This window comes from Salvelinus alpinus, chromosome 5 (genome assembly GCF_045679555.1).
Source record: "Salvelinus alpinus chromosome 5, SLU_Salpinus.1, whole genome shotgun sequence".
Lineage (NCBI taxonomy): Eukaryota > Metazoa > Chordata > Actinopteri > Salmoniformes > Salmonidae > Salvelinus > Salvelinus alpinus.
This window is the reverse complement of record NC_092090.1, coordinates 36,135,635-36,258,214: the sequence shown is the minus strand read 5'-3', so window position 1 is coordinate 36,258,214 and position 122,580 is coordinate 36,135,635. Positions and strand designations below refer to the sequence as shown.

General features: G+C 41.7%; 1 protein-coding gene across 2 annotated transcripts; it reads right to left on the bottom strand.

The window, feature by feature from the left end:
* Positions 1-35,521: 35,521 nt before the first annotated feature.
* On the bottom strand, positions 35,522-120,806 carry LOC139576128 (polypeptide N-acetylgalactosaminyltransferase 18-like). Of its 2 annotated transcripts, XM_071401833.1 has the most exons (11): positions 120,130-120,806; positions 82,374-82,569; positions 81,454-81,620; positions 70,955-71,138; positions 66,917-67,114; positions 66,317-66,431; positions 58,849-59,034; positions 55,798-55,935; positions 53,647-53,742; positions 40,312-40,476; positions 35,522-36,230 (listed from the first exon to the last, which is right to left on the bottom strand). In XM_071401833.1, exons 1-11 carry the CDS (start codon positions 120,365-120,367, stop codon positions 36,084-36,086), a joined length of 1,830 nt encoding a protein of 609 aa, XP_071257934.1. In that variant the 5' UTR covers positions 120,368-120,806; the 3' UTR covers positions 35,522-36,083. The 2 variants fall into 2 exon arrangements, with proteins under 2 accessions (XP_071257934.1, XP_071257935.1); XM_071401834.1 differs by lacking the exons at positions 55,798-55,935; positions 58,849-59,034 and having other exon boundaries at positions 120,130-120,779.
* Positions 120,807-122,580: the final 1,774 nt, after the last annotated feature.

Genomic DNA, 122,580 nt, shown 5'->3' with positions numbered 1-122,580 from the left:
CTTTTGACTGGTAATGTATGTTTTCCTAGAAACAAGGATTGCTCAACTTGCCCCTTTTGCTAAACTTGCCCCTATGTTATAAATAATATTTTCCTTCCAATCTTTCAAATTAATAATTACACGATGTTGATGTAAGCAAAATTAAGTCCAACTAAATTTGTTGAAAATTTGTCATCTAATGAGTATGAATGCAATACATATTTTAATATTTATGATTGAATATGTTTACCATACGGAGGTTGTGCCTTGGAAAAGAACTAGGATATTAACTTAACCGCAGTGGGCAAAATCAGGGTCACACAGAGTGTTTAATGGTAGTCTTAAATAGATCTACTTTGAAACAAAAGTATACACCTCACACACATGGTTACGGGCTTAACTAAAATAAGATACCTGTACCATGTCAAACTAAAAACTAGCAAGTATAAACACCATTGGACCACGCAGCCATCATACCACTCAGGAAGGAGATGTGTTTTGTCTCCTAGAGTTTGACCCAAGTTAAACAATTTAAAGGCAATGCTACCAAATACTAATTGAGTGTATGTAAACTTCTGACCCACTGGGAATGTGATGAAAGAAATAAAAGATGAAAGAAATAATTCTCTCTACTATTATTCTGACATTTCACATTCTTAAAATAAAGTGGTGAGCCTAACTGACCTAAAACAGAGATTTTTTACTAGTATTAAATGTCAGGAATTGTGAAAAACTGTGTTTAAATGTACTTGGCTAAGGTGTATGTAAACTTCCGACTTCAACTGTATATACAAAGATTTTTTAAAGTGACAAGGATTGCACAATAACGTCAGAGACTTATTTCCATTGTGGTCCCCTTTTTTACATGAATACATAAACATTTACACAGATACATACACATTACATTGATAGAGATAAAAAATGCTCAACCATCAGATGAGTATGAGGGGGGAGGTTAAGTCAAATTCTTACAATCATGTTTTGCTGGTAGCTTATTCTTTATACGTTTGGGGCTGCTGGTGAACCATGATGTGACGGCATAATCAAAGTTACACTGGACTAGCACACTTGCCAGTGTCTTTCGGATGTCTATAGCTAGGTTTCCATCCAATTGGCGACAGATTTTCATGTGAATATTTTTTTTTTAATTATAAAAACAAAATGTAATTTCAGAGTTTCCTTTAGGAAAATTTGCTGCCTGACAACATGACAGGGAAGATTTTAATGTACTGGACATTTGAGACTTTTAACGGCCATCCATATGCATTCAGAGCCAACCTGGCACAGCCAGCGCCGTCAATAAATAAGGGATGTTGGCCAATTAAGCAACATTTACATGTCCTTAAAAATAGCCTTTATCAAATTACAAAACGATGTGTCACATATGAAAAACTTAATAGCCAATTTTTTTGGGGGGGGAGGGGGGGGGTTTAAGCTACTTTCCTACTGTCTATCTCACGGTTAAACTGTCAGAGATTAGAGTACTAAATGTATCAGGGCATTGCATGCAAAGGTTTAGGTGTCCACCGAATGCACTGTATATAAAGAAAGAGAAGCTTAGCCTAACCCCAGAGAGATAGAGATATACAGGTGGCATGCTATGACATCGACATTGTAACGGTTGTCGTCTGGAGGAGAAGAAGAGGACCAAGGTGCAGCGTGGTAATTGTTCATCTTGTTTAATGAAGGTGAACACTCAAAATACAAAAACAACAAATGTGAAAAACCGAAACAGTTCTATCTGGTGCAGACACACAAAGACTGAAAACAACCACCCACAAAACCCAACACAAAACAGGCTACCTAAATATGGTTCCCAATCAGAGACAATGACTAACACCTGCCTCTGATTGAGAACCATATCAGGCCAAACACAGAAATAGAAAAACATAGATAAACAAACATAGACTGCCCACCCCAACTCACGCCCTGACCATACTAAATAAAGACAAAAACAAAGCAAATAAAGGTCAGAACGTGACAGACATGCACTTTATGTCAGAGGACTACTGCGTCTGCTATACAGATATAGACGTACAGAGGGAGGGTAATTCTTACATTTTCGATTTGAATATTTTGTATGAATATAAGCATTATATTGTTAGATTATAGGAGTCACTCTGGTAGGCCTGAAACAGCCTTCCTCGCCTCAAGTTCAACTGTCGGAGTCAACTGTTGCACTGCCTTCATATAATCGCAGTGCTACTGTAGCTGTGCCACTAGAGATCCTGGGTTCGAGTCCAGGCTCTGTCGCAGCCGGCAGCGACCGGGAGACCCATGGAACGGCATACAATTGGCTCAGCATCGTCCGGGTTAGGGGAGGGTTTGGCCAGCAGGGATGTTCTTGTCCCATTGCGCAATAACGACTCCTGTGGCGGGCCGGGCGCAGTGCACGTTAACACGGTAGTTAGGTGCACAGTGTTTCCTCCGACACATTGGTGCAGCTGGCTTCCGGGTTAAGCGGGCATTGTGTCAAGAAGCAGTGCGGCTTGGTTGGGTTGTGTTTCGGAGAACGCACGGCTCTCAACCTTCGTCTCTCCCGAGTCCATGCGGGAGTTGCAGCGATGAGACAGGACTGTAACTACCAATTGGATAACACGAAATTGGGGAGAAAAAGGGCAAAAAATTAATATAAATAAATAAATCATAGGCCTGCAATAGCTAAAGCTTAATAATAGCCAAACCATACCAAACCTTCACAAAAGTTTCTAAACTATATTAGGGTAATATCAAAGTAAGTCAGGCCATTGTTTATAGGGAAAATACGAGCAGAAGAGCAAATGTAAACCAGGGTAAAAACGCACAACCCTGCCCAGTGCCCCCCAAAAAACCACACAACCCTCCGCAAAGCAAAAACCTCCGTACGTTTTACAACCCTCCCCAGTAAATTTGAATATGTCCCTTAGAATTACCTTTGACAGTGATTACAGCTGTGAGTCTTTCTTGGTAAGTCTCTAAGAGCTTTGCACACCTGGATTGTACAATATTTGTACATTATTATTTAAAACATTTATGTATTTCAGTCAAATTGGTTGTTGATCATTGGATGTTGAACATTCAATGTCATCCTGTTTAAAAAAAATATATATTTAACCTTTCTTTGGTAAGCAACTCCAGTGTATATTTGGCCTTGCATTTAGGTTATTGTCCAGCTGAAAGGTAAATTTGTCTCCTAGTGTCTGTTGGAAAGCAGACTGAACCAGGTTTTCCTCTATGATTTTGCCTGTGCTTAGCTCAGTTCCGTTTATTTTTATCCTAAAAGACTCCCTAGTCCTTGCCGATGACAAGCATACCCATAACATGATGCAGCCACCAACATGCTTGAAAATATTAAAGAGTGGTACTCAGTCATGTGTTGTGTTGGATTTGCCTCAAACAGAACGCTTTGTATTCAGGACATAAAGTTAATTTCTTTACCACCTTTTTTGCAGTTTTACTTTAGTGCCTTATTGCAAACAGGATGCATGTTTTGGAATAATTTTATTCTGTACAGGCTTTCTTCTTTTCACTCTGTCATTTAGGTTAGTATTGTGGAGTAACTACAAGGTTGTTGATCCATCCTCAGTTTTTTCCTACCACAGCCATTAAACACTGTAACTGTTTTAAAGTCACCATTGGCCTCATTGTGAAATCCCTGAGCGGTTTCCTTCCTCTCTGGTAACTGAGTTAGGAAGGACACCTGTATCTTTGTAGTGACTGGGTGTATTGATACACCATCCAAATTGTAATTAATAACTTCACCATGCTCAAAGGAATATTCAATGTCTGCTTTTTTTTCTTCCATCTACTGATAGGTGCCCTTCTTTGCGAGGCATTGAAAGCGGTTGAATCTGTGTTTGAAATTCACTGCTTGACTGAGCCACCTTACAGATAATTGTTTGTATGGGGTACAGAGATGAGGTTGTCAAAAATCATGTTAAACACTATTATTACGCACAGAGTGAGTTCATGCAACTTATTATGTGACTTGTTAAGCACATTCTTACTCCGGAACGTATTTAGGCTTGTCATAACAAAGGGATTAATACATATTGACTCAAGACATTTCAGCTTTTCAAGTCCACTTTGACATTATGTGTAGGCCAGTGACACAAAATCTCAATTGAATACATTTTTAATTCAGGTCGTAACACAAAATGTGGAAAAAGTCCACGTTTGTGAACACTTTCTGAAGGCACTCTATTTCAGTAAGGGACTAAACCTCTCAGGCTGAACTAATCTTGATGGGGACAGTAAGGGACTAAACCTCTCAGGCACTCTATTTCAATAAGGGACTAAACCTCTCAGGCACTCTATTTCAGTAAGGGACTAAACCTCTCAGGCACTCTATTTCAGTAAGGGACTAAACCTCAGGCACTCTATTTCAGTAAGGGACTAAACCTCTCAGGCACTCTATTTCAGTAAGGGACTAAACCTCTCAGGCACTCTATTTCAGTAAGGGACTAAACCTCTCAGGCACTCTATTTCAGTAAGGGACTAAACCTCTCAGGCACTCTATTTCAGTAAGGGACTAAACCTCTCAGGCACTCTATTTCAGTAAGGGACTAAACCTCTCAGGCACTCTATTTCAGTAAGGGACTAAACCTCTCAGGCACTCTATTTCAGTAAGGGACTAAACCTCTCAGGCACTCTATTTCAGTAAGGGACTAAACCTCTCAGGCACTCTATTTCAGTAAGGGACTAAACCTCTCAGGCACTCTATTTCAGTAAGGAACTAAACCTCTCAGGCACTCTATTTCAGTAAGGGACTAAACCTCTCAGGCACTCTATTTCAGTAAGGGACTAAACCTCTCAGGCACTCTATTTCAGTAAGGGACTAAACCTCTCAGGCACTCTATTTCAGTAAGGGACTAAACCTCTCAGGCACTCTATTTCAGTAAGGGACTAAACCTCTCAGGCACTCTATTTCAGTAAGGAACTAAACCTCTCAGGCTGAACTAATCTTGATGGGGACAGAAATTATCCAACAGCGATGAGATTTCAGGCCAAGAAAGGCTTTTGTTCATTGCTCTCTTTCACTTTTCCTCCCTTTCTCTCTATCACTTCTGAGTTGATGGTCTCATCCTCCATGGTCGCTTCCCCCAATTACAGAATATTAAACTTCCACACTGTACAGATAAGAATCCTCAATATTGCTGATACCAGAATATACTCTGAATTGAAATAGCTTACATTTCATTTTGAGTAATTTGATAAATCAGCATGTAATTATTCCCATACCATTACCCAAGACCACTTTCATAGGTCGGTTGCCCTGCCCAGTAATTGACTACTACCTAATACATCTCAAAAAGGGTACAATTAGATTGATTCCATAATCATTCAATCATTTTCTTAAAAAATATATTTTCTCACACTGTGCCGTTTGAATTCACTTAGCCAGAGTTAAAGCTGGAATCCTTAATTGTGAAACTGCCATGTCTGTTTGGGATTTTGCAACAATAAAGAAGTTATTGCAAACAACAAACACCGTTTTTTCCCTCTCAGACATCTATTACAAGCGCAATAGAACAGCAGAATATGTACAGAGTTTTTAAAACATGCTGTTCACTTCCATTAGGATGCTCCTCACCTCTGTTTAGTCAACATAACAAAAACAATAACAAATGCGCCTGAAGCGAGTGTCACTGTTTCCCCTTTTGTGGATCCCAGCTTTAAATAGTTCTATATACTGTATATTCAGTATTGATCATGACACACAGAGATTTACAATGTTGGGCACGCATGTTTATCAAGGTTATCTGAATGAGCTGAAGTTTATTCATCGTAATTATCCAGAATCAGTAAGCACTAAGATTACGTTGTTTCCCAATCCCTCTTCTGCATGAATTCACACAGCATCTCAAAGACTTGGCAAGCAGAACTGTCTCTCTGTCTCTCAGAACATAAACTTTCTAATAATGTATTACATTTCCTAATTAGTCTATTCAAACATTTTGATCCCCTTCTCGTCTCAAAGGTCAGAGTTTGAATTAGTAGGCTGGCGGACCCTCTGACCTTGCTGTAAAGGCACCACCTCAGATAGCAATGCTTGCCAAATACTCAGAGGAAAACTAAGCAATTTAGCTCGATTTCTTTTCTTTTTATCCTAAAAGACTCTCTAGTCCTTGCTGATGACGAGCATACCCATAAGCTCTTTCGGTTAAACCTGATGTCCTCTGCCTTTTAATGACTGTAAAGTAAACACATCTTCAGTAATAAACTTGAGTTAATTAAATTGACATTTCATATCTAATCTCAGTAATGGATTCATAGAAAAAATTAACACTGTTTGACCCTTCTCTCACCTTTCTGGATAATAAAGAGATATACAAATAAATAATTTGATGCTTTCTTGTTAATTCCTCCATTCCTTTCAATCACCATCCACTCTGTACCACTCTCCTTCTCTGTTTTCTCTCTCTCTCTCTCTCTCTCTCTCTCTCGCTCTCTCGCTCTCTCGCTCTCTCTCTCTCTCTCTCTCTCTCTCTCTCTCTCTCTCTCTCTCTCTCTCTCTCTCTCTCTCTCTCAATTCAATTCAATTCAATTCAAGGGGCTTTATTGGCATGGGAAACATGTGTTAACATTGCCAAAGCAAGTGAGGTAGGTAATATACAAAAGTCAAATAAACAATAAAAATGAACAGTAAACATTACACATACAGAAGTTTCAAAACAATAAAGACATTACAAATGTCATATTATATATATGCAGTGTTGTAACAATGTACAAATGGTTAAAGCACACAAGTTAAAATAAATAAACATAAATATGGGTTGTATTTACAGTGGTGTTTGTTCTTCACTGGTTGCCCTTTTCTTGTGGCAACAGGTCACAAATCTTGCTGCTGTGATGGCACACTGTGGAATTTCACCCAGTAGATATGGGAGTTTATCAAAATTGGATTTGTTTTCGAATTCCTTGTGGATCTGTGTAATCTGAGGGAAATATGTCTCTCTAATATGGTCATACATTGGGCAGGAGGTTAGGAAGTGCAGCTCAGTTTCCACCTCATTTTGTGGGCAGTGTGCACATAGCCTGTCTTCTCTTGAGAGCCATGTCTGCCTACGGCGGCCTTTCTCAATAGCAAGGCTATGCTCACTGAGTCTGTACATAGTCAAAGCTTTCCTTAAGTTTGGGTCAGTCACAGTGGTCAGGTATTCTGCCACTGTGTACTCTCTGTTTAGGGCCAAATAGCATTCTAGTTTGCTCTGTTTTTTTGTTAATTCTTTCCAATGTGTCAAGTAATTATCTTTTTGTTTTCTCATGATTTGGTTGGGTCTAATTGTGCTGTTGTCCTGGGGCTCTGTGGGGTGTGTTTGTGTTTGTGAACAGAGCCCTAGGACCAGCTTGCTTAGGGGACTCTTCTCCAGGTTCATCTCTCTGTAGGTGATGGCTTTGTTATGGAAGGTTTGGGAATCGCTTCCTTTTAGGTGGTTGTAGAATTTAACGGCTCTTTTCTGGATTTTGATAATTAGTGGGTATCGGCCTAATTCTGCTCTGCATGCATTATTTGGTGTTCTACGTTGTACACGGAGGATATTTTTGCAGAATTCTGCATGCAGAGTCTCAATTTGGTGTTTGTCCCATTTTGTGAAATCTTGGTTGGTGAGCGGACCCCAGACCTCACAACCATAAAGGGCAATGGGCTCTATGACTGATTCAAGTATTTTTAGCCAGATCCTAATTGGTATGTTGAAATTTATGTTCCTTTTGATGGCATAGAAGGCCCTTCTTGCCTTGTCTCTCAGATCGTTCACAGCTTTGTGGAAGTTACCTGTGGTGCTGATGTTTAGGCCGAGGTATGTATAGTTTTTTGTGTGCTCTAGGGCAACGGTGTCTAGATGGAATTTGTGGTCCTGGTGACTGGACCTTTTTTGGAACACCATTATTTTGGTCTTACTGAGATTTACTGTCAGGGCCCAGGTCTGACAGAATCTGTGCAGAAGATCTAGGTGCTGCTGTAGGCCCTCCTTGGTTGGTGACAGAAGCACCAGATCATCAGCAAACAGTAGACATTTGACTTCGGATTCTAGTAGGGTGAGACCGGGTGCTGCAGACTGTTCTAGTGCCCGCGCCAATTCGTTGATATATATGTTGAAGAGGGTGGGGCTTAAGCTGCATCCCTGTCTCACCCCACGACCCTGTGTGAAGAAATGTGTGTGTTTTTTGCCAATTTTAACCGCACACTTGTTGTTTGTGTACATGGATTTTATAATGTCGTATGTTTTACCCCCAACACCACTTTCCATCAATTTGTATAGCAGACCCTCATGCCAAATTGAGTCGAAGGCTTTTTTGAAATCAACAAAGCATGAGAAGACTTTGCCTTTGTTTTGGTTTGTTTGGTTGTCAATTAGGGTGTGTAGGGTGAATACATGGTCTGTTGTACGGTAATTTGGTAAAAAGCCAATTTGACATTTGCTCAGTACATTGTTTTCATTGAGGAAATGTACGAGTCTGCTGTTAATGATAATGCAGAGTATTTTCCCAAGGTTACTGTTGACGCATATTCCACGGTAGTTATTGGGGTCAAATTTGTCTCCACTTTTGTGGATTGGGGTGATCAGTCCTTGGTTCCAAATATTGGGGAAGATGCCAGAGCTAAGGACGATGTTAAAGAGTTTTAGTATAGCCAATTGGAATTTGTTGTCTGTATATTTGATCATTTCATTAAGGATACCATCAACACCACAGGCCTTTTTGGGTTTGAGGGTTTTTATTTTGTCCTGTAACTCATTCAAGGTAATTGGAGAATCCAATGGGTTCTGGTAGTCTTTAATAGTTGATTCTAGGATTTGTATTTGATCATGTATATGTTTTTGTTCTTTATTCTTTGTTATAGAGCCAAAAAGATTGGAGAAGTGGTTTACCCATACATCTCCATTTTGGATAGATAATTCTTCGTGTTGTTGTTTGTTTAGTGTTTTCCAATTTTCCCAGAATTGGTTAGAGTCTATGGAGTCTTCAATTACATTGAGCTGATTTCTGACGTGCTGTTCCTTCTTTTTCCGTAGTGTATTTCTGTATTGTTTTAGTGATTCGCCATAGTGAAGGCGTAGACTCAGGTTTTCCGGGTCTCTATGTTTTTGGTTGGACAGGTTCCTCAATTTATTTCTTAGATTTTTGCATTCTTTATCAAACCATTTGTCATTGTTGTTCATTTTCTTCGGTTTTCTATTTGAGATTTTTAGATTTGATAGGGAAGCTGAGAGGTCAAATATACTGTTAAGATTTTCTACTGCCAAGTTTACACCTTCACTATTGCAGTGGAACATTTTACCCAGGAAGTTGTCTAAAAGGGATTGAATTTGCTGTTGCCTAATTGTTTTTTGGTAGGTTTCCAAACTGCATTCCTTCCATCTATAGCATTTCTTAATGTTACTCAGTTCCTTTGGCTTTGATGCCTCATGATTGAGTATTGCTCTGTTCAAGTAGACTGTGATTTTGCTGTGGTCTGATAGGGGTGTCAGTGGGCTGACTGTGAACGCTCTGAGAGACTCTGGGTTGAGGTCAGTGATAAAGTAGTCTACAGTGCTACTGCCAAGAGATGAGCTATAGGTGAACCTACCATAGGAGTCCCCTCGAAGCCTACCATTGACTATGTACATACCCAGCGTGCGACAGAGCTGCAGGAGTTGTGACCCGTTTTTGTTGGTTATGTTGTCATAGTTGTGCCTAGGGGGGCATATGGGGGAGGGAATGCTGTCACCTGCAGGCAGGTGTTTGTCCCCCTGTGTGCTGAGGGTGTCAGGTTCTTGTCCAGTTCTGGCATTTAGGTCGCCACAGACTAATACATGTCCCTGGGCCTGGAAATGATTGATTTCCCCCTCCAGGATGGAGAAGCTGTCTTTATTAAAGTATGGGGATTCTAGTGGGGGGATATAGGTAACACACAGGAGGACATTTTTCTCTGTTAAGATAATTTCCTTTTGAATTTCTAGCCAAATGTAAAATGTTCCTGTTTTGATTAATTTAATGGAGTGAGTTAGGTCTGCTCTATACCAAATTAGCATTCCCCCTGAGTCCCTTCCCTGTTTCACACCTGGTAGTTTGGTGGATGGGACTACCAGCTCTCTGTAACCTAGAGGGCAACCAGTGGGTCCGTCTCCGCTATACCATGTTTCTTGCAGGATGACAATGTCTGCATTACCGATTTCTTTGGTGAAGTCCGTGTTCCTGCTCTTTAGGCCAAAGGCAGATGACCTCAGGCCTTGGATATTCCAGGATGATATAGTGAAGGCTTTTTGTTCCATAAAGTGTCCAATGTTGTTGGCCGTGTGGTTTGGCCTCAGGCCAGTAAGTGTGAGCAGAGCCTGCTGAGCATCTGGTACATGCCGTTGGCTTGGGCGAGTGTAAGAGTGGGGGTTGGGCCTGTTTGCCCGCTCACTACCTGGGCGTATGTGTGACTTCCATGTTGATGCTCTCTTTGCGGGGGTGGGGTGCATGGGGTGGGCAGGAGTGGCATAGGTCTGATCTGAGGGGGCCTAAATGGGGTGTGGGCATGGTTGATGTGGGGGGGTGTTGATTGGTTGGGGTGGGGGTGTGGATGTGTCTGGGGGTGCTGTGGTCTGGATGTAAGTCCTCTTGGCGTGGGTCCTCTATGTGTAGGTCCACTGGGGGGTCCTGCAGGTCTTGGAGGGTGTCTCGCTGGTCTGGGTGGGGTGTCTATTGATCTGTTGCTCCTGTGTGAAGTGTTGGGGCTGCGTTTGAGAGCGATGTCCTTTAGAGTCCGGACAAAGGTGGGCACTGCTGCCTTATAGAGGTGGACCTGGTCATAGAGGCTGTTCAAGTCCAGGGTGGAGTGGTGGGCCAGGAAAACATTTGGTTTTGAGGCACAGTCACGGGAAATGCTTGCGTTTACCCGCTGTATTGTAGCAGGGTGGAAGTCTTTTCGTGGTAGCAGGGTGGAGATAACCACTTGTGCATTGGGGAAAGTAGAAGAAGCTTTTTCAATCACTCCCTTCAGTGCTGTGGCCACCCTTTCCTGCTTTGCTCTCAGGTCGTTTGTGCCTGTGTGTATTATTATGTGGCTAGGTGAGCCTAGTTTGTCCTCAGACAGAAGGTCTAGGGCGCGCTGGGTGTTTGGACACCAGAGTTTAGACACACTGTGTTTGGGAAAAAGTTTTTTTTCTTCTATATATTTCCCATTTGAGTCCATAAGGAGAACAATCTGTGTCTTGTGTTTGTTCTCAGTGGGTGTGGGGGGGTTGTCAGGAGGGCTATCAGGGTGGCTGACAGGGGGGGTGCTCAGGGGGGGTGAGAGCTGCTGGGCTTGGGTTTTTTCTTTTGTCTGTTCTGCTGTGATGTTGACTCTATGGTCAGGGTCTGGTGTGGACTGTTCTGCTGTGGTGTCGAGACTTTTGTCCGGTGCTGAGGTGGGCTGTTCTGCTGGCGTCTCTGTGGGGATGGCCACCTCCCTAGTGGGTTGTTCTCTGTCACATGCCATCCCCCTCAACCTCTCCTCCAGCAGTCTGATCCTCTCCTCCATCCCCCTCTCCCTCTCCTCCAGCAGTCTGATCCTCTCCTCTAGTGCTTTGTTCTGCTCCTGCTTCTGCTCTTTCTCCTGTTGAAGTTGTCTCACCACTGTCCAGAGTGCAGATATGTCTCTCTCCACCTCCAGCTCTCCTGGTCTGGTTAAGGGGTTGTTGTGCTGGACTGTTGTCTGGGTCTGTGCTGACTGGAGTGTAATCACCTGCTGTTCCAGCTCCACCTGCCTTACCTCCAGCTGGGTGAATTTATCCTTCATTTCAATGAGGGAGAAGTGCTCTGTACTGGGAGGTTGACTGTCTGCTGAGGGTTGCTCGTCTGTGGGGTTATATGATGAAGAGGTCTGGTCTGACCCGCTTGGGGTGGGGGTATCTTTATCAAGGGAGAGCTTCTCCTGCTGGGCTAATTCTTTGATTAGGTGAAAGTCCAGCTGAAACTGTTTGGGGTTGCCCTGTACCAATACTGTTCCAGACTTATATAGATTTATGTTAGCTGACTCAGAGTCCTCGTTGTCAAGTATCCTGAGTTTCCACCCCTCGTTAACCCCCCCTCTCTTAACAGAGGGGTAGTGTGCTAATATAGCACTGTGCCATGCCAGGGGATGGTTTGTGTGGAAGATAAGGTTGCTGATGTTCCCATTTTTGTAATAGTCAGCAAAAAGTGTCTCTTGATTTTCCATAAGGAGCTTCATTTTGTGCTCTTTTCTTGCCTTATCATTCTTTACACTCACAGGGTACTGTATTTTAATTACCTCTGAACAGCAGGAGGGAGCTTCTAAGGCCTCTCCATTTGGTTGGGGTAGACTATTCGACTCTCCTGCCATTGTTGGGCTAATGGTCTTTGACACCTCTCACTTGACACGTCAGTGCTAGTTGAAGCTGTATCAAGTCAGTTACAGTTGAATACAGTTGAAGCTGTATCTCTCTCAGTTCCACAAAAAAATCAAAGTTTAACTAACTCTAAATCTATCTTTTTTAAAGAAAATGCTGAAAAATGCAGGAGCTCATCTGATCATCTGATCATGACCTCTCTCTCTCTCTCTCTCTCAATTAAATTCAATTTAAGGGCTTTATTGGCACGGGAAAAGCAAGTGAAATAGATAATGTACAAAAGTGATATTGCTTAGTTAAATAAAGGTAAAATAAAATAAACAATAAACAATTAACAGTAAACATTACACTTACAAAAGTTCCAAAAGAATAAAGACATTTCAAATCTGTGCAGAAGATCTAGGTGCTGCTAGGTGCTGCTGTAGGCCCTCCTTGGTTGGGGAAAGAAGCACCAGATCATCAGCAAATAGTAGACATTTCACTTCAGATTCTAGTAGGGTGGGGCTAAGGCTGCCTCCCTGTCTTTACCCCCCACGGCCTTGTGGAAAGAAATGTGTGTGTTTTTTTAACCGTACACTTGTTGTTTGTGTACATAGATTTTATAATGTCGTATATTTTCCCCCCAACACCATCTTAGGGGTGGGCAGAAGGGGCATAGGTCTGATATGGAGGGGCCTATATAGAGTGTGGCCAGGGTTTGCTTGGGCTGGTCTTAGCTGGTTAGGGTGTGGCTGATAATGCTCTCTCTCTCTCTCTCTCTCTCTCTCTCTCTCTCTCTCTCTCTCTCTCTCTCTCTCTCTCTCTCTCTCTCTCTCTCTCTCTCTCTCTCTCTCTCTCTCTCTCTCTCTCTCTCTCTCTCTCTCTCTCTCTCTCTCTCTCTCTCTCTCTCTCTAACTCTCTCTCTCTCTCTTTCTCTCTCTCTAACTCTCTCTCTCTTTCTCTCTCTCTCTCTCTCTCGTCTCTGTGTCCTGGCAGGCCTGTGTCTGGTTGAACTGCATTGACAATGACATTGATAGCTTGCTCCCTCATGGTATGCGGCTAAGTTTTGTTCCAGGAGTTTGCAACACATGCCGACAGATGTCACACAGCATAGGCACAGAAAGGGACAGATCCCCACAGTGGTTGGGTGAGGGATCAGCTGAGCGACTTGGGGACAGGTCCACTTGAGCTACAGTAATGTGACTGTGTTTCAGACCTTCTGCTCAGAACAAGGGGAGTAAGGCATTCAATGGACGTGCCTGTGTGCCTGTGTGTTTAGCTCCCTCAGTCTGATGTTGCAGAGATTGTACACTGTGTAGCCCTGCCTGCTATTGCAGACTGTCAAACATGTCTTGAAACTCTGATCTCTGATGATTCAAGAAGTTACAAAAACATAAAAACTAAATCAAGGGAAGTCTGGTAAGACTACTTTCAGTTTGACGGAATTCATCTCAGGTAGAGCTGTAATGAAATATACATATCAGAAATGTTTACTCCCCATGGTATTCCTTTAAGGCTATGACAGCTCTGTGTCAAATTATTTCCTGTCATCATTAGTTGGTTGAGTCATCAAGGTCAAACACAACTTGAGTGATGGATAATCAAAGAGATGAGGAGGCTCTGACAATCAAATCAAACCCACATCTTCAGATACTGAGACGGTTCCACTCCCTGCCTGCTGGAAAAGGCTCCTTTGATGTTCACTGTGGTTGGGCTGTGCCGATTCAATATCCGGGAATGAGAAGTAGAGGAGAGGCGCTTGCTTAATTATTTCCTTTAGTACCATAACTCACTGTCGAGACAGGAGAGCTGAAGTTCCAGTCAAACATCGCTTGGTGAGAAAAACATTCTAATAAATCACAGGTGGTGTTAACACAGAAAGTATGAGACTGAGAACACAAAGGCAATTGCTCTGCTGGATGTTCAGTGTCAACCTTTTCTAAACAGAGGAAGTAAAACAAGGTTTTGTCAAATACCCCTCGCTCTGTGTGGCGTTCCGTTGTCTCTGTACTCTGAGACTGTGATTACAGCTCATGTCAGGCTGGGCCGGTGATATTCTTGAACTACAATGTCTATTTATCTCCTGCTTTTCAAAGTAATAAGGTAAAACAAGGTAAAACAACCATGCAGGCAGTGTGAAACAAACAATTGTTGCAAACAGGGGCGCAACTTTCACTGGGGACGGGGGAGACATGACCCCCACCCACATTCTGAAATTGTATTTTTGTCACCCCCGAGTTTTATCATTGCACTATGATACAAAAAGCGGCATCGGTGTGCTTTAGGACCATGCGGACGCCGCAGAGCGGTCGGGTAGGCTGTTTGGTGGTTTTAGCCAGCTGGATTTAGGACCGCTCGGACACCACAGAGCGTGCGAACAGAGGCAGCTGTTGTCTGTGTAATTGACATGTAACATTAATTAATGTTTCATCCCTCTTGACTGAAGTTCTGTCTGAAGTGAATGAACGAGCTAGCTAGCGAGCACAGCCAGTTCAGCTCTAGCCTCTAGCTATCTGTCAGGTAGCAGTATCTAACAGCTGTTGTGTGTATGGAAATGTTTTGTAGACTTTGTTTTGTCCCATTTCAATAGAAGTAAATTTACTTGGCTCTTTTTTGCCAGTTGATATACCATTAGAGCTAGCCAAAAGTTGGCTAACGTTACCTATTCTTTTTGCCTCAATCACACTAGACCTGAATCAAACGATGAAACCAGCGGCCAAATGATTGAAGACCGATATTCTGATGGTTTTTGACAGCGCAATGTGAGTTTTTCGGGGGTCGGTATAGCAATGTAATGTTATTGATCTGTCAGTTTCCCTAGCTAATTCCCTACCTTTCACACTGACACGGTCTAAACAGCTCTACAGGCTTCACTGTCATGGTGTACAGTTAGTACACAACACTATGCTCATCATGTCTTAGCAGGATCAGATGATGACAGGTATTCCCAGCCGAGACAGACAGCCAGTGAAGACCAGTCTATGGAGCAGAATTTTGTAGTATATTATAACAATCAGTGAATGGATACAAAGTTCCATCTTGAGTTGATGGGTAGACTACAGTCTGGGATCTGGGAATAATGGTCATTTCAATTATTGAACCATTAATACTATTCTTGGATAATGTAATGTATAAATGTACACCAAAGTAATTTTTGTCATGCCTCATTTGAGCAGGATTGTTTTTCAGATTATATTGTGCCCAATACAAATGAATGGTAAATAATGTTTAGTGTCATTTTGGAGTCCCTTTTATTGTAAATAAGAATATTACATGTTTCTAAACACTTCTACATTGATGTGGATGCTACTCTACCCAGCCATGCTTCTCTCCCTCGTTATCTGCCTGCCACGGAGGTGTGACTATCACGGATAATCCTGAACGATTAATAATGATGAGTGAGAAAGTTAGAGACGCACAATTATCATACCCCAAAGACATGATAACGATTACAATAGCAGAGGGGTGGGGGGTGGGAGTTTATAATGTGAGTTTATAATGGGGCGGCAGGTAGCCTAGTGGCTAGAGCGTTGGGCCAGTAACCGAAAGTTTGCTTGATCGAATCCCAGAGCTGACAAGGTACAAATCATTATTCACAATTCATTCAGGATAGAAGTGTTTAGAAACATTGTTATTTACAACAAAAAGTAACACCAAAATGACCCCAAAAGGGTCATATTAAATTGTGTAGAAATGCAGGAAATTAGCTTTAGATGCCTAAAAAATTCTGAGGGAGGATCCCAGACCCCGACAGGATATGTCCCCCCCCCACTTCTAAAACCAAAGTTGCGCCCCTGGTTGCCAGTAATGTTTGTCATTGAACGGGAATTGTTTGCTTCACACTGAGACATTCACAAGAAGCTGCTATTCAGCATTGTATTGAGCCTCACAACAACTATAAAAGTCAATCAGAGCAGTTGCAACACAAAGAAAACACTCCTTTGGCCACATGCCCACTGTTATCACTGCAACCCCTCTATTGACCACTATCTCTGTCCTGTCAGAGAGCTTTCATCCTCCTGTGAACTCTACCCAGCCATGCTCCTCTCCCTCGTTATCTGTCTGCCACGGAGGTGTGACTATCACGGATGAGTGATTGTCTTTTGGAGCGGGTTGTCCTTCAGTAACATAGCAGCATCTAATATTGTCCTTGTTCCTTGCTAAACTGCACTAGCAGTCAAGTGCATGCATACGGTTATTACAGTAGATTGTTTACGATAGGCTGATCCACAGCTATAACGAACTGTATTTCTGGGTAAAATCAAACTCTCTCACCTTTCCGACTGTCTCATCAAGGACAAGGTCACTTTTCTATTGTGATAGCTACTGACATGTACTCATTCTTGGAATCAGAAGGCTACTCTCCCCTCCAACTGTATGTGCTTTCTATGTCAAAAGAAGGTACATTTTACGTATATGGGAATATGCTCTGTTCCATGTCTTTATTGGTGGGGGGCTTACAAGTTGTTACTTTTTAACATCTGCTTCCATTGAGGAAAACATATACAGTTGAAGTCGGAAGTTTACATACACCTTTGCCAAATACATTTAAACTCAGTTTTCACAATTCCTGACATTTAATCCTAGTAAAAATTCCCTGTCTTAGGTCAGTTAGGATCACCACTTTATTTTAAGAATGTGAAATGTCAGAATAATAGTAGAGAGACTGATTTATTTCAGCTTTTATTTCTTTCATCACATTCCCAGTGAGTCAGAAGATTACATACAGTCAATTAGTATTTGGTAGCATTGCCTTTAAATTGTTTAAATTGGGTCAAACGTTTTGGGTAGCCTTCCACAAGCTTCCCACAAAAAGTTGGGTGAATTTTGTCCCATTCCTCCTGACATAGCTGGTGTAACTGAGTCAGGTTTGTAGGCCTCCTTGCTCGCACATGCTTTTTCAGTTCTGTCCACATATATTCTATGGGATTGAGGTCAGGGCTGTGTGATGGCCACTCCAATGCCTTGACTTTCTTGTCCTTAAGCCATTTTGCCACAACTTTGGAAGTATGCTTGGGGTCATTGTCCATTTGGAAGACCCATTTGCGACCAAGCTTTAACTTCCTGACGGATGTCTTGAGATGTTGCTTATTCACATATTTTTCTTTCCTCATGATGCCATCTATTTTGTGAAGTGCACCAGTCCCTCCTGCAGGAAAGCACCCCCACAACATGATGCTGCCACTCCCGTGCTTCATGGTTGGGATGGTGTTCTTCACATTTGGGGAGTGGTTGGAAAACGAGTTTTAATGACTCCAACCTAAGCGTATTTAAACTTCCGACTTCAACTGTAGGCTTCTTTCTGGAAGATTATATGCATAAAACAGAATGCAAATGATTTAGTATCCCCTCCAAGTAGGTACCTGAACAATCAGAGCAATGGTTGCCAAGGGACCATAGATTGCTATCCAGCATAGCAGGCACCCAGGAGGCCAAGCTTGCTTGGTGCATCTAAACACAGTTTTCTATGTTAGAGAGTTACATAGGCCTGCAATAGCTAAAGCTTAATAATAGCCAAACCATACCAAACCTTCACAAAAGTTTCTAAACTATATTAGGGTAATATCAAAGTAAGTCAGGCCATTGTTTATAGGGAAAATACGAGCAGAAGAGCAAATGTAAACCAGGGTAAAAACGCACAACCCTGCCCAGTGCCCCCCAAAAAACCACACAACCCTCCGCAAAGCAAAAACCTCCGTACGTTTTACAACCCTCCCCAGTAAATTTGAATATGTCCCTTAGAATTACCTTTGACAGTGATTACAGCTGTGAGTCTTTCTTGGTAAGTCTCTAAGAGCTTTGCACACCTGGATTGTACAATATTTGTACATTATTATTTAAAACATTTATGTATTTCAGTCAAATTGGTTGTTGATCATTGGATGTTGAACATTCAATGTCATCCTGTTTAAAAAATATATATATTTAACCTTTCTTTGGTAAGCAACTCCAGTGTATATTTGGCCTTGCATTTAGGTTATTGTCCAGCTGAAAGGTAAATTTGTCTCCTAGTGTCTGTTGGAAAGCAGACTGAACCAGGTTTTCCTCTATGATTTTGCCTGTGCTTAGCTCAGTTCCGTTTATTTTTATCCTAAAAGACTCCCTAGTCCTTGCCGATGACAAGCATACCCATAACATGATGCAGCCACCAACATGCTTGAAAATATTAAAGAGTGGTACTCAGTCATGTGTTGTGTTGGATTTGCCTCAAACAGAACGCTTTGTATTCAGGACATAAAGTTAATTTCTTTACCACCTTTTTTGCAGTTTTACTTTAGTGCCTTATTGCAAACAGGATGCATGTTTTGGAATAATTTTATTCTGTACAGGCTTTCTTCTTTTCACTCTGTCATTTAGGTTAGTATTGTGGAGTAACTACAAGGTTGTTGATCCATCCTCAGTTTTTTCCTACCACAGCCATTAAACACTGTAACTGTTTTAAAGTCACCATTGGCCTCATTGTGAAATCCCTGAGCGGTTTCCTTCCTCTCTGGTAACTGAGTTAGGAAGGACACCTGTATCTTTGTAGTGACTGGGTGTATTGATACACCATCCAAATTGTAATTAATAACTTCACCATGCTCAAAGGAATATTCAATGTCTGCTTTTTTTTCTTCCATCTACTGATAGGTGCCCTTCTTTGCGAGGCATTGAAAGCGGTTGAATCTGTGTTTGAAATTCACTGCTTGACTGAGCCACCTTACAGATAATTGTTTGTATGGGGTACAGAGATGAGGTTGTCAAAAATCATGTTAAACACTATTATTACGCACAGAGTGAGTTCATGCAACTTATTATGTGACTTGTTAAGCACATTCTTACTCCGGAACGTATTTAGGCTTGTCATAACAAAGGGATTAATACATATTGACTCAAGACATTTCAGCTTTTCAAGTCCACTTTGACATTATGTGTAGGCCAGTGACACAAAATCTCAATTGAATACATTTTTAATTCAGGTCGTAACACAAAATGTGGAAAAAGTCCACGTTTGTGAACACTTTCTGAAGGCACTCTATTTCAGTAAGGGACTAAACCTCTCAGGCTGAACTAATCTTGATGGGGACAGTAAGGGACTAAACCTCTCAGGCACTCTATTTCAATAAGGGACTAAACCTCTCAGGCACTCTATTTCAGTAAGGGACTAAACCTCTCAGGCACTCTATTTCAGTAAGGGACTAAACCTCAGGCACTCTATTTCAGTAAGGGACTAAACCTCTCAGGCACTCTATTTCAGTAAGGGACTAAACCTCTCAGGCACTCTATTTCAGTAAGGGACTAAACCTCTCAGGCACTCTATTTCAGTAAGGGACTAAACCTCTCAGGCACTCTATTTCAGTAAGGGACTAAACCTCTCAGGCACTCTATTTCAGTAAGGGACTAAACCTCTCAGGCACTCTATTTCAGTAAGGGACTAAACCTCTCAGGCACTCTATTTCAGTAAGGGACTAAACCTCTCAGGCACTCTATTTCAGTAAGGGACTAAACCTCTCAGGCACTCTATTTCAGTAAGGGACTAAACCTCTCAGGCACTCTATTTCAGTAAGGAACTAAACCTCTCAGGCACTCTATTTCAGTAAGGGACTAAACCTCTCAGGCACTCTATTTCAGTAAGGGACTAAACCTCTCAGGCACTCTATTTCAGTAAGGGACTAAACCTCTCAGGCACTCTATTTCAGTAAGGGACTAAACCTCTCAGGCACTCTATTTCAGTAAGGGACTAAACCTCTCAGGCACTCTATTTCAGTAAGGAACTAAACCTCTCAGGCTGAACTAATCTTGATGGGGACAGAAATTATCCAACAGCGATGAGATTTCAGGCCAAGAAAGGCTTTTGTTCATTGCTCTCTTTCACTTTTCCTCCCTTTCTCTCTATCACTTCTGAGTTGATGGTCTCATCCTCCATGGTCGCTTCCCCCAATTACAGAATATTAATCTTCCACACTGTACAGATAAGAATCCTCAATATTGCTGATACCAGAATATACTCTGAATTGAAATAGCTTACATTTCATTTTGAGTAATTTGATAAATCAGCATGTAATTATTCCCATACCATTACCCAAGACCACTTTCATAGGTCGGTTGCCCTGCCCAGTAATTGACTACTACCTAATACATCTCAAAAAGGGTACAATTAGATTGATTCCATAATCATTCAATCATTTTCTTAAAAAATATATTTTCTCACACTGTGCCGTTTGAATTCACTTAGCCAGAGTTAAAGCTGGAATCCTTAATTGTGAAACTGCCATGTCTGTTTGGGATTTTGCAACAATAAAGAAGTTATTGCAAACAACAAACACCGTTTTTTCCCTCTCAGACATCTATTACAAGCGCAATAGAACAGCAGAATATGTACAGAGTTTTTAAAACATGCTGTTCACTTCCATTAGGATGCTCCTCACCTCTGTTTAGTCAACATAACAAAAACAATAACAAATGCGCCTGAAGCGAGTGTCACTGTTTCCCCTTTTGTGGATCCCAGCTTTAAATAGTTCTATATACTGTATATTCAGTATTGATCATGACACACAGAGATTTACAATGTTGGGCACGCATGTTTATCAAGGTTATCTGAATGAGCTGAAGTTTATTCATCGTAATTATCCAGAATCAGTAAGCACTAAGATTACGTTGTTTCCCAATCCCTCTTCTGCATGAATTCACACAGCATCTCAAAGACTTGGCAAGCAGAACTGTCTCTCTGTCTCTCAGAACATAAACTTTCTAATAATGTATTACATTTCCTAATTAGTCTATTCAAACATTTTGATCCCCTTCTCGTCTCAAAGGTCAGAGTTTGAATTAGTAGGCTGGCGGACCCTCTGACCTTGCTGTAAAGGCACCACCTCAGATAGCAATGCTTGCCAAATACTCAGAGGAAAACTAAGCAATTTAGCTCGATTTCTTTTCTTTTTATCCTAAAAGACTCTCTAGTCCTTGCTGATGACGAGCATACCCATAAGCTCTTTCGGTTAAACCTGATGTCCTCTGCCTTTTAATGACTGTAAAGTAAACACATCTTCAGTAATAAACTTGAGTTAATTAAATTGACATTTCATATCTAATCTCAGTAATGGATTCATAGAAAAAATTAACACTGTTTGACCCTTCTCTCACCTTTCTGGATAATAAAGAGATATACAAATAAATAATTTGATGCTTTCTTGTTAATTCCTCCATTCCTTTCAATCACCATCCACTCTGTACCACTCTCCTTCTCTGTTTTCTCTCTCTCTCTCTCTCTCTCTCTCGCTCTCTCTCTCTCTCTCTCTCTCTCTCTCTCTCTCTCTCTCTCTCTCTCTCTCTCTCTCTCTCTCTCTCTCTCTCTCTCTCTCTCAATTAAATTCAATTTAAGGGCTTTATTGGCACGGGAAAAGCAAGTGAAATAGATAATGTACAAAAGTGATATTGCTTAGTTAAATAAAGGTAAAATAAAATAAACAATAAACAATTAACAGTAAACATTACACTTACAAAAGTTCCAAAAGAATAAAGACATTTCAAATCTGTGCAGAAGATCTAGGTGCTGCTAGGTGCTGCTGTAGGCCCTCCTTGGTTGGGGAAAGAAGCACCAGATCATCAGCAAATAGTAGACATTTCACTTCAGATTCTAGTAGGGTGGGGCTAAGGCTGCCTCCCTGTCTTTACCCCCCACGGCCTTGTGGAAAGAAATGTGTGTGTTTTTTTAACCGTACACTTGTTGTTTGTGTACATAGATTTTATAATGTCGTATATTTTCCCCCCAACACCATCTTAGGGGTGGGCAGAAGGGGCATAGGTCTGATATGGAGGGGCCTATATAGAGTGTGGCCAGGGTTTGCTTGGGCTGGTCTTAGCTGGTTAGGGTGTGGCTGATAATGCTCTCTCTCTCTCTCTCTCTCTCTCTCTCTCTCTCTCTCTCTCTCTCTCTCTCTCTCTCTCTCTCTCTCTCTCTCTCTCTCTCTCTCTCTCTCTCTCTCTCTCTCTCTCTCTCTCTCTCTCTCTCTAACTCTCTCTCTCTCTCTTTCTCTCTCTCTAACTCTCTCTCTCTTTCTCTCTCTCTCTCTCTCTCGTCTCTGTGTCCTGGCAGGCCTGTGTCTGGTTGAACTGCATTGACAATGACATTGATAGCTTGCTCCCTCATGGTATGCGGCTAAGTTTTGTTCCAGGAGTTTGCAACACATGCCGACAGATGTCACACAGCATAGGCACAGAAAGGGACAGATCCCCACAGTGGTTGGGTGAGGGATCAGCTGAGCGACTTGGGGACAGGTCCACTTGAGCTACAGTAATGTGACTGTGTTTCAGACCTTCTGCTCAGAACAAGGGGAGTAAGGCATTCAATGGACGTGCCTGTGTGCCTGTGTGTTTAGCTCCCTCAGTCTGATGTTGCAGAGATTGTACACTGTGTAGCCCTGCCTGCTATTGCAGACTGTCAAACATGTCTTGAAACTCTGATCTCTGATGATTCAAGAAGTTACAAAAACATAAAAACTAAATCAAGGGAAGTCTGGTAAGACTACTTTCAGTTTGACGGAATTCATCTCAGGTAGAGCTGTAATGAAATATACATATCAGAAATGTTTACTCCCCATGGTATTCCTTTAAGGCTATGACAGCTCTGTGTCAAATTATTTCCTGTCATCATTAGTTGGTTGAGTCATCAAGGTCAAACACAACTTGAGTGATGGATAATCAAAGAGATGAGGAGGCTCTGACAATCAAATCAAACCCACATCTTCAGATACTGAGACGGTTCCACTCCCTGCCTGCTGGAAAAGGCTCCTTTGATGTTCACTGTGGTTGGGCTGTGCCGATTCAATATCCGGGAATGAGAAGTAGAGGAGAGGCGCTTGCTTAATTATTTCCTTTAGTACCATAACTCACTGTCGAGACAGGAGAGCTGAAGTTCCAGTCAAACATCGCTTGGTGAGAAAAACATTCTAATAAATCACAGGTGGTGTTAACACAGAAAGTATGAGACTGAGAACACAAAGGCAATTGCTCTGCTGGATGTTCAGTGTCAACCTTTTCTAAACAGAGGAAGTAAAACAAGGTTTTGTCAAATACCCCTCGCTCTGTGTGGCGTTCCGTTGTCTCTGTACTCTGAGACTGTGATTACAGCTCATGTCAGGCTGGGCCGGTGATATTCTTGAACTACAATGTCTATTTATCTCCTGCTTTTCAAAGTAATAAGGTAAAACAAGGTAAAACAACCATGCAGGCAGTGTGAAACAAACAATTGTTGCAAACAGGGGCGCAACTTTCACTGGGGACGGGGGAGACATGACCCCCACCCACATTCTGAAATTGTATTTTTGTCACCCCCGAGTTTTATCATTGCACTATGATACAAAAAGCGGCATCGGTGTGCTTTAGGACCATGCGGACGCCGCAGAGCGGTCGGGTAGGCTGTTTGGTGGTTTTAGCCAGCTGGATTTAGGACCGCTCGGACACCACAGAGCGTGCGAACAGAGGCAGCTGTTGTCTGTGTAATTGACATGTAACATTAATTAATGTTTCATCCCTCTTGACTGAAGTTCTGTCTGAAGTGAATGAACGAGCTAGCTAGCGAGCACAGCCAGTTCAGCTCTAGCCTCTAGCTATCTGTCAGGTAGCAGTATCTAACAGCTGTTGTGTGTATGGAAATGTTTTGTAGACTTTGTTTTGTCCCATTTCAATAGAAGTAAATTTACTTGGCTCTTTTTTGCCAGTTGATATACCATTAGAGCTAGCCAAAAGTTGGCTAACGTTACCTATTCTTTTTGCCTCAATCACACTAGACCTGAATCAAACGATGAAACCAGCGGCCAAATGATTGAAGACCGATATTCTGATGGTTTTTGACAGCGCAATGTGAGTTTTTCGGGGGTCGGTATAGCAATGTAATGTTATTGATCTGTCAGTTTCCCTAGCTAATTCCCTACCTTTCACACTGACACGGTCTAAACAGCTCTACAGGCTTCACTGTCATGGTGTACAGTTAGTACACAACACTATGCTCATCATGTCTTAGCAGGATCAGATGATGACAGGTATTCCCAGCCGAGACAGACAGCCAGTGAAGACCAGTCTATGGAGCAGAATTTTGTAGTATATTATAACAATCAGTGAATGGATACAAAGTTCCATCTTGAGTTGATGGGTAGACTACAGTCTGGGATCTGGGAATAATGGTCATTTCAATTATTGAACCATTAATACTATTCTTGGATAATGTAATGTATAAATGTACACCAAAGTAATTTTTGTCATGCCTCATTTGAGCAGGATTGTTTTTCAGATTATATTGTGCCCAATACAAATGAATGGTAAATAATGTTTAGTGTCATTTTGGAGTCCCTTTTATTGTAAATAAGAATATTACATGTTTCTAAACACTTCTACATTGATGTGGATGCTACTCTACCCAGCCATGCTTCTCTCCCTCGTTATCTGCCTGCCACGGAGGTGTGACTATCACGGATAATCCTGAACGATTAATAATGATGAGTGAGAAAGTTAGAGACGCACAATTATCATACCCCAAAGACATGATAACGATTACAATAGCAGAGGGGTGGGGGGTGGGAGTTTATAATGTGAGTTTATAATGGGGCGGCAGGTAGCCTAGTGGCTAGAGCGTTGGGCCAGTAACCGAAAGTTTGCTTGATCGAATCCCAGAGCTGACAAGGTACAAATCATTATTCACAATTCATTCAGGATAGAAGTGTTTAGAAACATTGTTATTTACAACAAAAAGTAACACCAAAATGACCCCAAAAGGGTCATATTAAATTGTGTAGAAATGCAGGAAATTAGCTTTAGATGCCTAAAAAATTCTGAGGGAGGATCCCAGACCCCGACAGGATATGTCCCCCCCCCACTTCTAAAACCAAAGTTGCGCCCCTGGTTGCCAGTAATGTTTGTCATTGAACGGGAATTGTTTGCTTCACACTGAGACATTCACAAGAAGCTGCTATTCAGCATTGTATTGAGCCTCACAACAACTATAAAAGTCAATCAGAGCAGTTGCAACACAAAGAAAACACTCCTTTGGCCACATGCCCACTGTTATCACTGCAACCCCTCTATTGACCACTATCTCTGTCCTGTCAGAGAGCTTTCATCCTCCTGTGAACTCTACCCAGCCATGCTCCTCTCCCTCGTTATCTGTCTGCCACGGAGGTGTGACTATCACGGATGAGTGATTGTCTTTTGGAGCGGGTTGTCCTTCAGTAACATAGCAGCATCTAATATTGTCCTTGTTCCTTGCTAAACTGCACTAGCAGTCAAGTGCATGCATACGGTTATTACAGTAGATTGTTTACGATAGGCTGATCCACAGCTATAACGAACTGTATTTCTGGGTAAAATCAAACTCTCTCACCTTTCCGACTGTCTCATCAAGGACAAGGTCACTTTTCTATTGTGATAGCTACTGACATGTACTCATTCTTGGAATCAGAAGGCTACTCTCCCCTCCAACTGTATGTGCTTTCTATGTCAAAAGAAGGTACATTTTACGTATATGGGAATATGCTCTGTTCCATGTCTTTATTGGTGGGGGGCTTACAAGTTGTTACTTTTTAACATCTGCTTCCATTGAGGAAAACATATACAGTTGAAGTCGGAAGTTTACATACACCTTTGCCAAATACATTTAAACTCAGTTTTCACAATTCCTGACATTTAATCCTAGTAAAAATTCCCTGTCTTAGGTCAGTTAGGATCACCACTTTATTTTAAGAATGTGAAATGTCAGAATAATAGTAGAGAGACTGATTTATTTCAGCTTTTATTTCTTTCATCACATTCCCAGTGAGTCAGAAGATTACATACAGTCAATTAGTATTTGGTAGCATTGCCTTTAAATTGTTTAAATTGGGTCAAACGTTTTGGGTAGCCTTCCACAAGCTTCCCACAAAAAGTTGGGTGAATTTTGTCCCATTCCTCCTGACATAGCTGGTGTAACTGAGTCAGGTTTGTAGGCCTCCTTGCTCGCACATGCTTTTTCAGTTCTGTCCACATATATTCTATGGGATTGAGGTCAGGGCTGTGTGATGGCCACTCCAATGCCTTGACTTTCTTGTCCTTAAGCCATTTTGCCACAACTTTGGAAGTATGCTTGGGGTCATTGTCCATTTGGAAGACCCATTTGCGACCAAGCTTTAACTTCCTGACGGATGTCTTGAGATGTTGCTTATTCACATATTTTTCTTTCCTCATGATGCCATCTATTTTGTGAAGTGCACCAGTCCCTCCTGCAGGAAAGCACCCCCACAACATGATGCTGCCACTCCCGTGCTTCATGGTTGGGATGGTGTTCTTCACATTTGGGGAGTGGTTGGAAAACGAGTTTTAATGACTCCAACCTAAGCGTATTTAAACTTCCGACTTCAACTGTAGGCTTCTTTCTGGAAGATTATATGCATAAAACAGAATGCAAATGATTTAGTATCCCCTCCAAGTAGGTACCTGAACAATCAGAGCAATGGTTGCCAAGGGACCATAGATTGCTATCCAGCATAGCAGGCACCCAGGAGGCCAAGCTTGCTTGGTGCATCTAAACACAGTTTTCTATGTTAGAGAGTTACATTGTATTTCAAATCAAGATATTGGTTTTAGATCATTAAAAGGGTGGATTGTTTTTCTTAGCTCTTGCCGATATACAGTAGATGTGCCCCCAGCCACTTTACTGATGAAGACTTAAAGTATAGTACTTTGTAGTGGTTTTTTGTTAGTTTATTCTAATTTCTCAAAGACAGATTCTCGTGGACCTAGGAAACAGCAAGAATCTGTCATGGTTCACGTTGAATTAATTATTATTATTATTACGAGAAGCAGGAGTTCTTGGTTTTGGGTTTTCGTCATTGATTATTTGGAAGAATCAGGATTGGGCGAAGACGGTGCTTAAACTGGTGCAGTGATTTTCAAGCCTGTGTGTGGATAATAAATGCTTCCCACTAAATTCCACAGCCACAAAGTCAAAATTGTCTATATTGTAAAAATTCATGAAACAAACATTTCCATTTTGACCATGATAAATACGGATGACATTAGCGGAAGGAGGGGTTTGGCCGAGAGTTTCCGTTTGTGAGGGAGGAGAATTTGCTTCCTTCCTTAACACAAAGGTAATCACAATTGTTAACGGCATTCCCCCCAGAAGTAAAACAGGAAATTACAAACTTTCGCGAGAGAATTTTAGGTTTATTCTAATTCTCCTCTCATGTTTATATTTTTTCATTAACATGTTTCTCCCCCCTGTTGCCTGAGTAATAAAGTGATCCCAATATTCCCTCATCTCACAATGCTGGGGTAACATAGACATCACTAGCTTAATCCAATTATAATGAAGAATACACAGACTGTGTAATGGAAAATGTGTAAAAATAATAATCTAGTGGCTAACTCCTGTCTCTAGTGGCCATCAGCTGACATTTCTGGGATGCATTAAAATAAAAAATGGAATAAAGCAATTTCTGGGTAGATAAAATATGTTGAAATTCATATTCCCAATTCGATGTGGAAAACATTTTAGATTTTACCTAATTCCTTATCTAATAAAGTCAATTACAAATCTGCACACTCTGATTCGGGCACCTTACTCACAATCATGGACATCTATAACACTTTAAACGTGTATCCAGTTTGGTGAAGTACTATGTAAGAGAAACAAAGTTTTAAGACAATTTAACACCCCTCTTTCCTCTGGTTCAATTTGCTTTGCCCAGTTCCTATTGATTTTGTTTCCTCAAGATTGAGACTGATGGGCTCTAAAGTTACATTCAAATGAGATTCCAGAGGAGAAGTGTGGAAAGTTTTGCAGACTCATTCCCTGGGTGGCTTGTCTCTCACTTTCTTCTGGGCTCTGTGCAGTCACTGTATAATTAATTTTGCTCAGTGCTAGTCGTTAGGAAACAATTTACTGCGGCTTAGGCTTTTTTCTCCAACAAATAAGTGACTTTTCTCGTGTCATTAAATATATGGTTTCAGATAGTTTTTTGAGTGACGCCTGGATAATAAAAAAAACAATACATTGCAGTAGGGAACTAATGTTTTAAGCAAATGTGAATTGAAAAGGAAGCAAATAATGACACTACTCATGCTGTTAAACTGAGGAAGAGTAGAGGAGGGATGAATAAAGTGTTATAATACACTTGAGTCTACCCTAATATAGGATACTCTGTGCACTTAGTGATACTGTGTGTATGTACCTAACTCTACTAAAAAAGGTACCTGAGATGTGTCTGTTACAGTACCTTGATTATTACTCAACTCAAAACATTCCAAAAGTCACACCCATATATCGCATATTAGAGTTCATTCAAGTACAACACACAGATTGTTTGACAGAATAAGACATTTTCAGACGTGGTGTTATGCTGTTGGAGTGGTGTGTCACTGAGCTGTCATCCCCCTGGCAGTGGCCTAATTCTCTGGGTGCTCCATTCCTGTAGACAGACAGGCGGTGTAGGAGGCAGACGCAGAGGGACCACCGTGTCTGTCTGCCTCTTCAAACAGCCACTTCACGCACACACACACACACACACACACACACACACACACACACACACACACACACACACACACACACACACACACACACACACACACACACACACACACACACACACACACACACACACACACACACACACACACACACACACACACACACACACACACACACACCTTGTTTGTCAAGACTGGTGATGCCTGTCACTATATCTATCTCACAATACTAAAAAAGGCAAAGACATAATCCTGGCCCATCCAAACGAGCTCTCTCATGAGATGTGGCAAGGGCACAATGTGTAGCTCAATATGTGGCTCAGTGATCAATATGTTTGATAAATTGCTGGAGCACTCAGAAAGTTGATAGTCTGACTTCATCAGGCTGTCACTGTGAGCACCACTCTGAATGACCTCACAGCCCTTGGCCTTGCACTTCATCCTTCCCTGGCTGGCACTCCTTGTGTGGTCATTCCACAGTCCAAACTTCAAGAGCTACCATTACTGTGTCTTAGTCCTGATATGAGCACATCGTCCCAAATTAATTACAGTAATGACTTCTTATTTTCTCCTCTCTCTCTCTTGCTCTCCCCCGTCTTGTTCTTACTGTCTCACACATTCTTTGTCTCCCTGGGTAGAGTGCTGGCATGGATCAATATTTTGTACTTGCATATCGGTGTGTGTGTGTGTGTGTGTGTGTGTGTGTGTGTGTGTGTGTGTGTGTGTGTGTGTGTGTGTGTGTGTGTGTGTGTGTGTGTGTGTGTGTGTGTGTGTGTGTGTGTGTGTGACCTTGCCCACTGTTGTGCAGTATCAAACACCCTCCTCTGCTTACAGTTTTCTCCTGACAGATATCATTAGCATATCAAACTATCTCAGTATCTGTCACATCCCTTGTTCCGGCCAAGGAAACAACATCACAGCTGCTCAATGTTAATGCCTCTGTGTTTCATGCTACTCAGGTCAAATGGTTTCAGTGGGGAAGGAGGAGTGAGAGGCATATTAAATCTATGCCTAGTGTTTGTATGGTTTTGACCTAGAGACTCTAACTATATTCTTCTACCCAACAAACTCAACACTAATATGATCAGCATGTCTCTAAATGAATGTTTATCCCTTAGAGAGTGCAATTTTTGGTTTCTTTAACATTATCAAACCATAAACCCTTTTCATAATCAATACAATTGCATTGTTAACCCTGAGTGCAGCAGTACATTTCCAATATATACTGTATGTTTTGTTCAGCGGAGGTGATAAAACACAATCTCACACACTGACAATCTCAATAGCTATTATATTCTATAATCTAATTGTATTTATGGGTAACAATGGGCAACAAATAGTTTAAGACCTGAACCTTTTTTTGTCATATCAAAAGCTATCATCTTCAGGCTTGTGGGCACTTTGCTCCCTGGGAAACTACTAATCTCAAACAATGAGTAAGAGGGCAGGTTTGTCTGCAGGCAGCCTAATCAGTTCTGCAGCCAGGTTGCATTAGCGGGATGATAAAACCTGCACCGCAGAGGGTAATACTGCAGCATCTGTGAGGCATGGAGCTTGTTATCACACATAGTTCTTTCAGCATATTAATACAAAGGTAACGCTCCTCTTTTGGCGCCCGGTCTGGTCAGCTTCAGAAGGCCAGCCACAAGCCTTCTGATTGTATCTATTCACCCCATGTCACTGTTATGGGATCCCTACTTGACACAAGCATGGGGATGTGCTGACAAATGTATTCCTGACATATCCCTGTTCATTTTCCAATTAAAGCAAACCTTAGCTCAGCTGTTTGAAAACACTGCCCCAGTGATTGAGCTGACATGCCCCCCCCCCCCACCACTATGAGAACTGTCAGTATTCTAATGGGGGGCTAGACCTCCCCTGTACTCTGAATGTATAAACTAATGGATTTCTTCGAAGTTGCAGTGTATGGCATTTAGTTATCATCTATCCATGATAAAGGCCTATTTTTCATTCCCTCGTAAATTGCAGGTTGATGTTTACTTTCATGAGTCTTGTCCTGGAGGCAGAACTGAGCGATTTCCGCCAGATGGGCCAGCTGTTAAAATGTGCTTTTGCCCCTAATTTAAGGTTAGGGTTAGGCATTAGGGTTAGCAGTGTGGTTACGGTTAGGGTTAGGTTTAAAATCAGATTTGATGACATTGTGGCTGTAGTGACCACTCTGCAGAACTGCTTCCAAAACAAGATTCATGATGAAAAACGCTAACCTGCTCATAAATTAGGTCATGTCAAAGTGTCTTTAACTGTAAGAATTACAGCTCAAGTGAGAAGGTTACTGATCATGCAAAGGCAGAGACGTAGATAAATAAATAAATATTGTCATTGCATGAACTTTAACTTTAGAGGAAGATCAGTAGCCTACATAAAAGATCCACCTTGCCTATAAAGGAGAAGTTCATCTCTCATATGTAGATGATTTAATTACACAGACCGGTAAAGCGCACGGAAAACAAAGTTGAGCTGAGATGTTGATCAAAAGTATATTAACTAAACTAGGAACGGCAGGGGAACAGAAAGCTTCTGGTCGTGCTTCTGTTTTTGCAGACTTCGAGGATGAGGTTGACATTAAAACCCTGAAAATTATAAATGACTCAGACATTTATAAATCATTGCGCAAACTAGGACTCTAAACCCAATATGTATCGCCAGGAAGCACATTATGAGATTCAATGCCATAAGCAATGTATTTTATGAAGCTGAGTCACAAGGCCAATCAGAAGTATTGATGGGTTTCCTACTGCAATATACAGGGGATTAGAGTTTATTGTATTGTGTGCACCGCCGAGAGAAGTCCACCACCAGGTGGTCATAAAATGGGTCTTTATCCCTGTAAAGTAAACACCATTGAAATATTGAACTCCAACTTGAAAGGTATTCTATGATTCTATATTCTATTCTATGATTAATTTTGAATATAAGTCAGCGTATTTTATTGCACTTTTTAAGATCAAACATTCAGTACAGCACCAAAATCTCAAGGTAATTTGCATGAAATATTCCTACACAATAATTGCAATTGATATTTGGTTGTGTTGAGAGGTTTTCTGAGCTGTGTGCATGTCTATTTATTTCAATAAAGATCCACTCACTCTTTATATTGCCTCCCAGGATAGTCTCTCCAAGTGATGAGCTCATGCTGAACAGAGAAACGCTGACTCTCCAAAAGGTTCTCTCTCCTCTCAGTATGTAATGAATTCATTTGCAGACTTGCTCCAAATCTGTCTGCTTCATGACGCCAAGATACCTGTGTAATTTACAGCTTGATTTATTCACGCAGAGCTTAACAGAGGGTGTGGTTATATACAAGAGAAAAGTAACTTCACAACAGTCCACAGGAGAGTTTGGTGCAATTGGAGGGCTGGTACAATAACTATAGAAATGTATACAGTAAGACTTGGCAAAAGAACAAAAGCAAAACGCACTGGTATAAAAAGATGAGCCAACCTTTATTTCGAAGATTGGAACTCTTTATTCAAACACCATTCCATTGGGCAATGGCACAATCCGTCCCTGCAGGCGCCGTCATACAACCAAATGTTCTTATGCAGTAATTGAGGTGTGCAGACATACTGTATGTGTGCCTTGTGTAAATGTACACTGTCATCCATGATACTGCTGTAATCCATAAGCATAAAGAAAGTGAGGCACAGGAAATGAGCCTGATGATTTATCAAGGCTCCTTCTTCCTCTGTGATGATCCAGACGTTTGACAAATACAGAAAGCCTTACTATTCAGCTTCATTGCTCTATCTGGAGCAGAGAAGCTAACACTGACTGCTTCAATAACATGTATCGATCTACTGACAGACAGCCCAGCTGACATTTGCTTTGGAGGAGCTTTGAAATTGCACTAGTGGATGTTCAATCGAAACGAGCACTGTCAAAACAGTGAGGAAATGGGAAAGGACTAAAAAAATACTTTCAGAGATTTTTATGGATGAGTTGCATGGCTTGAATTCACTTCAGATATGGTTTGAGTTTGGTCTGAGATGTACAAGAGGCCTAACCTAAAAAAGCTGATGGTACTGCATGCTATTGTGGTTGCCTTTTTAATACTTGTGAACCTCCGGAAAGCTATCCATCAGTGCATAGCACACAGCACACCTCGTGAATGTTCTTTTTTCTCGTGTCCCTTTTGTACCACACACAGACCATAATATATGCAGATATAAGATGTTTGTCAGTCAGTTCCTGTGCATAGCTCAAGGCATTCAAGCATAGTATTAAAAGGTCAGAGATGAATCTTGTATCAGCAGGACATGTAGATTTGTCGAGTTTGTATGTTCACCTCTGGTGTGATGTCTTGGGATCTGAAAATAAGGTGACTTAAATTAAGCCGCGTTACTACAGTATGGCAACATGAAACATCCTCGAAGAGACGGTGTGGATAAAATGCACTTCAGATTTTGAAAACAGGGACATTTTACATTTTTTTTTTATTTTACTAGGCAAGTCAGTTAAGAACAAATTCTTATTTTCAATGACGGCCTAGGAACAGTGCCTTGTTCAGAGGCAGAACAACAGATTTGTACCTTGTCAGCTCAGGGATTCAATCTTGCAACCTTTCGGTTACTAGTCCAATGCTCTAACCACTAGGCTACGCTGCCGCCCCTATGTGTTGGATGTAGGTTCCCACTAAACCAGTGTAAAGCTATTTGACTATAAATCCATCTCTTTTACAGCTCAGCAGGCTTGAAATATATATGCAATATAGAGATGACAAATGACTTTACTTTGAGCAAGATTTAATTGAATTTTCAATTGAAAGTTGGCTCCCCATCGCTAGCCCCAGTTCCAATATGTCTCTCGTATCTCCTGGGCCCTCCTGTGGTGGATCTTCACTTAGCCACCTGTATCTTACCTGCAGGATCCACAACTGATAAACTCTCTCCTCCAGTGAGTCCTGTGGGACATTTATTCACTCTCAATTCAGACAAGGCGCCGACTCCCTCCATTTGCTACCCAAACCTTTTGATTCCCCCGATCATAGTGGGCTTGTTTTGTGCCGAGAATATATCTCTTCTCACTCTTTTTTATTGCAGCTGTGTCAGAGGCAGCAGGAACTGCAAGTGTGCATGATTATCGCGGTGCGCTCTCTCATTGCCTTTCTCCCAAGAGGCAGAAACCTGAATTATAAATGTGGGTAAGGGTAATGGGAACGTCTCACGCACACAGACCAAAGACACCACTGCTTTATTGGGTTAGGAATTCTAGATTTCTCAGAAAGCTCTTGTTTTCAGATGAAAAAAAAAAAAACAAGAAGCGATGCCATTCATAGAATCATCAAACCCGCATTTCAGATATTGGAAAAAAATGTCAGTTGCCAAAGCAAGATGGTCATTACTCAGTGACATATCCAGGAATGAAATCAGTATCTTTATGTAAAGTTTGTACAATATCTGTAAAAAATATATAAAATGTAATTCTATTTTTCATATGATGCACATGTTTTTTAGTCATCTTAGAATCACTGTAACTGGGATTGATTGAACAGGTCCATGTCATGTAAATCACACTTACATTTCTTTGGCTTCAATTCCTGAAACGGTATGTGAATCCTAATGCTTTTACTGTCAGTATGAAGAGGACATTTCAAAGCAGGTGCTATCCCATCATTATGCTCATCTGAAAGGTTTTAAAGATACACGATTAACATTATGCAAAAAGGCAACCTACTGTATGTGTTAACAAGAAGAGCTCCAGTGTCATAAATAACTCAATGTCACGCTGAGATTCCAAGATTTGAATATCTCACTGAACGTGAGATTTGTTTGAAGAGTTCACTGTATGTGGTTCTGCATTATTTTATGCATTTAGAGCAATACAACTACTGTGGCAAAATTTGAGATGATGAATATGGTTTTCCACATATGAGGTTTGTGCATATCAGTTCGCAACCTTTGGAAAATCAATTCCTTTTTGAATTTGAGAACTCAAAAAAATATTTTCCTGATTTAAATCTGTTGGTGAAGGAAGCTCTGATGAAAGTGGGTTTACATGTATATTTAATGGCACGCCTCCCCTGGCCCGGCATGAATGTGGATGTTAATGAGGACTGGCATGTTGAAAACCGAATGTGCCATTCTTCTCCTCCCCTGGTACACACAACAGTCAGAATAGAAAGGCTTCGACAGAAACAAGCCCTGATTCTAGACTGGTGTCTGCTTCTACTGATATCACTCTGAGAAACTGACTAGATGTAATTTCTCAAATTTTCTCCCTGTGTGTATGTGTGTACAGTATGTGTGTGTGTGTGCGCTTGCAAAATGTTTTTGATACATTATTGCACAAAACCATAAAAGGAGTATACAGATGTAGGATATTAATTTGAAAATAGTCCTGCAGCAACAGGAAATGTGAATTATTATGTGGATAATTTTTCATTAGGGCAAATCAAGTCTGACATTTTAAAGTGGAAATTTGACACTGTAGAATACTTTTTAAACGTTGAATACACTACAAGTTCCTGCTGCTCAGCAACAAAAGAGTAATCAAATAAAGATCCTACATCTGTATGTGATCATTAATATAATTTGTGTAATCCACATCCATTAAAAAGTGAACATAAACGATTAACTTCTGTATGTTGAGAGAGCTATAACCTTAAATGCATGAGCGTAAGGGGAAAGACACACATTCATTTTGATAACATGACATTTGCCTTGTGTCACATGGGACAGACGCACATACGGGACAGCTGGTGGCGGTTTACATGGAAAGGGCACACTCAACATTGTACCATTGGGAAAAAAACACTCTACAACACATTCATATAGCATCAGTACTTTTACTGGCATATATTATAAATATTTTGAATATTTACACTTAGAAAATAGTATATTATTTCCATATATATATTCCAACATGTTGGCAATTCCCCAAAACTGTACAGCTTAATCGCATAATAAACTTATCCAACAAACCTGAGACACTAGAAGAAAAGAAAACAGCAGATAACTTTTCGTAATGCTTGCTACACAGTAGCAGTTATTTACCAAGTACAACAATGAACATATAGAACCCAGTACAACCTTCAAGTCAACAGAAAACCAACTACACTCTTAACAAAATATGTTTCATAACATTGTAGTATCTCATAATGCACAATATCAACCATCTATGGCTGATCCATAGGCTAAAGAAAATGTTTAACATTTATCATGTGATGTCAACTGGTGAACAAAAAGACATCATGGTGCTCCAATGACTGTCATTAACCATACGCCATTCTCCTTTATCCACAACAGAAAGTCCAGAGGAGCAACAGAATAAGCACCCCACCCAGTCCAGTGTGCTACAGTATATCCAGTGTTCTCTCAGAGGAGCCCATCATAGGGCACTGCCAGGCAGTGTGTTTGTGATGGACCATTTCTGTCCAGTGCATTTTTGAAGGGCCAGCTGGTACCCAAACTCGTTGTCATTGCTGGCCACCAGCTCAAGGCATCGCTTCGATTTCCTGTTCTGAATGGAACCTCCCTGAAAAGGAAAAACAGGTAGATCAAATTACAGTGGGATGCAACAGCATCATTGGTGTGCATGTCGTTGATTGCTGTGTCACCTTAACCCCACAGCGCTATGAATTAATGGACGGGGTTGATGTGTATATCTTAACAAGCACGCGCAGCTCTGTTTTTCACTGATTTCCCTTCGGCGCCAGCACTGGGGCCTTCCCAGATAGCATCAGCATGCTCACGAAGCAAGAACAACACTATCTACCATTATACTCAGTAGCACTCTCAGTAGGAATGCCAAGGTTATGTGATAACAGAAGAAGACAGCATTAGATGAGAAGAAAACATTTTCACACGTCACCTGAGAAAACAACCCTCACACTTACAGGAAAAAACTCAATCTTTGTCACCTAAGGAATCGTGTGCTTCGAAGTGTCTCTCCATCTCATCTCTCTTTCCTATCTCTTAGAGCGGAGAATCTCTCACATGTATTGGAGGCCTTAAAGCTTTGGGTTGGACTCAACTGTTGGGACCAGTGCGATGGGAGTCACTGCACAGATCAGAGAAATTCACTATCTATGTGTAACTTCAGGGCCTGCGATCAGGAAATCTCCCGTCACCTCTCAGTCAGGAGAAGGACAACTCAAACTGGAAAGGCAACCGTTTTAAAATGGGCTTTCGTTCTGGTTCAAGATTAGATGCTCTAATAAGAAAGATTCTAGGGCATGTTAAGGTTCAGAAATTCAGACCAATACACATCCTTAAGATTTGCACTTACCAATTAATAATTAAGAGGACATTTTATGAGGGATTAATATGTGGAGTCAACAACCACCTCTAAGCAATCTCATTGTCAACTTGCCATTAATGTTTTGTTGCACATACAGCATACTGAGGATTTGGTCAGGTTAATTTGAAAGTGAATAAATCAAAATGACAGAGTCTAGTTGATGTCACTCTGACTCAGGATATGATAGGTTTTCATTAGAATAGAATACTGTATATTTAGTTAAGAGTGCTTGTCAGGTCTTGCATGCCTAAAAGCTATGGAATGAAACAATTATCTGCTTGAGTGCATTCTGTAAAATACATGGGGGACGGATACAGTTTACATATTCACTAATAGTTTTTCATCAGTAATCAACATCTCCACGTGTAGTACTGGTTGTCAGATGTACGGTAGCATGAAATATAACATGGTGGATTCCATATGTTCAACCAAATGAAAAAAAACAGCCATTAGATACACCTCATTGGCCACATGGTGCATATAGCCTGGAATGAGTCCAAGGAAAACAACATTACCTGCAAATAAGATATGACAAAGAAAACAAAGAGCTACACAATACAGTAGAACCAAAAAGTCCCATATGAAAAAAGTTGTACATGTACATTTTTCTTATCATTGCTGCTGTATTTATTTCAGCTCATCAATTGTTAAGACTGTGCTTAGACATCTGAAGTTGTTTCAAAATATAAAACAATAAATTCATTTTCATTCTGTCATTATCATACTTTGCCAGAGGCGCTTCCTGAAATATTTACGAGGCATCTACCAAACTGCTAAAACACGCATTTATTTACAGAAAATATTAATAATTTCATCCTGATTCTACTCATATTTGCAAGATTACCATCTTGCAGCAGGGAGCCTGCCAAGTTACCCTGGGGCTTCGGCATAATGTTCTTGACCTGATGTTTTGGCTATACATGGCTAAATAGCAAACATTTTCTGAGGCAGTTGAATTCCAGTGAGTCACTGAACACTTCAGAACAATTTCACACAAGAACAAATATCAGCATTACTCAGCCTTTCTCTATCTGGGAAGTCAACATCAAAATATTTTAAACACCAATAACCATTATAACCTTCAGGGTGCTTAAAAAGCCTGCGTTCTCTCCAGGAGAGGCTGCATTACAATACGAGGCCTGAGGTTGAATTCTGTACTGGCAGAGGACCAGTCCTGTTTGCTCCCTGTGCTTGATCCCGTGGGCTGCTGCAAAACCAACATATTGATTTGCTATAGAGAGTGAACCAGTGAGCCAGAATGATAATGGTCCTGGGTTCACAAGCAGCGGTGAAAGGTTAACCAACTCTCCTGTGTTCTTTCATCTAATTGATTATTTTTGAGTGAACAGTTTGGGAGTCTGTGTGTGCATGCATGTGTTTATGTGTTGTGTTACATAAGGAGATAGGAAGTATTTACAGTGGGTAGGCCAACATGAGAGGTAGAAGATACACCATGTAGTAGAAAAGCACAAAGGATAGTAGAAAACAGAAGCACTTGGGAAGGTGACGTCATCAAGTCAGTGAAAGCACTGAGGATGAACAGAAAGCTAATTAGATGTGTTTAATCAGCGTGTTAAGACTGTCTCCCAAGCAGGGCTCTTTACACCTAAACCCTCTGTGTCTCCATACTACAGCCCACGCTACATTTACATTTAAGTCATTTAGCAGACGCTCTTATCCAGAGCGACTTACAAATTGGTGCATTCACCTTATGACATCCAGTGGAACAGCCACTTTACAATAGTGCATCTAAATCTTTTAAGGGGGGGGGGGTGAGAAGGATTACTTTATCCTATCCTAGGTATTCCTTAAAGAGGTGGGGTTTCAGGTGTCACAGCCACCTTAACTGCTGACAAAACCTTTACAAATACAAAAACACCCACTTCTTTCCTTCTGCTTCTTAAGATACATCACAATTATTTCACTTGTTGAATTTCCACTATAAGGCTCTAAAGCGAAGAAAAGTCACAAAATTGTAAGGCACATTCAACCACAGAGACATTCATTGATTGCTGCTCTTCTCCTCCTCTCCATCTCGTAGAATTTAAGTGTGGTAACACTTAAGCTAGAATGGGAATAGGAACATTCCTCCTCGCTACAGCACTGTACAACCCTATGCTTGAGTTGTATCGATGCATTCTACTTCCTTTTGAGGTAAAACACATTTCACACTATGTCTAGCAGAAATGTGATCAATAATGCATGGTGTCTGACTCCATTCCTTCTTAAATTATACAATGCTAAACCAAGAAACCACCTACAGAAGAGTCATGTAGATATGTGACACGTGAGACGAAGCATTTCAATTATTTTACACCGCAGAGCTACCTATACTTCAGTGAAACCAGGTCAGTACATTCTAGACACAGTTCCATCAACAATGATCTCTCCAACATAATCAAAGAAAAATTGCATTAAGATGTAAAACCGTGCTTGGCAGCATTTCAATAAAAACTTTTGAACGGAACATACAACATGATTTCCTTCTCAGTGAGTTCACAAGGTATCACACTAATGTCAAAACTATAGACGCAAATAGGTTGAATCCAATATTGACAATACTTTGACTTAGGAGTTTTTGTGCTAGAGATTCAACCAATCCAGGCATTTGACATACAGTGCATACTACTGTATAGTATGTTTTCAATGTCTCACTCCTTGTCATTTTTTGGGGGGATAAGGTACAGAACCTACAAGTTTGTAACTTGTGCGGGCATCCACCCAAAATAAATAAGTGATCCACCAATGGAGAGAAAAAATACATCTTTATCTGTAAACACAATTCCTAGAAGTTGAATTCAAGGTTAGCACCCCACTATTGAGTGGATATTTTGAGTGCATACGTTATGACGACACCGAACATGATCAGAACGGTTTTAATTGCACCTTCAAAACTTCAGATGGGTGAAGCACTCTTCAGGCCATGTTGATGTGGCCCTCATTACAGGCCACTGTGCTCAGTGAGCCAGTCCAATAATGAAGACAGAGAGAGTCATTATGATGTATTTACTGTTCACGTATAAATGGTTTGGAGGAATGTGGAGAGGTCTGTGGACCGTAAAACTCTTATTCCTGTGACACTCCTTAATGAGACCAACCCAACCACACTGAGCAACTGAGCCATGGACTTCTGTGAATATTACACCCTAAAATGTACCCAAGATATCTACCTCCACTTGTGCCACATTTACTAATGGTCCAACTCCCTTGCAACAAAGTAGCAATTTAGATCATTGACCTGCCATTTTCTATCGCTTGCTGGTCTATTTTCAGTGAGCAGTCTGAGTGTGTTGGTCAGGTCTGTATGGTTTCTTACCTGAGTAAATAGCCAGTGGAGCTTCATGCGCTTGGCTGTGGCGTAGCTACACTCGATGAGGCGCGGTCGGCTGTTCACATCCACCAGGCACTTGTTGTCATCGTCATCGATGGTGGGACTGAGCACCCCTACATGTAACTGCTGAGTGCTGGTGTAGTACACATTCTGGAATGACAGAAGAGACAGCACATACATACGCTACTGAGAGCTGGAAGGCATTCAAGCATTTCACAAAATGTTGATTTGTTTTAGGCTTTTCACTAGGACTTACATCACCCATATGGCATGTCTATTCATGCAGCTAACCTCACTGGACTGAAGCACAGGGCAGGAAATGGCACAGTGTGGGAAATGGCTTATTGTTTATGGAGAGGTGCGCACTCCATCAACAATTCAAGTCGACCAGCTAAACCCAAACACTTCTAATTGCACTCTCTGATGCGGTCCTTCCAGCCCGTATTTTCCAAGGGCACTTGAGTGCCCATATTTAGCCAACAGGCCGTAAAACACCAGTGGCAGGAAAAAGCATCTGTTTGAACTGAGCAGCAGAGTGAGTTGTGTGTGCTACAGATGGCAGCTACATCTGTGCTCTGACTATCACCGTGCATATGAGGGATGAGGAGGCTTGTCTGCACATGTGGGGTAGCTAGAACCCTGGGAGAGGCAGGGGAATGTAAGAGCTGGATGGGCGGGAGGACATCACAGCTGGATAGGGGTGGGGATGAAGGCGGTAGGTAGCACAGGGTTACATTAGGAGGGGTTTACTGCTACCTTGTCGCTCGCAAACAGTTGTCATAAATACACTGTCACCTTGAAAACTATCCCATCAATCTTACAGGTAGAATACATCTCTATAGAATGACATGGCTGCCAAAGTTTTTGTATTTATTTTCGGTAATACCAATTACCCCACCACCGACATTCTTTAAAAAAGTATACTCGGTCATAGAATGAAAATGAAAAAGTGTTACCTCTTCCTAAGTCCGAGGATGGTTTTAACCTTCCAGACTCGGAATTATATCAACTCGCCACCCAAGGCTTTTACTTGCCACATATAGTTAAATGCACTAAAGAGGAACAATGGGTACATATTAAAGATGCACATGCTCATCTCCATAATCTTTTTACTTGTCTATTTTCAAAGGATAAAGCTAAGAACATTAACAACTTCATAGATAAGAACACTATAACGATATGGAAGAAAATGAAACATTTTACAAGAACCAATATCACTCTCTAGAAACACAACCTTATGGAACAATCCTTGGACAGCTTTTCACAATTCATTGAAAAATAGGCCCACATGGAAAACTAAAGGCAGAGAAACGGTAAATGACTTGGTAACAGGAAATACATTTATTTCCATGACAGAATTTCAAAGTAATTTTGCACTGACAAATGTAGATAGTTTCAAACAATTCACCGCTTTATTGTCTACGTTTTGATCCAAAACGGATCTTCGTCAGGTCAAACAGACAGTGCTGACATCCCTATCATCCAATACATTTGCATACGCAGGATCTGTAGTACACAGAGTGACTATGACAAACAAGACGACTGTCTGGATGAGCTTTTCAGACAGCAGGGTTACCCAGAGGAATGGCTGCATGACACAAGGGATGATAAAAAAAATGACCCAAAATGACATCCTCACACCCAAATCACCCCGCCCCCCCTGACCAACGAGTTCAGAGTTTCCTTCAATACTCCCCACTTGGCAAACAGTTTGACCATATCACAAAAAAACAATGGCACATTTTGAGCCCTGATTCACAACTGGAAAATACGTTTTTTTTGAACCCCCTAGTCTTTCGACGCTCCCCCAACAACAGTCAAATGGTGGTGGCGTCTGATCTTCCACCGGTGCCACGTAGCACCTTCCTAGACAATGTGCTGGACGGTAATTACAGATGTGGCCGATGTACCCAGTGTAACTTTACGAACAATGCACAGTGTTCAATCACATATCATGACCAAGGCCATTAAGATCAAGGGCATCATTACGTGTTCCACCAAAAATTTGAAACAAGGATAGCAGAACACAAGAGTAATATCAGGACTCTTGATCAGAGAAACCCTGTGGCTGTGGATTTCATGGAGTGCTGAGATACATTGGTATCGAACATGTTAAGACTCTTATGAGGGGGGCAGGGGGAAGATAGTGATAATCTATTAATATGAAGAGAATTGTATTGGATTCACTATTTGTCAGCCATGTCTCCTAAAGGTCTGAACCAAGAGTTTGATATCAGACCTTTACTTACATGAATATGTCACGTTGATTTGTCCTACCATATTGGTCTCAACTTGGTCATTTTGTACATATTAGATTTTTTGTAACTACTGATATTAAATTATTAGAGGTACACAAGTTGTTTTTGAAATAGGTCACTAATTAGATCTATGGCCACTGCGCGTTCCGCGTGTAATGGTTAAATGAGCGGGTATTCCAACAGTTTCCCTACGTAATCTCATTACTGTTGCCTAGGTTTTAACTTGGACCCTTTTGTATGCATATAATACTTTATGACCATATGTACAGTACCTATGTGCAAAAGTGAATTTAATGGTTTCCACACCCACCATGTGCGTAATGGTCATGTGAGGTGAATGTGTATATTTTGGGATGTGAGCACTCAGTCTGTTTGACCTGACGAATATCCGTTTTGGATCGAAACGTAGTCCATAAAGCGGTGAATTGGGAGCAGAAACAGTGTGCGGGCCTTAAGGTTCTTTACTGGACGATCATTTTCTCATCACTCATCTTGAAAACATTTATACTATAAACTTGGAAGTCAATCAATCTGCCATCTTTGACACAATGGAAAAAAAATATACATTTATTATTGAAATAGCATGGGTGACCAAGAAAAACAAATTGGTACAATTTAAGGCCATTTGGCAAACAATAATGCAGGCACTAGGGATGGGGGTGTGAGCATGCGGATCTCGATAGATAAGATGGAGCCATTGTTTGTGTGTGTCTAAGTTGATGATCGTATGTATAAGTTCGTAAAAAAAAAAAGAAAAAAAGGAAAATAAAATATTATAACAAAAAAATGTAAACTATCATTCAGTCCCTCACTATCAGTAGGAGGTAAAGCAGGAAGAAAACGGCATCTGTAGTGGTGTGAAATTAAAACGGATTCTAAAAGGAGTAACAGCACTATAACCCGACAACTATTCAACAGAGACATTTGAACAGATTTCTAACATTAATGAGTTCTTAAATTAGCCTGCTCTCGGGATGTGAGATTTGGTGTCATGTTTTCTCTGGAGTTATTTGTTAAGAAAAGTGTGCAAGGCATCTTGGGAAAGATCAGCTCCGACTGGCTTTCTTTCTTGTAAGAGATCACAGGAGATTCCTCCAGAGCTTTAATTTGTAAACCAACGTAAAAATCAATACAGGTGCAATGAGTGTGAATGGTTTACCATGGAGATGTTTGAATAGGCAAGGATGATAGTGGATGCAACTTTTAGCTTCCCTTTCAAGAATTAGACCACTTTTTACTACACATCTGGCTAAAAGATTACTGTAGCTCTGTTGGCATAACTTTTATAGATAACGTTGACACCTTTTGGAAACAGAATATACTCTACAGGAATGCCGGAGTCCATCCAAATCATCTTGGTGCTTGGACCCTGTCCTCCCATTTCAAGGCTGGGTTGAGACAATGATTTATCAGTGACCCAAGCCCTGCTCAGATAATCCCTACCATTGTGTTGCTGAGATGTCGTCGTGCTGCTGCAAATGTACAGTTTCCCAAGAAAGTTATCAGTCTTAATGTAAGTAACCTAATTTATGTTCCTCTAACTCCCCTGAATGCCTCCGTCAATCCGACAGCAATTGTCAGCAGTAATCATGCGCCTATGAACCTGAGTTATGCTGTTAGCACTGATACGGTTTGCTCTAGTAGGAAGCCCACTGGGAGCAGTTCACCTGCACTATCAGCTCAAATATAAATGTCACTGTCATGTCTACCTCTGGTAATCCTCCCAGTAAAGCAATGAAAACAATAACGCAAAAAAGAAAAGTGTTGAAAATAGCCCACATTACCATACTGTATGTAGCCAAAGAAACAAGGTTGATGAAATCAATACCTTGCTAGTAACAGATAGCATTAATACACTGGCTATCTCTGAAACTCACTTAGATAATTCCTTTGATGATACAGTGGTAGCAATACTTGGCTAGAAAATATACAGAAGAGGCAGGAATACCAATGGGGGAGGTGTTGCTGTTTATATTTAGAGTCATATTCCTTTAAAACTTAGAGACTCTCATTTCAAATGCTGTTTGTTGAAGTAATATGGCAACAGCTTCACTTGCCTCACCTAATGCCTATTATTGTGGGAAGTTGCTATAGATCACTAAGTACTAACAGTCAGTATCTGGATAATATGTGTGATATCAACAGAGATATTTTCTGGGTGACCTAAATATTAACTTTCATCAAGCTGTCCACTCAAAAAAAAGCTTCAAACTGTAACCAGTGCCTGCAACCTGGTTCAGGCTATCAGTCAACCTACCAGGGTATTTACAGAAATCTGCTCTAAACTGGATGTAGTGATCATAGTAGCCATATCTAAGAAAAACAACGTGTGGGCCTAATATAGTGTTTCACTAATCCTAGTAAAAATTCCCTGTCTTAGGTCAGTCAGGATCACCACTTTATTTAAGAATGTGAAATGTCAGAATAATAGTAGAGAGAATGATTTATTTATTTCATCACATTCCCAGTGGGTCAGAAGTTTACATACACTCAATTAGTAGCATTGCCTTTAAATTGTTTAACTTGGGTCAAACGTGACCCAAACGTGAATTTTGGCCCATTCCTCCTGACAGAGCTGGTGTAACTGAGTCAGGTTTGTAGGCCTCCTTGCTCGCACACGCTTTTTCAGTTCTGTCCACAAATGTTCTATAGGATTGAGGTCAGGGCTTTGTGATGGCCACTCCAATACCTTGACTTTGATGATCTTCAGCCATTTTGCCACAACTTTGGTAGTATAATTGGGGCCATTGTCCATTTGGAAGACCCATTTGCGACCAAGCTTTAACTTCCTGACTGATGTCTTGAGATGTTGCTTCAATATATCCACATAATTTCCCTCCCCCATGATGCCATCTATTTTGTTAAGTGCACCAGTCCCTCCTACTGCAAAGCACCTCCACAACATGATGCTGCCACCCCCTTGCTTCATGGTTGGGATGGTGTTCTTCAGCTTGCAAGCCTCCCCCCTTTTCCTCCAAAAATAACAATGGTCATTATGGCCAAACAGTTCTGTTTTTGTTTCAACAGACCAGAGGACATTTCTCCAAAAAGTACGATCTTTGTCCACATGTGCAGTTGCAAACTGTAGTCTGGCTTTTTTATGGCGGTTTTGGAGCAGTGGCTTCTTCCTTGTTGAGCGGCCTTTCAGGTTATGTCGATATAGGACTCGTTTTACTATGGATATAGATACTTTTGTACCCGTTTCCTCCAGCATCGTCACAAGGACCTTTGCTGTTGTTCTGGGATTGATTTGCAGTTTTCGCACCAAAATACGTTCATCTCTAGAAGACAGAACGCGTCTCCTTCCTGAGCGGTATGATGGCTGCGTGGTTCCATGGTGTTTATACTTGCGTACTATTGTTTGTACAGATGAATGTGGTACATTCAGGCATTTGGAAATTGCTCCCAAGGATGAACCAGTCCTGTGGAGGTCTACAATTTTCTTTCTGAGGTCTTGGCTGATTCCTTTTGATTTTCTCATGATGTCAAGCAAAGAGGCACTGAGTTTGAAGGTAGGCCTTGAAATGCATCCACAGGTACACCTCCAATTGACTCAAATGATGTCAATTAGCCTGTCAGACGCTTCTAAAGCCATGACATAATTTTCTGGAATTTTCCAAGCTGTTTAAAGGCACAGTCAACTTAGTGTATGTAAACTTCTGACCCACTGGAATTGTGATGCTGTGAATTATAAGTGAAATAATCTGTCTGGAAACAATTGTTGGAAAAATGTATTTTTTCATGCACAAAGTAGATGTCCTAACTGTCTTCCCAAAACCATAGTTAGTTAACAAGAAATTTGTGGAGTGGTTGAAAACGAGATTTAATGACTCCATCCTAGGTGTATGTAAACTTCTGACTTCAACTGTACATATCCCAACCAGAAGCCATGGATTACAGGCAACATCCGCACCGAGCTAAAGGCTAGAGCTAGCGCTTCCAAGGAGTGGGACACTAATCCGGGCGCTTATAAGAAATCCTGCTATGCCCTCAGACGAACCATCAAACACGCAAAAAGTGAACACAGGACTAAGATTGAATCCTACTACACCGGCTCTGACGCTCGTCGGACGTGGTAGGGCTTTCAAACTATTACGGATTACAAAGGGAAACCCAGCCACGAGCTGCCCAGTGACTCGAGCCCACCAGACAGGCTAAATGCCTTTTATGCTCTCTTCAAGCCAAGTAACACTGAAGCATGCATGAGAGCACCAGCTGTACACACCTCCAAGCTGTGTAAGGGCTATTTGACCAAGAAGGGGAGTGATGGAGTACTTTATCAGATGACCTGGCCTCCACAATCACCCGATCTCAACCCAATTGAGATGGTTTGGGATGAGTTGGACTGCAGGAAAAGCAACGAACAAGTACTCAGCATATGTGGGAACTCCTTCAAGACTGTTGGAAAAGCATTCCAGGCTAAACTGGTTGAGAGAACGCCAAGCGTGTGCAAAGCTGTCATCAAGGCAAAGGGTGGCTACTTTGAAGAATCTAAAATATATTTTGATTTGTTTAACACTTTTTTTTTTTAATACTACATGATTCCATATGTGTTATTTCATAGTTTTGATTTCTTCACTACTATTCTACGATGTAGAAAATAGTAAAAATAAAGAAAACCCTTTAATCAGTAGGTGTGTCCAAACTTTTTACTGGTACTGTATGTGTTATGGCTTAACATCATCTTTAATGGAATCTTCTCCAATATAGTCCAGGTAGAGTCGTGAATACCCTGGGGCAGCTGTCTAGGCCACTTACAGTACCTTTTTCTATTTTCACTAATGACCTGCCACTGGCACCGAGTAAACCCTGTGTGTCCGTGTATGCTGATGACTGAACATTATACACATCAGATACCACAGCAAGTGAAATCATTGCAACACTTAACAAAGAGCTGCAGACAGTTTTAGAATGGGTGGCAAGTAATACGCTAGTCATCAATATTTAAAAAAACTCAAAGCATTGTATTTGGGACAAATCATTGACTAAACCCTAAACCTCAACTATATCTTGTAAAGAATAATGGGGAAATTGAGCAACTTGAAGAGACTAAACTGCTTGGTGTAACCCTGGATTGTAAACTGTCATGGTCAAAACATATTCATGCAATGGTAGCTAAGATGGGGAGAGGTCTGTCTGTAATAAAGAGCTGCTCTGCTTTCTTGACATTGCTATCAACAAAACAAGTCCTACAGGCCCTAGTTTTATCGCACCTGGACTACTGCCCAGTCAGAGTCAAGTTCCACATAGAGGGAAATAGGCAACTTACAGTTGGCCCGGAACAGAGCAGCACGGCTGGCCCTTTCGTGTTCACGGAGAGCTAACATCAATGACATGCATGTCGATCTCTCCTGGCTCAAAGTAGTGGAGAGATTGACTGCATCACTACTTGTCTTTGTGGGAGGTATTGACAAGTTGAAAGCACAGAGCTATCTGTTTAAACGACTAGCACATAGCTCAGACACCCATACATACCCCACAAGACATGGAAACAAGGGTCTCTTCACAGTATCCAAGTCCAGAACAGACTCTGGGAAACAAACAGTACTACATAGAGTAATAACTACATGGAACTCTATTCCACATCAAGTAACTCAAGCAAGTAGTAAAATCGGATAAAAAAAACTGATAAAACTAACACACGCACTGCACTCTACACAAGTACACTGTAACGTTGTAATTTTGTTGTATTGTGGTATTAGACATTTTGTATTGTAGATACAGTTGAAGTCGGAAGTTCACATAAACCTTAGCCAAATACATTTAAACTCAGTTTCACAATTCCTGATATTTAATCCTAGTAAAAATGCCCTGTTTTAGGTCAGTTAGGATCACCACTTTATTTTTAGAATGTGAAATGTCAGAATAATAGTAGAGAACAATTTATTTCAGATTTAATTTCTTTCATCACATTCCCAGTGGGTCAGAAGTTTACATACACTCAATTAGTCGTTGGTGGCATTGCATTTAAATTGTTTAACTTGGGTCAAACGTTTTGGGTAGCCTTCCACAAGCTTCCCACAATAAGTTGGGTGAATTTTGTCCCATTCCTCCTGACAGAGCTGGTGTAACTGAGTCAGGTTTGTAGGCCTCCTTGCTCGCACACGCTTTTCAGTTCTGCCCACACATTTTCTATAGGATTGAGGTCAGGGCTTTGTTATGGCCACCCCCAATACCTTGACTTTGTTGTTCTTAAGCCATTTTGCCACAACTTTGGAAGTATGCTTGGTGTCATTGTCCATTTGGAAGACCCATTTGCGACCAAGCTTTAACTTCCTGACTGATGTCTTGAGATGTTGCTTCAATATATTCACAATTTTCCTGCCTCATGATGCCATCTATTTTGTGAAGTGCACCAGTCCCTCCTGCAGGAAAGCACCCCCACAACATGATGCTGCCACCCCTGTGCTTCACGGGTTGGGATGGTGTTCTTCAGCATGCAAGCCGCCCCCCTTTTCCTCCAAACATAACAATGGTCATTATGGCCAAAATGTTCTATTATTTTTGTTTCATCAGACCAGAGGACATTTCTCCAAAAAGTGCGATCTTTGTCCCCATGTGCAGTTGCAAACTGTAGTCTGGCTTTAAAAAAAAAATTTTTTAATTAAATGGGGGTTTTGGAGCAGTGGCTTCTTCCTTACTGAGCGGTCTTTCAGGTTATGTCGATATGGTACTTGTTTTACTGTGGATATAGATACTTTTGTACCCGTTTCCTCCAGCATCTTCACAAGGTCCTTTGCTGTTGTTCTGGGATTGATTTGCACTTTTCGCACCCAAGTACGTTCATCTCTAGGAGACAGAACGCATCTCCTTCCTGAGCGGTATGATGGCTGCGTGGTCCCATGGTGTTTATACTTGCGTACTATTGTTTGTACAGATGAATGTGGTACCTTCAGGCATTTGGAAATTGCTCCCAAGGATGAACCAGTCCTGTGGAGGTCTACAATTTTTTTTCTGAGGTCTTGGCTGATTCCTTTTGATTTTCTCATGATGTCAAGCAAAGAGGCACTGAGTTTGAAGGTAGGCCTTGAAATGCATCCACAGGTACACCTCCAATTGACTCAAATGATGTCAATTAGCCTTTCAGACGCTTCTAAAGCCATGACATCATTTTCTGGAATTTTCCAAGCTGTTTAACTTCTTATGGCTGCAATCCCGTTAAAGGGATAATATGACAACAGCCAGTGAAAGTGCAGGGCGCCAAATTCAAACAGAAATCTCATAATTAAATTTCCTCAAACATACATGTATCTTATACCATTTTAAAGGTAATCTTGTTGTTAATCCCACCAAAGTATCCGATTTCAAATAGGCTTTACAGCGAAAGCACCACAAACGATTATGTTAGGTCACCGCAAAATCACAGAAAAACACAGCCAATTTTCCAGCCAGACAGGAGTCACAAAAAGCAGAAATAGAGATAAAATGAATCACTAACCTTTGATGATCTTCATCAGATGACACGTTACACAATACATATATGTTTTGTTCGATAAAGTTAATATTTATATCCAAAAACCTCAGTTTACATTGGCGCCATGTTCAGAAATGCCTCCAAAATATCCTGAGAAGTTGCAGAGAGCCACGTCAAATAACATAAATACTCATCATAGAATTAAAGATATACTTGTTCTTAATGCAACCGCTGTGTCAGATTTCAAAAGCATTACGGCAAAAGCACTATATTCAATAATCTGAGAACAGCGTTCAGCCACAAAAGGAAGCCATACAGTTACCCGCCAAATTGTGCAGTCAACAAAACTCATAAAAAGCATTATAAATCTTCACCTACCTTTGCTGATCTTCGTCGGAATGCACTCCCAGGACTCACACTCCCACAAGAAATGTTCGTTTTGTTCGGTAATGTCCATCATTTATTTCCAAATAGCTATTTTTGTTAGCGTGTTTGGTAAACAAATCCAAAGTCAGAAAGCGCAGTTCACTAAAATCTGACGAAATGTCAAAAAGTTCCGTAAGTCAGTAGAAACATGTCAAGCGATGTATTGAATCAATCTTTAGAATGTTTTTAACATAAATCTTCAGTAACGTTCCAACCAGAGAATTACATTGACTTCAGATATGCAATGGAACAGAGCTCCCTCTCATGTGAACACGCATAGTCAGAGCATGGCCAGGTCATGGTAGACCTGACTATTTCCTGTCTCCTTCGGCCCCACTTCACAGTAGAGGCATCAGACAAGGTTCTACAGACTGTTGACATCTAGTGGAAGCCGTAGGATGTGCAAAGTCATCCATATCCCACGGTTTGTTCAATTGGGGCTGTGTTGAAAATCTACGAACCTCAGAATTCCCACCTCCTGTTTGGATTTTTTCTCTGGTTTTTTGCTGCCATATGAGTTCTGTTATACTCACAGACATCATTCAAACAGTTTTAGAAACTTCAGAGTGTTTTCTATCCAATATGAATAATAGTGGTAGAGTAGTTGTGTAATAATGTGCTGTATGATGTACTGTTTTTTTGTGATGTAATTGCTTTAATCTTGTTTGGATCCCATTGGCTCACGGCAAAAACTTGACCTTATTCAAACAATTTGTTTTGTTGTTGTCTGTTTTAGTCAATTACAAAACTACATTTAAGAAAAGTACAACATGTCTAAAGATTACTTTTAAATATTGCCTGCTCTCTAGTGTTCTCACTACTTAGAAAAAGTACTCACTACTTCCCTCAAGCCCCTTTTAATGACGGTGCTAGCAGCCACTAGTGCTAGCTACTACTGTAGCTAGCTACCGACCGAAACATTAAGCTAGCCAAGACCAACACCACAAACAAATAGACTATACAGCTACAAGTAGTGAGTGGAATTACAACCAGACTGTAGTTAACAAGTTAAACGTCTTACCTGTGATTAAATATTTTCTACACACATAGCTACGTGTAGCCTACTTGGACACCGCGTACCTACATTTCCCACACCGAATAGCCTGAAGCCACAGTGCTCTTCTCGCAGGCTCTATTTTTGACCTGGCTACATGTACATTGAACAAAACAGCAGCTTTTCAGCATGTTTTGTTATTCATGTATTACAAAAAATAAATTAAAATAGATGACGAAGTTGCCTCTCTTACAATGGGGGTCAATAGAAAATAATGTGGTCGAGGGGAATTCCTTATTATTACGTGAATACCAACTGGGGTCATTACAAAATACAAATACTAGTCTGGTTAAGGATCACATAAAAATCTCTAGGCATTGTTCTTAGCCCCTGGCTAGCTAAACCACAGGCTAGTCTGGCCCTGGGCTAGGCTTAGCCTGTGTTCACACAAGCATTTGTTAACCCAGGGCTAAGCGTGAGCCCCGGGCTAAGGATTCACACTTGTATTCCAAAGCCCTGGGCTAACGGTCAAACAACATGCGACCAACATTATATCTATGACATGCGACCAATGTTATAAGCAATAAGACATTTATTAGCACATTATTTCCTCTTGCTTCTAGTCTATCATTTGATTTCCAACAGTGATGGTTTGTATAAACCTTGCTGTCTGCCTGTCTAACCTCGGAAACAATGTTTTAATTTTGAAATTCGATCTTGCCCCTGTAGGTCTACACAGAGAATGCTGTGCATGAACAAAAATCAATATAACTTTTCTGATCCAGGCCAAATTATGCAACAATATTATTATCATGGATATATCAAATTAAATGTCAATACAAAACCTATAAAAAGGCGAAGACAATTGAGCTTATGCTGCCCTTCCAGCTGTAGAGTTTGTAGCTTTAGTTGGCTAAGTGAGAAGGCATTAGCCAGCCTGCATAGCAACCATTTTTTTAGGCATAGCAACCAAGTATTTATTTATTTATTTTTTCCCTCAGATGGAAGGTTGAAATAGTATGAATTTACTAAATGATGTGCAGAATGCATTAGAGGCATCATCACAAGAATATGTAAATTAAGTGACAGTGCAGCGTTTGTGATTAGACAGTGAGCATTCCAGGCGTTGTTCTTGACCCTGTTTCACACTGGCTATTTTGGCACTGTGTTTTCTGGGGCTAGCCCCGAAAGGTCGATGCTAACCCTGCTCCGGAACAGGGCCAGCTACAGTTGGCCTGGGCTAAGGTTGGTGCTAGCCCACTTTAGAATGTGCAAGTATAAACACTCACACTGGGGCTAAAATCTCCCTAAGCCCAGGGCTAAAATCTCACCTTCTACAAACTTGAGAAGTCTATTCAGAAACAATAGAACCAAAGCTCTAATAAGAAATGACTGCTGTGCATATTTATGGCAGAAAAATATACAACTAGGTAGCCGTTGTGGAAAGTTATTTGAGTTTCAATTTTTGTTTTAACATTTACATAGTCCATGGTATCTCAGTTTTAAAAACATTATGGCAATTGTTAGAGAAGGTGAGGCTGATAGTGCAGAGACAGCAGTTGTGCTGAATCATTCTGCCAGCCTGACCCAGATAGAAACAGTGTCAAGGGATGCTCTCCATCTCAACAGCACTGTAGTGGCTTCCTGGAATTAACTGCTAATGCCTGTCTGGAGACCGGGAAAGTATATGTATGTATGTATGTATGTATGTATGCATGTACCTCTCTCTCACTCACACACACACACACACACACACACGTTTTGTCTAATCTCTGAGGAAGCTTCCTGTAAGTTTACTACTTCCTGCAGACTTGCCACTTTTGAAGTAGAAACTATCTACAAATGGATTCCACTTTGCATTCTGTCAATACAAGACAAATGCAGCTTAGGATGAAGTTCACAGATCAAGCCCATGGTGGATGGGGACCCTTGGCAGTGTGGTGAATGATAAGTGGAGTCCTGCTGGTCAGCTGGTAGACCATGATGGGTGCTGCCATTACTAAGCCATACAAGAGACCAGACACATGTTTCATACAATAATAGCTCTTTAAAGGGACCAACTGTACTGTTCCAGAGTCGTGGACTGAATTTCACTGATAAGCCTTATGCAAGATAAGAAAGGGTCAAAAGGATGGATAAGAAAAGGCGGGCTATACACATGTGGAAGATTTGACACAGAAATTATGATGTAGTGACGTGGGCTGAAGAGGGCTCGAGGGGGATCTAACCTGAGGTGTCATCCCATGACAGAGGTACAGGATGGGGACGTTGTCGGTGTCCGGCCCCTGGTCCAGACACAGGTCACTCTTCAGAGAGTTCTTCAGCTGAGGGAGGAAATGATCACAAAGGGAGTCATAATTTGATATGTCACTCAATCGGCTAGTTCAGGGAGAGGTTAGCTGTGTGACAGAGAATCGATGAGACCTTGAAATGATTCAAATATTCCTGCTATCACAGCTCCCTATTCAATCAAACCAGAGAGCAGGTTTCCAGTATAACTTCAAAACAACACATGGAGGGAACACTTTTCTATTCTTTGCAGAACAACATGACATAGAACATAAATGGGACTTGTAATCCAAACATGAAGCCTTGTGTTTGCACAGTTATTTCAATATATAGCAGTATTTATTTTACAGATCTAGTCAACAGGTTTGTGTGAGGACAGGGGAGGTACTCTGGAGACAGGGATTGGTGGCTGGGCGGATTAAGATGTGTTTGCCTCGCTCTCCGTGAGGACAGGATTAGGTACGGATATGACATTACAAGGACACAGCCAGAGACTGTGCCTGTCAACTCCCCACTGGCACAGGATATGTCTCATTCTGTCAGCTGATCATTAAAACGCCAGGCAGCACCTGGGATACTCTTCAGGGACTGAACATGATGGAATAAAGTCTGACAGACAACATCTAACCATTTCACTCAGGTTCCATGAAATGAAAAAACTATAACGTGCAAGGTTCATGCATGAGTGAATAAAACCTGGGGCTGCTTGTCAGTGTGGGGTGTAGCATGACATTTGACCTCAAATGCTGTGCTGAACAAAGTCTGCATTCTAGATAATGAATTCTCTGACAAAAATGATTGACAAGTTCATAAAATGCACCTAGCAAATGCAGAGTAATGAGGACATTCTATTTTTGAACCCACTTACTACTTGAATTAATTTTAATAAGGCTGACCTATTTTCCTCTCTGCATCTTACTACCTTTCATAATAATATGGAAATACAGAGAAAGAAACCAACCATGAAATGAAGACCGTACTCCAATGAGACTGCTTTTTGGGTGTGTCACTGTAGATTCAGGCATATTGCACTGATGCACTGTGGCCACACAGAAATAAAGCTGTTAGTGTTGAACATGAATTGCTAATATAAATACTGTCAGCGTGCCCTCATGGCCCGAATACAAATTCAGAAACATTTGTCTAGCATTGCTGAGAATTCCATTTGGCCACACAGGCAGATCTCTGTGAGAGGAGGTGACATAAACCAAGCTCTGCTCACCAGCCCCACCACTGCACAACAATATGTGCATACTCAATAGTATAACCTTTGGGTGGTGGAACATTCTTGATACACACAGGAAACTATTGAGTGTCAAAAATCCAGCAGCGTTGCAGTTCTTGACACAAACCGGTGAACCTGGCACCTACTACCATACCCCGTTCAAAGGCACTTAAATATTTTGTCTTGCCCATTCATCCTCTGAATGGCATGCATACACAATCAATCTCAAGGCTTAAAAATCCTTCTTTTACCTTTCTCATCCTGTTCATCTGCACTGATTGAAGTGGATTTAACAAGTGACATCAATAAGGGATCATAGCTTTCGCCTGGATTCACCTGGTCAGTCTATGTCATGGAAAGAGCAGGTGTTCTTAATGTTTTGTATACTCAGTGTATGTGCATACTATACAATGGTTTGTCTCTTACTGTATGTGTGTGAAAACAATAGACTCTACTCAATGTGCATACACAATGGACAGATTCCTCTGAGTAGACTGGAAAAATAAAGCTTTAGCACTTGGGCAGGTTTGTGTACTGTATAATCTCCAGCAAGTCTTCTGTCTTCTCCCGGAGTCTGAGTTCCTGCACCTTTTCCACATCATGCCCACATTGCCCAAGCTTAAGCGTGCCAACCCTGGCAGTGCACACAAAGACTGAGGCTATGGTAGGCATGTCCACGTGTTTTAGAGCCAAGCTGCCGCAGAAATGCATCTCTCTGTGAAATGAAAGTATTCCTAACTGCAGTCATCCAAACCGTAACTCAATGGATTATGATTATTTGTTCAGGCATGGACCGCATGGTTTATTCTGTGGAGGCTTTACTTGACATAGCATTTCCATTTTTTGCAGAGGGCATGTTGCTTACCACTCCATACGCAATGGTGTCTGTGTACATCCTCATCTCTGGGTAGATGTTGACCAGGTACCACCGAAAAGTCTTACACTGGAGCCTCTTCCTAAGGGCCTTCCTCTCAGAGATATCTCCAATGTCTATTCCTGAGTCCTACACACACACACACACACACACACACAACACAGAGATAAACAGTTTGACCGTGATTGCTGTAAAGATACAAATGCATAAAGATATCATGCATAGAAAAGGGTATATGTGCCAAGCTCTTAGGTGGAAAAAGGAATCAGATTCCCAGTTTCCCTGATTTCAGAGAGGCAATGTGACATAACTCCTGCGAGCCTTTCATGTTCCTTGTATAAAGAACCGCAGGACTAAGTGACTGACATCATTTAACATCATCTGCCATTTCCTCTGAGTCCTCACGCTGCAACAGCCACGCTCTGGCCCAGCCTTCCTTCTGCAGCAAGCTGCCGCTCCTGTCCACTCTACCCCAATTATCTTAATTGCTGCCTCGCTGACAAACTTAAAAGCTGAAGCAGACCTGATAGATCCAACATCAACTGCAATTGAAGCAACTTGCATCCTTCTGAGATACAATAAACAGACTAACGAGAGTCTAATAGACAAAACAGCAACAGCTCTGACTTGAAATGGAATAGGTTTCTAATACGTTTGGACATAATAAATTCATGAGGCTAATCCTGAGGCCAAATTTCCCTCCAAGCTTGTTGAGTAGAATAGCAGAACCTAGTGTATCGATATCAATTTAGAGATTTGCCTGCTGATGCTCATCTATTTGCCCATCTATTTGAAAGGAGTTTTTACATAATTGTGAGTATTGAGTGCAAACAGGAAAACTATTAAGCATCTAATCAACTCAGCCTTTGTTCAAAGAAACACCAGGCATCCCTGCTAATGTATTACAACATCTACATATATATAAAACATATATACAAATATATATACACACACAGTTGAAATTGGAAGTCTACATACACCTAGGTGGTAGTCATTAAAACTTGTTTTTCAACCACTCTACAATTGTCTTGTTAACAAACTATAGTTTTGGCAAGTCGGTTAGGACATCTAAGTAATTTTTCACAGACAGATTATTTCACTTATAATTCACTGTATCACAATTCCAGTGGATCAGAAGTTTACATACACTAAGTTGACTGTGCCTTTAAACAGCTTGGAAAATTCCAGAAAATGAAGTCATGGCTTTAGAATCTTCTGATAGGCTAATTGACATAATTTGAGTCAATTGGAGGTGTACCTGTGGATGTATTTCAAGGCCTACTTTCAAACTCAGTGCCTCTTTTCTTGACATCATGGGAAAATCAAAAGAAATCAGCCAAGACCTCAGAAATAAAATTGTAGACCTCCACAAGTCTGGTTCAACCTTGGGAGCAATTTCCAAATGCCTGAAGGTACCACGTTCATCTGTACAAACAATAGTACGCAAGTACAAACACCATGGGACCACACAGCAGTCATACCGCTCAGGAAGGAGACGTGTTCTGTCTCCTAGAGAAGAACGTATTTTGGTGCGAAACGTGCAAATCAATCCCAGAACAGCAGCAAAGGACCTTGTGAAGATGCTGGAGGAAACGGGTACAAAAGTATCTATATCCACAGTAAAACGAGTCCTATATCGATATAACCTGAAAGGCCACTCAGCAAGGAAGAAGCCACTGCTCTAAAACTGCCATAGAAAAAGCCAGACTACGGTTTGCAACTGCACATGGGGACAAAGATCATACTTTTTGGAGAAATGTCCTCTGGTCTGATGATACACAAATATAACTGTTTGGCCATAATGACCATTGTTGGAGGAAAAAGGGGGAGGCTTGCAAGCCGAAGAACACCATCCCAACCATGAAGCAAGGGGGTGGCAGCATCATGTTGTGGAGGTGCTTTGCTGCAGGACGGACTGGTGCACTTCACAAAATAGATGGCATCATGAGGCAGAAAAATATGTGAATATATTGAAGCAACATCTCAAGACATCAGTCAGGAAGTTAAAGCTTGGTCGCAAATGGGTCTTTCAAATGGACAATGACCCCAAGCATACTTCCAAAGTTGTGGCAAAATGGCTTAAGGACAACAAAGTCAAGGTATTGGAGTGGCCATCACAAAGCCCTGACCTCAATCTTATAGAGAATGTGTGGGCAGAACTGAAAAAGCATGTGAGAGCAAGGAGGCCTACAAACCTGACTGTTACACCAGCTCTGTCATGAGGAATGGGTCAAAATTCAACTTATTGTGGGAAGCTTGTGGAAGGCTACCCAAAACGTTTGACCCAAGTAATTAAACAATTTAAAGGCAATGCTACTAATTGAGTGTATGTAAACTTCTGACCCACTGGGAATGTGATGAAAGAAATAAAATCTGAAATAAATCACTCTCTCTACTATTATTCTGACATTTCACATTCTCAAAATAAAAGTGGTGATCCTAACTGACCTAAAACAGGGAATTTTTACTAGGATTAAATGTCAGCAATTGTGAAAAACTGAGTTTAAATGTATTTGGCTAAGGTGTATGTTAACTTCCGACTTCAACTGTATATATCCACACAAAATGCCATATCAAATTGGGACCTACAAAAATAACTTCAGTAACAGTTCTCTTCACAATACAGGTGTAGGATCTTAATTTGAGCCAGTTTGCTACAGCAGAAAAAGAATCCTGCTGCAACAGAACATTTTAATTATGTGGATTATAATTAATGCACTTTTTTTTTTTAGGGGTTGACACATTTTTTCATAAGGGAAAATTAAGTCTGATATTTCAAAGTGGAATTTACAAACTTCAGAAGCCTTTTTAAACCTCAAATACTCTACAAATTTCAAATGTCCTGCATTGTAGGAACGTTCTCCTGCAACAGGGTGATCAAATTAAGATCCTAAACCTGTACACTAACGTATTACACTATACATCACTCTTTATTTACAAATCCCCACTAGCGAGACAATATTCCCACCCTGACCACTTGCCCACCCTCTATTAGACATGGTTCAGTAGACCTGGTCCAGTTAGCAGCTGACAAACTCTCACCTCCTGAGGGATGTTCCAGGCCATATAGACATGGCTCTTAAACTCGTCCATCCAGACCTCCGCAACCCTCAGGGCGTTCCGTCTCACGTGAGACGTCAGGTCCTCAGTGTAGGGCTTGTGGGCACGCTCTATATGGGCGATACGGGCACAGGGCAGGACTTCCACACTGCCCCCACACTGCCACACCTGGTATTACACATAAAAAGACAGAGCAAAACTTGGTTAATTATGTTGCCGGGCAGGAAAAGACCCAGGGCAGATCTAGAGCTCCAGAGGGTGCTCCAGTAGAAAGACTCAGATCAGAAGCCTCTTACTCTGAGGCTGACAGGGCTACATGAGCTCCACCTCTCTACTTGATCCAAAAAGCCTGTCAAATGCAGCCAGGAAGAGGAGAACCTGGAGACTCCTTGGTCCAGATAACACCTCACAGTACTGAGGTTGCCAGAAGCCTCATCAAAACGGAGCACCATGGCTTCACTGACATCTGACATGCTGTGTCTGACTTAGTGGTCTAACAGTTTTAATTGCTGATATGTGATGACATTTGGAGTCCCAGTGCCTTATGCTTAATGCCATGATTAATGGCTGCTAGGAGTGCGAGAGAGAGAGAGACAGCAAGAGCGAGAGAGAGAGGGGAAGAGGAAGCGAGCGAGAGAGAGTGTGCGCGAATGAGAAAAAGGGAGAGGGAGAATTCAGTATGTCAGTAACAACATTCCTACAATATGGCCTTATCTCCTGTTCTTTCTTAGACGTAGTGTAATGCTGTGATTCACTGTTGTGATAAAACTGTCTGCTCTTTGTCCCCTGTGGCTCTGCGTATCTGTGCTTCGCCTGCTTTTATCTCTCTGCTCTGGCCCTGAAGAGCTCATAGCCTCTCGTCTCCTCTCGACTCCCTCCACGGCACAGCACTAACCGACATCTAACCGGGCTTCAACGGGCTAGCATTCCATCCTGGGAATTCCTGCACACTGACATTCATTCCACATCTCCTCTTATCAGGTCCTATGTGCAAAAATGTACTTCAAAGCTCTGATGTAGTTCCAGAGTTCTGACAGATTTTCTGGAAAGTTAATGCTCATTCCATAATGTTATCATTTCCTACATTGCTGCCCACAGCACTGCATGAACTGGCATGGAGAGTAGATCGGCACCCGCTGTCTGCAAGGAGTTTACCTTCCTCTGTCTACTTATAGCACTCAGGGACAGCCACAGAAATCTCTAAGTCGTCTATCAGGGGATACGAAACAGGACACATACATACATACATACATACATACACACAGACAGACCCAGAAAGAGAAACAAGTGCACACAGAACAACACACAGTTACAGACCACAACAGTCAGACTACAGTGTTATAGGAGTGATACAGCTCAATGACGCAAGTCATGTAATTGATGATGTCTGTGACTGCTGTGCTGTGATCTACTTCCAAAGATGAGGCACTCTGTCTCTTTCTCTCACAGAGGCGTTCAGTCTTGCTTTCCAGAGTCACCTCCTCGCCTCTGTTTGCTGTGCTCATTTCTCCATGGCAAACAAACAAACTGGCAATGTCAACACCCACAGTCCCATTGCCCCATCTGTAGATTCTACTAAACAAACTGAAGGTGCAAAACAGGAATCTGTGAAAAAAGTCACGTACATGTATGTCGATCTTTTCCCCTGACCTGAGTGAACTGGTGTTAATACACTACAGACAGAACAGACAGAAATCTTCATCACTCTTTGATTGGAGAGGTGCAGTAAAGGTCCTCAAGAACATCAAACTGCTCTCATCATCATTATCATCCTCTGATCTTCTCAGCCCTTATGGCATTGTGCAGAGTATGGACACGCCAGATACAGACAGATGACCTCAGTGAACCTTCTTCAGGAAAACCATTTCACAACCCACTCATTCTCTCTCCTACATGTCATGACTGCATTTCATGTTACAGGAGCTGTGTATACACAGAGGATGTGTTATGACAGTTTTCCAGCCATTGGCTTATTGTGTCAACATTGTGAATAGGGTGTTGAACGGAGCACCTCACAACATACAGCGTACAATTGGCTTTGGAATCTATGGAATATTTCCTGCCTACAATAACTAATATAGTAAAACAGTCTCAAAGCCTATGGAGCGTAACAATTTTTTTTACCTGATGTTCAGTAAATTACTTCTGTGTGACACATAGGCTACATTAATATTCATTCTGTGCAGTATGTGTTGATTTACCTAAATGTGCAGGTGTTGTTAAAGAATATGTATGCAAAGCCATACATTCTCAATAGGGTTGAATGGCGGGAACCCGGTTACCGGTGAATTATAATAAATAATTAATGTGAACAGCATGAAATGGAACAGTTAAATTATATGCAATGTCTAAACCTGGTTTCTCTACGGCCTCTGCATGGTAAGTCAACACTCAGACAGATCTACACACATTGTGAGATGCGCTATCATTTCATCATAACTTTTTTTCTTATGACAGGAAGGCCTACATTTGCTGCCGCATAGTCTATGCTACAGCAATATAAAGACTGAATGCACGTCTAATTTACACATCTTCACCTGGCTTCAAATCTCCTCCAAAATACAGTAGCTAATTCTGATATATATATATCCACAGTGCATTTGGAAAGTATTCAGACCCTTTGACTATTTACACATTTTGTTTAAGACAGCCTTATTCTAAAATTGATTAAACACGTTTTCCTCATTAATCTACACACAATAATAACGACAGTGAAAACAGGTTTTTAGAATTTTTTTGCAAAGTAATAATAAAAACTTCATAAATACCTAATTTACATAAGTATTCAGACCCTTTGCTATGAGACTTGAAATTGAGCTCATGTGCATCCTGTTTCCATTGATCATCCTTGAGATGTTTCTACAACTTGATTAGAGTCCACCTGTGGTAAATTCAATTGATTGGACATGATTTGGAAAGGCACACACCTGTCTGTATAAGGTCCCCCAGTTGAAAAACCAAGGCATGAGGTCGAAGGAATTGTCCGTAAAGCTCCGAGACAGGATTGTGTCGAGGCACAGATCTGGGAAAGGCACCAAAAAATGTCTGCAGCATTGAAAGTCCCCAAGAACACAGTGGCCTCCATCCTTTTTAAATGGAAGAAGTTTGGAACCACCAAGACTCTTCCTAGAGCTGGCCACCTGGCCAAACTGAGCAATTGGGGGAGAAGGGCCTTGGTCAGGGAGGGGACCAAGAACCCGATGGTCACTCTGACAGAGCTCCAGAATATCTCTGTGGAGTTAGGAGAACCTTCGAAAAGGACAACCATCTCCGCAGCACTCCACCAATCAGGTCTTTATGGAAGAATGGCCAGACGGAAGCCACATGACAGCCCGCTTGGAGTTTGCCAAAAGGGACCTAAAGAATCTCAGACCATGAGAAACAAGATTCTCTGGTCTGATGAAACCAAGATTAAACTCTTTGGCCTGAATACCAAGTGTCACATCTGGAGGAAACTTGGCACCATCCCTAGGGTGAAGCATGGTGGTGGTAGCATTATGCTGTGGGGATGTTTTTCAGCGGCAGGGACTGGGAGACTAGTCAGGATCAAGGGAAAGATGAATGGAGTCAAAGTACAGAGAGATCCTTGATGAAAACCTGCTCCAGAGCGAAGGTTCAGCTTCCAACAGGACAACAACCCTAAGCACACAGCCAAGACAACACAGGAGTGGCTTCAGGACAAGTCTCTGAATGTCCTCGATTGGCCCAGCCAGAGCCTGGACTTGAACATCTCTGAAGAGACCTGAAAATAGCTGTGCAGTAACACTCCCCATCCAACCTCACAGAGCTTGAAAGGATCTGCAGAGAAGAATAGGAGAAACTCCCCAAATACAGGTGTGCCAAGCTTGTAGCGTCATACCCAAAAAGACTCGAGGCTGTAATCGCTGCTTCAACGAAGTACTGAGTAAAGCGTCTGAATACTTATGGAAATGTGATATTTCAGTTGATTTTTTTTTAAATTAGCAAACATTTCAAAAAATCTATTTTTGCTTTGTCATTATGGAGTATTGTGTGTAGATTGATGAGGATTTTAAAACAAAACGTTGAAAATGTCAAGGGGTCTGAATACTTTTCGAAGATGTCATAGCCTACATCTTCAGGTAATACATTCAATGCAGTATTAGCCTTATACTTAGCTAATTAATGATGGGTTATGCATAATAAGCTTCTAACTTATAGCGTCCGTCTCTTGCGCGATACACACGTACCTGTGCTCGCTGGTCTCTCCTTAAAAAACGCTCCTTAGCTCTTGGAGTTCCATGCAGGAAAATCTAGACTAGAATAGTTTGCTGGATTAGCTATTCTTATACCAATAGACTATTCAAAGAGGGACAGAAGCTCTTGTTTGCTGAATGTTAAATATAGCAGCCAGAAGAGTGAACGTGATATGGCGGTAGGTTATAGCAGTTATTTATTCAGACTCAATCATTCAATCTTCGTGAAGAGAAGTGAAAGCCTTCTGCATCTAATTCTGTCAATAGAATGATGGACAACAAAACTTATTTCATTTAACTGTTAAAAGCGAGGAAGGAATGAAGCAAAAATAGAGAGAAAGAGGAGGTAGACGAATAACATTAAGGGGAAATATTATGGAAGGTATATATGTGCCAGCCTAGTAATTTGAAAAATAGGCCCCATTATATTTCAAAATGATTTAGCCTATACTTGTAACTTTGTAGGCCGCATGTGCTGCACCAGAATTGGATGTTCTCTCCTTGCTTTTCATGGTTTGAACGAGGTCAGTATAATAGTCTACAGTATAATACAAAACAGTAATACAGTTCGCAATCAAAAGGATTAGCCTACTGGAGCTAGTTTCATTTATTTACCCAAGAGAGCATATAGCTAGCTACATATGGGCTTTTATGTTATGTTTTCTGTCGTGAGTAATGTGCAGTAGCTTACATTACCGTTTAAAAGTTTGGGGTCACTTAGAAATGTCCTTGTTTTTGAAAGAAAAGCACATTTGTTGTCCATTTAAATAACATAAAATTGATCAGAAACAGTGTAGATATTGTTATGGTTGTAAATGACTACTGTAGCTGGAAACAGCTGATTTTTTAATGGAATATCTACATAGACATAGAGGCCCATTATCAGCAACCATCACTCCCGTGTTCCAATGGCACATTGTGTTAGCTTATCCAAGTTTATCATTTTAAAAGGGTAATTGATCATTAGAAAACCCTTTTGCAATTATGTTAGCGCAGCTGAAAACTGTTGTTCTGATTAAAGAAGCAATAAAACTGTCCTTCTTTAGATAAGTTGAGTATCTGGAGCATCAGCATTTGTGGGTTTGATTACAGGCTCAAAATGGCCAGAAACAAAGACCTTTCTTCTGAAACTCGTCAGTCTATTCTTGTTCTGAGAAATGATGGCTATTCCATGCGAGAAATTGCAAAGAAACTGAACGGCACAATCATTTGGCCTTTTTTGGGCATGTGCTCATTAAATGTCTTTAATGTAGGGCTCATAAAATTTATTTAAATGGCTCAGGCTTGAATTTTCGATCAAAGCTCCAAATCCAGACATAGGCCAATTTATATACTTTATAATGCTTTTGAATGACACTCCCGGTTTTGGCTGGAAATTCCAGGTTACCCGGGTGAAAAATGATTTATGCTCAGGACGGAACATTTGTAAAATACCGGGAAAATATTAAACCCTAATTCTCACCATCTAGCACAACAAAGTACATTTCTGCTTTAATTACCAAATTAAATTTGAGGGATTATCTTTCAGAAATATAATTTAGATTTGGCCGCCGTCTACAGCTGGGTTTTTCATCAGAAAGGACAGAAACACGTTGTGCCCTCTAGCTCCTCTATTTCCATTCCCTAGCAACACATTCTGCAAGCTAAAGCAGCGCACAGGGGACGATTACGTTAAAACTCTGACACATACAATAAATAAATGAACACCATTCATTGTAAATGCCATTCACATGACATTTCATGATCCTTGTATATTTTCTTCCAGTGACAGAATGTGAACATGGTGCAGCTGTCATCCTGATACACCCAGGACATCCCCCTACAGATTACGCCCAAGCCTGGACCAGAGAAGTCCCCTGCGCTGTGCAGCAGTGTTGGCCTTGTGTGTGAGTATCTCTGTGAATGTCCCTTAGCGCTGTTCTGCTGTCAGCCTAAGTGTGTGCAAGCAGGTGGTCTGCAGGCAGGACCAATATGCTGCACCAGGCCGACCCTGCTGGAGCTCAGTGCGCTTGCTGATCTGGGATCAGTTCCAGGGCATCTATGGGCTCCAGTCCTGCAGCTCTCAATTCACTGCATCACCTTCTGTCAGACCAATGCCTCCCATCAGTCCACACATCCAGGACAGACGAGGGCTGCAGGCTACGCCACATTAACCCTCCATCCAAGGACCAGGGGTCACTTCCTATAGGACTCAGTCCAGATACAGACCCCAGCCATTAAAACAGCATGGGGTTCAAGCAGCACATCTGGAGGCACAGATTTCCTTTGTCTCTCTTTTTAGAGGTAGAGTTAACTGAAATTATTCATCAACTGTTTGTACATAGCAGTATGCAGGACACTGATGTATTATGTAGGTGATAAAAATTACCAACATTTTCAGCAGAAAGCAATCAGCGGGGCCATTATCAAGCCCCAAATCCTAAAAGCATGTAATGTTTTGGAGGAAAATGACTTATGGGACTAATCTCCTTCTCTTTCCTAAAGAGTGACTGATGATTACATCTCTGTCATTACCGAGGATGGATATTTCCCCACTTTAGCATCACATCTCTCTCTCTCTCTCTCCCTCCTGTAATCTACAGAGTACAGCTGGAGGAAGACTGTTTGTCCCGTCTCTGGGTGTTATTGTTGGAGTTGATTGCTGTTTTAGTGGCGGTATATGTACAGTGAGTATAGCAGGGTTATTATTAGACCTCCCTGGGGAAGTCGGGCCCATCTGCTCATTGTACTGCTGAGATCACACCGACTCTGGCTCGGAGACAGAGCTGAGGCAGGGGAATGGACCGTCACTCACACATACAGGGAATATACTTGACTGGCGGTATGCTCGACAGTCTGGAAATATGACGTAAGATTAACACAGATAAATATAACTGGCACAACCCAAAGCACTCTTTGAAGTGTATAAAAGGTGTTGATTTAAATCTGACATATTTTTCTTTGCTAGGAAATAAGGGGGCCTTTAAAGACTGAAATATATATATTTTTTAATGAGTTTGGGGTGGTATAACTCCTCCTAGTCCTCTTACTATACATTGTTAATGTGTTCTAATTACAGACCGCACAAAGCTTTGAGCCAGAGGACACTTTACATAAAAAGTAGAGGGAGGCCAAACTCTAAAAGGTAGGGCTGCCAAAAACAGTGTGGATTATTATCGCTGTTAATTCTCCAGGATCAGAGCCATTACCTAAATGAACGATTCCCTGTGCCTGCTGGATGTGGCGTTATTACTCACCCTGACCCCCAGCTCCACGTTCTCGCCCCCATACACCTCCATCCCCTCGTCAAGCAGGCCAATCTCCTCAAAGTACAGCCTGTCCACCACGAAGCAGCCAATCAGAGAAGGGCTCCTACACCATCACACATGGAGTAGATACAAAATGTATTTACATGTGTTAGTCAACCTACTGGATACTTTGCTGAACTAAAAAAAGAATAACTTGGAGGCATGAACAAATTAAATCAATCAATGTATATTTCAATGTGTTATATCCTGTTTTTGTCCTACAAGAGGAAATAAGTGTTTTTACGCTTTCATGTGTCATCCTTTCGGTATCTTGTACTTAAATACTGTATTTTTTCATTTGTACAAACTGTTTTACCCCAAATAAAATGTATATATATATATCTATCAATCAAAAGAATATTGTGTTCGCATGACTTACAGTATATTCTAATACACCTGGATACTTAATTGGCATGTATACTATATGTATACATTTGCCTTGTAAATCAGAAAACACAGCTGTTATGAAACAACGCAACCATCACATTCTGCCTGCATACAAAAGAGCTGAAAGAAAATATATTCATAAGTCCCCATATTTCTACCTACCTAATTGGAGCACTGTTGTTGGCCTGGTGCCACCAGGACTTGGGTGGGTTGAGGTAGCGGCACCACAGCTCCCAGTCGAAGCCCTGAGCAGACAGTGGGTACTCTTCAATCTCAAACGTGTCGTATTTGATGTTATCAAACGACGGCGAGATTATGCGTGTTCTGTCCTCCTGAATTCTCATGAGAACAGGCTCAGCCCTTCAAACACATAGTAGAATGCAATTAAGTTTTAGTACATGAGAAGCTCAATTACCTACCCTACACATGTAAATGAGGACCATGTGCAATAAATAAAAACTCCGCAATTAGCTTTCTGTAACAACCCCTAAAAAAGATCCAGGGTCCATTGTAACTAAGGGTCAAAAATAAATAAATAATTTGTATTATCCTACTAGCACTGACTTTGCTGATAACTACTTTATTGAGGAAAAATGTATTTGCGATGACTGTAATATGTGGTTGTCTCACCCAGCTAGCTTAAGATGAATGCACTAATTATAAGTCGCTCTGGATAAGAGCGTCTGCTAAATGACTAAAATGTATATGTAAAAATTAAGCCACTGAGAAAACAGAAATGTGAGAATAGAGCATAGATGTGTTAATGATTCATACTACTCCAAATGAGCACAAAAAACAATGCAAACAGTATACAATAGTTGTGCAATCATGCTCAGTAAAGGCTTGGATTAGCCACACATCGATAGTTACAAGTAGAGACAGGGTGGCAGGTAGCCTAGCGGTTAGAGCATTGGACCAGTAAACGAAAGGTTGCTGGTTCGAATACCTGAGCCAAGAAAGTGAACAATCTGTTGATGTGCCCTTGAGCAAGGCACTTAACCCTAGTTTGCTCCAGGGATGCTGTACTACTATGGCTGGCCCTGTAAAACAACAAATTTCACTGCACCTATCTAGTGTGTGACACTAAAAAAAAGATTAGTTTGTAGAAGCTGAGTTGGAAAATGAATCTATTGTATTCTGAACAAACCATGTGCGTAGGCGCTCCTGCCAAGTATTCAGACAAACAATGAATCAGCCTGTAGCAAGTGCACATCTAGGTAACAGCATTACTGAGGGATGCTATTTGTGCTATGTAGGTTTAATACCGAATCAGCACAGATTAAAAACAGAAATATTTTGGATGCTGTTCAAACCGCCCTGACAGATTTGGGTCAGGCTGTTGAAACCACAATTCGACGGTATGAGAACTCTGTCAGAGCAATGATCGTTGTACCCCAGGGAAGTATGTGTAGGGCCTACAGTAGGCCTCACACACTTCCTGCCACACTGTCATCATAGACAACATGTCATGCCACCACACTGGCAACTCTTAGCTATACCTCAGGAGGCAAAAGTCAAATGAAATGCCTGCTCTTCAACCGATCACTGCCCGCACCCGCCTGCCCGACTAGCATCACTACTCTGGACGGTTCCAACGTAGAATATGTGGACAACTATAAATACCTAGGTGTCTGGCTAGACTGTAAACTCTCCTTCCAGACTCACATTAAGCATCTCCAATCCAGAATTAAATCTAGAATCAGCTTCCTATTTCCCAACAAAGCCTCTTTCACACATGCTGCCAAACATACCCTCATAAAACTGACTATCCTACCGATCCTTGACTTCGGCGATGTCATTTACAAAATAGCCTCCAACACTCTACTCAGCAAATTGGATGCAGTCTATCACAGTGCCATCCGTTTTGTCACCAAAGCCCCTTATACTACCCACCACTGCGACCTGTATGCTCTCGTTGGCTGGTCCTCGTTACATATTCGTCGCCAAACCCACTGGCTCCAGGTCAGTGGGTTTGGTCTATAAGTCTTTGCTAGGTAAAGCTCTGCCTTATCTCAGCTCACTGGTCACCATAGCAACACCCACCCGTAGCACACGCTCCAGCAGGTATATTTCACTGGTCATCCCCAAAACCAAATACCTGCTTTGGCCGCCTTTCCTTACAGTTCTCTGCTGCCAATGACTGGAACGAATTGCAAAAAAAATAAAAATAATAATAAATCAAATAAATCACTGAAGTTGGAGACATATCTCCCTCACTAACTTTACGCGTCAGATGTCAGAGCAGCTCACCGATCGCTGCAGCTGTACACAGCCCATCTGTAAATAGCCCAACCAACCAACTACCTACCTCATCCCCAGATTTGTTTTTCTGCTCTTTTGCACACCAGTATTTCTACTTGCACATCCTAATCTGCACATACATCACTCCAGTGTAAATTGCTAAATTGTAAATACTTCGCCACTGTTGGCCTATTTATTGCCTTACTTCATTTGCACACACTGTATACAGATTTTTCTATTGTGTTATTGACTGTACGATTGTTTATCCCATGTGTAACTCTGTTGTTTTTGTCGCACTGCTTTGTCTTGGCCAGGTCGCAGTTGTAAATGAGAACTTTTTCTCAACTGGCCTACCTGGTTAAATATATATATTTTTTTAAGTCTTCGATCAAATGTGGCTTTGAGCATGGCCATAGAGTGCTGTAGCTGAGAACCCATATGCCTCACAAATCAGTGTAAGGAAGTGTGTTAATGAACTTCTTATGGCTGAAGGGGCAGTATTGAGTAGCTTGGATGAAAGGTGCCCATATCAAAACGGCCTGCTCCTCAGTCATAGTTCCTAATATTTGCATATTATTATTATTATTGGATAGAACACTCTAAAGTTTCTAAAACTGTTTGAATTATGTCTGTGAGATTAACAGAACTCATATTGGCAGGCAAGATCCTGAGTTGAAATCAAAACAGGAAGTCAGAAATCTGAGCCTGTGTGTATTCACCAGAGTCCCTAAAGAAATCCACTTGAGCTATTAATGATGTTGTCCACTTGAGCTATTAATGACTGCCTAGGGGTTCCACTAGATGTCAACCATCAATAGAAATTTAAATGAGACTTATATGATGTTGTGGGAGAGAATGAGAGCAGAATCAGTCAGGTGTCCATCAAGCAGCCATTTCCTGATCATGCTTTTTCTTCATGTAAGCCACTGACGTTCCATTGCTCACGCAGACAAGAACGAATACTCCGGTTGGAACTTTATTAAAGCTATATGTTAAAAACATCCTAATGATTGATTCAGTACTTAGTTTGAAATGTTTCTTCAACCGGTAATATCACATTTTGAAGTTTTTGTCCGATATAACGCTGACCAGAATTAGCGTTTGGATATGTAAACCAGATGCGCTAACAAAAGAAGGTATTTGGACATAAATAACGTATTTTTTCTAACAAAACAAACATTTATTGTGGACCTGGAATTCCTGGTGTGCTTTCTGATGTAGATCATCAAAGGTAATGGAATATTTATCATGTATTTTTGTGTTTATGGTGACGCCATCTTTGCAGCTGTGGTTTGCTATTTTTGAGCGCCGTCTCAGATTATAGCGTGCATTTCTTTTTCCGTAAAGTTTTTTTGAAATCTGACATAGCGGTTGCATTAAGGAGAGGTATATCTATAATTCAATGTGTATAACTTGTATTATCATCTATATTTATGATGAGTATTTCTGTTGAAACGATGGGCTATGCAAAGTCACTTGATGTTTTTGCATTTAGTGAATCTTGTCGCCTCAATGTAAACTCAGATTTTTTTATATAAATATGAATTTAATCAAACAAAACATGCATGTATTGTGTAACATGAAGTCCTATGAGTGTCATCTGATGAAAATAATCAAAGGTTAGTGATTCATTTTATCTCTATTCTGGTTTTTGTGAAGCTATCTTTAGCTGGAAAAAATGGCTATGCTTATTGTGGTTTTGTGGTGACCTAACATAATTGTTTGTAGTGCTTTCACTGAAAAGCCTTTTTGAAAATCGGACACTTGGTGGGATTAACAACAAGATGACCTTTAAAATGATATAAGACACATGAATGTCTGAGGAATTTTAATTATGAGATTTCTGTTGTTTTGAATTTGGCGCCCTGCACTTGGACTGGCTGTTGTCATATCGGTCCCGTTACCGGGACTGCAGCCATAAGAAGTTAATGTACTGTGTGTGTATGTCATGTGACTCACCAGCCTATGTTGAACTCCACGTGGGCGTCGAACAGGGCCACAACCGGAGCAGTGGCCGCCCTCCACCCACTCACCCTGGAGCGGATCAGACCCTCCTGCTTATCATGGCGCACCACCTTGATGAAGCCGGGACGCTGGCTGTTGGTCTCAGACACAAAGTCCTGTAGCTTCTCCTTCAGCTCATCTAAAAAGGAGACACACAGACACAAGGCATGAATGCACACAAACACACATGATTAGGCACACACACACGCAAACATGCATATGCACACAATAATGTGTTAAACCTTGAGTTTCCTCAATCTCTGGTGAGGTAAGTAAGAAAGGCTACGGATGATACATAGCCTACACCACACCCAATAGACTCCATCTTATCCACCTTGGGGTATTTAAGGGTAGGGGGAGGCAGCCAAAAGCACTCATGCTCCACTGCTTTGATCACTAGACCAAAGAACTTGCCTCCAGTTGTAGGGTTCCATAGGGCTCGCTGTACATGAGGGGATATTGCAATCCTGAAGAATCAGACCGCAATTCTATCAAAAGCGTGAAAGTAAGAGCAGGAATTGGGTACAGTTGGGGTGCCTTTGGCCTCAATACAGTATTTAACTTTTCGACAAACCAACAAGTCACACAAACTGTAGGTTTATGGAAATGAATGGGCCTAAATAAAGATGGTGGCATAGTGCCACGGCTTGTAAAGTGTTGCTATAGAGGTCAACCAAAGACTGTTTTTCTCTAACCCCTTACAACTCATGGGTATTGGCCTATAGGGCTAAATTAAAATGTTTCTTACAGAAGAAACATGGAAAGCATACTGTATGCATAACCATGGTAGCAATTAAAAGGGAACAATTTGGAGATTATGGGGAAATTAGTGTTAGTCACTAAAGGTGAGGACACAACAGTTCACCTGACACAAGACTCAATCCAAACATTACACTGTTGATTTTATTTACTGTACTTTTTGCCCGCATTTGTTAATAACAAAATCTGTAAATACTCTGGATACATTCAGTAATATGATAAGAATATTCATGGGAACTTTGGGGTAGATGCAACATAATTACAAGGGTTTGAGTAAGAGGTCTATCTGGTGTCTCAAAATGGCCACACACCTCTCCGAAGTCTGCACAGTTCCTAAGTTATTTCAATGCACTTTTATGACTCAAAGAAGAGTCTTCAACTATAAGGTGCTTTTTATTGCTCTCCTAGATGTGCCGTTAAGGAACTAGAGCGAGCATACTTGTAGTTGTTTTGAACACAGACCTGCATCCCCGCCGTCACACAAATACTGCTGTTGTTTACTCAATTCAAAAACGGTCCATTACAAATCAGAAGCTGAGTTAGGGTGGGCATAATTTGAAAGCTTGTTCTATTGCCAGCATGACTAGCTAAATTATAAAATATATTCTTACAGTGTTAGGCTTTCACAAGGCAATTCAGAGAAGCAGATTGTCATTTGTGTACGCATAGAATGGAGTCATAAGTGCATGACTCCATTCTATGTGTGGTCTGTGGAAAAAAAGGTATTCACAATACAACAAACATAGGCTCATTCTGTTTAGGACACCCCAGTGTATAATGCCATGGCATCTTGCAACTGATCACAAACCACTGTATTTTACATGAGTTTTATGATATGGAAATGTGAAGTGCACATTTGGATTGCTTGTATGACATCAAAGCAGCATTTATTATAATCCTCAAAATCTCATCTTTCCAAATACATTGAGTCCTTGTCATATGCAAACACCATTTCCATCACTCATACAAACAACAAAAAAGTTGCAAAAGTTGCCCAATTAGCAGGAGTGGTGGGGGCAACTTTGACCCTTTTCACACTACGACAGATTCTCTGGAGGTTGAGAGAATACCCTTGGCTATACTGTTTTTAATAATGTGAACTTGCAAACATTCTACATCTCTACATCTACCTTCAGAGGGAGTGCACAACGCTCGCCCGACAGTTGCCCACCTTGAAGCAAGGCTGTGAACAGAATTGCTTTGTTCAGCCCAACACTCCTATAGCAATACTTTTGAAACAGCTGAAATGTATAGACATTTTCCTAATATTTGAGACTGATTTTGAGTTTTTACCTGCACTGAGCCACGTAAAACTATGGAAGCCCATCCCCACCACCAAAATAAATGTATAATGTCAATAGTAGATCATACAAAAAGGATTTTTAACATTGTGTGGTGATCTCAGAGGTGGCATCACAGGTCCCAGAGTAAAGTAAGTAGCCTGCTGGAACAGCACATAGGAGCCTATCTCCTGTTTCTGTAGCATGAGGCAGCTTGATGTACAAGTAAACCCCTTGGACAGGACACTAGTCTATAGCAGGGCCTTACCACCAATCCCCTTAATGGTGAGTGTCAAGCAGAGACAATTTTTTATTCAATTTTTTATTTAACTAGGCAAGTCAGTTAAGAACAAATTCTTATTTACAATGACAGCCTACCCTGGCCAAACCCGGACGACGCTGGGCCAATCATGCGCCGCACTATGGGACTCCCAATCAGGGCCAGATGTGATACAGCCTTGATTCGAACCCGGGACTGTAGTGACGCCTCTTGCACTGAGATGCAGTGCCTTAGACTGCTGTGCCACTCGGGAGCCCAAGTCAGTTCCCATTTTTACAGTGTTTGGTATAACTTGGCCAGAGGATCAAACTCCCAACCTTCCAATCTCAGGGTGGGCACTCATCCAATGATCCCAGAGTGGTGGGGTGGGAAAATTGTTTCTGGGGCCCAGTGTTTTTCCTGATCTGGTAACCTAACCAACTCCGGACCCTAGTTGTAGACAATTACTCAGCTGTAGAAAACGGTTGTATATGGGTTATGATGGGACCAGATCATTTTTCTAAATCAGATGTTGTTTTTTAAACTCCTGGAAAAACTCCTGGCCATAGGGAGAATGAAAACATTAAACTCCTGGAAAAACTCCTGGCCATAGGGAGAATGAAAACATTAAACTCCTGGAAAAACAGCAGAAACATTGTACTTGTTCATATAAATTGTATTTTATAACTAACAAATTTACAGATGTACATGTCCTTCACACAGACAGAGACAACAACTGCGATTGGACAAATAACTAATAACAGGGCTGAGCGCGCTGTATGCAGGTTTGCATCGTGTAGACCTTGGCATCTGTAATTAAGTTATTAATACAGCATGCCATCACTATTGTGTTGATTGATTAATTCCAGTCAACAACAAAAAATATAAAAAAGGACTTGAATATAAACCAAATTTGATCACATTCTCGCAGAATACAAATAAAATGGGCGTATATTAGGCCATAAATGCATAGCTTAGGCTATAAATACATGACGTTACCGCTTCGTTTCCCCTGACCAGCCCAGATGGGATTTAGGCTATCTGCAGCTGTTCTAGGCTGAAGTTGATAAGCCTGAAGCACAGATTAATTGCGCAAGAGTTGGAAAATCCTGAGGCATATCAATGCATTTCTTTTTTGGGGTGGCGGGTATGGGGTCCATATAAAACAGCTCATCGCAACTCCCCAGTGAATTTGCTTATATAGTATACTCACGTTTTCAGTCATAATTTGCTTTTATTTTACTTGTGTATGTATGTATGTATGTATGTATGTATGTATGTATGTATGTATGTATGTATGTATGTATGTATGTATGTATGTATGTATGTATGTATGTATGTATGATATATATACAGAGGAATCATTGTAAAGGAAACTAGGGTCAGCAATACAACAAATCAAAATGATCAGTACAAATTAAATACAAATAAAACTACAAATTACAGAATCAACATTACAGCTTCAAACACCACAAATAAAATGATTTACATTCAATCCAAACAGTTGCAATTCTCACTGAACACATTCAACATTAAAGTCCTAAACTGCCCTATGCCACACCCTGATCTGTTCCACCTGTCTTTGTGCTTGTCTCCACCCCCCTCCAGGTGTCGCCAATCTTCCCCATTATCTCCAGTGTATTTATACCTGTGTTCTCTGTCTGTTGCCAGTTTTGTGAAACCTACCAGCGTTTTCCCCCTTGCGCCTGGCTGTTCTAGTTCCTGTTTTCTAGTTTTTCCATGTTTTGATCATTCTGCCTACCCTGACCCTGCCTGCCATTCTGTACCTTGCCACACAACACTGGATTATTGACCCCTGCCTGCTGTGACCCTGAGACTGCCTGCCGTTCTGTACCCTATCTGGATTACTGACCTCTGCCTGCCCTTGACCTGTCGTTTTGCCTGCCCCCTATACTAGTAATATACTTGTGTTACTTCGACACTGTCTGCATCTGGGTCTTACCTGAAACGTGATACCCTAGAGCCATTTTACCACATGTAGACCAAATTATTTGCATGATATTGATAAAAATGAAGCCTGACTTAAGGTAGGCCTACTGTACTTTTATATTCGTATGAGAGGGGGGGGGGGTAGTAGGCCTAAACTTTCATTTTTGATAGGCTAAAGTTACTTGATAAAGACATGCTTTTACCAACTGTGCTTATGTCTTGAAGCTAAAATGTATTGTGTAGGGAAAGGGGATACCTAGTCAGTTGCACAATTGAATGCATGAATCAGAGAGGTGCGGGGGGCTGCCTTAATCGACGTCCACATCATCGGTGCCCGGGGAGCTGTTTTTGTTGGGGGTTAACTACCTTGCTTTTTCCACCTTACCGGCTCGGAGTTGAACCAGCAGCCTTTCGGTTACTGGCCCAACTTATTGTCTGCACATGCTTGTGAATTGTTGCCTTATTCAAGAGTATAATGTGGTTTGGTTCCATTTTTCAAACGTGTAATCTGGTTAAGATAAAGTCGCTTGCATAGTTGAAGCATATTGGTTGTGGCTATAGTCTACTGGGATAGTTCATAGTAATATTTATGGTAAAATGTCCGTTGCCGAACCCTCTTGCGACACATGACGTTCCGTTGCTAATGTGAATTGAAAAGTGAATATACATATTATGTAAACTGAAATGTTGTCACAACTTTTGTCAATGAGAAGAAAAACATGTTGTGCACGGTGCTCAAATTCAGAACGGCAGTCATTCAAAACCCATAATGAGCTGTAAAGACCCTGAATTCTGACGTCATGTATAGCATGTAACTGTGCAGCCACTACGTTCCAATTTAGGCACTTAGTGTCCAAATCTGCCATTTCAACCTGTATAGGGGTACGAGTGTAAAGGGCTACTAATCAACATGCCAAGTCTCCAACTGAAGGAAACATGAGGTCAACCACCTGATATCAACTGACGTCAGCGGAAAGATAGTTCCAGTTACCACGCAGGTGAAACAACTCTGAGGTACCACTGACTTAACCTGAAACATTACAATTCACTCTACAGGACAGGAAATCGTTACATTCAGAGTAATCACACATTCGGGAATAGCAGCCGATGAAATGCCAGCCAATCCAAAGGTTTCAGTCAATTACAAAGAACATTAAATACACTTTAATGAGCTGTGTAAACTTCCAGAGAAATGCCTACAGTATGAAGAAGATAGACTCTTCCAAAGTGCCCTTGTTCAAGTCTCAGCGTTCTGCTGCATCATTATAAAGCAGAGAGATGTGGTAAATGACTCTGCACACCCCCACCAGGCACCTGCTTGTTTGCATCTGACGTGCTATCAGTCATCTCTCGCAATATTCACCAGATGGTATGACTACAGGCCAGGAAAAGAGGGACCCCTAAGCACAACAACTACTGTGCTGTGTATGGCTGGCAGCCATAATCCAATAATCACACATTTCACCATGTGTAACACCACACTAAACAGTCCACCTGGGAGTAATGACTTACTGTAAACACTAATGGATCCACAGAGAATGGGACAGAAGGCCTCCCTGCCTACATTTTTTCAATCAGTACACTCATTACAACACAAAGCTATGGGGATTGCGCTCCACCGAGATCGACTGAAGAACCTTTGAGAAAGCATTTGTAGCGATCCAGCAAACTGGGAACATTCCTAACATTAGGATGATAACATCCCAAAAGCATTCATTCAAATATTGTTTTTGATAAAATGTTTTAAATGAAATATCCTTGGAATGTTCTCCTAACATTCACTAAAACATCTAACAACCACCACAGAACATTCCACAAACATTCTCATTAGGTTTCCCGGTTATGGAATAACGCAGACAATGTGTTCTGGGAACATTCTTGCAACATCAGGCGAATGTTTTATACAAACATTGTATAATCATCAGCACAACTGGACAGTGTTTGTGTTATGAGAACATTTGCCGCACCTTAACAAATGTTCTGGGAACTTTCACAGAACCAATTTTGGTATTCTGGGTAGACACTGCAGAGCTACCAGCTCTCAAGATTTTATAAAGACACTTTGATGGTCATCCCATTCAGAGGGAAAGCATTGAGTGTCATTATACTCAGAGACATTGATTTCATTACAACCCAAGCAGAGGTAAGTAGAGAATGGAGGGTGTTATCTTTACTTGGCCATTTTGCTTCCTCATTGTTTTCCATAATGCCGCTGTAGTTCCCCTCAAGCAGCAGTCTCCATTCTAATCTTCTCCCATAGTGAACAGCAGCATACTAAACATTGTCTGAGGGAGTGGAACTCCAGGTACTATAGAATCTCACTGAATAAAAAAGCACATGAGATCTCTACTAAGATACATTTTTCAGCAAATATAAGAATAATACATGCAGCAGAATTTGGAAAAAAAAGTATGAATAAACATGACTGAATTAGATTTTTATAATACAATGGTACATTTGTTTATAATAACCACTCCAGCACCATGCAGTCCCAGTTCAGGTCAAGTAGATTGTGTTCTGAGAGAACCTTGTTTGCTGCCTTGAAGCACAACACCTTGCCCTTGAAATAGTTGTTCTTTTTGGCTGAGCGCACTAGTGTTTTGTTTATCCTTGAGCAAAATGTGTCCCTCATCGATCTTTGGGGAAAGTTCAATAGCCCAACTCGACGTGCTGTGAATGGTGGTGCTGTTCTATTTCAGAAAATGAGCGTTGGTTACAAGCTGCTAGATGTTTCACAAATTGTGTTAATGCTTTCAGAGTGGCACATATCAGTTCAGTGATGGAATGGGGAGTAGCTAAATGACATTCTCTGTTCAGTCTCCTCAGGAAAGCAATTGGCACCTTATGGGCACGTGCTGATGACGTTTCATCAGCCGCATTAAGTCATTTGTTTTATACAATTAATAATTAAGAGATTCAGATGTGTGTGAATTGAGAAGAAGAATGATGAAGTGTAATGGTTTCTAATGAATCATAATAAAGCACATGGAGTTACAGGTTCATTACCCTGGGGACGGCTGATGACCAAGAACATCAATCTTTTATGACTGATATCCTAACTGAAGCTTCCTAAGAAATGCTCATGTTTGAATGTAATAGGCACAGTCCTACAGTCAGAGCTGTGGGAGGATCCAGCTGCACAAAACTGCAACATCCTCTCGATTTGTGAAGTCAAGTGAAAAGTGTTTTTCATATAGATTCAAAGTTCCTTTCATAAATATTACTCCGTTTTGTAAATTTGTGGAAAAAGCTAATGAAGACAACTGCAGAATCATGGACATAATAGTTTGCTATAAAAGCAAATGCACAGTACAGATGTAGGATCTTAATTTGATCACCCTGTTGCAGGATAACTTTCCTTTAAAACGTGTAGTGGTTGAGGTTTCAGACTTGATTTTTCCCTTACGAAAAATGTATTAACCCCTACAAAAATATCCATTAATTACAATACACATCATAATTCACATTTCCTGTTACTGCAGGATTATTTTCCTGCTGTAGCAAACTGGCTCAAATTAAGATCCTACGTCTGTATAAGAAGCATAATGAATAGGTGATGATATACAGTGAGCTCCAAAAGTATTGGGACCGACTATTTTGTTGTTGCTTTGGCTCTGTACTCCAGCACTTTGGATTTTAAATGATAAAATGACCGTGAGGTTAAAGTGCAGACTGTCAGCTTAGTATGCTGATGAAAATACCCTCAAATATCCTCAAATTAAAGCCGACAGTCTGCACTTTAACCTTATAGTCATTGTATTATTTCAAATCCAGTGCTGGAGTGCTGGAGTACAAAGCCAAAACAACAACACATTTGTCCCTGTCCCAATACTTTTGGAACTCACTGTTAAGCCATTTCCTATATTCCAAATGTGTCTTTCTAAATTGGGCACAACTGAGGAGTTTATAATCCAGGGGGGATGGACACAATCCTTGTTGTTGAGTCAAAGTTTATGTATGTACTGTAGCTAAAAGCTGGGAGTTGGCGAGACAGAGGCTGCCATCCATCACTCAAAATGAGCCTGGGTTGGCAACTGTCAGGGCTGTGAATGTAATACATGAACAAATCCTCGTCACGCCGCCCAGACCAAGAGAGAGAGAGTGCGAGAGAGAGAGAGTGCGAGAGAGAGTGCGAGAGAGAGAGAGAGTGCGAGTGCGAGAGAGAGTGCGAGAGAGAGAGAGAGTGCGAGAGAGAGAAGGCAAATAAAAGAGAGACTGATGTGTGGAGTCTGAGAGAAGATGAGGGACCAGAGAGCGACAGAGAGAGTAGACGGACAAAGATGGATCCTCCTTCTTGCTCTAGCCCTGTGATATACGCCCTTTCTCCCTGCAATGGAGAGTAGCTGGATAACAAGGCATGACACCCTCATAGATATTCTACTCTTTGTCTGTTAGGATGTGCCTAAGGGGTTCTCATTGCCTGTTCGTAATGATAATCATTTAGAAACTCACTCTGTGATGCAACCCTGTCAGATGACCTCATGCTAATTTGAATACAGAGATATACACAAGATCACAGGTTCAACTAAAGACTGACAACATTCCAAACCATATAAGTTCTGCTGTTCACAATTATCCTTAAATACAGTAGTGTGTAGCTCAATGTTGAAACACTGAGGAGTCATTGGCAGCCATTCCAAATCCTGCTTGGCTTCCAATGAAATCTTGAGCCTTCCTCCAATCAGTCAGATGATTGGACACGAGTCCCTGTGGCATGGAGACATGTCTTCCTCAGGCCAGGTACATCATCCAATCAGCCAGGCAAATTGGCCCTTCTTCCCCTCAACGGTCACAGTGTCTCCTGCATGCTAATGCTGGGTGGAGGTGGAGGTGAACTCTCTCTGCAGACAGAGATTCCCATTATGGATGCTCCTGGTGCTGGAGGACCGCAGCTAGATGGTGACCCCCTGAAAGCGGCCTCGGCAGCACCACGGGTCAACAGGCTGACAACGTTTAGTAGAGATAAGATTAGAAATCATGACGATAATGATAAGGATAAATCTATCAGAGTGAATCTGACAGAATGCTCTGGCAAACAGGTTGCAATGCCATTAGCAAAATGTCACGGCGTGACTAGCTTTCCTGAGAGACCTCAGGGGCTGCTCTCTGCCTCCCAATTACGTGATAAAATCAAAGACTCCATGTGACACGGTAATCCACTTGAGCTGAGAGAGGACGGCAACAACCTTTGGAATTTCACCTCACTTAGGGGGGAAACAGATGGCATCTCCAGACAGGGGCACTCAGCCTACCCCCCGTACCCAGGTAATAATGGACTGTCCCAGGAGGCTGTCAACTCGCTGAGGCAATAAAGTGTGCCTCAGGTACCTACGGATTAGCAGAAGGGTGCAGGAGGTTGAGTGCACAGCAGGATAGAGAGGAGAGAAGAGATGAGGGAGAAAAGGAAAGAGGGATATCTTTAAATGAGTTCTTATCCCAGCAGGGAGAGTATGAGGTTCTGCTGGCTGACCCAACCCACTGACCCACCCAACAGCATTCTTTCCAATCAGCAGTCTGCACCAACTGATAGCTGGGCATTATTGACTTTTAGTGATGTAGTCCTGCACAAACTCTACAACAGCAGGATGTTTGCCTACATCTCACAGCTGGCGTCATCTTTAATCAGCCTTCCCCTCCACACCAGACTGTGTGACGGTGGTCATTAGTAACAGTAGACACAGGCCGCTCACCGATACGGCTGCACTGTTTTAAAAGACTGTGTGCTTGTGGTGAGACTCCATAGGATCAGCTGGTGTTTTAAACCAGTCACAGTTTGAGACAGATCTCAGAACCAGTAGGCTCACACAGCTGGGAGGCCATAATACAATTCAAAATACTTAATTACCTCTCTGGATGGTAATCTACCATCAGGCAGATCTCCCTGCTTTTCCTGCTAATTAGTATTCTTTCACCTATCCTTTAAATCCAGTGAGCACAGCCCATAATTAAGGACATTAAAGAGCTAGATTAGAGATAGTCTACAGGAAACAAAGGGGTAATTACTAAGACTAGAAGATTCCCACAGAAACTGGAGGCCAACAGAGCCAAGGCCCAGAGCGAAAGAAAAGTACCACTGCTCAAGTTCTCAAAGGAAAAGGCAATCAAACAAAATATGGGCAAGCTACGGCTGCTTCAGACAAAACACTTTGTTGCAATACACTTTCATCATGGGTCATTTCAGTTCTATACAGTCTAATGATGCTCACCGTTGTCACTGTTGTCGTCAACCAGGATGATCTCTTTGAGGAGGTGGGAGGGGGTCCTGTGCATGGCAGAGTGGATGGAACGCAGGATGACGGACAAGGCCTCGTTCACAAAGATAAACACAATGCTAACTTGAGGGAGGTTAGATGGATACGTGATGTTTTTACACCTGGGGAGAAAACAGACCTATTGTGAGCGGAGTGTGGAAAGAGGGGACCTGATTTAGAGAAGTGGACATTCAAAGCAATAACATTCTAGCTAGATTAAAACTATTTGTCTGTTTCTCAGACACTTGGGCAATTTGTAGTCTCAATGTTGAGGTGGTTGTTATGTTAATGTCCCTGGCAGACCTCCAAACCCAACAGCAGATGTGACAGCAAAAATACAATACGTGTATTTCAGTGTGATCCAGATAAAAGCATCTGTGAAGCAAACAATGGGATAAGATATGACACTTTTCACAATGTAACTTTATAGTCTGAGAACCACAGATAGACAGAGGGGGAGTGAGGGTCTTTTATGCTCCTACTGGGTAGACAAGAGTTGGTAATCATGGGAGATAAAATTGCACCCCGCTGTTTTGAAGTAACACTTTCCTCCTCTGTTGCCTGTCAAAACAGTGAAGGCTTGAGTCAAATGCAGAGGCATATTCTCAACATGAAAACCCACTAGGCAGCTTTGTTTTTTATGCTCTCGACACAGTCAAACAAGTGGGGACTCTAATGTGTGCTCTTCCATATAGTCTGTATCCAAAACGATCACAACTAGTGTGTTATAGTCAGACCATAGTGAATTCAGACAGTCTGGATATGAAGGTCCTGTTAGCCCCTGGGCTACTGGTATGACTTGGGGGGACAGCAGAAGTTTAAGTGGGTGATATTCTCAGTGGTTTTCTGTGCTCTATTCAGATAGCTCAGCTTACCCATCAGGTCTGAGGTCTGGGATGGCTCTGTCCAGGGCGAGGCGGTCACTGAGGTAGCCGTTGTAGCCGTAGTACTGGAACATCTTCAGGGCCACCCTGCGGCTGTCAGCGCTCAGCTCCTGACCCCAGTGGGCAAACAGGGACGAGTCAGAAAACGATTTGTCTCCTAGAACATCCTCTCCTTTCAGGGGGGTTTCTGTGGGAGCCAGAGAGAGAAAAAAATAGAATATTTGTATAAGCCAGCCACACACAGTCCCTGCCTGTTACTGAGGGTGCATGACAGGAGAGAGGAACACTTCAATAACAAGGTCAATGTAACTTAGAACACTTAGTAGAGCTCTCACATGAATAAATGAATTGATGTTACACTGCTTATGTCCACACAGCTATCACACCTTAGAAAGCAGTAACAATACTCATGTCAATATACAGTTCCGGATGTTAAGTAAATAATTGTATAGTATTACATTCGTATACAATGATAGAAAATAGACTGTATCCATTTATACAGCTTTTCAAGATAATAGATTTCCATGGTCACTGAGAAAGATGTAGTCAAGCATTGTGATGAGAGCCCTCGCAGAACGCAGCCACGGGCTAGTGGTTTGTAAACCAAAGACACATTTAACCAAGTCGACAAAAATGAAGGCTCCAGTGAGCGTGATAAAGTGAAACATTAAAGCTGTCAAACAGACTCGGTGTTGGTACGTGTGATTACAGTGTTTACTTCTGGAATCCAATTGAATTTAAATAGATCCTGCGTCTTCCTCTATGACTCTCACAGCCACACTGTGAGTGCCCCAGGGCTGTCATTTAATGCACTCATTCCTTTAAATCCCAGTGGAGGGATTCTACACTGTCAGAGTGGGGACAGAATGATACATCTGAAAGCTCTGTAAAGCTGAACGCTGCAGTGTGATTTGAATGTTACATTGTTGTACAGCTCGATTACATTTATGATCGCTGTGAAGACAAGGAAAAAAGACTCAATACATTTGTGCAAATCTTGAATGTCGCTTCATCATAAATTACTCTAAAGGGGATCAGTGGAGAATGTTATTTTACGATGGTTCAGGGTAGTGTGTCTATCTAGGAGCTTTCAAGAGAAAACTGCAGAAAATCAAGCTGAAGTGCTGTAGGTTTTCAACCTGCTCATTTTGTTTTGGCTGCTGTGATGACCTTAAGCCTACAAGGTCTCCCATTTCTTCTCAAATACATATATCTCACATGGTGACCACAGTGGGGCTCAAGTTTAGCAGGAGGACAGTCTTTGTTTAAGGGGTTTAGCCAATACCTTGTAACACAGGGGAGTTGGGAATGTCACTGAGTAGTCATTGCCTTGTTTTGTGAAAAGAAACCAGAGTGTGCACGGCCGTTGTAACAGAACAGTAAGGGAGAGCAGCTCCAGAGGCACCGGTCAGGACACTGAGACTGAGGGGTCAGGGAGGGTCCTGGGCTGAATGAAAACCTGGTCTGTCAGATGTGGGCATGTGATAGGATGCACTACGTGAAGAAAAAAAATATGTAATTCATATGCAAATGTAACTATTATACAGTGGTTTTAGTCAGAAACCTGGGTAACAACATACTGTAAGAAAAAAATGAGATGACATTTTGTTTGGTTTCATGTTAAGGGGCCAATGGATCTAGATTGCCTACAGCTATTTCCAGATTAACTCAACAGGCTAAAACAATTGCTTTGACAAGACAAATTACACTTCCCCTAACATGAGGTCATTTTGAAAAGAAAAAAATGGGGTGAGAATTAGACTAGAATTGAAACAGCACTATGAGCATCTGTTTGATGGCAGCATGACAATGAACCATTACCCTTTCACAGAAACCCACTGTTACTGATTAAAAGAAAATGAAGCTTGACAGTGGGGAAAAAAACACTTCCATTTATTTTCCAGGTATCAAATGTGTTTTCCAAACCAAGAATAGACAAACATTAACAAGTAATGCTACATCCAACAAATTCAGAAGGAAATATGTGCTTTTAATGAATTATCGAAAACTCTAAATAAACATAGCAGATGGTTGATTATTGTTTACCTCCGATTGAATGGTATACTTTCAGAGACAGAAAACAGTACCTCCAATGGTCTGCCTATCTGTAGGTAAAGGTCTCTATCTATCATTTAATCTTATTACTTGAGTCAGTGTGTAGAGCGGCATTGGACTTTCCTATGAAACAAACAAACAACCTTGTTATTGGCTGCGTTTCAAACTCATAAAAGACACCCCCCTCCTCCACTTACCCTGGCCTTATGCCCTTGGTGGAATCCCCGTGGCCATCTTTGCTGTCAGTCCAAACAATTAGCCAAGCAAGTTGGCAACATATCATGTTGATGACACTGCTCGCGTTGCAAAATAAATGTACACATACATGTTATTCAAATCATTGCACCCACACTGCTCGCGAGCATCTGCGTGGCCAGGCGTTAAAACAGAAATTGGTTCCATTTTTTACACCCAACGCGCTGCAAGTCCAGCCTCTCCCATATCCTCATTGGTTTTTAGGAGCATATACCCACGTGCCATCTCATTGGTTTTCAGGAGCATATACCCACGTGGGTGATTGAAAGATTAACTGTGGTTTACCGTTTTATATGTGGATTAATTGTCGGAGAAGAGGACCTTATGCATTTTAGCTAAAATAACAACACAATATTTCTATGCCAGGACAAATTAGCTAGCTAGCTAAATTGCCATAAATGTTTAATGCTTTTTGACCTTCCCCAAATTCATATAATTGATTCAGAGTTTGTTTTGATATTTCAATCTGCGTGCCCTGATCGCTTCTGATGTCGGTGAACAAAATCAACGTGCGTGCGATGGTGCATACACGTGTCCAGTTTGGTCAGAATGTAAGCCCCTCAGCCCTAGTTTGTGATCAAGTGTGCGAGTGTACAATTCTGTTCACTCCAGGGCCTGAAACGGCCCATAATTCAATTTGCAAGATTGAAATGTAATCATAATTGACTGTAGCGCATACAAAGCACACACACAATAGCTACCGGTGGTTCCATGATGACTGAAAACACAACTGTGGGACGAACGAGTGACGAATTTCCAGGCAAGGGCGGTCCATTTAAAATTAATTCATTCTTCCCTCGCCCCTTCTGTTTCATTGAGGTATATACTACCGGTAAAAAGTTTTAGAGCACCTACTCATTCAAGGGTTTTTCTTTATTTTTACTATTTTCTACATTGTAGAATAATCGTGAAGACATCAAAACTATGAAATAACACATATGGAATCCTGTAGTAACCAAAAGTGTTACACAAATAAAAATATATTTTAGATTCTTCAAGTAGCCACCCTTTGCCTTGATGACAGCTTTGCACACATGGCATTATGTGTTGTTTCATAGTTTTGATGTCTTCACTATTATTCTACAATGTAGAAAATAGTACAAAGAAAGAAAGAAAAACCCTTGAATGAGTAGGTGTGTTCAAACGTTTGACCGGTAGTGTAAATATAAAGTTGAGACACAGGCCAAGTTCCCATAGTCATTCATCACTATGGGAAAGATCCGAGAACAGTAATGATGTGCGACCAAAGGTTGTGGAGCTGCACAAATCAGGAAATGGCTATAAGAAAACGGTTGAAAATGTCCACTATCAGGGCAATAATTAAGAAGTTTAAAGCAACTGGAGATGTTAACAATCGGCCTGGAAGAGGACGTGTGTCTATATGGACCCCACACACAGTGAGGAGGATGGTTCGAGTTGCAAAAAAATCTCAAAGGATCACAGCTGGAGAATTGCAGAAGTTAGTTGTGTCTTGTGGTCAGAAAGTCTCCAAAACTACAAATCAGACGCTACCTACATAACCACAAGTTGTTTGGGAGGGTTGCCATAAAAAAGCCTTTGCTGTCATCAAACAAACCCAAGCGCCTACAGTTTACCAAACGTTACTGGAACTTTCAAATGGGCCCGGGTTCTATGGTCAAATGAGACCAAAATAGAGCTTTTTGGAAACAAACACCAGAGGTGGGTTTGGTGTAGACAGAAAGATAGCCAGGCAGAAAAGTACCTCATTGCAACTGTGAATTATGGTGGTGGATCTTTGATGCTGTGTGGCTGTTTTTCTTCCAAAGGCCCTGGACAACTTGTTAGGATACATGGTATTACGGACTCATGGTTTTACATGGTAAAACCTGATTTTTTTTACATGGTAAAACCTGACTGCCTCTGCTAGGAAGCTTAAACTGGGCCGTGGTTGGATCTTCCAGCAGGACAATGATCCAAAGCACACCTCAAAATCAACACAAAAATGGTTCACTGACCACAGAATCAAGGTTTTGCCATGGCCATCCCAGTCCCCTGACCTAAACCCCATAGAAAACCTGTGGGATAAGCTGAAGAGGAGAGTCCACATGCGTGGACCTCGGAATCTGAAGGGTCTGGAGAGATTCTTTATGGCGGAATGGTCTCAGATCCCTTGCTATGTGTTATCCAACCTCATTATGCATGATAGGAGAAGACTGAGCTGTTATCTTGGCAAAGGGATGTTGTACAAAGTATTATTATTTGAGAAAAATATTTTTAAAAAATGAGACAAATATTTGTTTTATGATAAGAATGTATTTTTTCTTCCAATTATTTGACTTTAATTAAAAAGGTTAGATTTTTTGTGAATATTTTGAATGAAAGACCAAGAGGATGAAAAAAGGTTTTGCGCATATTTACCAAGGGTGCCAATATTAGTGGAGGGCACTATAATGCCTGGAGCTGTGTACCGTAAGTTAAACATACAGCATTGAACATTTCGGTTGCTTTGATGAACAAGGGAATGCCTCCATTCTTGATGGGAGAAGAACACAGTGATTAGACTCAGACCGGGATGAAGTTCTAAAAGTCTGCCAACCCCAGCAAACATGCCTCCAGGCTCATTCACGTGACTACTTGTGCTGGTGATTAATTAGGCCTTGTGAGACGCTTTCCTCAGGAGTGAAAGGCTAGAGCGCCGTCTGGGTCAGGGGTTGATGTTTTGCAGACAGGGTAACCTAGGCAACTTGTACTGGCTTAGTCTGGGCAGTGTGTCATCCCAAAGGCTCTTTTGTTGGGACAAGAACTCAGAAACCCCTAAAACATGTAGGCAGCCTCTCATGCCCATTGAACACAGTAGAGGAAGCACTCAACTACTGCATGCTCATCAGTGCTCTCTGACAAAAAAATGGGACTGTAATTCAGTGATGATCGCCTCTAAGACAAAAGATAGTGTTACTGAGTTTGACACTATGAACCAAGTCTGTGTAATGAATTATAAATTAATGCATTCATATATTTATAAACGCTTATTGCTAGTCATATTATCCCACTTTCTGCTGACACACACAAGTCCCAATCACAGTTCAACAACTCACAGCACTCTGGCCTCAAAACAAGACTTTAAAAAATGTAGAAGGCAGAAGAAATGTATATCTCAAAAACATGACACGAAGTAGGTAAACTGATGTTTCAGTAGGAGAAGAAGAGGGAGAGTAGAAGGAAAGGAGAATGCATGTCAATACATGTCTAGCTATGGAATGCTGAGTTTTGATAGCATGTCGCACGATTTGCTAGCAACAACATTGAGTTACCAGGCGCATTCACACAGATGAGTAACACAAAATGAGGAAAAGGTTGGTGGTATTCAATAAAAGTTGTTATTAAAAGCATGAAGTTAAGCACACAGCGGAAGGACCACAGTTGTACAGGACAAACATAGGTACAAGTAAGCGTTTTCAGAATTACATTTTTTACAAGTATCGACTGATGGTGGCTCAATGTTGTTGATAGCAAAACTCAACCCCGCCTCAATATAAGAGAACAGAGTTGAGCGTTCCTCAGCTAATACTGAGCGGTTCCATTTAAGTAGCCTACAACTGCAACTCCTATGATAGGAAGAGAAACACCCTGCCTGTCTCTTGCTCCTGGCTTGTTTCTCTGTGGGTGAGAGTGTGTGTATGCGGTGGGTTTTGAAGGGCTCAGGAAGGGGGACCCAGCGGGGTTTTGCTTTAAACTGTGATGGCTCTGCTCCAGACACAGAGCAGCAACATAGGCCCAGAGCTTATCAGCAGCAGTCCAGCCTGGTGAAGTGAGTCAGTCAGTGCGCTCCATTGTGTGTACATCAGGACAAGTCAGTTAGGGCCATGTGCTTACTGTGGCACATCCACAGAGGAGGAAGGCTGAGATACAACATGAAGAGGGAAACAGGACACACAAAGTGCCTTTATTCCTGGTTCAGGAAGGCAAACAGCACAATATAGCGAAGGGATTATGGCAACGAGAGGCAAGGGGAAGGTTTACAAAAGGAGGTCCACCGCAGAGGGAGAGAAAGTTAGATACAGTGAACAGGTCTGTACGCTGCAGCAAACCATGTGTTCCCTATGCTAACCTCCATGACAGAACACACAGAATCAACCCAGGGCGAACCGTACGAGGGAGGATTTCTGCTGTATTATGGGAAAACAGGGATTTCAGAACAATAAGACATTGCACCAGAGCTCCGCTCTTGCCTGCCGATCACTGTTCTCCTCAGTTGTTCAGTGAGATGAATGTCTTGTCTGGAGTATAATAGGCAATTAAGACTCGACAGCGCTCATCTGTGCTGCTGTACCATGAGGCATCATATCAAACACTATCAGACGATATACATGATGATGGATTAAAGCTGCTCTCCAGCAGAGTGAGGGGAGGTCAGCAGAGACATAGGGAAGAAACACACTGAAGGTCTACATTAACCCTTCACATCCCCTTTCCAACCCAATTAAATCATTACTACAAAGTATTATTATATTTTTAAAGCTATCATATCATGCCATCATTTTCAATTACATTTTCCCCACAAAACACTAACAGTATCCTATCTGATGAAATCACTGTGATAAGAGTAATCTGAAGATGATGAAAAGAGATAAACTGTAGAAATCACATTACAACTCCCGGTGGCCTCGCAGTTGGAACATATTTCAACCAGGCACCGTTTGTCTTTGACACCTCCAAGGTGAGGCCCTGCACACATGGTAACTCAGAGGCAAAGTTGTGTTGACAAACACTGTAAATCTTTACCTGTCGAAAAGGGAAAAAAGGAAAACGTACACCCTCAGTACACACATTAGGCCCTCATAAATTGCCCTTGTGTGTAACTTTATTACCCAGAAATCCATCCGATATGACGCAACACTGTGATAAAGTCACTCTCACTACACTAGAACTTAATAGGAATACGACATTTTAGATTATGATAAACGTTTTCGCACATGTCAGATTTCAACACTAACCGATGCCATAATTGGAGGATGTCTTCTCTCGAATGAGCCATTGATCACATTTCTGCGATATTCCAACCGAGAAATTTGTAATTTAATGCATTTTTCCTATTTGTCTTTAGTCCAGGGTGCATTGCATGTTGCCAGAGATATTATAGACAGGCGATAGGAATCCATTGAATGATGGACCTTATAATGCCCCACCCAGCATACTGTCAACCAATTGTGTTCATGTTGTCATGCTGTGTCACACAGTTGCTAATGATAACACAATCCCTTCTCAAAGTCAGTGTATATGTCGAGAAACGTGCCGATTTTCCTCCAAAGTTCCTTATGTCACGATTCCAAAACTATACGATACTACAGATTACAAGTTAATCTCACATCTCGGAAAATATTTATAATGTACTTCTTGTTGCCAAAATTCATGCTAATGTTGGGTTTATGAGCTAGCGCCCAATAGACTCCCATTCACTCCTTGAAGGAGGGGGCTCCTTGTCCCAGAATCGCCCAGAATGCACAACGCTGCTCATTGACATAGCATGGGCAACGTTTCCCATTTTCTCAAAAGTATATCTGCTGTTGCAAATGTTGACCCCACTGAGGCACATCGATCTGCAGGTTGAACATGATGCGATTGTAGACTAAATTGATAGTGTAGTTTGTTTTGGCAATTTTACAGCTAACTAGCTACGTTACATGCTGATATTGTCTTTGGTATTATTGTGTGTAGCTACTTTTGCTAACTAGCTAGCCACCAGCCAGTCCATAGAGAGAGCATTGCATTGCTTAACTTTACACACAGAGGAGAGGGACACTAATCCGGACGCTTATAAGAAATCCCGCTATGCCCTCAGACGAACCATCAAACAGGCAAAGCGTTAATATAGGACTAAGATTGAATCCTACTACACCGGCTCTGACGCCTGTCGGATGTGGCAGGGCTTGCAAACTATTACGGACTACAAAGGGAAATCCAGCCGCGAGCTGCCCAGTGACGCGAGCCTACCAGATGAGCTAAATCCCTTTTATGCTGGCTTCGGGGGAAGAAACACTGAAGCATGCATGAGAGCACCAGCTGTTCCGGACAACTGTGTGATCACACTCTCCATAGCTGATGTGAGCAAGACCTTTAAAAACAGGTCAACATTCATAAGGCCGCGGGGACAGACGGATTACCAAGACGTGTACTCAGAGGATGCGCGGACCAACTGGCAAGTGACTTCACTGACATTTTTAACCTCTCCTTAACCGAGTCTGTAATACCTACATGTTTCAAGCAGACCACCATAGTCCCTGTGCTCAAGAAAGTGAAGATAACCTGCCTAAATGACTACCACCCTGTAGCACTCACGTCGGTAGTCATGAAGTGCTTTGAAAGGCTGGTCATGACTCACATCAACACCATCATCCCGGAAACTCTAGATCCACTCCATTCGCGTACCGCCCCAACAGATCCACAGATGACGCAATCTCAATCGCACTCCACACTGCCCTTTCCCACCTGGACAAAAGTAACACCTACAGCTCAGTGTTCAACACCATAGTGCCCACAATGCTCATCATTAAGCGAAGGACCCTGGGACTAAACACCTCCCTCCGCAACTGGATTCTGGACTTCCCAGGTGGTAAGGGTAGGTAACAACACATCTGCCACGCTGATCCTCAACACTGGAGGTGCGTGCTTAGTCCCCTCGTGTACTTACTCCCTGCTCACCCACGACTGCATGGCCAAGCACAACTCCAACACCTTTTCCCCCTCAGCAGACTGAAAATGTTTGGCATGGGACCTCAGATCATCCAAAAGTTATACAGCTGCACAATCGAGAGCATCCTGACCGGTTGCATCACCGCCTGGTATGGCAACTGCTCGGGATCAGACCGTAAGGCGCTATATCGACTGTTCTCTCTGCTACCACACGGCAGGCGGTACCAGAGCGCCAAATCTAGGTCCAAAAGGCTGCAAAACACGGCTGAATACGGCTGAATAATTAATTAAATGGCCACCCAGACTATTTACATTGACACCCCCCCCTTTGTTTTTACACTGCTGCTACTCACTGTTTATTATCTATGCATAGTCACTTTACCCCTACCTACATGGACAAATTACCTTGACTAACCTGTACCCCCACACTGACTCGGGACCAGTGCCCCCTGTATATAGCCTCGTTATTGTATCGTGTTACTTTTCTTTTTTACTTTCGTTTATTTTGTAAATATTTTCTTAACTCTATTTCTTGAACTGCATTGTTGGTTAAGGGCTTGTAATTAAGCATTTCACAGTAAGGTCTACACCTGATGTATTCGGTGCATGTGACAAATAAAATGTGATTTGATTTGTGGATTTTGTAGTCAACTTAAGCTGCAACAGATTCCCAAAACCATTTTCCATGTTGCTACCAACCTTATTATAATACCAAAATTAAACATTTGTTTACATATTAAATGTTATTTAACACTCTCAATTAAAGGAATTTGTGTTTTTTGGTGGATTTTTCATTTAATATGTGTGTTTGGCTGTGCAGGTGTTCAGGTGAGCTGGGGTCTGGAATAGACACTAGTGTGCTACTGAAACAAGAGGCACCTGGCCCATTGAACAGCGTCAGCATACCGTGTAGATAGACAGATGGAATACTTTGGCTTATGCACACTGCCAGGAATTATTACAAAAAATAAAAAACTTGGACCAGAACACAAACATTACCTTCAACATGCTAAATTGAGGCTTCAATAAAGAACCAAATGGTGCTGCTATTTTAATGTACTGCATAATCATGTCTTGACATGGAAAACTCTAGTATGTGTGGGCTAAGGAGGTGGAGTACTGTTGTTATTTCCTGTGTGTACAAAGCCACTACTTCTACCGCTCATCATCTATTCATGCTACAAGGTTACATAACTCCAATCCAGCTATCACCCCCCCTTCAACAGTCAAAGCCCTTTACCACTCACATCTTCACGGAACAAGACTTCTCCTGTGAAAATAAATGCACAATTAGCTTACACTCCAACTCCACACGGCGCAGCTCAGTGCCGTGACATACTGTATCACTTCTCTCTACAACTGTAGTTTGGTTGGTGCCAGCTAGCTTGAAAGCACATATTACAGCTAACAGCCAATTAACGTGCTCACAGGTTGGGAGGCTGTGTACTCTGTCATACTGGTGCCCAGTGGAGACTGATGAAGTTCTCTGACTGGGTCTGTAAAGGGGGCACTCTCTCATTAGAACACATCAGCAGCTGACACGTCTTCCTGACATAGTTTTTTTCTCTGGGAGAAGGGGAGGAAGAATCAAATCAAAGTTTATTTGTCACGTGCGCCGAATAAAACAGGTGTAGACCTTACAGTGAAATGCTTACTTACAGGCTCCAACCAACATTGCAAAAAAGGTATTAGGTGAACAATAGGTAAGTAAACAAATAAAAACAACAGTAAAAAGACAATGAAAAATAACAGTAGCGAGGCTATATACAGTAACGAGGATATAAAAGTAGCGAGGCTACATACAGGCACCGGTTAGTCGGGCTGATTGAGGTAGTATGTACATGTAGATATGGTTAAAGTGACTATGCATATATGATAAACAGAGAGTAGCAGTAGCGTAAAAGAGGGGTTGGCGGGTGGTGGGACACAATGCAGATAGCCCGGTTAGCCAATGTGCGGGGGCACTGGTTGGTCGGGCCAATTGAGGTTGTATGTACATGAATGTACAGTTAAAGTGACTATGCATATATGAAAAACAGAGAGTAGCAGCAGCAGCGTAAAAGAGGGGTTGGGGTGGGGCACACAATGTAAATAGTTCGGGTAGCCATTTGATTACCTGTTCAGGAGTCTTATGGCTTGGGGGTAAAAACTGTTGAGAAGCCTTTTTGTCCTAGACTTGCCACTCCCGTACCGCTTAGCATGCAGTAGTAGAGAGAACATTCCATGACTGGGGTGGCTGGGGTCTATGACAATTTTTAGGGCCTTCCTCTGACACCGCCTGGTGTAGAGGTCCTGGATGGCATAGCCCCATGACAAATCTTTTTAGTTTCCTGAGGGAGAATAGGCTTTGTCGTGCCCTCTTCACAACTGTCTTGGTGTGTTTGGACCATTCTAGTTTGTTGGTGATGTGGACACCAAGGAACTTGAAGCTCTCAACCTGCTGCACTACAGCCCCGTCGATGAGAATGCAGGCGTGCTCGGTCCTCCTTTTCCTGTAGTCCACAATCATCTCCTTACTCTTGGTTACATTGAGGGATAGGTTGTTATTCTGGCACCACCCGGCCAGGTCTCTGACCTACTCCCTATAGGCTGTCTCGTCGTTGTCGGTGATCAGGCCTACCACTGTTGTGTCGTCTGCAAACTTAATGGTGTTGGAGTCATGCCTGGCCATGCAGTCGTGGGTGAACAGGGAGTATAGGAGGAGGGGACTGAGCCCGCACCCCTGGAGGGGCGCCAGTGTTGAGGATCAGCATGGCAGATGTGTTGCTACCTACCCTCACCACCTGTTGGCGGCCTGTCAGGAAGTCCAGCATCCAGTTGCAGAGGGTGGTGTTTAGTTCCAGGATCCTTAGCTTAGTGATGAGCTTTGAGGGTACTAAGGTGTTGAACGCTGAGCTGTAGTCAATGAATAGCATTCTCACATAGGTGTTCCTTTTGTCCAGGTGGGAAAGGGCAGTGTGGAGTGCAATAGAGATTGCATCAACTGTGGATCTGTTTGGGCGGTATGCAAATTGGAGTGGGTCTAGGGTTTCTGGGATAATGGTGTTGATGTGACCCATTACCAGCCTTTCAAAGCACTTCATGTTACGGGTCTGTAGTCATTTAGGCAGGTTGCCTTTGTGTTCTTGGACACAGTGACTATGGTGGTCTGCTTGAAACATGTTGGTATTACAGACTCAATCAGGGACATGTTGAAAATGTCAGTGAAGACACCTGCCAGTTGGTCAGCACATGCCCGGAGCACACGTCCTGGTAATCCGTCTGGCCCCGCAGCCTTGTGTATGTTGACCTGTTTAAAAGGTCTTACTCACGTCTCTTACTCACGTCGGCTACTGAGAGCGTGATCACACAGTCGTCCGGAACAGCGGATGCTCTCATGCATGGCTCAGTGTTGCTTGCCTCGAACCGAGCATTGAAGTGATTTAGCTCGTCCGGTAGGCTCGTGTCACTGGGCAGATGGCGGCTGTGCTTCAAGTCTTGTAGTCTGTAATAGTTTGCAAGCCCTGCCACATAAGACGAGCGTCGGAGCCAGTGTAGTATTCAATCTTAGCCCCGTTTTGACACTTTGCCTGTTTGATGGTTCGTCGCAGGCCTTAGCAGGATTTCTTATAAGCTTCCTGCACCTTAAAAGCGGCAGCTCTACCCTTTAGCTCAGTGCAAATTTTGCCTGTAATCCATGGCTTCTGGTTGGGGTATGTACGTACAGTGACTGTGGGGATGACATCCTCGATGCACTTATTGATAAAGCCAGTGACTGATGTGGTGTACTCCTCAATGCCATTGGAAAAGAATCCCGGAACATGTTCCAGTCTGATAGCAAAACAGTCCTGTAGTTTATCATCTGCTTCATCTGAGCACTTTTTTATAGACCGAGTCACTGGTGCTTCCTGCATTAATTTTTGATTGTAAGCAGGAATCAGGAGGATAGAATTGTGGTCAGATTTGCCAAATGGAGGGCGAGGGAGAACTTTGTACGCGTCTCCGTGTATGGAGTACAGGTGATCAAGAATGTTTTTCCCTCTGGTTGCACATTTAACAGGTTAATGGAAATGAGGTAGAACTGATTTAAGTTTCCCTGCATTAAAGTCTCCGGACACTAGGAGCGCCGCCTCTGGGTGAGTGGTTTCCTGTTTGCTTATACAGCTGACTGAGTGCAGTCTTAGTGCCAGCATCTGTCTGTGGTGGTAAATAAACAGCCACAAAAAGTATAGCTGAAAACTCTCTCGGCAAGTGGTGTGGTCTGCAATTAATCACAAAATACTCTACCTCAAGTGAGCAAAATCTAGAGACTTCCTTATATTTCGTACACCAGCTGTTGTTTACAAATATGCACAGACCGCCCCCCCCTCGTCTTACTGGAGTGTGCTGTTCTATCCTGCCGGTGCAGCGTATATCCTGCTAGCTGAATATCCATGTCGTCATTCAGCCACATTTCCTTGAAACATAGGATGTTACAGATCTTGATGTCCCGTTGGTAGGATATTCGTGATCGTACATCGTCTAATTTATTGTCCAATGATATCACGTTGGCGAGTAATATTGACGTAACGGCAGCTTTCCCACTCGCCTTCTGCGGATCCTTACGAGGCATCCCGCTCTGTGTCCCCTGTATCTGCGTCTCTTCCTCTTGCAAATAACTGGGATGTTGGCCTTGTCGGGTGTTCGGAGAATGTCCTGTGCCTCTTGCTTGTTGAAGAAAAACTCTTTGTCTAATCGCTGTCCTGAAATCCAGAAGCTCTTTTTTGCCATAAGATACGGTTGCAGAAACATTATGTACAAAATAAGTTACAAAACGCGGGAAAAAAAACACATAATAGCACAATTGGTTGGGTGCCCGTAAAACTGCTGCCATTTCTTCCGGTGCCATTTCATCTGGTGTGGTGGGGAGTAAGCCTACTCTCTGGGTTTATTCCTGAGAGGGGAAATACACACTGGCAGAGTTTGGATTTAGGGTTGTCTCTGCTCCCCACAAACTATTGTTTACCCTGCTCCTTCCTTTCTGCTCATTAAAGTAATACAATCACTAGGCCCTTCAGGAAGGCACTCACATTTCCATCCCTGACATCCCTTAGGAAACCAATGGGTGGTTCACGGATGATAGATATGGCCTATTTTAACAATTCCAGGCTACAAAATGAAAAATAATGTTAAAAAAACAAGAGAACACCAGAAGGGGATATTTCTCTCCCCCAAAGCAAAGTACATGTTAAAAAAACAGCACAAAAACATTTTGTTTCTTATGTTTGTGTACATTTTTCAGTCTCTTCAATGAGGTAGACAGCAGTCTTTGAGAGACTAGATGTTAGATGTGTCACTCTATTAAACCAGTCAGTGGAGTTGCGTCTCCTGTTGCCCCCTATCATGTTGATCTGACTCCCACTACACTTGGTGCCTGTGGATTAGTGCTCACTCTCTGAAGAGGAGAGATTTGAAAAGAGATTCTGTTTTTGCTTTGTGTGTCTCATCTGCACAGTGCTCTGAGCATGATTTCTCATGAAGGGTTTCTATTTTCAGTGTAGGGTATGGCCTCTGCTCAGAAACAAACTCACCACCACAGGAAACAAATCAAAACGTTTCACAGCAACACATTACAGTGGCTGAACAACAGTGGTTGCCAAAGGCATGCAAAGACAGTCAGGAATCAATATGAAAATACTGTGCATCTTCTTATCGAAGCACAGGCATCTTTACAGTACATGTCTCAAGTACCATTGATGATGGCCTCTCGTCTGCTTACGTGGCTGCTCTACCATCGAAAACAAAGGTTTTTACAGTAAAAACCCTTGATCAATATTTGTATAGAAATCAATAACGGGTGATTTTTTTTTTTTCAAACAAAGAAATGTATCTCAGATCGATACATGTTTATTCTAGGACAAAGACCAGGAAATACAGCGACAGATGCATTCTTCAGGAAATAATCAGGCAACTATTTCTTCACCATTTGACCAGTCTTAAATTGCTACAAAACCCTCATACACCCTCAGAAATATTCAGCAGTATCAGAGGTCTCAAGCCGGTCTCAAGTCTAGAACTCCAAAATCTATGTCTAATGTTGTTTTCTGAGAGACGAGGAGTTGAGTATGGTACAAACTACTACCTACTAAATATAAGAGAACATTTAAAAGAAGTACATTGAAAATGTAAATGAAATATGGATAGTGTGGGATAATGTGTGTGGGCGTTGTTAAAAATCTGTTGCACTGGTGCTATTTATATCTCCTTGAGTCATTCATTTGATTAAATGTCACATGGTGAGCACTGAGCATGCTTTGTGAGTGCAAATTAGCATGGAGGTGTAGTTACACTTTAAACTCTCATTTCCTTTGGCTACGTCACAAAACTGCAAACCTAGAGGGGTATCAAGAAACACTGCTAACTTTATGGGACAGGTATGTCCCCCAAAAGTCAAATTTCTTATGTAAATTATCCTGTGTCTCATTTGCTCAAATCTATACTAGCCTATTGGGAATCATCTAACGAATTTAATGTCCTCAGTTGCCAGACAGTCTGACTCACAGCGCATCGCTCAGCTAACAAGTTTGGCAGGGCTAGAGCAATTACACCAATGACATACAATAAGCTCTATGGACGCACTGAATATTCCTCAATGGAAGACCTATAAAAAGTCAACATGGCTCACATTTACTTTGTATCAAATTAAGTTATAGTATGTGCACCTTAATGTTTGACTACATTGATTTCCAGTAAGCTATTACTTGCCTTGATTGCTCACCACCTAAACCTCATTGAAAATGTTTCTCCTCTGCCACAAATTAAGTATTGTAATGGAAATCAAAACACTTTTTCAAAATGGAGAACATAAATCTGAATGTCACATCATAACTTTTAATCAAAGTTTCAATAATATCCAATTAATCAATGCAATATAATGCTGGGAGGATAAGTTAAAGACTTAACCCAATAACAAAGCAAACTTTAATGTTTTTACTGCATGAGAGAGCAAGCAAGAGCGAGAGATGCGCCTCCCTAAACCTTTTGAATATTTTCCAATATGATAATAAGACTGAAGCTGGAAAGAGGCAGAAAATGACTTTCATGCCCATAACATTTCACCTTCCCTTCCCTTTTAGATTGGACCACAAGATTCAGGAAATAAATACTTGGCTGAGCCAAATGAAATGAGATCAAGGCGGCTAAAGCTGCCAAGATCGGTCTGATGATAATAGAGAGTTATCTGGTCAAAATCTATTATAAGTACAAAATTATGGTGCTTGATCCATTACAGAACATGAATTTCCACTAACTTGGATCAAAGCCTTGCAGGTTAATAAGTTAGATATTTATCACAGAGATAATACTGAGATAAGATAATACAAAGATCTTGCAAAGGAGCCTGCTTAAGCAAAGTTAATCTAAGTGCAAGATAACTTTTTGTGAGTGACATTGTTCAAATAATGGGTCTGCATGTCTGCAATGATATCTAAACTAGAGGTCGACCGATTGATTTTTCAATGCCGATATCGATTCCGATTATTGGAGGACCAAAAAAGACCGATACCGATTAGATCGGCCGATTTTTATATATTTATTTGTAATAATGACAATTACAACAATACTTATTGAACACTTTTATTTTATCTTAATACATAAATTAAATTAAATTTTGTCCAAAAAATATGATGAAACATGTTCAATTTGGTTTAAATAATGCAAAAATACAGTGTTGGAGAAGTAAGTAATAGTGTAATACAGTTGAAGTCGGAAGTTCACATAATCCTTAAACCAGTTTTTCACAATTCCTGACATTTAATCCTAGTAAAAATTCCCCGTTTTAGGTCAGTTAGGAGCACCACTTTATTTTAAGAATGTGAAATGTCAGAATAATAGTAGAGAGAACAATTTATTTCAGGTTTGATTTCTTTCATCACATTCCCAGTGGGTCAGAAGTTTACATACACTCAATTAGTATTTGGTGGCATTGCCTTTAAATTGTTTAACTTGGGTCAAACGTTTTGGGTAGCCTTCCACAAGCTTCCCACAATAAGTTGGGTGAATTTTGTCCCATTCCAGAGCTGGTGTAACTGAGTCAGGTTTGTAGGCCTCCTTGCTCGCACAAGCTTTTTCAGTTCTGCCCACAAATTCTCTATAGGCTTGAGGTCAGGGCTTTGTGAAGGCCACTCCAAAACCTTGACTTTGTTGTCCTTAAGCCATTTTGCCACAACTTTGGAAATATGCTTGGCATCATTGTCTATTTGGAAGACCCATTTGCGACCAAGCTTTAACTTCCTGACTGATGTCTTGAGATGTTGCTTCAATATATCCACATAATTTCCCTCCCTCGTGATGCCATCTATTTTGTGAAGTGCACCAGTCCCTCCTGCAGCATAGCACCCCCACAGCATGATGCTGCCACCCCCGTGCTTCACGGTTGGGATGGTGTTCTTCAGCTTGCAAGCATCCCCCTTTTTCCTCCAAACATAACAATGGTCATTATGGCAAAACAATTCTATTTGTGTTTCATCAGACCAGAGGACATTTCTCCAAAAAGTACAATCTTTGTCCCCATGTGCAGTTGCAAACCGTAGTCTGGCTATTTTATGGCGGTTTTGGAGCAGTGGCTTCTTCCTTGCTGAGCGGCCTTTCAGGTTATGTCGATATAGTTACTTTTGTACCGGTTTCCTCCAGCATCTTCACAAGGGCTTTTGCTGTTGTTCTGGGATTGATTTGCACGTTTCGCACCAAAGTACGTTCATCTAAATATGCAGGTTTAAAAATATATACTTGTGTATTGATTTTAAGAAAGGCATTGATGTTTATGGTTGGGTACATTGGTGCAACGACAGTGTTTTTTTCGCGAAAATAAGGACAAGCTAGTTAAACTAGTAATATCATCAACCATGTGTAGTTAACTAGTGATTATGTTAAGATTGATTGTTTTTTTATAAGATAAGTTTAATGCTAGCTAGGCTCCTTGCTGCACTCGCGTAACAGGTGGTCAGCCTGCCACGCAGTCTCCTTGTGGAGTGCAATGTAATCGGCCATAATCGGTGTCCAACAATGCCAATTACAAGTTGTTATGAAAACTTGAAATCGGCCCTAATTAAAATCAGCCATGCTGATTAAAATCGGCCGACCTCTAATCTAAACCATATCTAAATCTTAATTATAGTATCAAGCAAATGAGACAACATATTTTAAAGAAAACTTTGAACAGAAAGAACAAAAAACACATCTCCAAAACTGACTAGAATTCAAGTCATGCTCGCTCCACCATGACCTATTCCTTTACCTGTACCAATCCATGAAGACACCATTAGGTAAAGTGTAAAGGAACTTGAGAAGACTGAAGGTTTCTTCTCTCTTCTGTGTTAATATATTTCAGTAACAGAATGCTGTCTTTAAACAGCCATTCTACAGATGTCACACCAACCACTTGTAATGTGCTCCTGAGCTTGAGTTGTTTCTCACTGCAACTAAAAACAGACTTCACTGGCCTATATACTAGAACACTAGGTCCACATGGATTTAGATTGCAGGCCCAATCACTGGGATCTCTCATCATCATAACATCAGTTATTCCAGCTGGTGTTGGTTTTCAATTAATTATTCAAGTTGGGAGAGCTCAGATTTTTACTGAGGGAATGTTGATGGGAATCTGGTACAGGCCAGTCCAGCCTGAGCCTTTTGCAATTACTTCAAATCAGACAAGCTGCTGCTCTCTTGGTGCTTGGCTTTTGGCTAGGAACATAAGTTCCTAGATGACACTGTGGCAGAGGCTAGGATCACACGTACACCACCCTTCTTCACCAAAGCACAGAGTTGATGGAAGTACAGTAAGCGTGTGATTTATTTGTCTGGCATTATATTCTGCTAACCCAGCTCTGGTGAACTAGCCTCCTCTGTTCTGCTGCCGGTGTGAACAGGTTTGCTGCATCAAGGAGAGATGGGATGGGTGGAATGATAGCCTGAGGTAGTAGTGTTGTTGTTGTTTAATAGCAGGCTGAATGTGTCACCAGCCATTGAAGGTGGAAAACAAGCCCCAGAGCCCAAGAAGTCTCCCATAAGGGTGCATGATGGAAACAGGCTGCCAACCTAATTCAAGACATCAAGATGGGAGCCTGGGAATAATACAAAATAGATGGTGAGCCTGCCTATTATAAGATGTATTTTCTGTACCGGACCATCCCACATGCAAACAGCAAGAAATATGTCCACCATCTTTCTATTCTCCAGCTCGAATACAGTCCTAGCCTTTTCCTCCCACGCATTGACAGAATATATGTATGATGAGAAATGACAAACAGCTGAATGGAAGTGAAGGGAAAGTCAGTCATCTGTTGTTATCTATTGTCCTCCCCTTGCCTTTATTCATCACTTACATTCCACTCCAGTTAGACTGCAGTCTGAAAATAAACAGCTTTCTCTTGAGTCCTGTCTCCACATCCTCCCACTCTCTCTGAGGGAGTAATATGGGCACAAGGAGAGCAGAATTTAAATGTTTACCCATCTCCAACTGAACCTGCCCGCTCCCCTCTACCACAGAGACACTTTAAGGAACTTTCTGGTGACTATGGAAACCCCGTGACAGGACCAATGGACACATGAGCACTTCCACCAAATGAAAAGGCCCGTCCTTCTCAATGAGGCCCAGATCCCCTCCTCTTCCAGAAGCTATTAGCTCTCTAACCAGAAGGAGCAGGACTGGAGGAGACTGGAGAAGGCTGAAGGAGACTGGGGAAGGCTGGAGCAGGAAGGAAGTGGCTGAAGCAGGAAGGAAGAGGGAGGAGGCTAGGGGTGACTGGATGAGACTGTCCTTTAAACAGGGCCTGACTGACTGGGGGGGGCTCTGTGCTGCTGAGCGTGCTCAGTCTGCGTGCTGCAGAGACAGACATCCAGCAGGGAGCTTTAGACTCCTTTCAGAGGGAGAAGTGCTTGGCTGAATCTGCATTGTGTGTACCAGACAAACAACATTACACTTTGTTTGCCTGAGGTGGAAGGCTACTCAATGAGGCTACAAAGATGTGCATTCAGATGTCTTATATTTTTTTCATGGATGTTTTTCCTCTCTAAATATTTATGGAAGGGTAAAAGCGTTCTCATTTGTGATAATTACCAACCTTGCTACAGCAGATAACTTTTATTTCTCTCAAAGCTGGAGGGTTTGACCTGTCTACTTGGCAAAGTTTCTCTCAGACACAACAAACAACACATTCTTTAAAGTGAATCACAACAGGGAACGGCAGCTGCATGGACCACCAGTTAATGCCGCGTTCATGTGCTAGTCGGAAGTAGGAAACTCTGAAATGTTCTACTTGCTAACTGGTTGAACGCGGAACATGTATAACCACAACCTGTTAGCAAGTCGGAAATGTACCCTAGTTCCCTAGTTACGACTAGCACATGAACGCAGCATTAGATTATGGGAGTGCTGAAGAGTTTGTGAACAGTTATGAAACAAGCTTATATTCATACACAGCCTACTACGTCTCAAGAAAGCAATAGATAACCATGGAAGAAAAGACATTTCAATTGCTGACGTCGCCTACGGTTTACATTTTAATTCATTGAAGAAACTTTCGACAGTATGTAGTCCCTGGAAGTCTCTGCATTTTGGAGAATAAAGCATTCTACATCACGCACGTCTATGCTGTTTCTGTCTCCTGGCATAGAAAACACTAGAGCCATCATTCTTCATACTATTTACAGAAGGAAATGTTACCTTCAAAATCATTAAAATGGAGTAAAACGCCCATGTGAGGTGAACTTGATGAATTGAAATTGACTAGGGGATGTGCAATTGGCAGTAACACTGATACTCAGATGGAATAAGATTAAGTTTAAACTGTAGCTCTAATTCAAAGAAAATGGCAGTCTCCTGGCATATACAGCACAGTGAGAGAAAGAAATGCTTAGATGTTCAATAATTTTGTAATCAGAGTAAAGCACATCCATGCTTACCTTACTGTTTGAGGGGGTTATGACAATAAACTCAGCTATCATTTTACAACATGTTCTATCATGACTGGGGATGCAAATTCATAAATTCTGAACCAAACAATTTCCCTAACTTAAATTCCAAAAAGTGCTATGAGAGATTTAATTGACTCGAAACTGTCTGCAGTGAGGGATTTTTTTTTTAACAGTCCACTCCTTATCACCACTCTGCAGATGCCCCACTAAAGCACATGAGAGGGAAGGTTTTCGCTGTGCTGCTTCGCTAACACCTCAGGTCAGACAGAGTGGTTGGCCGCTGACGGCTGTCATTGCCCTCTGTGCCAGACTGACAAAGCGCTGCCTGGTGGCTATATTCCTCCTATCATGTTTTGTCAGAATATCTGTTTTCCAAAGCTTCAAACTGGGTTTTTATGAAAGACAGCTCAGAAGTATCCATTTAGAGCTTTCAGAAGTAACACACAATGCCCTGTAGCCTTTCAATTCAATACCATTCTCTTTTCTGTTCTTCTCAAGCTGCTGGTGGCTGAACAATATTCTCCAACCATAGCATGAAGACATTCAAAGCTGTGACCGAAGAATGAATATCTTGTTACTAAATAGGCATTATTTGCATTGTGCTCTGTGCAGCATGCCTGCTGTAGAGTTATTACTAGAGATAGCGAAAAAAATTAGTTAATATTAGGATATTATTTTTTACAATATATTGTATCATATCAGTTTGAATATATCGCAATATTATTTTTGCGCTAGTTGGCTGTACCTGCACCAAAACTCCAGTATTTTCCTTCATAGCTTGTTCTCCATCTCATTTTTAAGTAGGGAGCTAATTTGTTTTTAGCACTTTCATTTCCATGGCTCACTCTTGTCCCTCTGCAGCAGATGTAACTAACAAATTGTTATTTTATTACAGAGCAGTACTCTACTATCCTTTCTACAATGGGGAATTGTCGTCAGAGTTGATATAAACCTGTAATAAGAGAATACAATACACTGTTGTGGAACTAACTTTAGAAAGTAATACCTGCATCAGGATTGTTGTTAACATTCCTCTAACCTTCTCCACGCCGTGCTATTTGTCTTCACATACATATTTCTCTGAATAACTGCTGTGTAATAAATTTATTGAATAACTGATAAAGAGCGGGAGTAGCTAATGAGGCTGAACCTGAACCTGTGACCTGAGGTCTGAGGGGTCATGTCATGAGTGTGAGAAGTACTAGCAGATGCACATCATACACTTCAGGCTATCCTCTTTGATTAATGCACCACTACCATTTCAAGGAGCCTTGTGGGTCCAACAGAATCAGACTGCAGCGAGCCAACACTACCGCTGTTGGAATGCTCAACCCGAGTTCATGAGAGTTCCGCACACAATTCAGTGGAGGCGGTCGGATGCAAATACAAACAGCATTTTAAGCATCTTTGGGGAGAATGTGTAATGACTCTTTCTTCCAGTATCACCACCTTAAAACATACTGGATCTATTTTTACACTTTGCATTTGCATTCTAAAGGCAGCAGTGAATATTTGATGGCTTGCACTTGTGCAGTGAGGAGGCGGAACACAGAGGCAGTTGAGAGAGGCTGGCAGAGCAGAGCACTCCAGGCATAAACTCCTCTTATGACCAAAGTTTCTGGCTCCACTTCAACCTCTGACTGGCGTAGGCTACTTCTCTATAGAAGCTGATGGCCTTGATGAACATAGGAGAGATTCTAAATCAATAGCAGCTCAAAAAGCAGGTTTCATAAGGAAGTAGAATATAGAAACCACACATGCTAAAGATATATATATTTTACCTTTATTTAACTAGGCAAGTCAGTTAAGAACAAATTCTTATTTTCAATGACAGCCTAGGAACAGTGGGCAGAACGACAGATTTGTACCATGTCAGCTCGGGGATTCGAACTTGCAACCCTTTCGGTTACTAGCCCAACGTTCTAACCACTAGGCTACCCTGCCACCCCAGATGTCAGTAATGAGGTTTACAGATTCATACCTCTCAAATGTGCAAAACCTCATGCTGATTGAGAAACACATCTGTGATGCCTGTGTGTCAGATGCATTTGTTGGAACAAGTAAAATGTCAGACTAATTTCAGGAGTAGAGACGACATGTTTCAGAACACCACTCATCTCACTGGGCATTCCTTGAGGTATAGCCTGCAGTGACATAGTGACAGCTCTAGAGAGGCGGATAGGACTTAACCAGTGTTGACAAGTTGAAGAGACCTTTTCAGACATTTAAAACAGAAAACATTTGATACTCCTGAATATTGTTTATGATAAATACCCACACATTGTTTCTGCTGATGCACCTGTTATAAAATGTCCCCTGTGACACTGATCCAATTCAAGTGTAAGCTCTGAGCTTCAAAGGCTCTGCTAACTTCACCTAGCATCACGTCCTACAGTAACACAGTCATCTCTGTATTGGTTCCCTGTGAAAACAGATGTATAAAAGGGCTCTCCTCCTCCAGCCCTGTGGTCTGTGCTCTTCAACATGAGGCATCTAACACCGACACTCCAAGTCTAAGAGTTTACTGAAACAGCAGAGGACAGGCTGCTATCTGTCCTCACATCTGACGTATGCAAATGCCAATGTCACAGGGGCTTTCAATTTCAACTGGAGAGAAGAGGAAGAGTGAGTTGAACTTGAAGGGTAAATAGATTATCATTCTCTTAAAATAAGAATTTAAGGCTACTGTCTTTCATGCTAATATCACAACTTAAAGTTAAAATAATTAGGGTTTCCCTCTGATGTAAGGTGAATGAAGTAATCAAAAGAGGATGGGATAATGAGAGTGGTTGATATTCTTTGAAGCAATTTTATCTCGATTCAAAAGGTTACAAGACACGCCTACATGGTAATGCCAGAGGTGAAACATACCGACACAGTGGGAAAGTTTACACATCATTGCATCTTCTTTCTGAGCAGAGCAGAGGCTTGCCTTGAAGCCTACCTGAACCGTTCCTGGGAAACTGCTTTAAAAATCTTTAAAACACAACTATTAAACCTAATCCAATGTTTTGTTTCAAGACAACAGTCTCTTAAGTGAGCTACGGAATTTGAGTGTCTGTTAGGCCACTGTCTGCTTCTACAGCTCTGTTCTTCCTTACGAGATGAGTCAGTCTATGAGACAGATGACTAAACCGCTGCCCTCCGCACACTGGCCAGAATGGAGAGGTTTGATAGTGCAGGCATGGATGATTTCCCCCTCATAATAACATCTGTTCAAAGTTAGTCTTTTGAGTCATCTGTGGTTTACAACAAACACCAATAACAACAGCAGGTGCACTCAATGCTCTTCAACCGAACCGTGCACGCTGCTCTGGCTTCAAAACAAATCACTTCTAGACTTTGTACACTGTCGTTCAAAAGTTTGGGGTCACTTAGAAATGTCCTTGTTTTTGAAAGAAAAGCACGTTTTTGTCCATTAAAATAACATAAAATTGATCAGAAATACAGTGTAGATATTGTTAATGTTGTAAATGACTATTGTAGTAAAATGGCGTCGGAAGAAATGGCAGCAGTTTTACGGGCGCCCAACCAATTGTGCTATTATGTTTTGTTTTCGCATTATTTGTAACTTATTTTGTACATAATGTTTCTGCAACCTTATCTTACGGCAAAAAAGAGCTTCTGGATATCAGGACAGCGATCACTCACCTCGGATTAGACAAAGAGTTTTTCTTCAACAAGCAAGAGGCAGAGGACATTCTCCAAACACCCAACAGGGCCAACATCCCCGTTATTTGCAAGAGGAAAAAACACAGGTACAGGGGACACAGAGTGGGATGCCTCGTGGGAACCCGCAGAAGGCGAGTGGGAAAGCTGCCGTTACGTCAATATTACTCGCCAACGTGCAATCATTGGACAATAAATTAGACGAGGTACGATTACGAATATCCTACCAACGTGACATCAAAAACTGTAACATCCTATGTTTCACAGAATCGTGGCTGAATGACGACATGGATATTCAGCTAGTGGAATATACGCTGCACCGGCAAGCTAGAACAGCACACTCGAGGGGGGACGGTCTGTGCATATTTGTAAACAGCTGGTGCACGAAATCTGAGGAAGTCTAGATTTTGCTCGCCTGAAGTAGAGTATATTGTGATAAATTGCAGGCCACACTACATGCCTAGAGTGTTTTCAGCTATACTTTTCGTGGCTGTTTATTTACCACCACAGACAGATGCTGGCACTAAGACCTCATTCAGTCAACTATATAAGGAAATAAGCAAACAGGAAACCACTCACCCAGAGGCGGCGCTCCTAGTGGCCGGAGACTTTAATGCAGGGAAACTTAAATCAGTTCTACCTCATTTCTATCAGCATGTTAAAATGTGCAACCAGAGGGAAAAACATTCTTGATCACCTGTACTCCATACACAGAGACGCGTACAAAGCTCTCCCTCCATTTCGGTAAATCCGACCACAACTCCATCCTCCTGATTCCTGCATACAATCAAAAATTAAAGCAGGAAGCACCAGTGACTCGGTCTATAAAAAAGTGCTCAGATGAAGCAGATGATAAACTACAGGACTGTTTTGCTATCACAGACTGGAACATGTTCCGGGATTCTTTCAATGGCATTGCGGAGTACACAACATCAGTCTCTGGCTTTATCAATAAGTGCATCGAGAACGTCATCCCCACAGTGACTGTACATACATACCCCAACCAGAAGCCATGGATTACAGGCAACATTTGCACTGAGCTAAAGGGCAGAGCTGCCGCTTTCAAAGTGCGGGACTCTAACCCGGGAGCTTACAAGAAATCCTGCCATGCCCTGCGACGAACCATCAAACAGGCAAAGCTTCAAAACAGGGCTAAGACCATCTAAGACCACACCGGCTCCGATGCTCATCTTATGTGGCAGGGCTTGCAAACTATTACAGACTACAAAGGGAAGCACAACCGCGAGCTGCCCAGTGACACAAGCCTACCAGACGAGCTAAATCACTTCTATGCTCGCTTCGAGGCAAGCAACACTGAGGCATGCATGAGAGTATCAGCTGTTCCGGACGACTGTGTGATCAAGCTCTCAGTAGCCGACGTGAGTAAGAGACGTGAGTAAGACCTTTTAAACAGGTCAACATACACAAGGCTGCGGGGCCAGACGGATTACCAGGACGTGTGCTCCGGGCATGTGCTGACCAACTGGCAGGTGTCTTCACTGACATTTTCAACATGTCCCTGATTGAGTCTGTAATACCAACATGTTTCAAGCAGACCACCATAGTCCCTGTGCCCAAGAACACAAAGGCAACCTGCCTAAATGACTACAGACCCGTAGCACTCACGTCCGTAGCTATGAAGTGCTTTGAAAGGCTGGTAATGGCTCACATCAACACCATTATCCCAGAAACCCTAGACCCACTCCAATTTGCATACCGCCCAAACAGATCCACAGATGATGCAATCTCTATTGCACTCCACACTGCCCTTTCCCATGTGGACAAAAGGAACACCTATGTGAGAATCCCATTCATTGAATGCTGAGCTGTAGTCAACACCATAGTACCCTCAAAGCTCATCACTAAGCTAAGGATCCTGGGACTAAACACCTCCCTCTGCAACTGGATCCTGGACTTCCTGACGGGCCACCCCCAGGTGGTGAGGGTAGGTAGCAACACATCTGCCACACTGAACCTCAACACTGGAGCCCCTCAGGGGTGCGTGCTCAGTCCCCTCCTGTACTCCCTGTTCACCCACGACTGCATGGGCAGGCACGACTCCAACACCATCATTAAGTTTGCAGACGACACAACAGTGGTATGCTGATCACCGACAACGACGAGACAGCCTATAGGGAGTAGGTCAGAGACCTGGCCGGGTGGTGCCAGAATAACAACCTATCCCTCAACGTAACGAAAACTAAGGAGATGATTGTGGACTACAGGAAAAGGAGGACCGAGCACACCCTCATTCTCATCGACGGGGCTATAGTGGAGCAGGTTGAGAGCTTCAAGTTCCTTGGTGTCCACATCACCAACAAACTAGAATGGTCCAAACACACCAAGCCAGACATGAAGAGGGCACAACAAAGCCTATTCCCCCTAGGAAACTAAAAAGATTTGTCATGGGTCCTCAGATCCTCAAAAGTTTCTACAGCTGCAACATTGAGAGCATCCTGACTGGTTGCATCACTGCCTGGTACGGCAATTGCTCGGCCTCCGACCGCAAGGCACTACAGAGGGTAGTGCGTACGGCCCAGTACATCACTGGGGCTAAGCTGCCTGCCATCCAGGACCTCTACACCAGGCGGTGTCAGAGGAAGGCCCTAAAAATTGTCAGACCCCAGCCACCCCAGTCATAGACTGTTCTCTCTACTACCGCATGGCAAGCAGTACCAGAGTGCAATGTCTAGGACAAAAAGGCTTCTCAACAGTTTTTACCCCCAAGCCATAAGACTCCTGAACAGGTAATGAAATGGCTAACCAGACTATTTGCATTGTGTGCCCCACCCCAACCCCTCTTTTACACTGCTGCTACTCTCTGTTTATCATTTGCTGCTACTCTCTGTCTGTTTGATTGAGTGTGTGGACAAGTGTCTTTTATACAGGTAACGAGTTCAAACAGGTGCAGTTAATACAGGTAATGAGTGGAGAACAGGAGGGCTTCTTAAAAGAAAAACTAACAGGTCTGGGAGAGCCAGATTTCTTACTGGTTGGTAGGTGATCAAATACTTATGTCATGCAATAAAATGCAAATGAATTACTTAATCACATTGTATGATTTTTCTCTGGATTTTTGTTTTAGATTCCGTCTCTCACAGTTGAAGTGTACCTATGATAAAAATTACAGACCTCTACATGCTTTGTAAGTAGGAAAACCTGCAAAATCGGCAGTGTATCAAATACTTGTTCTCCCCACTGTGTGTGTGTGTATATATATATATATATATATATATATATATATATATATATATATATATATATATATAATATGTATGTATGTATGTATGTATGTATGTATGTATGTATGTATGTATGTATGTATGTATGTATGTATGTGTATATATATATATATATATATATATATATATATATATATATATATATATATATATATATATATATATATATATATATATATATATATATATATATATATATATATACACACACACACATACATACATACATATTATATATTGGTTCCTGACAACTGAAAAGTTGCATATCTATTCGGGCTATTCGATGCTAATGCAGAACGCCACAGGATGTTTTTGTGCTGGTCAAGGGCAGTCAAATCTGGGGTGAACCAAGGACTAAATCTATTCCTAGTTCTACATTTTTTGAATGGGGCATGCTTATTTAAGATGGTGAGGAAAGCACTTTTAAAAGAGCAACCAGGCATCCTCTACTGATGGGATGAGGTCAATATCCTTCCAGGATACCCGGGGCCAGGTCGATTAGAGGAAGTGTTTTAGGGAGTGATTGACAGTGATGAGGGGTGGTCGTTTGACCGCGGACCCATTACGCACGCAGGCAATGAGGCAGTGATCGCTGAGATCCTGGTTGAAAACAGCAGAGGTGTATTTAGAGGGCAAGTTGGTCAGGATGATATCTAAGAGGGTGCCCATAGTTACGGATTTAGGGTTGTACCTGGTAGGTTCCTTGATAATTTGTGTGAGATTGAGGGCATCTAGCTTAGATTGTAGGATTGCCGAGGTGTTAAGCATGTCCCAGTTTATGTCACCTAACAGTACGAACTCTGAAGATAGACGGGGGGCAATCAATTCACATATGGTGTCCAGGGCACAGCTGGGGGCTTAAAGGGGCCTATAACAAGCGGCAACGGTGAGAGACTTGTTTCTGGAAAGGTGGATTTTTAAAAGTAGTAGCTCAAATTGTTTGGCCACAGACCTGGATAGTATGACAGAACTCTGCAGGCTCTCTCTGCAGTAGATTGCAACTCAGAACTGCCAAAGGGGGCTATCTTGTCGGAAAATGTTATAGTTAGGGATGGAAATTTCAGGATTTTTGGTGGCCTTCCTAAGCCAGGATTCAGACACGGCTAGGACATCCGGGTTGGCGGAGTGGTCTGAAGCAGTGAATAAAACAAACTTAGGGAGGAGGCTTCTAATGTTAACATACATGAAACCAAGGCTTTTACGGTTACAGAAGCCAACAAATGAGAGCGCCTGGGGAATGGGAGTGGTGCTGGGGACTGCAGGGTTAACCTCTACATCACCAGAGGAACAGAGGAGGAGTAGGATAAGGGTACGGCTAAAGGCTATAAGAACTGGTCGTCTAGTGCGTTCGGAACAGAGAGTAAAAGGAGCAGATTTCTGGGCACGGAAGAATAGATTCAAGGCATAATGTACAGACACGGGTATGGTAGGATGTGAGTACAGTGGAGATAAACCTAGGCATTGAGTGATGATGAGAGAGGTTGTGTCTCTAGGAGGCACCATATAAGCCAGGTGAGGTCACCGCATGTGTGGGGGGTGGAACAGAAGGACTAGCTAAGGCATATTGAGCAGGGCTGGAGGCTCTACAGTGAAATAAGACAATCACTAACCAAAACAGCAATAGACAAGGCATGTTGACATTAGGGAGAGGCATGTGTTTCCGAGTGATCATAGGGTCCAGTGAGTAGCTAGGCGAGCTGGAGACACGGCGATTCAGACAGCTAGCGGGCCGGGGATAGCAGATGGGCCTCCGGGGACGTCACAACGGAAGAGCCTGTTGAAAGCACCTCGGACAGTTACGTCGGCAGACCAGTCGTGATGGATTGGCGGGGCTTCGTGTCAGCAGTAAAGGGTCCAGGCCAATTGGCAAAAGAGGTATTGTAGCCCAAGAATTGGCTGATGGCCCTAGCTCGAGGCTAGCTCCAGGCTAACTGGTGCTTGCTTCGGGACAGAGACGTCAGCCAGGAGTAGCCACTCGGATAGCAGCTAGCTAGCTGCGATGATCCGGTGTAAAGGTTCAGAGCTTGCAGTAGGAATCCGGAGCTGTGATAGAGAAAAAGCAGTCCGATATGCTCTGGGTTGATATCACGCTGTGCAGACTGGCAGGAATTGACCGGACTGAGGCTGGCTGATGTCCGAGTTAACGGTGATGACCGCTAGCAGTGGCTAACTGACTACTAGCTAGTTAGCTTCTGATGTGGGTTCCGGTTCTAAAGTATAAAAACATAGCAGATCCGTACCACATTGGGTGAGGCGGGTTGCAGGAGTGTATGTTCAGTCCGTAGATGGAAATTGAGATTAAAAATATTTACGAAATATGAAGAAATGATATATACACACGGGACAAGACAAAACAGACGTCCGACTGCTACGCCATTTTGGAACAATGGGCTGTTGAGAATATTATCAAGTGCTTGTCAAATTGTGAATGAGTGATTGACGAAGTTTGTGCAGCCTGCACAACAAACAAATCAGAGCTCATGCCTAAATCTAAACATATAGCCCAACGTTTATGTCACAACTAAAGTTACATAAATAACTCGATATTAATCATATATCAGGACCTGTTTCTTTGTTAACACAGAATAGTGTGCACTTCTTTGGAAACCATTTGGAGAATGTTTTTTTTAATTCAGCTATGTTCAATTGTATTCTTCATACTATAAAATAATAAATAATTATGTGGAATCTAAGCAACTCGTCTGCTAAATTAACTAGTGTAGCCCACAGCCATATGGCATAGCCATATCAGGGCCTGATATAAGGACAACTCAGTATGCTATAATGTTCTTCTGAAATAAACATTTTCTTCATATCATGTTTCTTTAGACCAGGCTAAAATAAATCATGAATTTATTGTGATGGTGTAGGCTATATTACATGGATTTAGACTTTTTAAAATGTAGATGTTCCTAAGGTCTGCATCAGTGGCTTGGACGCTATGCGTGGAAGCCAGGAGATGCTAAACGTGTTTATGTTAATTAACAGTCAATTGCCGTGAGACCGGCAGTTATTTGCTTGACAATCACCGGCTGACAAAATGTCATGACCCCCACAGCCCTACTTGGAATATGTTCAATATAATGATAGTAATGTGCCTTCCTGTGTAGTCTATAACTGGTAGTAATAATGTGCACTATAAGAAAACACAACAGCATGAATGAGGCATGTCTTTAATGCGCACAGGGCAGATTGTGATTATATGGATTGGTGAGAACTATTATGAATAACAGGACGTGTTGCAGCCCAGTGGACAAAAGTGGCCAGATGCTAATTGCTATAGCGATTTTAATAAACATCTGAAAATAAACCTGTGTGGTGTGGGTGTTGCCTTCAGGTGTTTTGTGAGGAATACTGAAAAACAATTAGATAACAGGAGAATTTAGCAGCACTAAGTAATTAAGTTCCAGGGTAAAAATTATCAAATGAGACATGGTGATAATTGAGGCTGATTTTCAACATCCTGTGGGTATGAGATGCCTCAGTAGCACTCTCTTGCAATACATCAGCACAAATGCCAGTCTGCAATGGAGCGCTAATTTCTGTCAGGTTCAGGGAATGTTCAACTCTGGCTGATTGGGCCTATACTCTAGCTCCTCACAGGTTCTTCATTCCCTCTAATTAACTAGCAATTAGGTCCCATTGCCGCTAATTAGAATCCCCTGCTCAAGATATGGGAGCAAAAAAGTGGCTTCTCTGTAATTAGCTACTTCATACACTCAATAGTTAGTATAAGTTAGAAAGCCTCTTCACTCAGTACACTCAGTAATAAGAACACTGATGCAGGAGGGAGTTGTTTCACTCACTGACTGTTCAACAACAACATAGCAACAACCTCAATAGTCTCACAGCTACGCATGTGCCAATGAATAACTATCATAGAATAACACACAATGACGGTTAGTTAGGTCCATTCGGTTCACTTCTGTGTCAGTGATGGATTATTAATGTTTTATGAGCCCTGGGAGCCAGTGAGCAGGGGACATGATGAGACATACGCGTTTTGATTAACATCCCAATTAGGGTTAACAGCGATGAATCCCCGGGCAGGTCACTGGTGATGCAGCCTCCTGTTGAGTCTCCTTCTTTCCTGTCATCATCTCTCTTCCTTCAGTCTCTGGGTTATCAATCCACGGTTTACACCAACCTTCAGCAGGATACAGATGTAGGATCTTAATTTGAGCCAGGTTGCTACAGTGGTTAATATATCCTGCAGCAACAGGAAATGTGAATTATGTGGATTATAATTAAGACATTTTTGTCGAGGTTGATACATTTTTCATAAGGGTAAATCGGGTCTGAAATGTCTATGTGAAAATCTCAAACTTCAGAAGCCCTTTTAAACCTCAAATACACTACATTTGAAAGTTCCCCTGCAACAGGGTGATCAAATTAAGATCCTACATCTGTAGTCTGCTGATTCACCAGGGAGAGGCGCAGAGGCATAGAGAAATTAGGCATGCAATAAAGAACAACTCTTCTTTTCCTCTTTGCCAATAGACTCCAGCAATACCCTACCTTAAATGTCTTAACCTGCAGACACTACCTACGGAATAATACATCTTCATTACAGATATAGTATCTTAATTTGATCACTGTGTTGCAGGAGAACCTTCCTGAAATGCAGGAAATGTAAAACTTGTAGTGTATTTAAGGTTTAAAAAGGCTTCTGAAGTTTGTAATTTCCCTTTGAAAAATGCATCAACCCCTACAAAAATGTCCATTCATGATAATCCACATTTCCTGTTGCTGCGGGATTATTTTCCTGCTTTAGCGAAATGGCTCAAAGATCCTACATATGTAAATATCTCCAGACCTGTTTTTGAATGCAGCCAGACTGTGCTGTGCTCTGCATGACCTCGATTTGCACCACTGTGCCAACTCTTCCTTCATGCTTGTCAGGGAGTTTCTATATGAATTCCTAAATAAGAAAATGTGTTTGTGCATTTCTCCTGTGTAGTACATCCTGGTATGTTTCCTGCTCTATGAGAAAACAGTCCTACTCATAAATTAATACATCAAAGACTAATAGGGTATTAGAAAACTAGAAAGACTGTAGAACTCCAGAAATAATACATCATTTTTTGCTCAAACCAAAATGTTACTTTCTTACTCAGAGGCATGAATTATGAAGTATATAGGATGGCAGATGAATATGGGTAGACAATCTAGCATGTAAAAACAAAGCACTCCAATTTGTCTAAGTTACTGTCACCTTCACTCAGCTTCCTCGTTTCGCCACATGGAGATGAGCCTTCCCTAAAAAGCCTGTCTGGTGGAACACAAGCTGTCTTTGTGGCCATGTGTGCACTTAGCAAATAGACCGGGCAGATATGAGGGACTGAGACAAATTGCTTTGCATGATGGTGGGGTATAGAGGAGAGGAAGAGTCTGCATGGGACCATTTTAATCACGGTACAGCCAGAGAGGACTGTCAAACGCTTTTGTTTCAGTGAGACACTTCTAAACGCTGTCCTGAATTATCTGTACGTTGCTTTCTAGATATTATAGCAGATACGGAGTAAACCGTAAAAATATCCTCCTCCTTACACTTCTCCAGCAATGAGACATGAATCTACCTCAGAATCAGAGTAGTCACTAACAACAATTACACGAAGATACTCATTTATAGGAACAGTAGCCTTGAAGAAGTGCCATAGATATTTTCCTGTTTAGAGTAAATTGTCAGGGGACACGCTGAACTGAAATACTTGCAAGGGAGGTTACAATTTCTAAATTATTCAGATTTTCTTCATGATGCTTTTGCCCTCTGCATTCATGGTAATTAATTGTTTTCATTAGCAATCGTCCTCCAGTGCATTTGTTTCTCTGTAATTCAATAATCGTTCCATTACTGGTAAAGGAAATCAACATTCTGGAGACTCCCTTTCCCCTCCCTATCCACACCGTCACACTTCAGCACACTTTCACTGACACCACATTCACTTGGGATTGGTAGATCTTTGTCATTCCAGTAAGTTTACAATCCCAAAACCACTACATACATTGAGGCTGTGCTCTGTAAAGAACAGACACCCTGTAGAGAAATGACAACATTTCTACTTGGTTACCCTGACACCCACATTCTACCAATCCACAACCCGCTAAGGTAATTAACTGTGGGAGTTGCTAAGAGGAATTCTGAGAGAAAAAAAGGAAGTATGGGAGAATGAGATACTGTATCTCCACTTTCCTTTGAGGGAAAAGGGTTACAGCATATCTGCATTCTGTTCTGAAATGAGGATATTCATTGGTCTCCGAAGAGTAGTCTACATAAAGACTGTCAGTGAAAGGAAGCAGGGTACTTAACTAAATATCTAATGAAAACTTTCTCAGACAGACTTCCCCAGTCTGTCAATCAAATGTTAGTCTTTCATGCATAAAGTAACGATTACAAATACAAAAGTAACCTGGCATCGCCAATGATTTGATTCATATTTTGGGTAGCTTCCCAACCGTCAGCAGATCAGCTGAACACGACCCGTTCAGCACTATTGTTAGATCAAGAGAACCACTTGTTTGCGATCCATATTTAACCTATATTCAGCAAGTTAAGCATTATGTATTATTATGACACTTGGTCAACGCCTGCAGCCTCTTGCAGTCGTTATGTCATTCAATATTTAATTGAAAGGATGTAGGGGCAAACTGACTTGGCATGGCAGAATATGTGGAGGGGTATTTTTGTGGAAGCAACAAGGCAGATAAGTGCTCTATAGCCAAAACCATGCAAAAAGATAATACCATCGGATATACATTTCTTGTTCCATTATACAGCAGCATACCACCCTGCATACCACTGCTGGCTTGCTTCTGAAGCTAAGCAGGGTTGGTCCTGGTCAGTCCCTGGATGGGAGACCAGGTGCTGCTGGAAGTGGTGTTGGAGGGCCAGTAGGAGGCACTCTTTCCTCTGGTCTAAACAAAGATCCCAATGCCCCAGGGCAGTGATTGGGGACACTGCTCTGTGTAGGGTGCCGTCTTTCGGATGGGACGTTAAACGGGTGTCCTGACTCTCTGAGGTCATTAAAGATCCCATGGCACTTATCGTAAGAGTAGGGGTGTTAACCCCGGTGTCCTGGCTAAATTCCCAATCTGGCCCTTAACCATCACGGTCACCTAATAATCCCCAGTTTACAATTGGCTCATTCATCCCCCTCCTCTCCCCTGTAACTATTCCCCAGGTCGTTGCTGCAAATGAGAACGTGTTCTCAGTCAACTTACCTGGTAAAATAACGGTGAAATAAATAAATAAATAAAAATACAACATTTATTACTGGCCCTCCAGCAAGGAGCAAAACACACCCTCTCTCACTCCTCTTCTCAAGAGTAAACACTCATTATGATTTAGATTTGACGGGTTTATTTGATTGAGGCATCATCATCTCCCTCTGAATCAGCACCATATAATTAGTTATCCCCAGGGGTAATATACAGCCCCTGAGGTTAAATCAACCAGAGGACCACTGCCTTCTCACAAAAACAATCACCATGAAATAGACCCATACTCTGTCTTTTCTTTCCTCATGTTCAGAGGGGAGATCTATAGTAAAGTCTCTGAGGCACAGCTGTACTTTATGGAAGAAAACGCCTTTGGAGTTCTGTCATGTCTAAATTCATATTCACTTTTTGATGACTCAAGAAGACCTCTCAAGTGAATTCGCAGTTACCTGTGTTGAGGAGCACTCAGAGCGGCTCAAAATGTGAGCGCTGGTATGCAGGAGGAAAGACACTTCACACTTACAATACAAACACCATCATTCTGAGTGATTGATGCCTGAATGATGCCCAGTGTTATACGGTACAAGACACATTTCTATGTCTCTGTACAAGAACACTCCATCCATATTTGGTTGTCACATACTAAATGGTTTAGAACGATAGTCACTTGTTCAGGGTAAACAAGTGTCATGGCAGCGCATTTATTAATAGAGGACTATGTAAGTTGTTGTCCGTTTAGTACAGCAGCACCCTCACACACATGCATTAACAGAATGAAGGCTTTTGGGAGCATGAGGAAAGCCATAGAGTGCAGTAACAGCACTTATGGTGGGCGTGTGTAGACTTGTCAGCTACGCAAACTAGAAATGTTTTCATTCTTGGCACTTACATTGGCAAGATAAACAGAACTCTAGATGTGTTCTGAGTAGTAGTCTTCCTAGTTTACTATTCTACAAAATGAATCCAAATATTTTATGCCTGCTCAAGCCGTGTCTTCAATCCTCTCTCAAACCTGAGGCCCACCTTTAATAGGCTGATTGATGATACATTCCAAATCAACATGCATGTACAGCCGAGTTAGAGTGCATGTTTTATCAGTCCACACTCCTTCCATACAGTATAGTGCTATAGACAGAGGGCATTCTGTCCTTCCAGCCGTGTTCTGTGCCACATTGAATTGAGCTTTACAATCTGACCTAATGCCACATTTCCTCTTTTGAGTAACACAAATAGTCCAAACATTTCCTGAGGAAATAAGACAGAAATAAGACAGAAATGTTTGGCAGACACTCTTACACAGAAAACGTACAGAGCGCTGTTCAACAGGCTGCTCTCTGTCAGTTCCAAACAGTGAAATGTAGTCTTGGCACCACAACGAATGTTTACTCAACTGACCAGCCAGGCTTGACTATGTACGGTGCCTCACAGCTCAGTGAAGTCCACCTCTGCCCGTGACCTAGGGATGGGTGCCTCCCTGTCTGCCTGTAACTCATACTCTACCTGTCCTCTCTTCAAATCAGGGCCTGGGTAACATTATTCTTGTGTTGACAATAGTAAAGCTCAAATCATGACACAGAAAGGGAGGGAGATAATTACAGTATGAGTATGGAGTAACTGTATGCTGTAGCGAGGGGCAAAGCCTGAAGGAATTTGAGAAGGGAATTCCAGACATTCCCAAGAACACAAGAGTAATCCAAAGTCAAAAGGATATTCAATATGGTCTACAACAAAATGTATTTTCTTTAAATATCAGATTCCCATTAGATTAACTGAATTAATGGCACCATTCTGTAGCATTTGAGCTTGTGAGATAAAAATATAAAGTACAGTATAATGAAATAATGGCTGTGGAAATTCACTTGTTGCAAGTTCAACAGTATCTCCAACGCTATGTCTGGGGAAGACAGACCAACCTCTGTTTGGGTACAGTCTATACTGTGTGTGCCGTATTACATTGACATAACATCCTTCAAAATGTAGTCCCAGTACATTTGACATTGAGTTTTAAAGCTCAAAATAGATGACATTGTAGCAGATATGTACAGTACGCTGGGCTAGTTTCACATTCACAGTCTACACTACAGTTTTCATAAGACAGTCTGAGAGAAGACTGTTTTCTACTATTGGCCTAACAGACAAACAAACTTCAAGAGTGTCACAATAGGCAGTCATAATAAACCCGATGAGCAGACGCAAATAGACAAGTATGCCAAAATGTATAAGGAGACAGACTTGGGTTTTGAAAAAGGTTTTAAGCTTAAGCATGTGAGAGACAGCAAACTGAACAATAAGGTTGAGTATAACTGCAGCTATACATTTATTATATGTATATTTCACATGGTGGGAGAAGCTACATGTCACCAACACTGTTCGAATTATAATACATAGACTACTAGGAATTTTGCCCCCAGAGTATGAATGGCCTTTGCAATGATCTCATTGTCCTTTTTCCTTTCTGTCACATGGTCCAGACAGGCAGACCATTCGAAGTAAGGAGATGACAAATGGTGGTCACATTATTCATAAAGGACAATGTTATGGTCATCTTATGTTATAAATCAACAATGTCATGATTTGCTGCGTTTGGAGATATAGGCTCGTTCACATAGGTCGATATCATTAATAAATCACAAACCATGCATTCAATGCAATTAAACATATGCAACTCAGAATCTATAAAATGGTAAGTAAAGGATACTTGCTCAGTGTAGTGGTTACTTTACCTTGTATGTGCTGGTTGACCACATTCTCAAGTCGATCAAGTCTTTCTATGATCCGTAGGGTGTCCCCCTTCTTATCGCCTTCTAACTTTTTCTCTGGGACAGGCATAGGGACTTTGATGTATACATTCGCGATATAATTAGTGACCCATCCAACATAGAGGAGACACACGATGTTGGTCATGCCACTCAAGATCACGCATGTAGACACCAAAGTTTTGGTTCTCCTGGTGCAAGCCATCCCGACATCCCTCCATACAGCCAACGAAATTCAGTACACCAGAGGACAAGTGCGACTGTCGCCCACCAAAATCCTAGAATGTGCTATGCACGTCACTTGAGAGCAACCTGGATAAATTACTACAACTCCACAACGTTGCAATTCGTTCTGCAAACGCGGGCAACGGAGCCAATAACCGCACTGTGTCTTCACACGCAGAAGGCTATGATTTAATCCAAATAGGTAGGTCAAAGATTTAAAAAAAATATCTCAGTTGGAAAGTAAAGTTGATTGTCTTGGTGACGAACGTTCCCTATTTCGCTTCATTTGCAAGTCCACACCAGTCGCGATTTCACCGACCGACAGAAGGCGTGTGGAACATACGTTCAACCGCTGTCCAATGAGATACGATAGTGAAATTGTGTAATATCCTACTGTGCATTCACTTCCACAATTATCCATTTAGATTAGAATGTGGGAGGGTTTTATTGTGAACGTTTTCAATTGTGCTAATAATTAATAGATAGTAATTGCTCGTTTACAATGTCGCAGCAATTATTAACTGTAATTGTTTCAATATTTTCCTATTTTGACATAAAGGTAGGCTACTGTACAGTCCAAGAAGTCATACCATGATTCAAGTTTGACTTAACTGTTTTCCAATCAAGGAAAAGATTAAACCTAGGCTACAATTTATATAGCGAAATGTGACGTTTACATTCTTGTCAAATACTTATTTATTGTCACATGCATTCTTGTCATCTACAACCTGGCACATACTAAGCGTAGGCCTAGTAAACGTATCCTAGAGATGACAGCATATTAAATATTGCCACCTTTACTGACTGGCTTGGAGAAAGCACTCCTCATTTTGAAAGTGGAATCAGTTGGTATGTCATGATCTTGTGATAAAAGTATCCCCATATTGCTTATGGTAATTGTTGACACCTAATGGTTTCTGTATCCAAATAAATGATTGACCTATTTTTTTATAGTGTCTCTCCCTGCAAATTGAACATTCAACTTTGTTTCCAATGGATGAAGCACTGAGCATGAGAGATCACTTGCAATACTTAATTAAGCCACAAGACAGAGACACTGGGACCTAAATGACAAGGTGTATTATAATTGTTTGTACACACTACTTCATCAGTTCGACAGGAGAGGTTCATGTTAGAAAATGAACACGTTTATCTCATAACAGTGTCCTGCTTGTTGCTCGTAGATTAAGTCTATTCTCTCTCCAAAGGGAGGAACACTGGACAACCCAATTACTACATTTCCATTGATCATCACAGTTCCGCTATGTGAGGACACAGTGGAGTAGACAAACAGACAACAGACAGCCAAACAAAACAATAAGGTGCTGAAACACATTCCCATTTTCATCCTCATCGTCATCATTATTATTATAATCAAAGTCGCTTAGAATACACATTTTCCTTGCATGCACAGCAACATACTTCATTGCACAATGGCACAGAAATCAATATTTGCTGTGTGCATTTAGGTGTCCCTGAGTGAGAAGCCTACTTGAAACAGGCTACAACTGTTTGGGTGGGGACCATGGTGAAAGCATTTGGCCCAGTCCTTCCATCAGTGGTCTTAGAACTGACCCCATCATGCACAGTGGCTCCTTCTGGAGGGAACCCAGTGTGATCCCTCTCCCCCTGTATTCCTCTGGAACATGAAAGCATGAGAGAAATGTCACCCCTCAGGCCTAAAAACGATTTCACCCCTGCAAGCCTGAAAACGGTAATAAGCACTGAAACATCTCAGCAGCCGCTCAATGGGGGGCATCATGGAAGATGGATATGCAATATTATATTGTAAGGTTGAGAAGGCTATTGATCTCTGATGCCAGCGTGAGTTCAGTGGAACATTGAGACTTTGACTTTATGCCTCGTAGGGATGCAAATGTGCTGGTGCAAGCCATTATTTCCTCCCCTCTAACGAGTGATTCAGTGCTTGAACAATATGGTGTCATTATTTTGTAAAGTAATGGATTTACAGTAAAGCAAAGATAAACATATTCAGCACCACAACGATTCATTGACGCATGGTTTTGCATTGTCTTTTTCTATCGACACTGCATTCTGAAAGTATTCAGACCCCTTGACTTTTTCCACATTTTGTTACGTTACAGTCTTATTCTAAAATGGATTCAATAAAAATAAATCTACACACAGTACCCCATAATGTTAAAGCGAAACAGGTTTTTAGAAATGTTTGCT

Bases quoted from the DNA above. Each gene is read 5' to 3' on its own strand.
- LOC139576128 (XM_071401833.1), bottom strand. From the start codon at position 120,367: ATGGCTTGCACCAGGAGAACCAAAACTTTGGTGTCTACATGCGTGATC. The intron at 67,115-70,954 runs GTGAGTCACATG...ATGTGTTTGAAG, and splicing joins GTGGAGTTCAACATAGGCTG to GGCTGAGCCTGTTCTCATGA. The intron at 66,432-66,916 runs GTAGGTAGAAAT...GTGATGGTGTAG, and splicing joins AACAACAGTGCTCCAATTAG to GAGCCCTTCTCTGATTGGCT.